A 144,179-nucleotide genomic window follows, 5' to 3' on the forward strand; every position below is an offset into this window, starting at 1 on the left:
AATTCCACTTCTGGTATGACAGCATGAAGAGTTCTATGGAGATTGTCCCCATTGAAACTGGTGAAAATTATATATAAAAACAGAGCAAATGAAGAAACATTTGTTCAAGAAAATCTAGTAAAACTTACTAAGAACGGTAAAAGTCTGTAGAATCTGAACTTAATCTGCACCCTTTCTTATCCCTCCATCCTAGTGAGAAAAAGATTCTATTCCAAACTAGTACAACTAAGGACACAAACTTCCTCACTCCTCAATCCCTGCTCCCAGTCAGATAACTGTCTTCCTGGGAAGAGTAGAACATCAGCATTTCTCATTTGACTCCAGCTACCTTTGCTTAGGCAAATGCAGCTAAGCAATGCAACTGCCTAGCAGCCACGTAAGAACTGTAGGCTTTACCTTGGGTGTGGCACTGCTGAGAATACTGGGGTTCCAATTGTCTTTGCCTTGGCTTATGGGGTAGGAGTTCCATGCCAAGAGAGGGAAGCTGAGACCTAAGACTACTGAGCAACCCCCTCCATATCCCTCTCCATTTGCAATGGAGTGTGGAGAAGTTCAAGTGTAAGGACATTCTCAAAAACAGTGGAAATTTTAGTGAAAAGCTATTGGGGCTAGTGAAAGTCTATAAAGATTGAAAAATTCATTGGAAAAAAATTAATTGGAGATAAATGTTAAACTGTAAGCAGGCTAGTTTGTCAATAGGGATCAGAGAAAGATATTTGGGGAGCCCTTTCTATTGTCAGAACAAATCTCAAACACTGACTTGATTTCCTTAGTCTGTCGAGCAGTGTATCCCCAGGGCATTACTGAAAATAATAGTGCCATCAGTCACACTAACAGCTTGGTGTAGTCAGGTAAAGAGACATTCAAAGAGCCTTGTCAAAACCACTGTCATCCAAGGGTGACTGCGGTAATAGTCAAGTCTATACCCCAAGGAGCAATATTAGAGATTTATACTGTAGGGGAGATAGGTTTCACTTAATTAGTCTAGCCAGTTACTAAACAAATATAAATAACAATAACAAGCCTGGGGAAGGGAAAGAGACAAAAGTATCACAATTGAAACAACTATCTAAAAATGTCAACTTTCCATAAACAAGAGACAGGAAAATATAACCCATAAACCAAAACCAAAACCAACAATAGAAACTGCCTGTGAAAACAACTAGATTGAACAACTATAAAGTAACAACTATAAATATGTTCAAATAAACAATCAACATGCTTCAAGTAAATGAAGGTATGGTCATAATGTCATACAAATAATCTGTGAAGAGACAGAAGTTATTTAATATCACCAGGGAGTTGGTGATGGACAGGGAAGTCTGGTGTGCTGCAGTCCATGACTGAGCGACTGAACTGAACTGAACTGAGTATCACCACATGTAAATTCTGAATAAATTCTGAAGTTGAAAAGTATACCAAAATGTAAATTTCACTAGAGTGTCTCAACAGTAGATATGAAGTGGACAGAAAAAAAGTATTAGCAAACTTAAAGGTATCTCCATAGACATGCAACCTGAAGAAGAACAACATAAAAACGAGAAAAATGAAAAGAGCTTCAGAGAAATGTTGGAAACAATTAAGCACACACTGGTAATAGATGTAACAGAAAAGAGCATTTTAACGTATTCAAGTAAATAATGGATGAAAAGTTCCTAAATTAATTGAAAAATATTTATATATCCAGAAAGCTTGATGAACACCAAATAGAATAAATTCATAGAGGTCTACAAACAGACAAATCATGGTAAAAATGGTTAAATATGAGAGAATCTGGAAAGCAGAAAGGAAAATTCAGTTCAGTTCAGTTGAGTCGCTCAGTCGTGTCCAACTCTTTGCGACCCCATGAATCACAGCACGCCAGGCCTCCCTGTCCATCACCAACTCCCGGAGTTCACTCAAACTCATGTCCATAGAGTCGGCGATGCCATCCAGCCATCTCATTCTCTGTCATCCCCTTCTCCTCCCGCCCCCAACCTTTCCCAGCATCAGAATCTTTTCCACAACTCGTCGCATGAGGTGGCCAAAGTATTGTAGTTTCAGCTTTAGCATCAGTCCTTCCAATGAACACTCAGGATTGATCTCCTTTAGAATGGACTGGTTGGATCTCCTTGCAGTCCAAGGGACTCTCAAGAGTCTTCTCCAGCACCACAGTTTAAAAGCATCAGTTCTTCGGCGATCAGCTTTCTTAGTCCAACTCTCACATCCATACATGACCACTGGAAAAACTATAGCCTTGAATAGACGGACCTTTGTTGGCAAAGTAATGTCTCTGCTTTTTAATATACTATCTAGGTTGGTCATAACTTTCCTTCCAAGGAGTAAGCGTCTTTTAATTTCATGGCTGCAATCAGCATCTGCAGTGATTTTGGAGCCCCCAAAAATAAAGTCTGACACTGTTTCCACCGTTTTTCCATCTATTTCCCATGAAGTGATGGGACCAGATGCCATGATCTTTGTTTTCTGAATGTTGAGCTTCAAGCCAACCTTTTCACTCTCCTCTTTCACTTTTATCAAGAGGCTTTTGAGTTCCTCTTCACTTTCTGCCATAAGGGTGGTGTCATCTGCATATCTGAGGTTATTGATATTTCTCCCAGCAATCTTGATTCCAGCTTGTGCTTCTTCCAGCCCAGTGTTCCTCATGATGTACTCTGCATATAAGTTAAATAAGCAAGGTGACAATATACAGCCTTGACGTTAGTTGTCACTTAAAAGTGAATCCCTAATAAGTTTATTTGATGACATTGCACAGAAACAATGGAGACCAGAAGGCAATGGGATAATATATACAAAGTGCTAAAAAAAAAACTTTCAAACAAGAGCTATTTTTCAAATGTGAAGATGAAATAAAGACATTACCAGATAAAGAAAAACTGAGGGAATTAATTAAATGTTAGCAGTCCTGTCTTAAAGAAATACTCAAGGGAGTTCTTCAGGTTAAAAGTAAGTCCCAGGCAGTAATACGTATTCATGTGAAAAAAACAAAGAGCACTAGTATAGGTAATTATGTAATTATAAAAGACAGTACACATACATATTTCTTCTCCTTAACTGATTTATGTGACAGGTTTAAAATTCCTCAACAAATATTAGCCAACTGAACTCAACAATACATTAAAATAATCATATACCATTATCAAGTGGGATTTATTCCATGGATGCAAGAATGTTTCACCATCCCCCAAACAATATGATACAACATATTAACAAAATGAGGGCTAAAACTCATATAATCATCTGTATAGACTCATAAAAATATCTGACAAAATTAAACATCCATTTATGATAAAAACTCACCAAAGTGGATATAGAGGGAACATACTTCAGCATAATAACAAGTTCATAGCAAATATCATACCTAATGGTGAAAAGTTGAAAGCTTTTCCTCCAAGATCAGGAACAAGACAAAGACGCCCACTCTTGCCACTTTTATTCAACACAGAATTAGAAGTCTTAGCCACAGCAATTACATTTTTTTAAAAAGGAAGAAAGAAATAAAAGGTATACAAATGAGAAAAGAAGTAAAACTGTCACTATTTGCAGAGGAAATGATAGTATATACAGGAAGACCCTGAAGATTCCATCAAAAAACTTAGAAGTAATAAATTTAGTGAAGTTTCAGGATACAAAATCCATACACCAAAAATCAGTTGCATTTCTATAGACTTATAATGAGCACTCAGAAAAATTAAGCTATCCTGGGCTCATTGATTTTAAGAATTAAAAAAAGAGCTGGATTCCAAAGTACATTCCAAAGCTATAGTAATCAATACAGTACGTTATTAAAAAAAAAAAAGGCCATTACACACAGACCAATGGAATAAAGAGCTCAGAAAATAAACCCAAGTATTATACTTACAGTCTATTTATGACACAGGAGCCAAAAATATACAATGTAGTAAGGACAGGCTCTTCAACAGATGGTATTGGGGAAAGGGACATTCATATGGAAAAGCATGAAGCTAGATCACTATTTTGCACCATACATAATCAAAATGGATTAAAGACTTGAACATAAAACCTGAAACCATAAAACTCTCAGAAGGCAATATCGTGGGTAAACAACTTGGCATCAGTCTTGGCTGTGATTCTTTTTGGATATAGCATGAAAAAAGCAACAAAAACAAAAATAAACGAGTGGGACCACATTAAACTAAAAAATTTTGTGCCCCAAAGAAAACCATCAACAAAATGAAAAGGCAACCTACTAAACGAAAATATTTTCAAATCAAATTACTGATAAGGGGTTGATATCCAAAACACATAAAGAACTCATACAACTCAATAGGAAAAACCTTCAATTTAAAAAATGGGCAAAGGGTCTGAATAGACATTTTTCCAAGGAAAACAGATTCCGAACATGTACCTGAAAAGGTGCTCAACATCATTAATCAGGGAAATGTAAATCAAAACCACAATGAAACCTCATGTCAACCTTCAGAATGGTGATTATCAAAAAGACAAGAGGTAACAAATGCTGGTGAGGACAGAGAGAAAGGGAATTCTTGTGTACTGTTCATGGGAATGTTAATTGGTGAGGCCACTGTGGAAAACAGAATGGAGGGTCCTTTAAAAAATTAAAAACAAATACCATATGATTCTGCAATTGCACTTCTGAGTATTTTTCTTAAGGAAGTTAAAACACTGACTCAAAAAGATTTCAGTTCAGTTCAGTTCAGTCACTCAGTCGTGTCTGACTCTTTGCGACCCCATGAACCACAGCACGCCAGGCCTGCCTGTCCATCACCAACTCCCGGAAAAACCATAGCCTTGACTAGACGGACCTTGGTTGGCAAAGTAATGTCTCTGCTTTTTAATATGCTATCTAGGCTGGTCATAACTTTCCTTCCAAGGAGTAAGCGTCTTTTAATTTCATGGCTGCAATCAGCATCCGCAGTGATTTTGGAGCCCAAAAAAATAAAGCCTGACACTGTTTCCACTGTTTCCCCATCTATTTCCCGTGAAGTGATGGGACCAGATGCCATGATCTTTGTTTTCTGAATGTTGAGCTTCAAGCCAACCTTTTCACTCTCCTCTTTCACTTTCATCAAGAGGCCTTTGAGTTCCTCTTCACTTTCTGCCATTAGGTACCCTCAAGTTCATGCAACATTATTTATTTATAATAGCAAGTAATGAAAACAATGTAACTGTCCATGGATGGATGGATGAGTAAAGAAAATGTCACACACATCCCACACACAAATGGAATATTATTCAGCCATAAAAAATAAAATCTTGCCATTTGTGAAAACATGGATGAACCCTGAAGACACTATAAGTAAGAGCAAGACAAATACTGTATGATCTTACTAATATATGAATTATAAAAAGCCAAAAGACAAACTCCTAGACACTGAAAAGAGATTGGTGCCTGCTAGAGATGGGGGGTGAGAGGGTGGGCAAATGGGTAAAGGTGGTCAAAAAGTAGACTTTTAATTCTAAATAAATCATGGGGATGAATAGTCACCATGATGACTATAGTTAATAATACTGTATTGTATATTTGAAAGTTGCTAAGAGAATTAAAAAGTTGCTGAATCTAATTTTTATTACAATGAAAAAACTACTTGTAACTTTGTATAGTGATGAATGTTGAAACAGATTTATTGTGGCCTTTTTGAAATATATACAAACATTGAATCATGTTGTTCACTTGAAACTAATATAACATTATATATTAATGATGTCTCCAAAAAAATTTAAAAAGCCCCACATATCTAGAGAGAAAATTTTTGGAAGAATGTATGTTATTAACAATGATTATTTCTAGATGGTGGGATTGCAGGTAATTATTGACTTAGAAGTTCCTTAAAAATTGAATATTTTACAACTTGCATCAATTCCACCATCAGACATACATAAAAGAGCTATTTCTAACTAAAAGATTTGACAGAGTTGGAGATAAGCTTTCCTTTTGTTTGGGAACATAATGAGCAAAAAAAATCTTCAAAATGGGTGGGAACATGAAGGAAATTTGTGACTGAAATAAATTACTACTACAAACTTGTGAACATCCTTTGGTTTTATCACACCAATGCAATATAGGATACATTCACTATACACATACTTGAATTAACAAAATTAAAGATGGTAGTAGCATTTTTAGACTAAATAAGGAAATGTGTGTAAAAGAGGCAGAAATGTATTTGGTCCAGTATATGTGCTTATTGTGCTGTGTGCTCAGTCGTGTCTGACTGTTTGTAACCCCGTGGACTGTAGCCTGCTAGGCTTCTCTGTTCATGGAACTCTCCAGGCAAGAATACTGGCGTGGGTTGCCATTCCCTTCTGCAGGGATATACTTATTATACATGGCTTAATTTTTTAACTTTATTATTAAAAAACTCATATAATTTTACATATATAAGATTGATTATAAATGCAATCTTAGTAAAACAGATTCATATACAATATTAACAATCAGGAGTGTTCTTTTTCCTATGTAAAAAGTTTGTCTTATCTGCATGGTATTATATCACATTTATGTAATGTGATGAACTTAGTTTTTAAGATTATATACAATTATATAAATCCATGAAGTTACAGATATTCTGCAAACAAAACCAAACATACCAAAAAAAAAAAGTTAGGAACTATATAGAATAATTTTGAACATAATTTGAACAGATTTGTGGTCCTTTATGAGTACTAAAATGGAATTACATGGCCTTAAGAATTTCTATTATGGATATTTGCACAAATCTGGCTGTTAAAAATTCCTTTAAGTCTTCATTAAAATTAACTTTATATTTTCATTACTCTTTAGTTAAGAAATTTATGAGGAATATTTAGCATCTCCACATAATAGCAACTTTTTTTTCTTGAGAATTTAATTAAGTACAAGGTATTTAGTAAGTGCTCCAGGGCTATGCCCAGATTAATGTATTCAATCTTCATAAAATCCATAAGGCACTGATGTGATTATTATGAACATTTTATAACAAGAAATTACAAAATAGCCTAATAATTATCTCCTTAGAAAGAAATTTATGACCAACCTAGACAGCATATTAAAAAGCAGAGACATTATTTTGTCAACAAAGGTCTGTGTAGTCAAGGCTATGGTTTTTCCAGTGGTCATGTATGGATGTGAGAGTTGGACTATAAAGAAAGCTGAGTGCTTTTGAACTGTGGTGTTGGAGAAGACTCTTGAGAGTCCCTTAGACTGCAAGGAGATCCAACCAGTCCATCCTAAAGGAAATCAGTCCTGAGTGTTCATTGGAAAGACTGATGTTGAAGCTGAAACTTCAATACTTTGGCCACCTGATGTGAAGAGCTGACTCGTTGGAAAAGACCCTGATGCTGGGAGAGATTGAGGGCAGGAGAAAGGGACGACAGAGGATGAGATGGTTGGATGGCATCACCGACTTAATGGACATGGGTTTGGGTAGACTCCGGGAGTTGGTGATGGACAGGGAGGCCTGGCGAGCTGTGGTTCATGGGGTCGCAGAGTCGGACATGACTGAGCGACTGAACTGAATAACTATTGACCTCCTTGAAATATGGTGAGTTTGAACAAGCAACAGAATTTTAAATTTAGTTTTAATTAAAATAGAAAAGGAATATAAAATGTTTTTCATTTAAACACAATTTTATTGTTTTGATGTGAGTATATTTCACCTTGGGCTTCCCATGTGGCATTACTGGTGAAGAACTCACCTGCCAGTGCAGGAGACCCAGGAGACGTGGGCTTGATCCCTGGGTTGGGAAAATCCTCTGGAGGAGGGCATGGCAACCCACTCCAGTATTCTTGCCTGGAGAATCCCATGGACAGAGAAGCCTGGCGGGCTATGGTCCACATGGTCCCAAAGAGTCAGACACGACTGAAGCAACTTAGCATGCATGCATGCATACTTCACCTTAATCGCTGAAAATTTAGTATCCAAATTGAGAAGTGCTGTAACAATAAAATATGCACCAGATTTTGAAAACTTAACAGGAAGCTATGAATGTAAAATACTTCAATTTATTTATGTCATCTTATGTTGAAATAATATTTTAGATATATTGGTTCAAATAAGATGCATTATCACAATTAATTTCAACTGTTTCCTCCTACTTTTTAAAATGTGTTCAATAGAAATTATAAAATTACATAAGTGGCTTTTGTTATATTTCCACTAGTGTTGCTTTAGACTCAAATTCCACTATACCACACTGCCTATCACAGTCTACACTGATATATGGTCTGAAACTAAGTCTACTGCCAAATCTCAAACAAGACTTGGTTATCACCACTCAACACTCCCCATGGATTTTCTGGAAAAACTCCCTGCCCTTGTACACATATACCTCTCTTCACAAAACTCCAATCATATACCCACTTCTAAATGTCAAAGTCAACTTTTTCACTTACTGGTTGAAGTCAAACCACTTCCTACTTGCTTTATTTGGAAATCAAAGGTATCTGCTATGTTCTTATACCTAGCCACAGATCTCTTCCTTAACAAATCACATTCTAAAATAAGCCCTTCATTTATCCTCCACAAGTTCTATTTTTGTGCCTTCCTTTCGAAAGAAGAGCACACGGGATTACTGAATGATTTACTCAGTGGGTATGGGAATATTAACTGGAAATGTAAAGGGTGCTTGGAAAAAGATAAGGCGTCCATCTCTCTGGCCCTGTTATTAATTGGGAAGGGAAGGCCTAGAACCAGGAAAGTGGATAAGTCACAATTAGGGAAACTTAGGAGAAGGAAAGCAATATTCTGTAAAACAAAAATGTATGACAACAAAAAGCAAACATGAGCTGACCTTGTATGGGCCATTAAATAAGTAGCAATGCTCTCCACCTCAGAAATTGCAGAACTACAGGGCCAAGAAGAAGGACTTGTGAAACTCTAGACTGGCTAAAAGTTGTGCTGAACATTGTCCACCAACAGACATGACCCATCACCCACCACAAATACAAGCAGATGGAAATGGGAAATTAGAATACTGCTGACTTTTGCCAGTATCAGAGAAAAAGGTAAGCACCACTTATGCCCAAAGCTGGAATCTAAGTTCACAGCAGTTTCTGGAGGGCACAGGACAGGCAATATTGTGGTTCTGAAACGTGTAAATGGCCTCCATAATGCATCCAAGGGAGTTTAACCTAGGAAGGGATGCTACACCTGTGTCCCTCTCCCCCTTCAAGTCTTCCAGGAAACCTGTGTTGAAAACAGATGCAAGCCTAAATTCTAATCCCATGGTTTCGGACATAATTTTCTATTGGGAACTTTCATTATAAGAATGAAATTCATGACTTTCACTCTAGTGAACTTTTCATCACAGCTAGATCCAATTAGCTATATGGTGTGAGGACAGAAGAGAATCCAGAGAAACACAGTCCAAGAAATCATGGAACCTACAATTATACCCTGGGTGGGCAACATTCATTTCACCGATGTCCTCTCTGTGTTAAGCATTAGGCTGGGTACTCGGACGTGCTGATACAGCTTACACACACACACACGTGTAAAAAAAAATTCACACACTCCTAGTGCACTGAAAAAAACCTCAAAATTTCAACAAGCTAATTGAAAAAACAAACTCCATTTTCTTGACAGTCACAAGAGATGGTACTGGACCACGTGGTCACAATGTCAGTCACATACCCTTGTTGCTTTGGTGATGTGAACCACGGTCACACAGTAGGCTCCGCCCCCACGGACAGTGCCACGAACCCAATCACATACCAGTCGCGCCACCCCAGGTCCCCAACAAACACTCTAGGTCTCACTGGCTCGCTGGCTCTCACACACGCGCAAGCGAAAACACTCCACAAAGACGCCGTCACGAACAATATCACCCGCAACCTTGGTCGTCCGCCCCTCACACAGACACAGGCTCCTGGTTCCACACGCCCCATCCGTCCTCCGCGAGCTTGACCCCATCCTCCCAGATCACCGCCAGTCCCTCCTGCAGCCTGACCAGGCTCACCTGAACTCACCAGGCATAACCCAATAACCATCACGACACAAGAAGGGGAGCCAAAGGTCGAAGTTCATTCGAGGCTCTGGGAGCTGTGGGAAACGTAGTCCAACACAGAAAACGTCCAGCCCTCCGAGCAGAGCGTGAAGCCCACCAGCAGCTGAGGCCCCTGCGAGCCTCGCAACTCCAGGGAATTTCAGGGTGTGCTGATCGCTCACCAATGGCGAGGAGTTGCAGCTGGTGGTCCTTTCAGACGCCGAAGAGCCAGGTGATGCTTCTGTTAGCTAGGCGAGGTCGTGGAAGGAAGGAAATCCCAAGCCGAGGAAATAATTGCAAACCTGGGCCGGGGAGGGCAGTAAAGGGAACCGGAAACTCGGGGCGGGCAGAGGAAGCAAACGAAAAAAACCTGGCTCTGGCAGAGGGGACTCGGGAACCCGGCTGAGAAGGCCGAGGAGGGAATAGGGAATCCCTGGAGAGGGAGGCAAGGCTAAGAAGGGCTGAAGCCGTGCGAAGGGATTTCGGGCAGGAGAGGGCCCGGGCGAGAACCTCACTTAGACCGGCGAGACCCCAGGTCGTGAACCAGAGGACCAAGGATTTTGTTGTTTTTGTCAGATTTGCCTCTTGAGAACGCCCCAACACCCAGATCGGCACTTAGCAGACACTCAGTGTATTGAGTGTATGCCCACCCTCGTGAGTGTTTTATATCATCACTGCTTCAACTTGAATTCCCTGGTGTCCTTTTCCAGTCAGTCTCACAGGAGACAGCCATGGTTCTGATATGTGTCATCTTAATTTAGTTCTGTCAGTTCTCCAATTCCAATTGTTTCCTTTAGCTCATCCTGTTCTTTAAGATTTATGAATGTTCTGTTCATCTTTTTTTTTCCAGACAGCATTCCAATGTGCAAATGTGGCAGTTTTTTTTTTTCATTTTTCTCTTTATCAGCGTTTGGTGTATTTCCAGGTTTTATATATTATGATAATGATGGCATGTTTCCATTTCTCCTAGGGAAATACCTAGAGAAAAAATATGCTGATAATAGATTAAGTTTATATTTAACTTTCTAAGAAGCTGACAAACCTTGTTCAGTTCAGTTCAGTTCAGTTGCTCAGTCGTGTCCGACCGACTCTTTGCGACCCCATGAATCACAGCACGCCAGGCCTCCCTGTCCATCACCAACTCCCGGAGTTCACTCAAACTCATGTCCATCCAGTAGGTGATGCCATCCAGCCATCTCATTCTCTGTCGTCCCTGTCTCCTCCCACCCCCAATGATTAATTAAGATTTGTATGGGAAACTGTGTGTGACTATGTAGTAAATGTTTTCTCAGTTTGATTTGAAATTCTGTGGAATTATGCAATGAGCTCAGTGGAGATAGATATCAGGTAGGATCCATGTTTTGGTTTTGTGCAGTGGGTGAGATCATAGGAAACAGTGTGCTGTACCAAGTCTTATTTATCATGATTTTTATGTGTTCATTATATGTTGCCTGTGAAACTGAATCATAAGTGATATTAATGAATGAGAGACTCTGTGTCTAGTTAGGTACATGTCATTTTTATTCTGCTTGCAGAATTATGACTGTTACTGATCAAGTAAAATAGCAGTATAAGATATATCCAAAGGAAATGAAAACAGGATATTAAAGAGATACCTGACTCCTATCTTCACCTCAGCAGTATTCACAATAGCCAAGATGTGGAAACAACCTAAGTTCCTCTCACTTTCTGCCATTAGAGTAGTATCATCCGCATATATGAGGTTGTTGATATTTCTCCCAGCAATCTTGATTCCAGCTTGTGATTCATCCAGCCTGGCATTTCGCATGATGTACTCTGCATGTAAGTTAAATAAGCAGGGTGACAGTATACAGCCTTGTGGTACTCCTTTCCCAATTTTGAACCAGTCTGTTGTTCCATGTCAGTTTTAACTGTTGCTTCTTGACCTGCATACAGGTTTCCCAGGAGAAAGGTATTCCCATCTCTTTTAAGAATTTTCCATAATTTGTTGTGATGCATACAGTCAAAGGCTTTAGAATAGTCGATGAAGCAGATGTTTTTCTGGAATTACCTTGCTTTCTCCATGATCTAATGAATGTTAGCCATTTGATCTCTGGTTCCTCTGCCTTTTTAAAATCCAGCTTATATGTCTGGAAATTTCTTGGTTTACATATCGCTGAAGTCTAGCTTGAAGGATTTTGAGTATAACCTTGCTAGCATGTGAGAAGGCAATGGCACTCCACTCCAGTACTCTTGCCTGGAAAATCCCATGGATGGAGGAGCCTGGTGGGCTACAGTCCATGGAGTCGCTAAGAGTCAGACACGACTGAGTGACTTCACTTACACTTTTCACTTTCATGCATTGGAGAAGGAAATAGCAACCCACTCCAGTGTTCTTGCCTTGAGAATCCCAGGGACGGGAGAGACTGGTGGACTGCCATCTGTGGGGTTGCACAGAGTTGGACATGACTAAAGCGACTTAGCAGCAGCAGCAGCACCATGTGAAATGAGCTCAGTTGTATGGCAGTTTGAACATTCTTTGGCATTGCTATTCTTTGGGATTGGAATGAAAACTGACCTTTTTCAGTCCTGTGACCACTGCTGAGTTTTTCAAATTTGCTGACAGGTTGAGTTCAGCCCTTTCACACATCATCTTTTAGGATTTTAAATAGCTCAGCTGGAATTCCATCACCTCCACTAGCTTTGTTCATAGTAATACTTCCTAAGGCCCATGATGTCTGGCTGTAGGTGAGTGACCACACCATCATGGTTATCCAGGTCATTAAGACCCTTTTTGTATAGTTCTTCTGTGTATTCTTGCTACCTCTTCTTAATCTCTTCTGTTTCTGTTAGGTCCTTACCATTTCTGTCCATTGTCGTGCCCATCCTTGCATGAAATGTTCCCTTGATATCTCCAGTTTTCTTGAAAAGATCTCTAGTCTTTCCCATTCTACTGTTTCCCTCTGTTTCTTTGCACTGTTCATTTAAGAAGGCCTTCTGATTTCTCCTTGCTATTCTCTAGAACTCTGCATACAGTTGGGTATATCCTTCCCTTTCTCTCTTACCCTTTTGCTTCTTTTCTTTCCTCAGCTATTTGTAAGACCTCCTCAGACAATCACTTTGTTTTCTTCTTGTTTTTAATTAATTAATTAATTTGGTGTGCCAGGTTTTAGTGGCCGAACTCAGGATCTTTCAGTTGTGGAATATGGGATCTAAGTTCCCTGACCAGGGATCAAACCTGGGCCCCCAACCCTGGAAGCATGGAGTCTTAGCCACTGGATTACTGGGAAAGTCCCCCATTTTGCCTTCTTCCATTTCTTTTTCTTTGGCATGGTTTTGATCACTGCTTCCTGTACAGTGTTATGAACTGGATTTGACGATTCATCCTTTGTTAATCTTTGGTTTGTATTATATCCTGAAGCTGTTATTGGGTACAAATTCATGACTACTGTATCTTCTTTTTAGGTTTAAACTTTTATCATTATAAAACATCCCCCCATATAAATGACCTTTATATCATTTATAAAACACTATAAAATAGTTATTTCTCATAAGGTTTTTATGGTTTTTTTTTGGGGGGGTCTGCTCTGAATATAGAGACACCAACTTTCCACAAGTTACTCTTTACATTATACCTCTTTCATATTTCAAGCTTTCTGTATCATTATACTTAATACATGTCAGCTGCTATAAGCATACAGTTGATTTTGTACTTTTCATCCAGGCTGATAACAATTTTCTTTTTATTGGAATGTTTAATCCACTTCCATTACATTAATAATTATTAATAATGTTGAGTATACCAACATTTGCTTTTATGTGTCCCCTCTTTTTTTTCCAATATTTATTTATTTGTTTGATTACACTGGATCTTTGTTGAGGTACATGGGATCTACAGCTGCAGCATGTGAACTCTTAGTTGTGGGATGTTCCCTGACCAGGGTACGAACCTGGGACCCCTGCTTTGGAAGCATGGTGTCTTAGCCACTGGACCAGCAGAGAAGCCCCCCATTTTAAAGAAAAAATATTTATTTCGGGTCTTAGTGGCAGCACACAGTTGTGGCACCCTGGCTTAGTTCCCTGCAGCATGTGGGATCTTAGTTCCCTGACCAGGGATCAAACCCACGTCCCCTACATTTTGAGGTGGATGCTTAACCACTAGACCACCAGGGAAGTCCCTGTTTCTTTATACATTTATTCTACCATTCTTGCCTCCTGTTATATTACTCAAATAGCTTCTCCATTAATTTATACTGTTATACATTATTCTCTTAGTGGTTATCATAAAGATTACAATATTATGCTTAACTTATACAATTAGAACTCTCATGCAGTGGGTGTGAGAGCATAACACACTAGAAATATGTTCATCAGTGTCTACAAAACTAAACATAGATTTATTACATAACCCAGAAATCCTTTTGCAGGACATTTTCCCACAGCAAAAAAAGAAAGCTTATGTTGACAAAACATAAGCATACAATACAGTAATGTTCATAGCAGTAGTATCTCTTAAAGAAAAATTCAAAACAACTCAAATTTCCAACATCAGAAGGAGAGAAAAGTAGTCTGTGCAACATCCTATAATGGAACATAAAGCAAAAAAAAAATGCCTGCCACATGCATAACACGGGTGAATTCCACAAAGATGTCAGAAAAAAAAGATTTAAATTAAAATGAAGTAGATTTTGAATATGGAGGTATATAGATATTTTTATTCAGTGGCACCCAGATAATAACATAAACTATCCAATTCCTACATTATTCCCCTGAATATTAGTACATACATCTGAGCAGATGCATTTCCACCCAGCAGAAGCCAATGCCACATTCCTGAACATGTCTGCATTTGAAATGACACAGACACATGTTCCCAGAAGGTCCTGGAGGGGAGGAAAAGTTGGGCAAGACATGTGAGCCGCATAGCAAGTAGAAGGAATTACCCGGGTAATATTCAACTTTAACAACAACTGATTGGTTTAAAATATAGAATATCCATTCATGACTGCTGCTGCTGCTGCTGCTAAGTCGCTTCAGTCATGTCTGACTCTGTGTGACCCCATAGATGGCAGCCCACCAGGCTCCCCTGTCCATGGGATTCTCCAGGCAAGACTAGTCATTAAATGTAAGGTTATAAAAATTTTTTTAGTTAAAATTATGTTCAATTATATCTCAAAACTTGGAAAAAGTATGAAAACATTCAAAACATTCAAGTTTTTAAAAAGTGAATGCATAAATATATACAAGACTAAGATTTTAATCGAGATACTCTAGATTAAGGAAGGAAGGAAGAAGTCAAGTCACTCAGTCATATTCGGCTCTTTGTGACCCCATGGACTATACAGTCTTGGAATTCTCCAGGCCAGAATACTGGAGTGGGTAGCCTTTCCCTTCTCCAGGGGATTTTCCCAACCCAGGGATTGAGCCCAGGTCTCCCACATTATGGGCCAATTCTTTACCAGCTGAGCCACCAGGGAAGCCCAAGAATACTGGAATGGGTATACCAGGGGAAGCACACTGATTGAAGCCACCCACCCTGGCCAGGCATCATGGTAACCATTTGCATGAGTTGTTTTACGACAGGAGGTCCTGGTAAGGAACACAGAACTAATAAGCCACCACCAACCGGAAGAGTTCAGGAAAGGTCAAAAAGAAACATCACATGTCCAACCACCTTCCAGAATCCTTCTCTCCAGCATCCATCTTGGCTGAACAAGGCGTACACCACCAGGAAGGACTCTGAGTCAGAATGATTGGCTAAAGACAACCTGGAAACTAATACCATCACCATAAAACCGGAGACTGGAGACTGCAAGCCAGTCTGGCAAAGCTGTTCTCCTGGGTTCCCTTACCGTCCTGCTCTCTGCCCAGGTGCCCTTTCCCAATAAAATCTCTTGCTTTGTCAGCACATGTGTCTCCTCGGATAATTCATTTCCGAGTGTTAGATAAGAGTCTGGTTTCGGGCCCTGGAAGGGGTCCTCCTTCCCGCAACAAATGGCGACTCTAGTGGGATTCTAATTTGCTGTGACTGACATCCTGACCACTCAGGGTACTCAGGGGCCAGCTTGCCTGCCAATGGACCAGACCCAGCAGCCGCAACTGGGACCCTTTTGTCCCTGGTCTCCTGATGCGAACAACTGGCCAGAGTGCCCCGCTGGTAAGGAACAAGAGACTTTATTGACCTCTCTCCCCTTCCCTCTCTCTTTCCTCTCCTTAACCCTTCCTCAGTTCAGTTCAGTTCTGTCGCTCAGTTGTGTCCGACTCTCCGCGACCCCATGAATCACAGCACGTCAGGCCTCCCTGTACATCACCAACTCCCGGAGTTCACTCAAACTCATGTCCGCAGAGTCAGTGATGCCATCCAGCCATCTCATTCTCTGTCGTCCCCTTCTCCTCCCGCCCCCAACCTTTCCCAGCATCAGAGTCTTTTCCAGTGAGTCAACTTGTCGCATAAGGTGGCCGAAGTATTGCAGTTTCAGCTTTAGCATCAGTCCTTCCAATGAACACCCAGGATTGATCTCCTTTAGAATGGACTGGTTGGATCTCTTTGCAGTCCAAGGGACTCTCAAGAGTCTTCTCCAACACCACAGTTCAAAAGCATCAATTCTTCGGTGATCAGCTTTCTTCACAGTCCAACTCTCACATCCATACATGACCATGGAAAAACCATAGCCTTGACTAGATGGACCTGTGTTGGCAAAGTAATGTCTCTGCTTTTTAATATACTATCTAGGTTGGTCATAACTTTCCTTCCAAGGAGTAAGCGTCTTTTAATTTCCTGGCTGCAGTCAGCATCTGCAGTGATTTTGGAGCCCAAAAAAATAAAGCCTGACACTGTTTCCACTGTTTTTCCATCTATTTCCCATGAAGTGATGGGACCAGATGCCATGATCTTTGTTTTCTGAATGTTGAGCTTCAAGCCAACCTCTTCACTCTCCTCTTTCACTTTCATCAAGAGGCTTTTAGTTCCTCTTCACTTTCTGCCATAAGGGTAGTGTCATCTGCATATCTGAGGTTATTGATATTTCTCCCAGCAATCTTGATTCCAGCTTGTGCTTCTTCCAGCCCAGTGTTCCTCATGATGTACTCTGCATATAAGTTAAATAAGCAAGGTGACAATATACAGCCTTGACGTACACCTTTTCCTATTTGGAACCAGTCTGTTGTTCCATGTCCAGTTCTGACTGTTGCTTCCTGACCTGCATACAGGTTTCTCAAGAGGCAGGTCAGGTGGTCTGGTATTCCCATCTCTTTCAGAATTTTCCACAGTTTATTGTGATCCACACAGTCAAAGGCTTTGGCATAGTCAATGAAGCAGAAACCCTTCCTAGCCTTCCCCTTTTTTCTAATCCCCCGGTCCTGGACACAGAAATCTGGTTGAAGGGCCTCAGCCTGAGCTGAGGATTGGAGACTGATCATCTCCTCTTGGCAGAGAACTCACCAATGCTGGTTCTGTTCTGATCTGGTTTCTGGTAGGGCTGAGTTCCAGTCCTCCCTTCTCTGGAGGTCCAGGGTAAAGTCCCACAACACCTGGGTATCTGCAGGTGGCAGGAGATGACTGGAAGACCACCCCTCTTACCCCCCTCTCCCGCCTCCTCCCCCTTCTTCTTTCAACCTGGCTTCCTTTCCTCCCTTTGAAATGTTTGAAGACCTGAGATATTTTCATTTACTCTGTTAGTACTTGGATCTGAAGTTCTGTGTCTCTATAGGAGGTTTTCTGAGAGACTGTATTCTTGTATATAAGGGAGTGTCTGATGAAGACTGCCAGGTCTATATGTGTGTTTTAACTCTGTGTTCTGTGTTGTGATTTTTGATGGCCATTTTGCTTTGTCTGCCTACCATTTGGTTTAGATCTGCCGCCATTTTGTTAGAACTTGATTTTCTTTCCCTGTGCCTTGAGACCAGGGCTCTCAGGAACACTTTTCTAGACTATCTCTAACTCCTGACTCTGAGGAAAAATGGGAAAAAAACTTTAAAAATTTTATTTACTCCAACTGTTTTTTTTAAACTAGTAAATTTTATATTGTAATATCTAATTCATGACTAAGCTTAAAAAATGAAGCTAGGTCTTGCATTGTATCTGTCTAAATATGTCTCGGTATGTTTTTGTCTCTAGATAATATTTTGAGATTAACTTGTAAATGAGCTCTATTTAATTGTCTTAAAAAAAGGTAAGCACTTACAAATCAAATAATTCTAAATTAAACAATAAATTCCAGTGTGAACTGGTAAATATTCAGTATTAAATACTGATATTAATGTTTGTTTGTTTGTTGACCTCTCTAATATAGACATGTCTTAAAATAATTAACATTAAATAAAATATTTTCATTGTACCTAGGTTTAATATAAGTTAAATATTATCATATCTGTTACAAGTTTGCCAACAAGAAAATTACCTCAAGTAAAAAAACTTCTAAAAAAATGTAAATGACATATGAGCTTTTAGATCAGCTCTATTAAGAATAAGTATGCTTTAGAAATATCTGTCAAAAATAGTCTCTCCAGATTGGGGTAACTTGAATTTCTAAGGGTTGTGCTAAAGGAAATGGCAACCCACTCCAGAGTTCTTGCCTGGAGAATCCCAGGGATGGGGGAGCCTGGTGGGCTGCCGTCTATGGGGTCGCACAGAGTCGAACACGACTGGAGCGACTTAGCAGCAGCAGCAGTAGCAGTAGCAGCAGTGCTAAACTAAGTGTTGGAAGTCTATTAAATAGTTAGGTCATTTCCAAATAAAATAAGATTTTGAAACATTTACTACTAAACACTGATTTCCTTTTACAGAAAAACTAAAGTGATTTGAGACTATAAATAAATAATGTTTGGTACCATGCTAAAATGTTTTAAGAAAGCAGGGTTTTAGAAATTATCACTGGTATTTATGCTCACCAATATATAAAATGCTAATATAAAAGTTCTTGGTTGCTAAAAAAAAAAAGTAGAAAGTGTGTTTTCAGTAAAAAAAAAAAAAAAGGATATGAAAAAATACTAAAAAGAGTTATACATGATCAGGATTTTCTAAAATTGGATTACAATTAGTTAGATAAATGGATTTTGTTAGGAATGACACAGCCATAGGAAAACTGGTTAGAGCCAACTAGGCCCAAGATGGTGGAGTTGATTTTCACTAGACTTTGAGCCCATTGTGACATATCAACAAGCTAAATGATACACCCATCAACATTGACTAAATCTGACCAAATGTTCTAAACCCTTTTAATTGATTTTTTTGACAAAACTTCCTAAATCAAATTATTTTAAAGTTCCTTTGACCTCTAGCTAACTTCGGGGAGCTTCAGAGGGCCCCTGAAACATCCCAAAGAGAGATATTAAACTGTGTCTATTTGATTGGTTAAATTACATGAAAAAGATTATATCAAGTGAGTAATAAATCTGCTCATATTATATGGCAAAATTACTAATACAGATATCCTAAAAATTATATGGAATTCTTAACATTTTTATATGTCCTGGTATTCTAATGGAAAACCTGATGACTTCACAAAAGTTAACAAAAAGACTGAATGAACCAGCGAATATGGTTATAACTTTTATGGTTTCTATCTGAAACCAGATTTACGGGTTTAAATCTTATGTTTTCCAGGAGTAGAGAAAACCTCACTCTCAAACTAATTATGACAATACTTTGGTAAAATTATATGTTATAAACAAAACAATTATATTTTCTCTCTATCTGACTCTTCCAGAAATTGGAAACTCTTAGGTTTCCAATAAGTTTATCAAATGAGTTAAAAAAGGTTATCTCACTAACAGGTACAAACATCTCAAGAATTTTTGAGACCTTAAAAAGGAAAAAATTCACCTAGATTTGTTAGGCAAAATCTGTGATAAGCCTCTGGTGTGAGTTTCCCAGCCCTGTTTTATTTTAAAAGTTCAGTCTGATACTCTATAAATGTTTCAGCAAAATAAAAAGTCTATGATCAATTATGGTTATATAAATCATCAGACCAAACTTAGTGGGAACAGACCTATTTAACAAACAATCTAGCCTTAATTTGGTTATATTTGATAAAAATGAGGGTAATTTTAGGGGAAAAAAGATGTTTCAATAAATGTTAAATCCCAGTTTGTTAATGGAGGTCTGCATCTAGTAAGACTCATTTCTTAGATAGTTCTTTGCTGTTATGTGATATTAATGTATATTTTAATTAAATTATTAAAGAACACCCTAAGTTTGTTTCTAACGCTAACCTCTGTAACCTATCTTTGGATGAAGATCAGATGCCTCATGACCTGCAACCAGGACTGGGAAAAGACATAATTTAAGGGATTGTCTTCAACCTGGATGGAAGGACTTTTTTATCAGGTACTCTTAACTAGCTCATGCATAATGAAACTGAAGGGAAATTAACTCTTAGGTAATTCCCACTTCCAAAGGCCCCTACACTGGATTGGTCTGTAGAGAAGACAGCTAACTTGATTTCACCTTAAAGTGATGCTCAAACAGAGGAAAAACTACACTACACCAAAATGAGAAGATGATGACATCAGAGGTAGACAGCTTGCCCAAGATGCTGGACCTGATTCATATGATCATTTAGAATGTTTTCTTGACTTCTTAGACCTTTACATATAAATCAAATACTTTTCTATCATAGGCCTGATCCTATACTAGTTTTAGAAATCAATCCAATTGTAGGGTTTGTGGCCAATTGCCTGTGTCTAGTTCTGGGTTACCTTGGTGAATTTCTCTACTACAAGGGTCTAACTGGTTGGCCCTGAAAAATTTACTTAAAAAAATATTATAGTCATATTCAAGTCACTATTGAGGATTCCCTCATCGGGCAAATTAATAATGCCTGCTCTGACTCCGGCCATAAATTTGAGCTTTTTTCTATTACTCAAACTCAATCAGAGCAACAAACAGAGTTTCGACAAAGGAGGAAAAAATCTCCCGCAATTATGGGACAGATTTATATAGATAACACCAGGCTATGGTAATTTACATTTAAAGTCTCCTCTGTGTTGAAAACAATTAAATCATACTAAAGATGATCAGTCTAGTAACACTAAAAAACTGAGCTATATGCCTTATGCTGCTGCTGCTGCTGCTAAGTCGCTTCAGTCTTGTCCGACTCAGTGCAACCCCATAGACAGCAGCCCACCAGGCTCCCCCATCCCTTGGATTCTCCAGGCAAGAACACTGGAGTGGGTTGCCATTTCCTTCTCCAAAGCATGAAAGTGAAAAGTAAAAGTGAAGTCACTCAGTCATGTCTGACTCTTAGCAACCCCATGGACTGCAGCCTACCAGGCTCCTCCACCCATGGGATTTTCCAGGCAAGAGTACTGAGTGGGTTGCCATTGCCTTCTCCCATATGCCTTATAGACGGTGCCAATATATAATTTCCCTGAAAGATAAAGATTCTACAGAGTAGACCAAGTCAGATGACCTGGGATATACTGGGCTACATCTAATGAAAGCTCTTAAGTATTAGTTGTGATTTTACTAATACTGCTGGCTATGTTATTTGTATTTCACCTGTTTTACAAAATTGCTGTTTCTTACACTGCTAAATGTGATTGAGGCCTCTGATAAAATAATATATAGTTCCATATGAGATCAATGACGGTAACAGTGTAACTCTAGATATGGAAAGAAGAGGGAATGTTTTCCTGGACCAAGAGGCTAGTAAGACAGGTGATCTAGAAAATTTTGGATACTGTTTTATGGACTAGTCCAGTAACAACACGTTGAGTGGCCTGTCAACAAAATCTTTGCCAAACCTGAGAATGGACAGTCTCAGCACCATGGGATAAAATGGTCACGAACTGCCCCCCTCAGAATCATGGTCAAGTTTATTAGCAAAAAAGGGCTATGCCAACTGAAAACTGACACTTGCTATCTACATCCACAAAGATTAAATCATGGTAACTGCAACTGCTGACCTTCAATGCCCCTGAAAGGAGTTTGGGGTGAAAATCAGGATTGAGGCACTCTGTGCTCTGGAAAAAACTGGCAGAACAGGCCTTCAGATAGTTAGATCTTTTTAAGAGAAGATTTTGAGTCCCAATTCTTGCATCTTCTCATACTTAGAAAAACACTGACGTCATTAACAATGAAATCTGCTTTAGCTATTGAGAAAAATTTTACAATTAAAAGTCAAAATATAGTAGCTATGGTTCAGACATCCTGGAAAATAATTAGGTGATGCTATGGGTATACTTTCAGATTAGACCTTGTATTGCCAAACACTTGAGGTTTCTGAGTCATGTCAGGCTTGGATGTCACCATTCTCAAAACAATGTCTGCTAGAAGCTAGTAACTGCAACCTTACTTTTTATAAAACTAGACAACTGGCTACCTGGCTACAAGTCTCCCCAAAGTGCCAAGTCCAGACTGGGTTTCAGGCCTATTCTTCTAAAAAGAAATAATATTTATTTTATCTATTAAAATTCCAGTTATCACTCCTCCAACCACTTCTAATTGGGTCTGTTACAACAAAATGACAGACCAAGAAACTGAGATTTTAATCATACAAGACTCAGATCTAGAACTTGGAACTCAGAAATATTTCCAATTCAGTGTCTATTCTCCAAACTGAGACAGTCCTATGCCCCATTTTGACAGGAAGTTATCACAGTCATAGTTGCCTAGTTCCCTAAATTAAAACTGAACTAAACTCTGAGGCTCTGGAGTACAGATCTGTTCTGTGTTCTCCATTTCTTATCTGTGAGATATAGGCTTCATTCAGCCTCCTTGACCTTCCCTGAGTTCCAAAGGGTGGATTCAAACTATTGCTAATCAGGGAAGGGAGGGGATACAGAAACATAGAAGAAACAATCAAATGGGGGTACAGCCTCCAGACAGGGTCCTGGTTCCTACTCAAAGAAATATGCATAACAATGTCTTTGAGTTCTATGAAACTGGAGCCCCCACCCAGGTGGAGGATGATAACTTCAGACTAAACACAAGATTCCTGAAACACAACTCTGTTGCCTCACCACCAACAATCAGGTAAAAAAAAAAAAAAAAATCACAAATCCTGCAGCGCTCACCCCAAATGTTGCCTCCTGTTTCTGGGGACCAGTGATGACCATCCTGTTAGGGCTCCTGTTTGGCCCCTGTCTATTTCATCTCTGAGAAGAGTCAAAAGTTTCAAACTAAATTGCTGTTATTACAAGGATGAATGCTGGTTTCAGACAAAAAATACCTTGACTTAGATCTGATAGAGAGAGACTTTTGCTCTGCTAGGCACGCCTACGCCCATGCACAACAGAAAGAAGTTACAAAAGAAAGAGACCTCTCCCCCAATTCCCAAAAAGTATCTTGAGTATGAAGTGTCTCAGGGGGGATTTAGGGGAAGTGCACTGATTGAAACCACCCACCCTGGCCAGGCATCATAGTAACCATTTGCATGAGTTGTTTTACGACAGGAGGTCCTGGTAAGGAACATGGAACTAATAAGCCACCACCAACCAGAAGAGTTCGGGAAAGGTCAAAAGGAGACACCACATGTCCAACCACCTCCCAGAATCCTTCTCTCTGGCATCCATCTTGGCTGAACAAGGTGTACACCACCAGGAAGGACTCTGAGTCAGAATGACTGGCTAAAAACAACCCAGAAACTAATACCATCACCATAAAACTGGAGACTGTGAGCCAGTCTGGCAGACCTGTTCTCCTGGGTTCCCTTACCCTCCTGCTCTCCACCCGGGTGCCCTTTCCCAATAAAATCTCTTGCTTTGTCAGCACATGTGTCTCCTCGGACAATTCATTTCCAAGTGTTAGACAAGAGCCCAGTTTCGGGCCCTGGAAGGAGTCCTTCTTCCTGCAACATGTCGGCTATCCCTTTTCCAGCAGATCTTTCCGACCCAGGAATCTAACTGGGGTCTCCTGCATTGCAGGCAGATTCTTCACCAGCTGAGCTACCAGGGAAGCCCTAAATGACCAGAAAGATTCTGAGGACACAAGGCGTACAGGATGTGGCATGTGTGCCTGCTAAGTCGCTCAGTTGTGTCCTGACTTTGCGACCCCATACACTGTAGCCCGCCAGGGTCCTCTGTCTATCAGATTCTCTAGGTATGAATACTGGAGTGGGTTGCCATGCCTTCCTCCAGGGGATTTTCCCGAACCCAGGAATCAAACCCACACTTCTTACATCTCCTGCCTTGACAGGCAGGTTCCTTACCACTAGCACCATGTGGGATGTGGACTCTGGAATTAAAGGTTAGTAAATTTTTCTGTAAAGAACTGAAAGGTTGTTGCTGAACCACGAAAAGACGCTGGGATTCTTGGCCTCCGGAGGAGAAGAATTCAATCCAGGGCCAGAGATGAGGCTTGATCACTCAGAGCTTTGGTGCAATAAAGCTTTATTAAAGTATAAAGGAGATGGAGAAAGCTTCTGACATAGGCATCAGAAGGGGGCAGAAAGAATACCCCCCTGCTAGTATTTAGCTGGATGTTATATAGTTACTAGAGGTCTCTTACGAGAAGGCAATGGCAACCCACTCCAGTACTCTTGCCTAGAAAATCCCATGGACAGAGAAGCCTGATGGGCTGAAGTCCATGGGGTCGCTAAGAGTCGGACACGACTGAGCAACTTCACTCTTACTTTTCACTTTCCTGCATTGGAGAAGGAAATGGCAACCCACTCCAGTGTTCTTGCTTGGAGAATCCCAGGGACGGGGAAGCTTCGTGGGCTGCCATCTATGGGGTCCACAGAGTTGGACATGACTGAAGTGACTTAGCAGCAGCAGCAGAGGTCTCTTAATGAAAGAAAGGAATGTCTTAAAACTGAGAATGGCCATAAAACGATTGACTTGAATCTTGTAGAAAGGGAGACTACCATACAAATAGTTTGGTTTACACAGATTAGTGGAACAATGTCTAAGTAAAACATACTGGTTTGTCAAGTAAGTTCTGAGCCATTAGGTGGAACTGACTTGAAGACAGAGTCTGGGGTAAATGCATAGTATATTAACATAGCTTAAGACAAACATTTCCATAAGAAAAATGCATTGGTTAACTCAAGATTTGAGAAAAGTTCACTTCAGGTGGAACTAGGTGTCATTATGGCAACACAGTATTTTAAGAGAAACCTCTTTTTAAATTTGTATAGAGAAGGGAAAAAAAAAATATATATATATATATATATATCACTAGTTTGTTTCCTCCTGCCACTTAAGAGAGAGATAAAAAATGTCTGACACTTGCAGCCTATTTTCTCCGTTTGGAGACCCCTGGCCTTCCTGCCTGTTACCCTCTCAGAACCAGATAGTAAACATGTTAGACTTTGTGAGCCAAAAGACAAAATCAAGGCTATTATGTGGAAGCTAACATAACAAGAGAGAAAACAAATTTCCACAAAATGTTTTCACAAATTCTAAACTTCATTTATGAACATTGAAATATGAATTTTATGTAATTTTCATGCCATGAAATATTGTCCTCCTTTTGATATGCTTCAGTGACAGAAAAATGTTAAAAAACCAGTCTTAGTTCACAGGCCATACAAAAAAATAGGCTACAAGCTGGATTTGGCTTACAGGGTCATGGTTTGCTGACCTCTGTTCAAGACTCAGACCGTTATATAGTACTGACTCTCAGTTTACACAATTATGTGACTCGAAAAAAATGATGGCAAATCTTATACAAGAACCGGTACCACATAAATCCCCTAATTGGAAAAAAATGTCTGCCCTTCAAAGAGATGTCTCTGTACATATCCCCAATATTCTTGGTGGTGCTTTAGTCACTAAGTTGTGTCCAACTCTTTGTAGCCTGCCAGGCTCCTCTGTCCATGGGATTCTTCAGGCAAGAATACTGGAGTGGGTTGCCATTTTGGTCTCCAAGGGATGATAATATTCTTAAAGGCCTCCAAAACAGAAGACTGTTTTTACTGAAGACTGTTACTGAAATCAAACCTTCTCCTTCCTTGCCATTTCCCCATTCATGTCTTTGAAGAAAATCTAAAGTATCTAATGTGTAATTCTGTCTAAGCATTGGTCTCTTCCTTAACAAATCACCATGCAACGGAGGACTCTTTCTGTGTCATAAATCTACTCAGCAAAAAGAGCATATGGGCAAGGTGCTGGTGAGTAGTTATACAAAAATTAACTGTAGGAAGGGCATTTGATGAGGAACTGGGAAAGAAGGGGATACATCCTCATGGTATTAATAACTATCATTAAGAAGAGAAGGCCTGGAGACCAGGTAAATGGATTAGTCACTATTTGGCAGGGCATCTAATTCATTCCATGAAACCAAAAGCTCAAAAATGACCTCTAGCTTGGCTTTGAGATGTGTGACTGCAACACTTTTTTCCTTTGATGGCTCTTCTTTTAGAATACAGCAAAACTTGGAGGAGAAAGGGAATCATGACATACCAGGCCTTTCATACCAAGACAGGTTAAATGCGAACACAATCTTCATTGGTAGCAAGCATCCATCATCCATGTTCAGTATACCCAATGGAAGGATGAGAAAGACTGGAATACTGTTGACCCTTCCCCATATCATAAAGAAAAATCAGTTGACTGTAGCCTAGGACCAGAATCTGTTTCTATGTTCACCGAAGTTTCCTGTTGACAAAACTATGAAAATACTGTATGTCTGCAATATGCAGCTTGCCACCACAGAGCTTCTAAGAGGAATCTTTGGAAGCAGAAATCTTACTCCTGATGCCTTAATATCATGGTTTCCCAGCACCCTGCTTTAGGGATAATTCCAGCTGTAAAATCGCCCTAATAAACACAGAAATGTGCTTCTTTTTAGTTGCAACCTTCATTCTACCTCTCAATATACTGAAGGCCCAGAATGCTATTTTTGTGCAGCTAGCATTCCAGTGTAATGTGGCTCTAAAAAGTGAAAAAACAGAGGCAATGAAAGAAAACCCAGAATTCCAACAAATTCCAAGAAACCATGGAATTGACAATTAGTGCCAGAACAGGCTACACTTAATGCCCTGAATGCCTGTGTATCAAGCTGTTAAGCTAGACAATAGAATCAGGGTACACTGATGAAGGCAACAGGGGCCATGCTTTAAAACTGAGGGTCTCTGGTTAACAAGGGCCTCAGAATCTTAACAGGAACAGTCACACAGGGATCTTGTCCGCGGATTCCTCAATATTGCTGCTGCTGCTGCTGCTAAGTCACTTCAGTCGTGTCCAACTCTGTGCGACCCCATAGACGGCAGCCCACCAGGCTCCCTGTCCCTGGGATTCTCCAGGCAAGAACACTGGAGTGGGTTGCCATTTCCTTCTTCTCAACACTAGAACTACAATAATGAACCTCTACCGTACTAAAAGTGAAAAAGCCACATTAGGCCAGTTTTTGTTTTGTTTTTTAAATAAAGGTGATGGTAGCTTAATGTTTGTTTATATGGCTGCACAGGTTCTTATTCGTAGCATGTAGGAACTACTTTTCTGACCCGGGATCAAGCGCCACCCCCTGCATTGGGAGCCTGGAAATCTTAGCCACTGGGCCACCGGGGAAGTCCTCAGCCAGGAGTGATCAGACTCTGCTGCTGCTGCTGCTAAGTCACTTCAGTCGTGTCCGACTCTGTGTGACCCCATAGATGGAAGCCCACCAGGCTCCCCCGTCCCTGGTATTCTCCAGGCAAGAACACTGGAGTGGGTTGCCATTTCCTTCTCCAATGTGTGAAAGTGAAAAGTGAGAGTGAAGTCGCTCAGTCGTGTCCGACCCTTAGCGACCCCACAGACTGCAGCCTACCAGGCTCCTCCATCCATGGGATTTTCTAGGCAAGAGTACTGGAGTGGCTTGCCATTGCTCTAGCCTGTTACAATAGTGCTGTCAAATGGTTACTTAGTCACAGTATATAACGCCTCACAGTCGCTGCCGACCAGGGTTATTAATAAGGCCCCGCCCATATTCACAGTCTTAGGCGCTTAACCCGGACGGGTCAGAGCCTCCGCATGATGCACACAGCCTGGTCCCGTCCCTCACACACTCGCTCTCGCTCTTTCTCATAGCACTTATAACCACATCTTACGCTGACGCAGTCACACAGTCACACCCACAATCACCTTCCTCAGCAGGTGACTTGCAAAGCCTAAGGCTCCCGCCTCTACCTACCACATCCGTGCCTGGGAAACCAGAACTCTAGCAGTGAGCTCCTCCTGCATCCACACCCGAGTCACCTCCACTCACCACTAGCCAAACTATGACTACAAGGCTAGGGGAAAATGAACCAGAGGCCGAAGTGCATTAGTGCCCTCAGGGCCTGTGAGAAACGTAGTCCAACCCGGAGAAGCGGACCCTGGCAGAAACAACCCAAGCGCCAGCAGCTCGGACCTCGCCGCTGCTAACCCGCCGCCGCGTGGACTCCTGGGAGCGCCAGCCAGTGCGGGAGTGCGCAGGCGCAGACGACTGAGCCTTGGCTGGGGTGAGGTTGGTAGGTCCTAGGGGCCCAGAGGAGGGGGTGCGAATTGGGAGTTTCTGCCGCGGAGAGCAGACTAGGGAAGCGGTACCTGATGTGGAGCCTAGGGGGGAAACCGGGAGCCCACGCCGGGCCTGTAATTATGAGGACGGAACCGGAACCGGGCCCTTGGTAAACCGGACACTCAGATCTGTGAGAGCGCGGCCTCGGGCGTAGCCTGTGGGCGTGACCCTGAAGGTGACAATCTTGTATGACTTGGAGCGAGTTTTGCGAAGGGAGATTTTTTGTCTCTTTTGACCCCGAGGGAGTTCCATCGCGAGGAGCAGGGCCTCACACAGCGGGTGTGTGTGTACCAAATGGAGGCGGCCGCCTGTACCCAACCTGCAGCGTTTTGGATGCGTGCTGCTGTTCTGTGCAGTGTTGCGGCTGACTGTGTGTAAAACTGAGAGTCTCGTTGCTGCGTGTGGATTCCTCTGCATGTGTCTCTCTTCCGAATAGGTGTGAGTCCTGTTTGAGACCGCAGGTGACCATGGAGAAGCGAAATGATTTGTGGTTTGCCTGGAATTATTAATGTGCTGTCAGAGATTGTGAATGATACGCGGGTGCCTGTGCTATGGTACTTTTCTTTAGTGATAGAATTTAACTCTGTGTTTGTTTGTAACCTACTGTACTGTTTTGTGATAGTTTTTTTGATTGAGAAACTCTATCTGACCACTAGTTAGATAGGTAAAGATTTGATTATCTGAATAGAGATCATTAAGCCTGCCTCCAAAATTGTAACTCAGTAGCAACTTAGCAAATAAAATAGAGGTATAAGTACTGGAAAGGAAGAAGTAAGATTTCATAATTCCCAGATGGTAAGGTTCAACAGGGAAGCATTCCTTATTCGTTCAGTCGTGTCTTGACTCCATAGAGTGTAGCCCTTCAGGCTTCTCTGTCCGTGGGATTTTCCTGGCAAGAATACTGGAGGAGGGTAGCCATTCCTGGCTCTAGAGGATCTTCCCAACCCAGGGATCGAACCGAGGCCTCCTGCATTGCAGGCGGATTCTTTACCGTCTGAGCCACCAGGGAAACCCATACTAACTAAAACCAATGTGTTAAAATGATTAGTGTTCTATAGGTAGCATGCAGAAAAAAAAAAAACCATTTTTTTTTACCCATAACTAGCACTTTCAGGGAGCTTCCCAGGTGGCACAGTGGTAAAGAATCTGCCTGCCAAGAGACGCAAGAGATGGGGGTTCCATCCCTGCGCTGGGAAGATCCTCTGAAGAAGGAAATGGCAACCCACTCCAGTATTTTTGCCAGGAAAATTCCATGGACAGAGGAACCTGGCAGGCTACAGTCCATGGAGTCACAAAGAGTTGCACACTACTGAGCACACACTAGCAGCACTTTCAACAGTGATATATGAATAAGGTTTCCTGCTTCTGGATGAAATCTATGGCAGGTCAATAGCTTCTTCAGGCATTCCATGATATAAAAGTATTAGGTATACTTTTAATTGTAAGACCAATCTCATTTTAGTAATTAAAATATTATTTTGCTAATTAAAACATTCACTGTAGCAATCAATACATCAGCCTTCATTTAGCAAAATATTCTCTCTGCCTGGAAACCTACAAAGTGGAAAGATCAATTTCTATTGCTATACCTGTATTACGAAAAAGTATTGTTCAGTAGATAATACTTAAACTACTATTAATAAGTTACTAATAAATAATGGTTAATTTTCAATAATTATGCTAATTCGAATATACAGGTGAATCAATAAAGAGATGAAGTAGAGAAATTAAATAGAAAATCCAGATATTCTCAAGTATGTAAGAATATGTAATAATGATAGAGATGGCATTTCACATCAACTGAGAAAATATGGACTGTTTAGTACATAGTATTGGTAAAGAATACATACAGGGAAGAAATCTTCACAAGGCAAAAACATTTTAATAGTCACATGAGCAGCTAAAAATTATTTTCAACTTAAAATAGGTAAAAGGTTAATTTATTAAATTGAAAAAGGAGATAGTGTCAACCAACTAGAAAATAAACACCACCATGAGGAAAATAAATATACTTATAAGATGTCTTCACAGAAAATAAAGTAGCTTATTCTCATATAAGAAATATGTAAATTAGAGCCATATATATACATATATATCCTGGAAAAGGAAATGACAACCTACTCCAGTAGTCTTGTTTGGAAAATTCCATGGACTGAGTACCCTGGTAGGCTACAGTCCATGGAGTCAAAACGAGTCAGACACGACTGAGCGACTTCACTTTCACTTTCATACATATATATATCTGATAGGCAGAGATTAAAATTATTTTCAACTGCATTCATTAGGGTTTGGGGAAGTGTTCTCATGCACTGCTAATGACAATGTAAACTGTTAGGAAATCCATGAAGAACGATTTGGAAATATGTGATAAATTTGTCTTCCATGGGAGACATTAGGTGGAGCTGCAGAGGGAAAAACACAATATTCCCTCTCTCCACGCTACAACAGATTCCCCAGAATCTCTTCTCCTTCACCAGGAGATTAAGTTTCTGGCATTGATAAGGGCACAGGATTGGTCCATTTCCCTACTAATCTCTGTCCTGGATTTGTGTGGGGTACACAGAGTGAGCAAGTGCCAAAACTGAAAATAGATGCCGATTTAACTGAGTTATTCTGAGAGATCTAAGTCAAATCTGGTTTCACATGGCTCCTTGTATCTTCCCATCTCTGCCTTCTCAGGACTCTTTTTCCAAAGAAGAGCACAAAAGAGAAGGCTCATCTGCAAACATCAAAGCCATGCTTCAGGTGAGATGATGTTTCCTCTCTTTCTGAAATAACTTGTTTTTAGGTTATGTGAACATTTGCTTCCCTATTCTTAAATTTTCTGGATATTGGGATTTACTTCCATCAAACTGGTTTCCAGTAGGGCAAGCAAGTGGCCTACGTACAAAATTTAAGAGGGACTCTCAGGGCTGTCCAGCCCTAAATTTTGTGCCCATGTGTCTTACCTGCCTCACCCTAGTTACTGCCCTATTCCCAGTTCCTCTCATTCCAACAGGATAGACTTCAGCCTTCCCCAAATGCACTTTCTAGTTGTAGCCCATGTTCACATACTGATTGGATGTGTCATTCATCATCTCCTTTCATAGTCTTCTCACTAAAGTACTGCTGGAACAGAAATGTATTATCTTGATTTAAATGGGAATATATTACTTGAATGAATCTATCTTGTGTAGACACTGATTTGAGATCTAGATTTGTAAGGAATCAAGGAGCAGACATGCAAAACGTTGATAATCTCCACTGACCTAGGTTTTGCAATGGTATGCTGGGAGGTAAAATTAATAGATCACATTATTATTTTGTGACTAGATTTCCTGTTTTGTGAGATTTTTAAGATAGAGATCTGCCTGCAAGCTTATACAGAAAACTGAAATTTCACATTCCTCTCTGATCTTTCTGTTTTATCCATGTTTGTCAGCAATTCCTACAAACTGTGGCCCACCAGTGAAAAACCTCTCTGTACTTCATTGCTGTTATAGATGTATTCTTATCTTTTTACTTTCTTCTAATTTTTATATTTGAGTGCAGGAGAAGAAGATGCATGTGTTCATTCACTTTTGAGATAATAGTCTACTCTTGAACCAAAGGTGGTACTTTCTCCTCTTCCCATATTTTTCTTTGAAAAAATTCCTCTTTATCTACCAATCTTTGGACTGCAAGGAGATCCAACCAGTCCATTCTAAAGGAGATCAATCCTGGGTGTTCATTGGAAGGACTAATGCTAAAGCTGAAACTCCAATACTTTGGCCACCTCATGCGACGAGTCTCACTGGAAAAGACTCTGATGCTGGGAAGGATTGGGGGCGGGAGGAGAAGGGGACGACAGAGAATGAGATGGCTGGATGGCATCACCGACTCGATGGACATGAGTTTGAGTGAACTCCGGGAGTTGGTGATGGACAGGGAGGCCTGGTGTGCTGTGATTCATGGGGTCGCAAAGAGTCGGACATGACTGAGCGACTGAACTGAACTGAACTGAACCAATCTTTAAAATGCCATTCTGGATTTTCCCCAGATGCCAATTGGTTCTCTTCTCCTCTGTGTCTCTTTTTGTGTATATACAATCACATTCACTCCAAAGGTTATACTGATGTGATTCTAGTGACCCTCAGATACTGCTCTCCATCCAGAGTATCAGAACCATGTATCCAGCCTCCAACAGCTATCACTGCCTATATGTTCCATAGACATTTTGAGTACACAACCTGGGTTTACCTCATTACCACCTCTGGTCCAGTTTATTGTTTCTTCTGCTTCCCATTTCCTTTTTCTAGTCTCAGCACCTATCCACTTGCTATGCAGATGACCTAAGAGCTATACCTCTCTTTTTTTCTACTCTACAAGTAATTGATGACCAATTCTATTGAAACTTACCATGGAACAAACAATTGTCCCCTGTCTAGACCACTTTAATCTCAGACAGACCTCCAACAGTGGGTACTTGTCTTTCCCACCTAACACACTTCAAACCTTCTCTAGTGTTCAAGAATATTGCCTCTAAAGTACAAGTTTTTTCACATGTGTGCTGACTTAACATTTCTTCGTTTTTAATTCTCCATAAAGCAGTAGATACAAAATAGGGCATGTGTTACAAAAGACATGTGTACAAAATGTACAAGACAGTATACTGAAAAGAAGGAAGATACTAGTAGTTTACATTCAAGAACATTAATTGTTAACAATGTGAATTGCTATTAATGCCAACTAAGTTGGGAATGTACTTAGAGCATTTATAAGACTACTGCTCTGCAGAAAAAAAAAATCCAGTATTATTACATAAATACGCCCACTACTTCCCTCCATACACTTTTTTCTTCTTAAGCCCAAAGATTCTTTTTCCTAACATACTGTACTTTTTGATATTTCCTGAATTTACTAACTGGTTTTACTCTCCAAATGAATTTTAAAAGCCCATCGACAGGCAGTGCTACAAAATAAATGCATTGTGAGTACAAAATTTTTATGTCTTCAGTGAAATCTTAGACTCTAGAATCTTAGACTACTCTATTGTATTTTACCTTGTACATATTTCTGTCATCACATCTACTGAGTATAAATATTTACGCATATGCCTCTCTTTTAGCCTGTAACTTCTTATGAGCAAGGTCAAGGTTTTATTTGTTTCACTGCACCAAGCAATCAGTCACATTCAAGGCAAAGAGCATGATCTCATATATTTTTAGCATGAGATAACAGGTAAATGCAATTGAATGTATTTCCAGAGAGAATTTTCTACAGTACAAAATACAAGAAAACCAGGTCTGACCACTGAACATGGTCTCCAGTGTCTAGTTCTCACTAGTTCCAATTACTTTAGGATGAACTGGAGTATGCCCTTACAGGGATCAGTTTCATTCAAGGATGTGACTGTGGACTTCACCCAGGAGGAGTGGCAGCAACTGGACCCTGCTCAGAAGGCCCTCTACAGAGATGTCATGTTGGAAAACTATTGTCACCTCATCTCTGTGGGTAAGGAAAATTCCTTACATGTTTCAGTGTCATGAATCTCCTTTCAAGAATTTCTGAAACATGTGGAACTTTGAATTTCAAAGATCTGAGATGATAAATAATCTCTTTTTGTTAATAGAAAGTCCTCACTTGCCTAGTGCAAGGTATTAACTTTGGTAGGACATTAATAGCCTTGTCTAATAGCCACCTTGAAGCTGTATCTTTCTCTTCCTTCAATAGTTTTAAAGCCCAACAACTTCTTAGACCAAGTCTTATTTTTTATTATCAGGATTTCACATGACTAAGCCTGATATGATCCGCAAATTGGAACAAGGAAAAGAACTATGGACAACAGAGAAAATTTTTCAAAGTCAGAGTTACCTAGGTGAGTCTGTATAATGTCCAGTGAACTCAGGTAGTTGATATCCTTGAGTATTTTTGGAGATCTGTATTTTTTAATTGAGGTAAAATGTACATAAAATTTACCAACTTAACCATTTTTAAACATATAGCTCCATGGCATTAAGTACTTTTACATAGTTATGCAACTATCACCATTACCCATCTCCAGAACCCTTCATTTGTCAGAAGTAAAACTGTACCCATTAAACAATAACTCCCTATTACCCCACCTCCACTAGCCCCCGATAATCAATATTTTACTTTCTGTCTCTATGAATTTGACTGTGGTAGATACCTCATATAAGTGAAATTATATATTTGTTCTTTTTGTGACTAGTTTATGTCACTTAACATAATGTCCTCAAGTTTCATCCATGAAACTTGTATCAGACTTTTCTTCCTTTTGAAGGCTGAGTAATATTCAATTATAGATACATGTGACATTTTGTTTATCCATTCATCTCTCAGTGAACATTTGGGTTGCTTCCACTTTTTGGCTACTGTGATTAATGCTACTATGAATATGGGTGTACAAATATCTGTTTGAGTCATTGCTTTCAGTTCTTTTGGGTATATACCCAAAAATAGAATTGCTGGATCATTTGGTAATTTATTTGGCAGTTTGGAGGAACTGCCATACTGTTTTCCATAGTGACTACACCATTTTACATTCTCATCAACAAGGCACAAGGGTTCCAATTTCTCTGCGTCCTTATCAACAACTTTTTTTTTTTTTTCCTATTAGTAGCCATCTTATTTAGGAATGTATTTTTAAAGGCCTGAGATCTCTGACTTCTATGCCTCTAAAATCTAAATTTTTTTAATATTAATCTCTATATAAATCCTTTCCTTGTGTGACTTATGCTTATAAGCTATTGGCTGCTATTATTTTACTGAGAATCCACTCCATTCTTTGTAGATATAATGTCCATAGAGATCTTCAGTGTAAAGTTCTTTGCATTCTGACAGAAGTGGAATCCCATGTGTCTCACTATAATCAAGATAGAGGGCACTCCTACTAACATGTTAAGTTCCATCAGGCCTCTTGCAAGGCAGTCCCTCCCCAGGATAATCACAACTGGGATTTCTACCAACACAGATTAGTTCTGTCTATTCTGGACTTTTTTCATGTATACTTTTTTAAAAAAATATTTACTTTATTGAAATGTAGTTGACTTACAATGTTTCTTCCCTGGGTTGGGAAGATCCCTACGGCTACCCACTCCAGTATTCTGGCCTAAGAGAATTCCATGGACTGTATAGTCCATGGGGTCGCAAACAGCCAGACAAGTTTGAAAGACTTTCACGTTCACTTTTAGAATGTTTCAAGTGCAGAGCAAGGTGATTCAGTTATACAAATACACATATATTATTTTTGAAGTTATTTTCCATCATAGATTATTACAAGATACTGCCTGTAGTTCCCTATGCTATACAGAGACCTTTGTTGCCTGGTGGCTCAGAGATTAAAGCGTCTGCCTGCAATGCAGGAGAACCTGGGTTTGATCCCTGGGTTGGGAAGATCCCCTGGAGAAGGAAATGGCAACCCATTCCAGTATTCTTGCCTGGAGAATCCTGTGGACAGAGGAGCCTGGTGGGCTACAGTCCATGGGGTCACAAAGAGTCGGACTTCACTTTCACTTTTCATTTTTAAATTAGAAACCTAGCATTCTATTCATACTAAGTCAAACAAGTGGAATCAAAATGTCATAATTTTTTTAGTTAGGCAAAAATTCATAAGTTTTCTAAAATATATGTATTATACGTATATATATGTATACAAAAGCTTTTCTACTATACTTGATAAAGTCTTAAGAAAAACACCAAAAAAAATGAAGAGATGGAGAAATTAGAGAACATAAATGAAATGGAAGCACTGAATATGAAATAGAAAAAGTGGAACAAACTAGATAAAAGTAAAAGATCATCATATAGTCCAGTTGTTTTTAAATATGACTGCTCATTAGAAACATATCTGGAGCTCTGGACAAACAAAGTAATACCTGAACGTTTGTATTTTTCAAAAAATTTCAAGATAATTCTGATATGCATCTGGATTTTAAAAAGTGAGTACAGGTTTTTCTATTTGATCCTAGTTTTGGTGATACAGAGTTCTATTATTTTTGACCAGTTGTTGACCAATCATGATACAATGGTATTAAGTGAGTAACAGTTACATAATCTCAAAGTAAAAGATGTTTGTCAGTTTCACAATCAATAGCCAGACAAAAAATAAAAGCTAATTACAATTTCAGACCATAATGGGAACATGATTAACTTAACAATCTAAAATAATTACATACAATTTTGGGGGGTCAATCAGAGTGTTGTGGTAAGTGGAAGTGCATACATGCACACGTTTTCATCCACCCAGTCAGTATATGTCTCTTGGTTGGTACATTTAATATATTTACATTTAAGGTAATTATCAATATGTATGATTCTATTACCGTTTTCTCAGTTGTTTTGGGTTTTTCTGAAGGTCTTTTCCTTCTCTTGGGTTTCCTGCCTAAAGAAGTTCCTTTTGCCTTAGTTGTAAAGCTGGTTTGGTGGTGCTGAATTCTCTTAACTTTTGCTTGTCTGGAAAACTTTTGATTTCTCCGTCAAATCTGAAGGAGAGTCTTGCTGGGTAGAGTATTCTTGGTTGTAGGTTCTTCCCTTTCATCACTTTAAATATATCGTGCCATTCCCGTCTGGGATGTAGAGTTTCTGTTGAGAAATCAGCTGATACCCTGATGGGAGTTCCCTTGTATATTATTCGTCTTTTTTCCCTTGTTGCTTTTAATATTTTATCTCTGTCTTTAATTTTTGTCGGTTTGATTACTGTGTGTCTCGGTGTGTTCCTCCTTGCGTTTATCCTTCCTGGGACTCTGTGCTTCCTGGACTTGGTTGACTATTTCCTTTCCCATATTTGGGAAGTTTTCAGCTATTACCTCTTCAAATATTTTCTCAGGTCCTTTCTTTCTCTCTTCTCCTTCTGGGACCCCTATAATGTGAATGTTGGTGCATTTAATGTTCCAGAGGTCTTTTAGGCTGTCTTCATTTCTTTTCATTCTTTTTTTCTGTATTCTGTTCTGTGGCAGTGATTTCCACCATTCTGTCCTCCAGGTCATTTATCTGTTCTTCTGCATCAGTTATTCTGCTATTGATTCTTTCTAGTGTATTATTCATCTCTGTTTGTCTGTTCTTTAGTTCTTCTAGGTCTTTGGTATACATTTCTTACATCTTCTCAATCTTTGCCTCCATTTTTTCCCAAGATCCTGGATCATCATATCATTAATCTGAATTCTTTTTCTGGAAAGTTGCCTATCTCCACTTCATTTAGTTGTTTTTCTGGGAATTTATCTTGTCCCTTCATCTGGGACAAAACTTTCTGCTTTTTCATCATGATTAACTTTCTGTAATTTGGTTTCTATTTTAGCCACTGTGAGACTGTGCTTCTTGCTTCTTCTGTATGCTCCCTGATGGATGAGGCTAAGAAGCTTGTATATGCTTCTTGATGGGAGGGACTTGGATGGAAAAAACTGGTTCTTGCTCTGATGGGCAGTGCCTTCCTCAATAAAGCTTTAATCAAATTATTTGCTGATGAGTAGGGTTGCATCCCTCCCTGGTAGTTGTTTGGCCTGAGGCAAGCCAGCCCTAGGGTCTACTGGCTCTATGATAGGGTTAATGGCAAGTTCCAAAAGGGTTTATGCCCAGTGATGAGCCTCTGCCGACCCATGCCTCCACAGGCGGCCCTCCAACACTAGCAGGTAGTTTTGGTTCAGTCTGCTGTTGGTCACTGCTCCTCTCCTCTGGGTCTCAGTGCATGTGAAATTTTGTTTGTGTCCTCTAAGACAAGTTTCTGTTTCTCTCAGTCCTCTGGAAAGCCTATAATCAAATCTCTCTGACCCTCAAGGTCAGATTCCCTGGGGATTCTCAGTCCCTTTGTTGGATCCCCAGGCTGGGAAGCAACGGGATCCCCTGGAGAAGGAAATGGCAACCCATTCCAGTACTCTTGCCTGGAAAATCCCATGGACGGAGGATCCTGGTAGGCTACAGTCCATGGGGTCACAAAGAGTCGGACACAACTGACTCTTCGGGGTTCAGAACCTTCACAGTAATGTGAGAACTTCTTTGGTATTATTGTTCTCCAGTTTGTGGGTCACCCATCCAGCAGGTATGGGATTTGATTTTATCATGATTGCACACCCCCTACTGTCTTCCTGTGGTTTCTTTGTCTTTGGACATGGTGTATCTTTTTTTAGTGGGTTCCAGTGTCCTCCTGTCAATGGTAGTTCAACAGCTAGTTGCAATTTTGGTGCTCTCGCTGGAGGAAATGAGCACACATCCTTCTAGTTCACCACCTTGGACCAGACCCATGTCTACTTTCTTTCACCCAGCTTAATGTCTGAGGCATTAATACATGTTTCAGTATTTATATTAAAAGTTAGAAAGTTAAGTCGCTCAGTTGTGTCTGACTCTTTGTGACCCCATGGACTGTAGCCTACCAGGATCCTCTGTCCATGGGATTTTCCAGGCAAGAGTACTGGAATGGGTTGCCATTTCCTTCTCCAGAGGATCCTCCCAACCCAGGAATCGAACCGGGTTTCCCGCATTGTAGGCGGACGCTTTACCGTCTGAGCCACCAAGGAAGTAGCTTATTTAAGTTGCAAAATAGTATTCAGTTGTATGGCGATATTAGTTTGTTTTAACATCTCCTATTGATAGACATTTGAAATATTCCAGTTTCGGGCTATTATGTTTTTGTTTGTGTTTGGCCATGCTGTGTGGCATATGGATCTTAATTCCCTGAATCATACCATTTTAAACTTTTACCAGCAATCTATGAGAATTTTGATTGGTCCGACATTGTCCTCTACATTTTGATGTTATCAATATTTTCATTTTGGTCATTCTGAAATATCATTCTGTTAAGAATAGTAGTATATCTTAGCAGTTTCTATTTAGATTTCTTTTATGACTAATGATGTTAAGAACTTTTCCAAGTGCTTTTTGTATCTTCAGACATATCTGTTCAGATGTTTTACTCATCTTTCATTGGGTTATGTATTTTTTCCTTGAGTAGTAGGAGTTCTTTACATATTCTGAATAGAAGTCTTTTATTTGATACAGGTATTGCAAATATTTCCTCTAGAATGTGGCTTGCCTACTCATTTTTATAGTCTTCCAATAGGAGCAAGTTTTTACTTGTAATGAAGTCCAGTTTATAATTTTTTTCTTTTATCATTATTTCTTTGCTCTCTCAAATATTTGCTTCCCCCTAGGTTATGAAGATAATTTCCTGTATTTTCTTCTAAAAATGTTACGTATATTTTGCATTTTTAAAATTAGTTCTGTGACCCATCTCATGTTAAGTTTTATTTATGGTATGAGGTAAGGGTTAAGAGTCTGTTTTCTTCCATTTGTTGCATCACTTATAGAATTAAATTGCTCTGATGATCTTATCAAAAATTGATTGTATTTGTGTCCATTTCTAGAGTATTCTTTCCTTTGATAAAATTTAAGTCCTCTTATTAATAAGACTTAATGATTAATTTGGTTATTGTTTTATATTAAGTCTTGATGTCAGAATTAGTCCTCTTAACTTCCTTCTTTTTAAAAAATTGTTTTGGCTATTCTAAGTCATTTTCATTTTCTTTTTCAATTACATTTTAGAATCAACTTCTTGATTTGTTTAAATAAATGTGCTGGGATTTTTATTGGTGAGAACAAACAGCGATATTGAGTCTTACAGCCTCTCATAATACTATATATCTTAACCTTTTAGTTCAGTTCAGTTTAGTTACCTTCTCTAAGTCCTATAAGCAGTGTTCTGTTATTTTTTCTATCAAGCTCTTACACATATTTTATTAAGTTTATCTCTAAACTTTTAATATTTTTGATGCTATTGTAAATAGTGAGGTTTTTAAAATTTCTTTATCCAGGCTTTTGTTAATATGAATAGCCACAACTGACTTTTAGATATTGACTTTGTATACTTGTATTGATGGCATTAAATTTTACTGTTGTTACTGTTGTCCTTTTTTTGTTTTGGTGTTTTTTTAGATTTTCTACATATAAAGCAGGCCTTCTGGAAATATATTTCACTTCTACATTTGCATACTTTTTTGTTTTCATTTCTTTTTCTTACCCTGCTGTATTGAGTATGACCTATAGTAAAATGCTGAATAGAGGTAGCAAGAGTGGGTATTCTTTGCAGTTCACTAAATTTAGAAGGGAGACATTTAATATTTTATTCTTAAGTGTAATATTAAATTTAGATTTTTCATAAGTGCTCTTTGTTAGATCCTGGGAGTTCTTTTCCTAGTTTTTGGACAATTTTAATTATGAATGAATGTTGATCTTAATAAATGCTTTTTCACTTTCTGTTGATTTATTTCTTTTTTAATCTGTTACTGTATATAATTACATTGATTAATTTGAATTTTAAACCAACCTTAGGCTCCTGGGATGAACCCCAGTTGGACAAGATGCACTATTCATCTTATAGATTGCTGAAATTGGTTTGCTAATATTTTAGAAAGCTTTAGTGCATGATTTTACCAAGGTTTGTAGTTTTGTTGTAATGTCATCGAAAAGTTGTTGTATCCAGAAATGTGTCAGCCATATCAAACTGGGGGTGTTTTATCTTCATCTATTTTCTTATGGAACTTTTGTAAGCTTGACATTGTTGCTTTCTTAATGTCTGAGGAACCATTTTGGCCTGCATTTTTATAATTCAGGACTTCTGCTTCTAGTCCTGAGGAAGTAACAGAGTCTAGACTTATACTCCTACAGGAAAAAACTAGAAAACTGAACAAAACTACTAAACAACAGGCACCACAGGCCTGGATTCCTGAGAGAAGGGAAATAAATGAAATGCACCCTACCTCATTCCAGGCTTTGACATAATGGTAACATCCAGACTGTAGTGCAGAGAGAGGAATCCAAAAAGAACCTGGAAATTTCACTGACTTTAAGGGACCAACATTTGCATTCAAGGAAATTGAGGTGGCTAGAATTTGCAGGACACACTTCCCAAAAAGAGAGAGCTATGCAGAGAAAGAGTTCCCCAAATGTAGAGAAGGTTGCTCATGAGTATTTGGCTAAAGATAAGTCTGCATGTATGTAGGTGAAACCCCATGAAAGCAGGTAAAGACATGTTCTAAGAAAAATACAGTTACCACAGTGTTGTGAGACAAACAATTCTCATAGCCTCTCGCACCAGAAATTATTTTATTTCCCTTCAGCCAGAATGGAGAGAACATGTTAATATATAGGATATTAGGTACACCCTAGAAAGGTCAGACCTAACAAATGTGCCTTGATTATCCATAGATTAGAGACTGCAAGATTTGTCATAAAAGAGCTTAAATAAATGCATCAAAAGGATTAGGACTTCCCTAGTGGCTCAGTGGTAAAGAGTCTACCTGCCAATGCAGGAGACACAGGTTGGATTCCTGATCTAGGAAGATCCCACATTCCATAAAGCAACTAGACCAGAGTGCCACAACTATTGAGCCTGTGCTCTAGAGCTGGGAGCTGCAACTGCTGTAGCTCTCACAGCCTGGAGCCCATGTTCTGCAACAACAGAAGCCACCACAATGAAAAGCCCACATACTTCAACTGGAGAGTAATCCCTCCTTACTGCAACTAGAGAAGAGCCCACACAGCAATGAAGACCTAACACAGCCAAAAATAAATAAATGAAAGTATTTATTTTTTAAAAAAGCATCAAAAGGATTAAATTAACCCAAAAATGACTTGTTTGTCTGTTGGTTCCTCCAAGGAGATGCTGAGATGGAGTTGGGAGTGGAATGATTTCTTAGAGGTGACATCCATGAAAGATAAAAGGGAGAAATAAGAAACAGTAAGCCATCAGACCATGGTATAGACATGTGGAAAGAAAGGGGACTGAGCAGTGACAGCCTCAGACCATTATGCAGATCTGACAAAGGCTCAATTAATTTAAGTCCTCTGAAGCAAAGACTATTCATCAGAGGAGTCCTCGTGGACAGAAATGGCCACTCTCTAGTACCTGGTCAGTATTCATCATTGGGTAGGGATTCTCTGGGGCACCTTGGCTTGGTTCAAAACCTAAAGAGCATCCTGAAGGTGCTAACAATTCTTGTACATGAATGGTAAGTTCTTTTTGAAGGGATGTCCTAGTGGTGTAACTCTATGGATGCCACAGAATGCCCGAAAAAAAACAAACCCAAAATAAAAAAAAACAGTATTCTTTATAAAAATACAACCATATCTTAAACTCAACAACATTAAATTGATAATGTCTGATGACCAATCAAAAATTATTAAACATATGAAGAAGCAGGAAAATATGACCCATAAACAAGAAAAAAATCATTCAATAGGGGAAAACTCAGTTAATAAAAACAGACCTAAAAATGGTAGAAGTAATAGAATTTGCAGGCAAGGATATTAAAACGCCATTATAAATGACTTGAGTATTATTAAGGATGTAAAGCAAGAATGAATATAATGAAGCAAGATAGCAAAGACTAAAATAAAGCCAAATGAAACTTCTAAAGATGACTATTTTGTATCTGAAGTGAATAAGAAAAGCCAACTATGTCCTATATATTAAAATATAAAGACACAGGTAGGTGAAACAAAAAAAAAAATGAAAAAATATAAACTTTACTGTTTTGTGATTGTCCTGTGTGGGGATGATTATCCCCAAGAAAAAGAAATGCAAAAAGGCAAAATGGTTGTCTGAGGAGACCTTACAAATAGCTGAGAAAAGAGAAGCTAAAGGCAAAGGAGAAAAGGAAAGATATAACCATCTTAATGCAGAGTTCCAAAGAATACCAAGGAGAGATATGAAAGCCCTCCTCAGTGATCAATGCAAAGAAATAGAGGAAAACAATACAATGGGAAAGAATAGTGATCTCTTCAAGAAAATCAGCGATACCAAGGGAACATTTCATGCAAAGATGGGCACAATATAGAACAGAAATAGTGTGGACCTAACAGAAGCAGAAGATATTAAGAAGAGGTGGCAAGAATACACAGAAGAACTATACAAAAAAGGTCTTAATAACCCAGATAACCACAGTGATGTGATCACTCACCTAGAGCCAGACATCCTGGAATGAGAAGTTAAGTGGGCCTTGGGAAGCATCACTATGAACAAAGCTAGTGGAGGTGATGGAATTCCAGTTGAGCTATTTCAAATCCTAAAAGATGATGCTGTGAAAGTGCTGCACTTAATATGCCAGCAAATACGGAAATCTCAGCAGTGGCCATAGGACCAGAAAAGGTCAGTTTTCATTCCAATCCCAAAGAAAGGCAATGCCAAGGAATGTTCAAACTACCACACAATTGTACTTATCTCACATGCTAGCAAAGTAATACTCAAAATTCTCCACACTATGCTTCAACAGTAGGTGAACCAAGAACTTCCAGATGTTCAAGGTGGATTTAGAAAAGGAAGAGGAACCAGAGATCAAGTTGTCAACATCCACTGGATCATAGAAAAAGCAAGAGAATTCCAGAAAAACATCTACTTCTGCTTTATTGACTCCCCTAAAGCCTTTGACTTTGTGGATCACAACAGACTGTGGAAAATTCTTCAAGAGATGGGAATACCAGACCACCTTACCTGCCTCCTGAGAAATCTGTATGCTGGTCAAGAAGCAACAGTTAGAACCAGACATGGAAAAACAGTCAGGTTCCAATATCTGAAAGGAGTACATCAAGGCTGTATATTGTTACACTGTGTATTTAACTTATATGCAGAGTATATCACGTGAGGGCTTCTCTTGTGGTTCAGCTGGTAAAGAATCCACCTGCAATGCAGGAGACCTAGGTTTGATTCCTGGGTTGTGAAGATCCCCTGGAGAAGGGAAAGACTACCCACTCCAGTATTCTGGCCTGGAGAATTCTATGGACTGTATTATGTATAGTCCATGGGGTCACAAAGAGTTGGACCGACTGAACGACTTTCACATCATGGGAAATGCTGGGCTGGATGAAGCACAAGCTGGAATCAAGATTGCCGAGAGAAATATCAATAACCTCATATGCAGATGACACCACGCTTATGGCAGAAAGCAAAGAAGAACTAAAGAGCCTCTTGATGAAAGTGAAAGAGGAGAGTGAAAAAACTGGCTTAAAACTCAACATTCTAAAAACTAAGATCATGGCATCCAGTCCTATCACTTCATGACAAATAGATGGGGAAACAATGGAAACAGTGACAGACTTTATTTTCTTGGACTTCAAAATCACTACAGATGGTGACTGCATCCATGCAATTAAAAGACTCCTTGGAAGAAAAGCTATGACCAATTTAGACACCATGTTGAAAAGCAGAGACATTACTTTGCTGATAAAGGTCTGTCTAGTCAAAGCTATGGTTTTTCCAGTAGTCATGTATGGATGTGACAGTTTTACCATAAAGAAAGTGGAGTGCCAAAGAATTGATGTTTTTTGAACTGTGGTGTTGGAGAAGACTCTTGAGAGTCCCTTGGACACCAAGGAGATTAAACCAGTCAATCCTAAAGGAAATCAGTCCTGAATATTCTTTGGAAAGATTGATGCTGAAGCTTCAATACTTTAGCCACCTGATGAGAAGAACTGACTCACTGGAAAAGACCCTGATGCTGGGAAAGATTGAAGGCAGAAGAAGAAAGGGATGACAGAGGATGAGATGATTGGATAGCATCACTGACTCGATAGACATGAGTTTGAGCAAGCTCCAGGAGTAGGTGATGGACAGGGAAGCGTGGCTGCAGTCCATGGGATTGCAAAGAGTTGGACACTACTGAGCAACTGAACTGACTGACTGTGCGGATGAAATTAACCCTCCTCCCCCGCCCACTCAAAATATGTGACAGATGTCAGGACTGAAATTTCACATAATGAAGTTTTCTAGGGAGAGCAGGGAGGATTCCCAAGCTGGTCCTAAAATGGCTTGAGAGACAAGGAAGGGTGTCTGTCTTTGGTGTTTACTGTGATTATGGAGGTGGTCAGGTCAGGCTTCTACACGTGGTATAGGGCTTACATTGTTTAAACTTCTTGCCAGCACCAATAGAAAGCTTGCAAGCTCCCTTATTGGCTTGCCCTGGTGTGAGGCAAGAGGGGACAAAAAGGGTGTGGGTCTAGGAATGTGTTAGTCATAAGATATCAAAAATAGAATAACTCTGTTACACATGCAAACACTGAGAAGAAAATGGGAGTGACTATAGATTAAAGTAGATTTCAGAACATGGAATATTACAGTGATAAAGTGGAACACTTCATCAGAAATCATAACAATTCTAACAGCTTCAAAATCCTTCAGTTTTTCTCAGCTTTTTATCATTTTCACTACCTAAAGAGTCTTTTTAGAGATTTTCTTTCTAATTGTCCCCTCTATGAAATTTTAATAGTCTATGTTCTGATCACAGTAGAATTTATCTAGAAATCAAAAAGCATTCTCTAAATTCCCCAAATATTTGGAAATTAATCACATTTCCAAATAACCCATGAATCAAGGAGGAAATCCTAAGGTAAATTGGAAGGTATTCTGAACTGAATGATAATTAAAACAGCATATCAGAATCTGTGAGATGCAATTATAGCAGCATTAAAAATTTTTTATCACTAAATCAGGGCCTCCTGAAACAGGGAGTTAAATTGTCACCTGAAGTAACTAGAAAAAGAAAAGTAAGTTAAACTCAAAAGTTAGTAAGAGGAAAAAACTGACTATAGCAAAAATCAATGAGATACATAACAGAAGAAGAATAGAGGAAATGAGTGAAACCAAATTCTGATGCATTAAATTAATAAAATTAATAAACCATACATTTTATTTTCTTGAGATCCAGAATCAGTGCAGATGGTGACTGCAGCCATGAAAATAAAAGATGCTCGCTCCTTGAAAGAAAAGCTATGACAAAAGCTAGACAGCATATTAAAAAGCAGAGATATCACTTTGCCGATAGAGGTCCATATGGTCATAGCTATTGCTTTTACAGTAGTCACCTATGGATGTGACACTTTGACTATAAAGAAGGCTGAGCACCAAAGAATTCATGCTTCTGAACTGTGGTGCTGCAGAAGACTCTTGAGAGTACCTTGGACAGCAAGGAGATCAAACCAGTCAATCCTCAAGGAAATCAACCCTGAATGTTCACTGGAAGGACTGATGCTAAAGCTGAAGTTCCAGTACTTTGGCCATCTGAGGCAAAGAGCTAACTCATTGGAAAAGATGCTGGGAAAGATTGAGGGCATGAGGAGAAGGAGGCGACAGAGGATGAGATGGTGGGATTGCATCACCAACTCAATGGGCATGAGTTTGAGCAAACTCAGGAGATAGTGTTTGACAGGGAAGCCTGGCATGCTGCAGTCCATGGGATTGCAAAGTGTTCGACCCGACTTAGCACCTGAACAACAACAACAACAGTATAAAAATTAGAAGACATATTACCAATATCAAAAATTAAAGGAGCTACAACACTCCAGTTCCCACAGACATTAAAAGAACAATTAGGGTATTCCCTAATAATTTTATACCAACCAATGGAGTAGGGGAGAACACTTCCCAACTTACTTTATAAGACCAGCATTATTTACAATCAAAGGCACTATAAGTATAGAAAACTACACACCAACATCCTTTGTGAAGTGAGATATAAAAATCCTTAATATAGGGATTTTTATAATAATTTATATAATGTTAATATAATATTATAAAGCTTAATATAGTACTATAAAGCTGAATCTAGCAATATTTTAAAAGGATGATATCTCAAGACCAAAAGGAGTTTGTCCAAGGAGAGTAAAGTTGATTTGGTATTTAAAAATCAAACTATATAATTCACCATGTAAAGATAAAGAGGTTAAAAAAAGAGAGAAAACCACATAATCATCTCAGTAAATGCAGAAAAATAATAAAATTCAATTTCTGTTTATTATAAATCTTTTTTAGCAATCTAAGGGAATTTACTGGAGAAGGCAATGGCAAGCCACTCCAGTACTCTTGCCTAGAAAATCCCATGGATGGAGGAGCCTGGTAGGCTGCAGTCCGTGGGGTCGCTAAGGGTCGGACACGACTGAGCGACTTCACTTTCACTTTTCACTTTCACATATTGAAGAAGGAAATGGCAGCCCGCTCTGGTGTTCTTGCCTGGAGAATCCCAGGGACGGGGAAGCCTGGTGGGCTTCTGTCTACGGGGTCACACACAGTTGGACACGACTGAAGTGACTTAGCAGCAGCAGCAGCAAGGGAATTTACTCAACTTCATAAAGAATATCTTTGAAAAACTTATAGCTGCCATCACATTCAATAGTGAAAGATTGACTGCTTATCCTCTAATAAGCACAAAATCAAAGAAAGGATGTCCATTATCACAAATTCTGTTAGACATTATATGGGACACAAGTTCAGTACAATAAGACAAGAAAAAGAAGTTAAAGGCTACAGATTAGAAAGGGAACGGTCTTCATTTGTAAGTGACATGTTTGTGTACATAGTAAATCCTAAGGAATCTAAAAGAAAAGAACTGTTAGAACTAGTAAGTGAATTTCGTAAGTCAGTTATATTTTAGACCAAATTTGGGAAAATTTTGGTCTAAACTTCTAGTTTTTTTGCTGCTATATTCTCAATTATATTTTAAATTATTTGATCCTACCCTCTAGTTCACTAAGGATTTTAAAAATTCTTTCAGTTTGAGTAATTTCTGTTAGTCTGACTTCCAGTTTACTAATTTTTTATTCCCTTATATTTATTTGTTATTAAACCCATCCAGTGAATCTTACATTTCAGATTTTGGTTTTTTTTTGTTTGCATTTCCTTATCTCTCCTGAATATGCCATCTCTTCACCCATATTTTCTTCTTTTCTTATAGATTTGTAAACATATTTATCTATTTAGTTATTTTAAATTTCTTCTAATTTCAACATTGGGTCTGACTGGCTTTTATTCTCCATTTTCCTATTTCTTCTCAGGAAAACTTTAGGTAACATGTTGTGAAGATGTTGGATCCTTTTTCCTCTTCTGAAGACTGATGAGTTTTAATCCTATCAGTCCAGTTCAGTTGCTCAGTCATGTCCAACTCTTCGCGAACCCATGGACTGTAGCACACCAGGCTTCCCTGTCCATCACCAACTCCCAGAGCTTGCTCAAACTCATGTCCATTGAGTTGGTGATACCATCCAAACATCTCATCCTCTGCTGTCCCCTTCTCCTCCTGCCTTGAATCTTTCCCAGCATCAGGACTCAGTTTTCTAAGGACTCAATTCTTCACATCAAGTGCCCAAAGTATTGGAGCTTCAGCATCAGTCCTTCCAATAAATATTCAGGACTGATTTCCTTTGTGATTGACTGGTTTAATCTCCTTAGTGTCCAAGGGACTCTTAAGAGTCTTCTCCAACACCACAGTTCAAAAGCATCAATTCTTTGGCACTCTGCTTTCTTTATGGTCTAACTCTCACATCTATACATGACTACTGGGGAAACCATAGATTTGACTAGATGGACTTTATCAGCAAAGTAATGTCTCTGCTTTTTAATATGCTGTCTAAGTTGGTCATAGCTTTTCTTCCAAGGAGCAAGCATATTTTAATTTCATGGCTGCAGTCAACATATGCAGTGATTTTGGAGCCCAATAAAATAAAGTCTGTATTCACATAATGTATTCTGTATATAAGTTAAATAAGCAAGGTAACAATATACAGTCTTGATGTACTCTTTCCCAATTTGGAAGCAGTCCATTGTTCCTTGTCTGTTTCTAACTGTTGCTTCATGAGCTGCATACAGATTTCTCAATAGGCAGGTTAGTGGTCTGGCATTACCATCTCTTTAACAATTTTCCCATCCACACAGTCAAAGGCTTTAGCATAGTCAAGGAAGCAGATGTTTTTCTGGAATTTGCTTTTTCTATGATCCAACTTATGTTGACAATTTGATCTCTGGTTCTTCTGCCTTTTTTAAATCTTGGTTCATGTACTGTTGAAGCCTCACTTGGAGAATTTTGAGCATTACTTTGCTAGTGTGTGAGATGAGTGCAGTTGTGTGGTAGTTTGAACATTCTTTGGCATTGCCTTGCTTTGGGATTGGAATGAAAACTGATCTTTTCCAGTCCTGTGGCCACTGCTGAGATTTCCATATTTGCTGGCATATTGAGTGCAGCACTTTCACAGCATCATCTTTTAGGATTTGAAATAGCTTAGCTGAAATTCCATCACCTCCACTAACTTTGTTCATAGTGATGCTTCCTAAGACCCACTTGATTTCGCATTCCAGGTAGTCTGGCTCTAGGTGAGTGATCACACCATCGTGCTTATCTGGGTCATTAGGATCTTTTTTGTATAGTTCTTCTGTGTATTCTTGCCACCTCTTCTTAATATCTTCTGTTTCCGCTAGGTCCATACCATTTCTGCCCTTTATTGTGCGCATCTTTGCATGAAATATTCCCTTGATATCTCTAGTTAAGTTACTGGAGGCTCACATGAATTCTTTTGTCAGGTTGCTTTTAAATTGTTTGAAAAGTGAAAGTCACTCAGTCATTTTGGACTCTTTGTGTCCCCATGGACTATACAGTCCATGGAATTCTCCAGGCCAGAATACTGGAGTGGGTAACCATTCCCTTCTCTAGGGGATCTTCCCAGCCCAGGGATCAAACCCAGGTCTCCCCCATTATAGGCCAGTTCTTTACCAGCTGAGCCACCAGGGAAGCCCTTTAAGTATTTAGGTTATGTTTATTTCCATTTCAGTGTTGCCTTTAGTTTTATGTTATTGCTCTAAGTCCTCAGATGCAGGCTTTATTCCTAATACATGGCCATTATGGGATTTCAATAGAAAGACTGAGGTTTTAATCAGATTCTTCTAACTTGGCACGGGACTGGAATTATTAATAAAAACTATTTTTGTAGAGTTAACTGCTGAAATCTTTGCTTGATTCTTACAGGGTTCCAGCTTTCTTTTCCCTTTATGCTCCTTGCAGTCTTACCCTGTGGAAATGAAGTTAACCAAGGTTTGGTGGAGGGGTTTATGCTAGTGTTGGGGCTTTCCTTCTATGCTTTCTTCTTTCTTGGATTCTGTCCTCAGTTTACAGCCACTCTGGTACTCCTGAACTCTGATGTCTGATTTTTCTGCACATGATGACTCCTACTTTCTATTTCTACTTGAGCTCTGTCCCCTGTGTGCTGCATGAACTGCTAGAATACGCAGTAGAAGACCTGGATGAATGCAGATCTTACTGCAATAGGGTTTCTTTCTTTCAAAGTTTGTATCCATTCCAGTTTCTGCCTGCTTTTGATCATTCTTTAGTGCATTCAAGGAAGTTCAGTTCAGTTCAGTTCAGTTGCTCAGTCATGTCCAACTCTTTGCGACCCCATGAATCACAGCACGCCAGGCCTCCCTGTCCATCGCCAACTCCCGGAGTTCACTCAAACTCACATCCATCGAGTCGGTGATGCCATCCAGCCATCTCATTCTCTGTCGTCCCTTTCTCCTCCCGCCCCCAATCCTTCCCAGCATCAGAGTCTTTTCCAGTGAGTCAACTCGTCGCATGAGGTGGCTAAAATATTGTGGTTTCAGCTTTAGCATCAGTCCTTCCAATGAACACCCAGGATTGAAGTATTTTATAATTGGTCCATAGTTATCACTGTTATCAGTTGGAAGGTTCTTTTGATGCAGACTTCTTTGCTGTTACCAGAATATGAATGTCTAAATGAGCAGTTCTCAAACTTTTTAGTCTTAGGACTTATTTATACTCTTAAAAATTAAAAAAACTTTGTGCATGTTTGTATACCCTATTCGAAATTAAAACAAAATTTAAAATATTCATTTATTTCGTTTAAAAAGAATAATATAAAAATAAACTAATGCTGACATAAAAATCATATTTTTTACCAAAAAAAAAACTTTTCCAAAAGAAAAAAATGAGCAAAGGGGCATTGTTAGATGATTGAAGTTTATTTAATATCTTGTGGAACAGAAGACAGCTGATTTTCACATCTGATTCTACATTTAATCTGTTGCAATATGTTATTTTAATTGAAATATGTGGAGAAAATCTTCCTTCATGCATTTATGTAGTTTGACAGAGAAATTTTTAAAAATCTTTTTAGATTGTCATGGGTATTCTAAATTAATACTACATCCAAGCTTAATTGGTAGTTCTTAAACAGTACCATTTAACAACTGGTTATTTCTAAACAGTTGCGATATAAAATCTGAAATTATAACAATGAACTTTGGTAGACTATTACATAAAATCCAGTGGTCTATTTAAATATTTTCCCCATGCATTGTTTTGTAATACTATATATTGGTCATTTGGAAAGTAACAAACAGTTCACTGGTATATACAGATCTGCCAAATTTTTACATGTTTCCATATACTGTATATTTTAAATACCCCAAACCCACATGCGTTAGTATTACCAGCAATTTCATCATAAAAGTCTTTTAAGTATTGGTAAATTGACAAGCATACCATAGCAAATACAAGCTTTCCTACCTAATGACTTATACTTAAAAGCTTGAACGTTATAGGTAACAAGTATTGGCAGATGTTTTCTCTGAACAGACAGGTTCGCATTGTTCAGGAAAATGTCTACCAGATACCCACAACTGAATAATAATCAGTTTTTTTTCAAGTAAAACTGCTGTTCCACAAACTGTAGGTATTCAATTCTCAACTCAAATAATTACACCAGCGCTTTTCCTCACAAAATATGATTGGCCCTTGAACAATACACATTTGAACTGTGCAGATCCACTTATATGCAACTTTTCTCAACAGCAAATACTATAGGACTACAGGGTCCACAGTTGGCTGAATCCACAAATGTGGAACTGTGGGTTTGGTGGAACTGAGGGCCAACTATAAGTTATAGGCAGATTTTTGACCAGGCAGAGGGTTGGTACCCTTAACTCACATAGAATATTGAAAATATATGTTCTCAAGCGTGGAGACCTAATAAATTAATAAAACTAGTGAAGCTTTTTTTTTACTTATGTGTGGTAGTTAGAAATGCAGTGTTTCCTATTGTAGATTGGTGCCAGTGCTTTGATATACGTTAATGTGCCATCATTTTACCCACTGTATCAATCATTTAAAAATTTTTTATATTTTACGATGTTTTGACATCTTTAGGGAGCCTACTAGCTAAGGAGAGATTGCCCTTCCCAGAGCTAGCCAATTCCTAGAGATAGTAAACAAACAACCTGTTGGTGAGCCAACTTTTCATATACCAGTTGCAATTCCATATCCTCAACCACCTCCTTTATATCTAACTCACGGACACCAAGCCAATATTTTCCCTGAGTCACCAGGACCAGGTATCAGACAACTGGAGATCACCCCTATAACCCATGACATGCCAACACTATTCAAACTAACCGACCCTAAGCTGTTTGCCCAGCCTTGCCTTTCCATGGAAGTAAGCCCCAGTAAAGACTTTGGTGTAGACGTTCCCCTTGCTTCTTTCTGATCCTGACCAAACCTGGTGCTTCCCCATGTGGTCCTGCATGGCATGGCATAGGTCCTCCTCTCAGGAATGGTAATAAGAAATTTTCTTTTAACAACATTAGCATCTCTGTGTCATCACTCAGTCACCTCTATAAATTAAAATTCCATGAGACACCCACTATTGCTTTTGTCATTAGTGTAAGAACATAGTTTAAAATACGATTATTTTTGTTCATCATGAAGTGTTATTATATTATTACTTTTTTGCCACACTGTGCAGCATGTTGGATCTTAATTCCCCAATCAGGGAAATTGCACTCATTTCCCCTGCATTAGGAGCACAGTGTCTTAACTACTGGACCAACGGGGAAGTCCCAGTGAAATGTTATTATTAACAAAAATAGTTTTGACTTTGTAGACCTCCCATAATAATCTCTTAGAAACTATTGGTTTAGGCCTTTCTTGTTTTTCGTCTCTTTCTTTAACATTTCAGCTCTTTATCTTTCTTCTTTTATTATAGTCTTCTATTTATAGGCATTCATAAATCTAAAATATAAAAGGGTAATCATTGCTAATATTTATCTTCCTCTTAGTCTTCATTTTCTTTCCTTCCTTTCCCCTTCTACTTGTTTCCTGCACTTCGTTGCATGTCCCGTTCTTACTGTGAGACCTACTATCAGATTTCAAAATCCATATGCCTTGGACTAAAGTGATAATTTCAGTATCACTTCATTTCAATACATTTCTTCCCAATAAATATCCATGTTTCATAACATAGTGCTCAGATGCCTGATATGTACCCACCTTGATTGGGGTGAAAAATGTATCCTATGTCCCTGAGTGCCTTTTTTGTCTTGCTCACTTTTCTTCCCTTTGAAAAAATAAATATTTGTTGAATAAATCGATTTTATTTCAATAGGCTCTCATCGGTATCCTTAAAGGATCTTTCTTCAACCTCAGTTCTTATCTTTATAACAGCCATGTAAGCTATAATAATCTGATCCATTCTCAAGTTGTGATATCCTTGATGTGAATGGCTTTCAAATAGCCATTTTTAGCACATTTCTTCCACTTGGACTCTACTGGTATATTTTAATCTGCCTACAGCAATATAGTGATCACTTGTCTCATCCTTTCAATTATTGATATTTTAGAAATAATATATAGTCATTAACTTTATCTTCTCTTTGTTTCTATATCCTTTTATTACTGTAGTCAGCATCTTATAATGTCAGGTTGATTTCATCGTCTCTGCTATATTTTAAAAATTCAGTTCAGTTCAGTTCAGTTCAGTCGCTCAGTCGTGTCCGACTCTCTGCGACCCCATGAATTACAGCACGCCAGGCCTCCCTGTCCATCACCAACTCCCGGAGTACACTCAAACTCATGTCCACAGAGTCGGTGATGCCATCCAGCCATCTCATTCTCTGTCGTCCCCTTCTCCTCCTGCCCCCAACCTTTCCCAGCATCAGAGTCTTTTCCAGTGAGTCAACTCATCGCATGAGGTGGCCAAAGTATTAGCTTTCGACAATTTGTGTTTATTTCACTCTATGAAATATCTTTATATCCTATCATATTCTCATTTGCCACTGACATCTTCCAAAGTAAGAACCATGTTATTTCAGGTGTGGACTGCTGTAGTTACTATTTGGATTTGCCATGATTTTTTTCTAGTTCTTTCAGTTTTCTTTCAGTCAATATGCAAAAAGATATCCTCTTATTAAATGAAATTTAAATCCCTTCTTTTTCAAGGGCTGACAATAATATCCCATTTGTTCATTCTACATGTATTTCCCTTTTTGACTAAGAATGCCTGCTCATCTCTGTTCTAGTCTCGCAAATGTACAACTGGACCTTTCATTATGTGACAGCTGCTGTATACTTATAGCAATACTTGGAAAGTCAACTGACTACAAAATAAGAGAGTAAAACAGTACACACAAAGGCACCCTTATTTCTGATACCCACTGTAAATTCAGGAATCCCAAGATTTGGGTCAATAGTTTGCTATAAGGACTTACAAAACTTACTGAAAGCTGTAATACTCACAGTTATGGTTTGTAAGAGAAAAATACAAATTAAAATTAGCCAAGAGGAGAAGCGCATAGAGCAGAGTCCAGGAAAGTACCAAACACAGAGCTTGTAGTTGTCTGCTCTCTGTGGAATCAGGGACAGTGTTACTTCCCTGTGACAGTTCTTATAGAATATTACCAGCCAGGGAAGCTTCACGCAAGCCTAGAGTCCAGAGTTGGTTATATTAGGGCTTTGTCATACAGGATGCCTGACTGCCCATGTGGCTGATCTAAGTTTCCATCCCTGTAAGAGGTTGAACTAATATTCTGTGACCCAAACCCTCACTTAAATCACATTGTTGGTGTGACTCAAAGAACCCCCCAAACCTAAATCACATTGTTACTTTCTAGCTGGTTAAAGGTTCCCAGGCAAATAAATACTCCTCTAAGACATGACATTCCAAGGATTTATAGATTACCTCCCAGAAGACGAAGGCAAATGTCAAGACTTCTCTTTGAGTAAGAATTATATTCTTTCCCACACAATACTACATATCCTTGAGTTAAAAGATCAAATTTTACTTCCACATGAAATGTTCCTTGCTGACTCCAAAGCATGTCAGCTCTTGTTTTTCTGCATTCACATTATACTTAGTGTCTGTAACACATAAATAGAACCATCCTCTGATATGATCTAGTAATTTGCTACCTGATTCAACATTGTTTTATCTGAGGCCTCTTTTCCCATCTGATTAACAATTCCCTCAAAATAAGGTCCTCTCTTTTACTTTTCCTTATTGTAGCTTGTAAGAGAGGCTAGACATTCAATAGTTACCTGACTGATGGCCTGTGATAGTATGCAAGGAAATTATCTTTTTCATCCATTCAGAAATCATTTAAACAGTAAGTTCTTTTTATATATACATGCCAAGATGATCATATCCGTTCACCACTCTTAAGTGTGTTAATGTATACTCAGAAGATTTCAAAGAAGATAGTTAATAAAATATTGACTTCAAAGAATGTAAGTTTTAGTTGAGAAGGCATTATTATCAAATTGAGCATTTTACATATAATATTAAAATAGTAACAGATCTTGTTGAAAGATTATTTGAAATGGATGGTTCAGACTGTAAAATTATATACTAATTTCAGACAAATTAGACATTGAAGAGTAGACAGAATATGTGAAGGCTTTTGGATAAATTGGATAGTAGAATGTCCGTGGAGGAGGTTGAAGTTGTCAGGAAGGCAGTATAATTCCCATTACTGATACAGATTAGTTTTGTGTGTCCTAGAACTACACATAAATGAAATATGTACTCTTTTGCATGAAGTTTTAAATCTAAAAAATATTTGATATTCATCTCTTTTTTCATTATGTTTCAGTTGGTTTTTTCCTTTTTATTGCTGAATAGTATTTCATTGTATACATTTCGTTGTCGTATTTTATTTTATAAATACATGATCCTACTACCGATATCTGGTGGAGAAATTTTAAAGATAGTTACGGTATCCCTTGTTTACATTTTCATGACTAGTTTGATGGGATAAAAAGGCTATTGTAAATAAGATGCAAGTCATAAGTAAGATGAATCCATATTTAAAATTGCCCCATTAGATATGGGTGGTAGTAAGGTAAAATAGTAAGATATAGCCAAGAAGTTTTAAGAAAAATAATAGGTCAATCAGTGCCATACACATATTTTAAAGAATTCAGTCTTTCACAGCTCCAATAGGGAATTGCAGAGTCCCAGAGGGTGCTAGTGGTAAAGAACCTGCCTGGTAATGCAGAAGACATAAGAGACATGGGTTCGATCTCTGGGTCAGGAAGATCCCCAGGAGAAGGGCACAGCAACCCATTCCAGTATTCTTGCCTGGAGAATTCCATGGACAAAGAAGCCTGGCAGGCTATGCTCCGTAGGGTCACAAAGAGTTGAACACAATTGAAGCAACTTAGCACATATGCACTGCATTGGGAGGAAAACTTGAACTCATCCTTCCCTAAAACTGAAAAAGTAATTTAGCAAACTGAAAAGAGGAAAAGCTACAATTGATGGTCTAGAGAATTTAGTTATTGATCATCTCTGGAAGAATAAATTGATGGTAGCAGCAATCAGAATACAACAGTGATTATATTCATGTTGCAAATATCCTTTTCCTATGGTTTATTTTATAATTCCTAAGGGAATTATGTTTCCCCAATTCCCCTTTCAAGGAAAAAAATTACAGTTATGTGGAGAGTTAGGATCAAGACTATAGACTAGTGTGTCTGTTAGCACTAGGAAATGAGTGACTGAAAAAGTTCTTTTGCCATGGATGGGCTCAATACAAGTGAGGAAGAAACAAATGGAAGTATTTTTTAACACTTATTTAATCATTAGGGAATAAATATATAGTTTTGCATCATCACCTGAACATTTTCACTACTTACTGTTAGTACCCTTGATAAGCTCACTCCATTATCTCTGAATCGGCCTGTTCCAAGAACAATCCTGCTTTCACTGTCCTTTGTCTTCTGCTTACTTGCCCTTTTGTTTATCATACCTGTTCAGTGTAGCTTATATTTACAACATCCCAAAGATATGTGTTGTTTACTTATGGTAGTTTTTCCTCATTTTAACAGTGTAGCAGGGTTTGTGTTTGTTACATACATTTGCCCTCCCAGAGGTAATTTATTTTGGCCTTTCTATAGATTAAAGTAGTGTGACAGACAGGCCCACCATGTATTGTTTGTATTATTTATCTTATCCATAATGTTTACATGGAGGCTTACTATTGTTAATTGTATTTTTTCTAGAAGAAGATTGGAAAGCTGAAGATGTTTTAGTGAAATTCAAAGAATACCAAGACAGGCATTCTAGGTCAATTATATCCATCAACCAGAAAAGACTAATAAAAGAGAGAAGTAACATTTGGGGGAAAACATTTACTATCGACAAGAACCATATTATTTCAAAAACAACACTACGTGAATATAAACCTGATGGAAAAGTTTTTAAAAATATTTCAGAATTAGTCATTAGAAATATAAGTCCTGTAAGAGAGAAGTTTGGTGAGAGTAATGGATGGGAGAAATCACTCCTTAACACTAAACATGAGAAAATTCATGCAGCGGTGAATCTCTGTAAACAAACAGAAAGGAGTCTGAGTGGTAAACAAGAGCTTATTCAACATCAGAAGGTTCAAACTCCAGAGCAGTCATTTGAACATAATGAATGTGAAAAACCCTTCCTTATGAAAGGAATGTTATTTACGCATACCAGAGCTCACAGAGGAGAAAAACCCTGTGAATACAATAAAGATGGCACAGCCTTCATTGAAAAGTCAAATCTCAGTGTCCACCAACAAAATATTATGGAGAAGAAGCCCCACTCATACAGCAAATATGGGAAATTGCTCTGTAGGAAGTCCATTTTTATCATGCATCAGAGATCTCAAACAGAAGAGAAACCCTTTCATTGTCCTTACTGTGGGAATAACTTTAGAAGGAAGTCGTACCTCATTGAACATCAACGAATTCACACAGGTGAGAAACCTTATGTTTGCAGTCAGTGTGGAAAAGCTTTCCGTCAAAAGACAGCCCTTACTCTTCATGAGAAAACACACTTAGAGGGGAAACCCTACATTTGTATGGAGTGTGGGAAGTCCTTCCGCCAAAAGGCAACCCTTACTAGACATCACAAAACACATACAGGAGAGAAGGCCTATGAATGTACTCAGTGTGGAAGTGCTTTTAGAAAGAAGTCATACCTCATTGATCATCAGAGAACACACACAGGGGAGAAACCATATCAATGTAATGAATGTGGGAAGGCATTTATCCAGAAGACAACCCTTACTGTACATCAGAGGACTCACACAGGAGAGAAACCCTATATTTGCAATGAATGTGGGAAGTCCTTCTGCCAAAAGACGACTCTCACTCTCCATCAAAGAATTCACACAGGGGAGAAACCCTATATTTGTAATGAATGTGGGAAGTCCTTCCGTCAGAAGGCAATCCTCACTGTTCATCACAGAATACATACAGGCGAGAAATCCAATGGATGTCCTCAGTGTGGGAAAGCCTTTAGTAGGAAATCTAACCTCATTCGCCATCAGAAAACTCACACAAGAGAGAAACCATATGAATGTAAAGAATGTGGGAAGTTCTTCAGTTGTAAGTCAAACCTCATTGTCCATCAGAAAACTCACAAGATAAAAACTGTGAGAGTTCACTAAAACATGTGACTTTTCTGGTGAAAATTTTTAAAGTCATAGTAAACTCTGTACATGAGTTTGCTTGCAAGTGTAATAATAGTAAACAGTTTAAAGTACTGTAGCATATTTATCTACTATTTGTTAGTCCACAAAACACATAAAAAGAATTATGAGATAAATGATAAAAATCACTGAAAATACAAGCTTAAAATTTTATTAACTTCACCAGACATAAATTCTTCAGTCAAGTTGCTAAAAACATTTAAAATTGCTTATTTAAAATTTTAACATATAACTTTTTGTGATCCAGTATTAAGCAGTAGGCTACCTGACCGTGGTCCGTGGACCACACTGTGAACAGAGCTGCTTTAAAAGAAAGGAGGTATGACTGTATTGCTCACTGCAAATATGGAATAAAAGTTATCTTCTCAGAGTTAATCACAGTTCTAACTCCTAACATTATAAATTAGTTTTTGCATATTATAAACCTTTATATTAAGTAAATTATACATCATGTATTCTTTCATAGACGACTTGTTTCATCCATCACTATGTCTTTAAAACTCATTATTAGTGCATGTCGGAGAAATTTATTTATTTTCATTTTGTATAAAATTTCATTATATAATTACATTTCAGTTTATCCATGTTGATGGACTTTTTTTTATTGTTTACAGCTTAGGGTCATAATAAATAATGCTTCTTCGAACATATTTATATTTAGGTGTACATATATTCATTTCTCTTGTGTATATACTTACACACATATACTTAGGAATGAAATTGCTGGGCCCTGGGGTATGTGTATTCTGGTACTACCAAACAATGCATAACTTTGATGTTAGGAGATAATTCACTCTGAAGGAAGACAGCTGTATATATTATCAATATGGTGATGGTTCAAATGTGAGAGTTCATCCTAGAGGGAAACTATGAATGTTATGAAAAGTGGGAATTCAAATAGAATGGATATTCAAAGATTTTTAGTGACAGTTCAAATCCTAAATACTAGATACAGGTTATAAATGTGAGACTGCCTTCAGTCATAAGATTGTCTATTTGAAATCAAAGTCATGCTGTAGGGAGAGGAACCTAGTGTCTTCCTTGCTCATCATGAGAGAATTCTAACCGGATGGAACATTATCTTACCGGTCATATGAAAATGATGAATATGGAAAAGCTTAGAGCCACAGCTCAAATCTTTACATCACCAGGGATTTCACAATGGATGTGAATACTTCAAATGAAATGATTGTAAGAATGGTTAGTCATAACTCACGTCTATGCAGTAGCAAAGAATTCAAAACTAAAGAAGAAAGATTGACAAGGCAACAGATGAGGCTTTCAACTGTTAACTCTGGGGAAAGCTATTTCCATGAAAGAAGTCCAACCATACCAATATCATGATGCTAGAGAGTCAATTGTTGTCAATAGCCCCAGCTAAGCACCAAGTCATTATCCACACCAAGTCATTATCCAGTATTATCTGCCAAATATGAATGAGCAATCGGGCAAGTCAAGTCTTTCGATGACTAGGCACTGCTGTCATCCAACTGGAACCACACAAGGGACCCTCTTCCCTCAAGCAGGAACTGCTCAGCTGAGGCCTTCTCAAATTTCTGACCCTCAAGAATAAATGGTTACATTTTTAAATTTGATAGATTGAAGTAAGAGGAAAATAATCTCTTAGTATCTGTATTGTAAAAATAAAGGTATGAATATTTGGATTCCAGAGTCAAAGAGCAAAAGTGTGGTGACTACTAGGTGATCTTGATGTGAGCAAAAACTGACCCTGAAATATAGCTGAAGTTTGGGCTGTATTTTTTGTTTACAATGACATACCTAAATAATAACTCAGTGAGGAGTTCATATACATATTTTTTATTTTTCTCCTTCTGTGGTAGTAAGTTAGTTATCAACTTGATTACTTATTCAAATGTATACTTCCCAATTTTGCAAAAAAAAAAAAAAATAGCCCCAAAATACCAGCTGTGGATTATGCAGAAGGAAGTTAAGTCTATCTTTGAAAGATCCTCTGCAGAGTCATTTCATGAACTAAGGTACAAACAGAAATCTAGATATAGAATCCAATGTACATTTACATTAAGTACAGCCATGCCCTTGTAGGTGGTAACCTGGAATGCCTTGAAGAAAGTCTAAATAAAGTTTTGCTTTCAAACAACTATTCACATAAAAGCTACTTCTCAGGAAAATTAGGTCCAATGGTTTTTATTTTGGTGTGAACCAGAATTGGGCTATCTTTCAGTCTCCTGTGTGAAGATTTCTTGAAGAAGTTGAAAATGTTCTTTTTCATTGATTTTTATGGGTCCTTATTTTATGAATTGATTAATATATGAGATGAGGACTTTTCATCTAACTTTGGTCAGTGAAGTTTGTGCAGCTCTGAGGAGTGGACATGGTTCTGGAATTCTATTCCACTTATTCCTAAATAGATATGACAGGATAGGAATTAATTTGCAAATTCATTCTTTGTAGACCTAACTGCAAGGTCCTAGAAGAGAATTAACATGTACAAAGATTTCATCAGTTCAAAAGGACTGACTAAACTCCACAGAGTATATACATTTAATGTTGTTGTTGAGTCACTAAATTGTGTCCAACTCTTGTGACCCCATGGACTGTAGCCCACCAGGATCCTCTGTCCATGGGATTTCCCAGGCAAGAATACTGACGTGGGTTGCCATTTCCTTTTCCAGGGGATCTTCTGACCCAGGAATCGAACACACATCTCCTGCCATGGCAGGTAGATTCTTTACCACTGAGCCACCAGGGAAGCCCATATACTATTTAATGCTTTCATGTAAAAGCAAAAGGTGTAGCTTACCAAGAGAAAAGGTAGGTAAGCATTTGGTTGGGGGGCATCTGAGAATCATTCAGGTGCAAATTCCAGTGTCCTTATTCACATAGAGATTGCACTCTACCTCCAGATAGAACCACTAAGATCTATGTGAATCTTGGGAGAGCTCAAGGCAGAAGTTCCCCAAAAGGACTTTCATACCCCTTTGTTCACTGGTCACATAGTCAAAGTGGGCTCTCTAATCATTTACATGAGTAAACAAACTGACTCCAGGGGTCTTCAGGGAAAATTTCAACTTCAAACAGCATCTTATGTATCCCTCTACCCTATGTCAATCAAACTCAATGCCAGACATTCAGGCGTCATGGAGATAATGTTAGAGCTTTTACAGTCCAGTTCAGTTCAGTTCACTCAGTCGTTTCTGACTCTTTGCGACCCTATCGACTGCAGCACGCCAGGATTCCCTGTCCATCACCAACTCCTGGAGCTTACTCAAATTCATGGCAATTATAAATCAAATTTCCAGTCCAACTATAAATCAAATCCATCCAACAAACATGGTTCCTACATCTCCTATGTATTTTCTGATAATCTATGTATGTGAACAAGCATTTTGCCTCACTTCTTATGTCCCCAGCATCTGCATAGTGCATCTCAAACCTGAAACATTCTTGGCAGGTAGTGCTTGAATATCTCCACTTAATTTGTGGTCCAGCAATAGAGTCAGACTTGTCATGCCCTGCCTTATAAGTAATATGCAACAGTTAAAACACAGATATCAACACTGGTCTCTAATATTCATCTGGGATGTTGTACCATTTGAGATATTCATAATCTGGGACTTTTCAAAATCATAGATGTGTGACAATATCAAACACTGATGAGGGTGTGGAACAACTAGAACTCTGGTACACTGCTAATGGGAACGCAAACCACTCTGGAAAACAATTTGGCGGTTTCTTAAAAAGTTAAACATACTTCCCATGTGACCCAGCAATTCCACTTATATTTAGCGTAGAGAAATAAAAACTCATGTTCACACAAAAGCCTATTCATGCATGTTTACAGTATTATTATTTATAATCACTAAATACTGGAACAACCGAAATGTTCTTCAGTGGATAAATGGACACACCATGGTATATTCACTCAATAAAATTAACAACAACAACAACAAAAACAATGGACTACTGACACATGCAACATTATGGATGAAACCAGCCTCAAAAAGTAACATACTGTATGGTTCCATTTATACATTATGGAAAATGTAAAAATATAAATATCCAGAATATATCAGTGGTTGCCAGGGATTAGGGGTGTCTGAATAGAAAGGGGATGCATGAGGGAATTCCTTGAGGTGTTGTAATTGTTTTGCTTACTGTTTGTGGTCATAAATATAAAAATATACAAGTGAAAAATCATATAAGTGTGTACATATCAAAAATAGTGAATTGTAGTAGTAATGTCTGTAAGATTGTGGAATAGCACTTGTCTCATAGAAATTTGAACAACCATCCCCATGAAATTACAACACTTGGGTGGAACACAGAAATGAAGGATAGATTGAAGAGGCTAATAAGGACAATTTCACACTACTTGTGTAACTTGTTCCTCAAGCCTGTGCAGTGAAGCCTGAAGCGATGCACCCTCTGCATGGAGGGAAGGAAAGTGAAGTGAAAACCCATCCTTGTCACAGACCCAACCACCAGCCTTCCCCAGTGAATCCCCAGGTAAACCAATGTGATGCAGAATCCAGGCCTGCCCCTGTGAACCCAAACACCAAGCTCCAGGCTGCCCAGCCCAGTCCCATACTGGCCCTATAGACCCAGGTCCCAGTCTGGCACCCATGGACCTAGGCTCCAGGCCTGCCCCAATAAATAGATCCCTCAATGCTTATAAAACTCTATAATGTATTAAAATTAAAAAGTAGGCTAAATGTGCACTGATGAAAATATCATGAATCATGGATTATGATTAATCCAGTTTTGTCCAAAGAATTTTTAAAATTTAATTCCTGGAAGAATAGAAATGACAGCTATAGTTACAAAAGTAGATGATTATTGGACTCATTAGGAAAGATTTTAATTTTCAATTATTTTGGGTAATTAAAAAATAATTTATTTTTGTCTATACTTGGTCTTCATTTCTGTGTGGGCTTTTCCCTAGTTACAGTGAGCAGGGGCTAATCTCTAGGTTCGATGTGTGGGCTTCACATTGCGGTGGCCTCTCTTGTTGCAGAGCATGGGTTCTAGGGAAAGTGGCCTTCAGTAGTTGTGCCTCCCAGGCTCTAGCACACAGGCTCAATAGTTATGGCATATGGGCTTAGTTGCTCCATGGCATGTAGCATCTTCACAGATCAGGGATCGAATCTGTGTCTCCTACATTGGCAGGCAGATTCTTAACCATGAGCCACCAGGGATGCCCTGAATATATTTTTCTATTTATTTGTTATTGGTTGCCCTGGGTTTTCACTGTTGCAAGTGGGCTTTACTAGTTGAAGTGAGTAGTGGCTTCTCTTGTTGCAGCAGGCTCTAGGCTTACAGGCTTCAGTAGTTTCGGCACATGGACTCAATAGTTGCAGATCCCAGGCTCTAGAGCACAGGCTTAGTAATCGTGGCGGAAGGGCTTTTGTTGCTCTGCAGCATGTGGGATCTTCCCAGATTAGGAATCAAACCCATGTGTCCTGCATTGGCAGGCAGATTCTTTACCACTGAGCCACCAGGGAAGCCCTATTTTGGGTAATTTTTGAATTTTATAGTATTGCTTTTATTTCCTAATATTTTCAACTACAAAATTAATATATCAAAACATACACACACTCTCATGATTGGGAATTTACCAATAGAAATATGACAATGTAAGAATGCTTATTACACCATCATTTCTGGTGAAAAAGTAGAAACAAATATCTACAGTGGGAGATAGTTCAAAATACTGGCCTACATCCCATACTAGAAATATTCTGAAACTTTAAAAAGAATGAGTCAGATCTGTATGTATTGACCTGGGAAAATGTCCATGATTATTTAAATGAAAAAGGCAAATGTCATTAAATATGTCACTATAGAGGGTAAAAACTTTCACACACATGCAAAACATAAATGCAGTGTGCAGATATGTTTGCTCATGAAGAAAGAAGCAACACACACATATAGGTTTTCTCAGGGATTTGTAGGAGAGGAAGAAATTGTTTTCATTTTATTTCTTTCCCACTTCACTGGTTTCAGTGAAAACACAGTTTTATAAAATTTACTTCCAATACTGATAATTACAATAACTCAGAAACAGCATTGAAACTAGAGTGTTTTTTCCCTTTTAATAACTTCTTCATTTTCCCACTTAAAAAAAAAGTTCAAGATTACTAAAATAAATCAATACTAATGAAATCCAGTATTTTACCAACATTTTCCTTGAAGAAAAAAAGGAAATGTATATCTCCAAAAAGAATTTTCTGATGCTACACTAGGATGTGGGGAGAAGAAAATGTACTGGTGTTTCAACAGTATGAAGTGTCTGATGTAGGTTAAATTGTAAGCCACGATTAATGGCCTTCCCACATTCATATGATTTCTTCCCAGAATGAATTCTTTGATGGTGTGAGAAGCTTGAATGATAGCTAAAGGCCTTTCCACATTCCTTACATTCAAAGGGCTTCTCACCAGTATGAATTCTCTGATGTTGAATAAGGTGTGAATGAAGCCTAAAGGCTTTACCACATATCACACATTCATGAGGTTTCTCACCAGTGTGAATTCTCTGATGTCTTCTGAGGTGTGAGCACTGTCTAAAAGTCTTTCCACATTCTTTACATTCATAGGGTTTTTCACCAGTATGAATCCTCTGATGTAGAGTAAGTTGTAAGCTGTCACAAAAAGCCTTCCCACATTCACTACATTCATAAGGTTTTTTGCCAGAATGAATTTTCTGATGGTGAGAGAAGCTTGAATGATAGCTAAAGGCCTTTCCACATTCTTTACATTCATAGGGTTTCTCACCAGTATGAATTCTCTGATGTATTTTAAGGTGTGATCGATGCCTAAAAGTCTTCCCACATTCTTTACATTCATAGGGTTTTTCACCAGTATGGAGTCTCAGATGTTCAGTAAGTTGAAAGCCACGAATAAAAGCCTTCCCACATTGCTTACATTCATAGGGTTTTTCACCAGTGTGAAGTCTTTGATGTTGAGTAAGCTGTGATCGTTGCCTAAATGCCTTCCCACATTCCTTACATTCATAGGGTTTCTCACCAGTGTGAATTCTCTGGTGTAGAATAAGTTCTGAACCATAATTAAAGGCCTTCCCACATTCTTTACACTCATAAGGTTTCTTGTGAGTATGAAGTCTCTGATGTATGGTAATGGGTGATTGATGCCTGAAAGTCTTTTCACATTCTTTACATTCAAAGAGTTTCTTACCAGTACGGAGTGGAAGATGTTCAGTAAGTTGAAAGCCACAAATAAAAGCCTTCCCACATTGTTTACATTCATAGGGTTTTTCACCAGTATGAATCCTCTGATGTAGAGTAAGTTGTAAGCTGTCACAAAAAGCCTTCCCACATTCACTACATTCATAAGGTTTTTTGCCAGAATGAATTTTCTGATGGTGAGAGAAGCTTGAATGATAGCTAAAGGCCTTTCCACATTCTTTACATTCATAGGGTTTCTCACCAGTATGAATTCTCTGATGTATTTTAAGGTGTGATCGATGCCTAAAAGTCTTCCCACATTCTTTACATTCATAGGGTTTTTCACCAGTATGGAGTCTCAGATGTTCAGTAAGTTGAAAGCCACGAATAAAAGCCTTCCCACATTGCTTACATTCATAGGGTTTTTCACCAGTGTGAAGTCTTTGATGTTGAGTAAGCTGTGATCGTTGCCTAAATGCCTTCCCACATTCCTTACATTCATAGGGTTTCTCACCAGTGTGAATTCTCTGGTGTAGAATAAGTTCTGAACCATAATTAAAGGCCTTCCCACATTCTTTACACTCATAAGGTTTCTTGTGAGTATGAAGTCTCTGATGTATGGTAATGGGTGATTGATGCCTGAAAGTCTTTTCACATTCTTTACATTCAAAGAGTTTCTTACCAGTACGGAGTGGAAGATGTTCAGTAAGTTGAAAGCCACAAATAAAAGCCTTCCCACATTGTTTACATTCATAGGGTTTTTCACCAGTGTGAAGTCTCTGATGTTGAATAAGTTGTGACAGCATAAAGGATTTCCCACATTCCTTACATCCATCGGGTTTTTCACCAGTGTGAAGTCTCTGATGTTGAATAAGTTCTGAGCCATAATTAAAGACCTTGCCACATTCTTTACATTTTTCACCATTATGAATTCTCAAATGTTGTTTAAGTTGTGAATAATGAATAAGGGCCTTCCAACATTCCTTACATTCATTGTACTTGTTACTATTTTGAATTCTCTGTTTAGTAAGGTATGATGTATCAACAGTTTCTGCACATTCCTTACAGTCAGAAAGTTTTTCTTTAGAATGAGCTTTGTGATGACTAAAGAATAAATGGTAACTGAAGTTTTTCCTGCATTCTTTACATTCAAAGATTTTCTGTCTATTATAAAATTCCTGAGTGAACAAAATATGTTGGCTAAAAACGGGCATGTGTCCATGATTGATAACAAATTGCCTGAAATAGCCCTCCTGTTTTCCCTGTTGTCTCTCAAACTGATTTTTGCATGCCTGAATGTCTCTGAAAATGGATTTCTCAGGACCATGGTTTTTAAATGGGTCTATGATAGCCCACTGGGATGATTCTGTCTCATAAATGTTTCTTTTTGGAGATAACTTCTTGGGCTCACACTTGGACACCAAATCTGAAAGATAAAGAAGCACATTTTAATTGCTAGTTTTGTGTTAGAAGAGAAATGAAATCTCTCTGATAGAAAAGCGTGAAAGTGTAAGTCGCTCAGTCATGTCCAACTCTTTGCAACCCCAAGGACTGAATTCTCCAGGCCAGAATACTGGAGTGGGTAGCCTTTCCCTTCTCCAGGGGATCTTCCCAATCCAGGGATCAAACCCAGGTCTCCCGCATTGCAGGTGGATTCTTTACCAGCTGTGCCACCAGGCAAGCCCAAGAATACTGGGGTGGGTTGCCTATCCCTTCTCCAGGGGATCTTACTGACCCAGGAATCAAACTAGGGTCTCCTGCATTGCAGGCAGATTCTTTACCAACTGAGCTATCAGGGAAGGCAGAAAAGAGAGATTATTGGAAATAATTCACATAAGAAATGAAAGGTTTAAGGGGTTTTTAAATACCTTGATGTAACAATGAAAAAGGGTAAGGTGAATGGAAAGAACTGGAAGCTCACAAGAGAATCATGAGAGAGTTCATTAACAGGTTAGTGGTTCTCATATTTTGATCCACTTGAGAATCACCATGGGATTTTGTTGCAATTATGGATGTTTGCAAAACATTGTAGATCACCTGAATCAGAATCTCTAAGAGTCTGTATGTTTTAACACTCTCCACCAGGTCAAAGGATTATGTGATATCTGCTAGTTATTCTCAGATGTCTATTATTTCCCTTCTGTACACTGATTGAACACATGGGTTTTAGTTGAGAACAGGCTGCCCACTATAAACATTGCCTGTCCCAGCACTCTGCAGCAGAATATGCCATGCAACTGGATTCTACCTAAAGAAATGCAGTATTATATAGTACCTTCTGAGAACTTTCTTAAGAGTTGGCTGGCCCACCCCCTATATCTGTTATTTTCCTGTTTCCTCAGCAAAGCCAGCTGCAATGTGCATTTGATGTCATGTCTGTCACATGATGGTTCTGCAGAGCAGAGTTGGCACTCTACCCTGGGCTTTAATCCTAGAGAAAATTAGTCCTCTATACAGTTAAAGCTACAGTTATTTTGGGTTGTCTGTCACATACAGCCAAGCCTATATCCAAACTAATAGAACCTCTCATTAAACTGAAATTTTAAAACTCCAATTCTTTATCATGAGTCTTACATAAGGCCTCTGATTAGCTTTAAAATCACATTTTGAGTCTAATTCTGTTTTATTCATGTGTCATAACACTGCTAGTCTATTGTAACAACTAGGATATTACAAATTCTTTCTTATCTTAGAGCTTTTCAGAGGTTTTTTCAGAAAAGAAAGTTTGAGGTCAACAGATACATAAAGCATTCAATTCTAACAATTTATTTTTTTCGTTTTCCTAATGATGATCATTTGCATTGTTTCCAGTTTCTGGCTATTATGATTAGTACTGATATGAACATTCATGCACATTTCTTTTGGTGTAAATAGGACTCCTTTCTATTAGGTGTGAAATTACTGCATCAGAGGATATGCATTTGTTCAGCTCCATTTGACATTATGCAGCAGTTTTCTAATTTACAATTCCATCAAACTCTGAAAGAGTTCCTGTTCCTCATATCCTCACCAACACTTGTTATTGCCAATCTTCTTATATCTAAGCATCCTGGCAGATGTGTTGTGATACTGCACTGTGGTTTAATTTTTAATTTCCCTGATGACAAACAAGATTGAACACTTCGCCATATATTTATTGGACAATTGGATATCTTCTTTAATAAATTGCCTATCCAAGTATTTCATTCATTTTTATTAATTTAGGAGCAATAAAGTACATATAAAATCCATCATTTTAACCACTTTGAAGTGTAAAACTCAATAACTTGTAGTACACTCCCAATGTTCTGCAACCATCAGATCTCTAATTCCATACTACTTTAATCACACCAAAAAGAAACCTCACATCCAGTCATGTACTGTTCTCCTCTTCACCCCCATGCCCTGGAAACCACCAATCTGCTTTATGTCTCTATGAATTTGTCAAGAAATTTCATAAACATGTAATTATACAATATGTGACCTTTTGTGTCTGTTCTCACTTACTATGTTCTCAGGGTTCAATGATGTTATAGCATGTATCAGTACTTCATTTATTTTTATGACTGAGTTATATTTCACTGTACAGATAAACCATATTTTGTTTATCCATTCTTCAGTCGAGGGACATTTGGGTAGTTCTAGGTTTTAGTTGTCTTTTTGACTTGTAGGGAATCCTTAATATAGTCTATATATATATATATATATATATATATATCCAACTACATAATGCAACTATATATATATAGCCAACTACATAATGCAAGTATCTTGTCCCATTCTGAGGCTGGCCCCTTTGCTCTCTTAATACAATGTTTTGATAAACAGAAATTGTTAATTCTAAAACAGTCTGATTCCAAGGTCATAAAATGTACTCATATAATCTTCTAGAAGTTTTTCCATATTTAGATCTACAATCCACCTAGTGTGAGGCAGAAATCAAGATTCCTATTTTTCAATAGATATCAGCCCCCTTCATTGAAAAGACCATCCTTTCCCTGATTCTGTCTTAGATCAAGTGACTTTGTATATTAGTCATTTTCTCTGTAATCCACTCCAACAAATATGTCAACTCCCATAACTCTGTAGAAACATTCCTAGCTAAAGTCACTAACAAAATTACCAAAATCAGTGCTCAAATGCCAGTCATCACTCTATTTGACTTATTACTAGCATTTGACACAACTGATCAATCCAGTTGCTCCCTTTATACCATATTCTCCTGGTTATCCTCCTACATCTCTACTTATATTCAGTTCACCTTAATGCATTCTTTTCCCCTTTCTGACCTCTAAATGTTGGAATGTCCCAGAAATCAGGCTCTGGTCAGCCTTCAATCTACACCCTTTCCCTTAATAACAGTCTAGCTTAAATACCAATCATATACTGCTAAGTCTTAAATTTTACCTCTACCTCTAAGAATATTTCTTAAATTGTGATAAAATACACACAACATAAAATTTACCATCTTACTACTTTTAAGTGTATACTGTAGTGGTGTTAAGTATGTGCACACTGTCGTACAACCAATCCCCAGAACTTTTTCACCTTGCAGAACTGAAACTCTGTACCCATTAATAACTCCCCATTCCTCCCTCTTCCAGTTTCTGGCAAGCACCAGTCTACTTTCTGTTTCTATGGATTTGACTAGATACCTTATATCACTAGAGTCCTACAGTATTTGCTGTTTTTTTTTTTTTCTATATGTGACTGGCTTATTGAACTCAGCATAATATCCTCAAGGTTCATTCATGTTGATCCACAGATCCACACAGGAAGCATTGCAGATCAGTGAGAAAAGAATTACTGAATCATATTAGAAAAAATAGCTATAGCTAGAAAAAAAATTAACTTGGATCCCTACCATGCACTATAAATACATAAACTCTAAATGGATTAAGGTAAAGGAAAAACTGTAAGACTTGTGGCAAAAAACAATATACATGTATACATAAAAAGGTCTTCCCCGGTGGCTCAATGATAAGCAATCTGCTTGTAATGTAAAACACGCAGATTCAATCCCTGAGTTGAGAAGATGCCCTAGAAAAGGAAATGGAAACCCACTCCAGTATTGTTTCCTGGGAAATCCCATGGACAGAGGAGCCATGGGGTCACAAAAGAGTTGGACACGATTTAATGACTAAACAACAACAAACAACAACATAAATTTCTTAAACAAGACACAAAAGATACAAGTCTAACTAGAAAAAAAGATAACCTACAAGAAAAATGGGCAAAAGATCTGAATAGGCACTTCATAGAAGAAACACCAGTGTTAAGTAGTCCATATGGAAGAATGCTCAAACTCATCAGGAATCAAGGAAACTCAAATTAAGGTATGAGATACTATTTTATACTCATCAGACTAAAATTTTAAATGTCTAAGAATTTGAATTGTTGTTAAGATGTTGAAGACCCAGAATTACTATACACTGCCAGTGGTAATATAAATTAGTACCAACATGTGGGAAAACAATTTGTTATAATACAGAGTTGAAGATGTATGTGTTTTATGACTTGGCAATTCCAAATCTAGTAAATAACGTACTATGTGCTTCAGGAGACTTGTAAGAACATTAATAGTACCACTGTATATAGTATCAAAAAATTATGAACAATGTAATTAACAACCAGAAAAATATGGAGTGGAATATTATATAGCTGTGAAAATGAAATCAGGTATAAAGTAATTTGGGAAAATTTGTAAAACCATGTGGTACAAAATAACTAAATCATAGAAGACACATACTCATTATCATTTTTATAAAAGAAGCAAAACACAATATAGTGTATGAGGGCATAAACAAATGTGGTAAACTAGTTTTTAAATAGAATAACCATAACAGAATTCAAAATAATGATTACCTCTGGGGATGTAGCAGGGGATAGAAATCAGGGAGAAACATACAGAACTGATGGTTCTAGAGCATTGTTTCTTAACTAATTCAGACAGACAAGACCCTCAGATTACACAGAATATTCCATTCTCTCTAGAAAACATTATGACAGGACCCAGAAAACTCAGTGGTACTAGCTACTGGAGTATATACATTCCCCACTAATCTCAACAACCAAGTTAGATGCTACCGGAAATCAGTTGTATTTGTCCCCCTCCTCGTTTATACCAGTAGATGAAATGAGTGTGAAAATCAGGTGGAAAGATCAGGTAATGGCCATTACTTAAGAAAAAACATAAATGAAAACTACAACAAGAAAAAGTCTGGTGGTAGGGGAAACATGAAAACGAAGAACTCTGCACTCACACTGTCTTTATGATCTTCCTCTTCTTTAGAGAAATCAAGGCAAATATCACAAAAATGGGAATTCTAAGGTTCATTTTAAAAAGATAATTTAAAATCTCAATCACATACACACCTATTGTCAATTAATCTATGACAAGGGAGGGAAGGATATACAATGGAGAAAAGACCATATCTTCAATAAGTGGTACTCAGAAAACTGGACAGCAACACATAAAACAATGGAATTATAATATTTCATCATACCATGTACAAAAATAAACTCAAAATGGATTAAAGACCTAAATGTAAGACTTGAATCCATAAAACCAGAAGAAAACAGGCAGAACACTCTTTGACATAAATTGAAGCAATACATTTTTGGATCAGACTCTAAAGGCAAAAGAAATAAAGGCAAAAATAAGCAAATGGGACCTAATTAAACTTAGCCTTTGCACAGCAAACGAAACCATCAACAAAATGAAAAGTTAACCCATTGAATGGGAGAAAATATTTGCAAGTGATATGACCAATAGGGTAATATCAAAGATTCATATCCAAAACATGCAGCTCATATAACTCAATACCAAAAAAACAACTTGATTAAAAATGTGCAGAAGACATGAAAAAAATTTTTTCCAGAGAAGTGATACAGATGGTCAACAGGCACAAGAAACATGCTCAACATCTCTAATTATCAGAGAAATGAAAATAAAAACCATAATGAGGTATTACCTTACACCTGTCAGAATTGCTATCATCAAAAAGTCTACAAGAAACAAGTGCTGGCAGGGATGTGGAGAAAGGGGACCCCTTGTACACTGTTGGTGAGAATGTAAATTAGTGCAGCCACTAGGGGAAACAGTGTGGAGGTTCCTTAGAAAACTAAACACAGAACTACCATATGACCCAGCAATTCCACTGCTGGGCATGTATCTAAAAAAGAAAAACAACAAACACAAGCATGCACACATACGAATTCCAAAAGCTACATGCACCCCAGTGTTCATAGCAGCATTATTCACAACAGCCAAGATATGGAAGCAACCCAAGTGTCCATCAACAGATGAATGGGTAAAGAAGATGTAATAAGCAATGAAATATTCCTTAGCCATAAAGAAGAATCTACTGTTGTAAGTCAACTATTCCTCAATAAAAGATAATAAAATAAAATATTTTAAAAGATACGAGTTATACAAAGTAAATGGAAGGGGAAAAATATAATAACGTTTAGAGTGGAAATGACAGAGACACTAGATTCAGTGAAATTAAAAACTGTATTAACCTGAACAACAAAGATAAATAGACTTTTTTAAAAAGAGCCTCAGTTCCTGTGGGACAAGAGCAAAAGATCCAACATTCATATCATCCAAGTCCCAGAGGATAGGAGAAAGACTGTGGGGCTGAAAAAGTATTCAAAGAAATAATGATTGAAAACTTCCCAAATTTCATACTAGACACAAACCTATAGATTCAAAAAACTGAGAAAATTCCTAAATAAATAGAAATCAAACCAAAACACATATTTCTGAAAACAAAGAAAAAAATATTTTAAAAATAATGAGAAACACCAATTCAAAAGACTGGATTTGTCATCTGAAACCATGTTGAGCAACAGGAAATGGCACAATACTTTTTAAGTGCTGAAAGAAAAGAACTGTCGACCTCAAATTCTACACACAGTGAAACTATCTTTGAGGAATGAAGTAGAAATAAAGGCATTCTCAGACAAAGGAAAACTAAGAGAGTGTGTTATTGCAAGTAGCCCTTACGGAATAGCTGAAAATAGCTCTCCAAATACAAAGAAAATAATAATAGAAGAAGGCGAGACCTTCAGAAAAGAAAGACAAGAATGGGAAAAAATAAAAGTAAACATAATAGACTATTCCACTCCACAAGTTTCTTTACCTTGTTTTATGGTTGAAACAAAAATTCTAACAGTATCTTACATAGTGATCAATCTATGTAGAAGATATACTTTAAACAAACAAACAAAAAATGCAAAGAGTAAAGAACCTAAATGGATGTAATCTTTCTACACTTCACTTGAAATGGTTAAATTTCAATGCCAGCAAGCTAAATAAATGTGTGTGTGTGAACAAACACTGAAATTTAAAAAAAAAAAGAAGTATATTTTTAAAAAACACTTTATAGATCAAAATAGAACTCTAAAAATGTTTGAGGATCTCATAGGTTGTTGTTGTTTACTTGCTAAGTTGTGTCCAAGTCTTTTGCGACCCCATGGACTGTAGCCCACCAGTCTCCTCTGTCCATGGAGAGAGACTGATATTCCCAGGCAAGAATATTGAAGTAGTTGTCATTACCTTCTCCAGGGATCTTCCCTACCCAGGGATCTAAACAGCATCTCATGTGTCTCTTGCATTGGCAGGCGGATTCTTTACCACTGAGCCACCAGGGAAGCCCAATTCACAGGTAAGCAAGATAAAAGAAACAGAAGAACAAGAAACAGGGGGAACCAGCAGAAGATAACAAACTGGCAGACTTAAGCCTCAGTTCAGTTCAGTCGCTCAGTCGTGTCAGACTCTTTGCGACCCCATGAATCACAGCATGCCAGGCCTCCCTGTCCATCACCAACTCCCGGAATTCACTCAAACTCATGTCCATCAAGTCGGTGATGCCATCCAGCCATCTCATTCTCCGTCGTCCCCGTCTCTTCCTGCCCCCAATCACTCCCATCATCAGAGTCTTTTCCAGTGAGTCAACTCGTCGCATGAGGTGGCCAAAGTATTAGAGTTTCAGCTTTAGCATCAGTCCTTCCAATGAACACCCAGGATTGATCTCCTTTAGAATGGACTGGTTGGATCTCCTTGCAGTCCAAGGGACTCTCACGAGTCTTCTCCAGCACCACAGTCCAAAAGCATCAATTCTTTGGCGATCAGCCTTCTTCACAGTCCAACTCTCACATCCATACATGACCATGGGAAAAACCATAGCCTTGACTAGACGGACCTTTGTTGGCAAAGTAATGTCTTTACTTTTTAATATGCTATCTAGGGTGGTCAATGGCAAGCCACTCCAGTACTCTTGCCTGGAAAATCCCATGGATGGAGGAGCCTGGTGGGCTGCAGTTCATGGGGTTGCTAGGGGTCGGACACGACTGAGCGACTTCACTTTCACTTTTCACTTTCACACATTGGAGAAGGAAATGGCAACCCACTCCAGTGTTCTTGCCTGGAGAATCCCAGGGACGGGGCAGCCTGGTGGGCTTCCATCTAGGGGGTCACACAGAGTCGGACACGACTGAGGTGACTTAGCAGCAGCAGCAGCAGCAGCAGCAGCAGGGTGGTCATAACTTTGCTTCCAAGGAGTTCAGTTCAGTTGCTCAGTTGTGTCCAACTCTCCGCGACCCCATGAATCACAGCACACCAGGCCTCCCTGTCCATCACCAACTCCCGGAGTTCACTCAAACTCATGTCCACAGGGGCGGCCTTGAGAAGATACCCCTCGTCCAAGGTAAGGTACAGCGGCTGCACTTTGCTGGAGTGGCTGTGAAGAGATTTTCCACGACCAAGGTAAGAGAAACCCAAATAAGATGGTAGGTATTGCGAGGGGGCATCAGAGGGCAGACACACTAAAATCATAATCACAGAAAACTAGTTGATCTGATCACATGGACCATAGCCAAATGTGGTCCACTGGAGAAGGGAATGGCAAACCACTTCAGTATACTTGCCTTGAGAACCCCATGAACAGTATCAAAGGGCAAAATGATAGGATACTGAATGAGGAATTTCCCAGGTCGGTAGGTGCCCAGTATGCTACTGGAGATCAGTGGATAAATAACTCTAGAAGGAATGAAGGGATGGAGCAAAAGCAAAACCAATACCCAGTTGTGGATGTGACCGGTGATAGAAGCAAGGTCCGGTGCTGTAAAGAGCAATATTGCATAGGAACCTGGAATGTTAGGTCCATGAATTAAGGCAAATTGGAAGTGGTCACACAGGAGATGGCAAGAGTGAAAGTAGACATGCTAGGAATCAGTGAACTAAAATGGACTGGAATGGGTGAATTTAACTCAGATGACCATTATATCTACTACTGTGGGCAGGAATCCCTTAGAAGAAATGGAGTAGCCATCATGGTCAACAAAAGAGTCCAAAATGCAGTACTTGGATGCAATCTTAAAAACGACAGAATGATTTCTGTTCGTTTCCAAGGCAAACCATTCAATATTACAGTAATCCAAGCCTATGCCCCAACCAGTAACGCAGAAGAAGCCGAATTTGAACGCTTCTATGAAGACCTACACGACCTTTTAGAACTAACAACCAAAAAAGATGTCCTTTTCATTATAAGGGACTGGAAAGCAAAAGTAGGAAGTCAAGAAATACCTGGAGTAACAGGCAAATTTGGCCGTGGAGCATGGAATGAAGCAGGGCAAAGGCTAATAGAGTTTTGACAAGAGAATGCACTGGTCATAGCGAACAACACAAGAGAAGACTCTACACATGGACATCACCAGATGGTCAACACCGAAATCAGATTGATTATATTCTTTGCAGCCAAAGATGGAGAAGCTGTATAGAGTTAGCAAAAACAAGACCAGGATCTGACTGTGGCTAAGATCATGAACTCCTTATTGCCAAATTCAGACTTAAATTGAAGAAAGTAGGGAAAACCACTAGACCATTCAGATATGACCTCAATCAAATCCCTTATGATTATACAGTGGAAGTAAGAAATAGATTTAAGGGACTAGATCTGATAGATAGAGTGCCTGATGAACTATGGATGGAGGTTCGTGACATTGTACAGGAGGCAGGAACCAAGACCATCCCCACTGAAAAGAAATGCAAAAAAGCAAAATGGCTGTCTGAGGAGGCCTTACAAATAGCTGTGAAAAGAAGAGAAACGAAAAGCAAAGGAGAAAAGGAAAGATAAAAGCGTCTGAATGCAGAGTTCCAAGGAATAGCAAGGAGAGAAAAGAAAGCCTTCCTCAGCGATCAATGCAAAGAAATAGAGAAAAACAACACAGTAGGAAAAACAAGAGATCTCTTCAAGAAAATTAGAGATTCCAAGGGAACATTTCATGCAAAGATGGGCTCGATAAAGGACAGAAATGGTATGGACCTAACAGAAGCAGAAGATATTAAGAAGAGGTGGCAAGAATAAACAGAAGAACCGTACAAAAAAGATCTTCACGACCAAGATAGTCACAATAACGTAATCACTGACCTAGAGCCAGATATCTTGGAATGTGAAGTCAAGTGGGCCTTAGAAAACATCACTATGAAGAAAGCTAGTGGAGGTGATGGAATCCCAGTTGAGCTATTTGAAATCTTGAAAGATGATGCTGTGAAAGTGCTGCACTCAATATGCCAGCAAATCTGGAGAACTCAGCAGTGGCCACAGGACTGGAAAAGATCAGTCTTCATTCCAATCCCAAAGAAAGGCAATGCCAAAGAATGCTCAAACTACCGCACAATTGCACTCATCTCACACGCTAGTAAAGTCATGCTCAAAATTCTCCAAACCAGGCTTCAGCAATATGTGAACCGTGAACTCCCAGATGTTCAAGCAGGTTTTAGAAAAGGCAGAAGCACCAGAGATCAAATTGCCAACATCCGCTGGATCATGGAGAAAGCAAGAGAGTTCCAGAAAAACATCTATTTCTGCTTCATTGACTATGCCAAAGCCTTTGACTGTGTGGATCACAACAAACTGTGGAACATTCTGAAAGAGATGGGAATACCAGACCACCTGACCTACCTCTTGAGAAACCTGTATGCAGGTCAGGAAGCAACAGTCAGAATTGGACATGGAACAACAGACTGGTTCCAAATAGGAAAAGGAGTGCATCAAGGCTGTATATTGTCACCTTGCTTATTTAACTTATATGCAGAGTACATCATGAGGAACGCTGGGCTGGAAGAAGCACAAGCTGGAATCAAGATTGCTGGGAGAAATATCAATAATCTCAGATATGCAGATGACCCTACCCTTATGGCAGAAAGTGAAGAGGAACTCAGAAGCCTCTTGATGAAAGTGAAAGAGGAGAGTGAAAAGTTTGGCTTGAAGCTCAACATTCAGAAAACAAAGATCATGGCATCTCGTCCCATCACTTCATGGGTAATAGATGGAAAAACCGTGGAAACAGTGTCAGACTTTATTTTTTTGGGCTCCAAAATCACTGCAGATGCTGATTGCAGCCATGAAATTAAAAGACGCTTACTCCTTGGAAGGAAAGTTATGACCAACCTTGATAGTATATTAAAAAGCAGAGATATTACTTTGCCAACAAAGGTCTGTCTAGTCAAGGCTATGGTTTTTCCCGTGGTCATGTATGGATGTGAGAGTTGGACTGTGAAGAAAGCTGATCACCGAAGAATTGATGCTTTTGAACTGTGGTGTTGGAGAAGACTCTTGAGAGTCCCTGTACCGCAAGGAGATCCAACCAGTCCATTCTAAGGAGATCGATCCTGGGTGTTCATTTGAAGGACTGATGCTAAAGCTGAAACTGCAATACTTTGGCCACCTCATGCGACAAGTTAACTCACTGGAAAAGACTCTGATGCTGGGAAAGGTTGGGGGTGGGAGGAGAAGGGGACGACCGAGAATGAGATGGCTGGATGGCATCACTGACTCTGTGGGCATGAATTTGAGTGAACTCCGGGAGTCGGTGATGGACATGGAGGTCTAGCGTGCTGTGATTCATGGGGTCGTGGAGAGTCGGACACGACTGAGCGACTGAACTGAACTGAACACGTCCACATAGTCGGTGATGCCTTCCAGCCATCTCATTCTCTGTCGTCCCCTTCTCCTCCCGCCCCCAACCTTTCCTAGCATCAGAGTCTTTTCCAGTGATAAGCATCTTTTAATTTCATGGCTGCAATCAGTATCTGCAGTGATTTTGGAGCCCAAAAAAATAAAGTCTGACACTGTTTCCACTGTTTTTCCATCTATTTCCCATGAAGTGATGGGACCAGATGCCTTGATCTTTGTTTTCTGAATGTTGAGCTTCAAGCCAACATTTTCACTCTCCTCTTTCACTTTCATCAAGAGGCTTCTGAGTTCCTCTTCACTTTCTGCCATAAGGGGGTGTCATATGCATATCTGAGGTTATTGATATTTCTCCCGGCAATCTTGATTCCAGCTTGTGCTTCTTCCAGCCCAGCGTTCGTCATGATGTACTCTGCATATAAGTTAAATAAGCAGGGTGACAAGATACAACCTTGATGTACTCCTTTTCCTATTTGGAGCCAGTCTGTTGTTCCATGTCCAGTTCTAACTGTTGCTTCCTGACCTGCATACAGGTTTCTCAAGAGGCAGGTCAGGTGGTCTGGTATTCCCATCTCTTTCACAATTTTCCAGTTTATTTTGATCCACACAGTCAAAGGCTTTGGCATAGTCAATGAAGCAGAAATAGATGTTTTTCTGGAACTCTCTTGCTTTCTCCATGATCCAGCGGATGTTGGCAATTTGATCTCTGATGCCTCTGCCTTTTCTAAAACCTGCTTGAACATCTGGGAGTTCACGGTTCACATATTGCTGAAGCCTGGCTTGGAGAATTTTGAGCATGACTTTACTAGCGTGTGAGATGAGTGCAATTGTGCGGTAGTTTGAGCATTCTTTGGCATTGTCTTTCTTTGGGATTGGAATGAAGACTGACCTTTTTCAGTCCTGTAGCCATTGTTGAGTTTTCCAGATTTGCTGGCATATTGAGTGTAGCACTTTCACAGCATCACCTTTCAGGATTTGAAATAGCTCAATTGGAATTCCATCCCCTCCACTAGCTTTGTTCGTAGTGATGCTCTCTAAGGCCCACTTGACTTCACATTCCAAGATGTCTGGCTCTAGGTGAGTGATCACGCCATCGTGATTATCTTAGTCATGAAGATCTTTTTTGTACAGTTCTGTTTATTCTTGCCACCTCTTCTTAATATCTTCTGCTTCTGTTAGGTCCATACCATTTCTGTCCTTTATCGAGCCCATCTTTGCATGAAATATTCCCTTGATATCTCTAATTTTCTTGAAGAGATCTCTTGTTTTTCCTACTCTGTTGTTTTCCTCTATTCCTTTGCACTGATCGCTGAGGAAGGCTTAATACATAAGGCTTAATACTTAAGCCTAATACATCAATAATTATTTTAAGTGTACATGGCCTATGTCACCTATTAAAAGACAGAGATTGACACAATGGATAAATAACATGACCCAGTTAAATGGTGACTACAAGAAACTCATTTCAAAAATATGTATCATGTAAATAATCAAAAGAAAATAGAAATGCTACATTAGTATCAGATAAAGTAGATTTCAGAGTAAAGAAATTAATAAGCATTACAGAGGTTCGAAACATGTGAAGGAAAAACTGACAGATCTGAAAGATATACACTAATCACAATTATAGCTGGGGACTCAAATACCCTAATCTCAGCAACTGATAGAACTATTGGACAGAGAATCAGCAAGAATATGGAAGAAACAAACAAGACCATCAACAAATATGATGTAATCATCATTCATGGCACATGTTACCCAACAACAGCAGAATAAACAATGATTTCAAGCATACACTGAACATTCCCCAGGACAGACCATATTCTGGGTCATGAAGCAAATCTTGAATCTTAAAAGAACCAAAATCATATAGAATATGTTCTGTGATATATAATAAAGAATTTAACCTTACCTGAAGAAAGGTTTTTTTGTCTTCATCTCCAGGGAGGTGACCCTACAAAAAGTGTCTTTTGTTTACCTGAGGGCCAAACCAACCAGACAAATCTAATGATAAAATTTATGATGGAAGGTTTCAGCCATGAGGTATCAACTTTCCTTCAAAAAGACTGGAGACTAAAGGTATCAGCTTTACCTCCTAGGAGGTGAGAAACTAAAGGTCAGCCACATGGGTGGCCAACAAGGAACCCTGGTAAAAATTCTGGACACTAAGGCTAGGTGAATTTCTCTATTTGGCAATATGCCCAATGCATATTGTTACACATAGCTGATGGGAAAAGTTAGCATTGTCCGTGACTCCACTGGGAGAGGACAATGGGAAGTTCCACACTTGGAACTCTGGCTCTATGCTCTGCCCTATGTACTTCTTCTTTTGGCTAATTTTAATCTGTCTCCTGCTATAACTAACTGTGAGCATGATAGCTTTCAGTGAGTTCTACAAATCCTTTTAGTGACTTATCAAATGTAGCAGTGGTCTTGGGAACCCTTGGAAGTGCAACTTTTTAAAAAAAGTCTTTTGGCTGCACCACACGGCATGTGGGATCCTAGTTCCCCAACCAGGGATTGAACCTACCCGCTCTGCATTGGAAGGCAGATTCTTAACCACTGGACCACCAGGGAGTCCCTTGAAAGTGGAATTGATGTCAGAAGTGAGGGGAGACTCTTGTAGATAGCCTCCTCTTTCACATGAGACCAGAATAAAATCAGACCATAAAAGAAAGACAAGAAAATCTCCAAACACCTCCAAATAACGTTTCTAAATAATCCAAGAGTGAAATAAAAAAATCTCAAAGAAAAAAATTTTGAAGGATTATAAGGACATGTATGTCCTTTATATACATGGATATATTATATATATATATATAAAATCCATCATAAGGTTAATAATACCACATTATAACTTACACTCATGACTTTGACAACTTAGAAGAAATGAAGCAATTCTTTGAAAATCATAAACTACCAAAGATGAAACAGGAAATCTGAATAGTCCTATTAAAGTGAAAGAAAGAAAGAAAGTGAAAGTCGCTCAGCTGGGTCTGACTCTTTGCAATCCGTGGACTATATAGTCCATGGAATTCTTCAGGCCAGAATACTGGAGTGGGTAAGCCATTCCCTTCTCCAGGGGATCTTCCCAACCTAGGGATTGAACTTAGGTCTCCCACATTGCAAGTGGATTCTTTTTTTTTTTTTTTTTAATTTTACAATATTATATTGGTTGGTTTTGCCCTACATTGACATGAATTCGCCCCAGGTGTACATGAGCAAGTGGATTCTTTACCAGCTGAGCCACCAGGGAAGTCCTATAACTATTATATTAATACAAATTGAATTTATAATTTAAAAGAGGCTAAAAAAAAAATCCAGATCCAAATGGTTTCACTGGAGAATTTTACCAAACCTTTACAGAATGTTTTACACAATTTCTTCCAGAAAAAGATGAAAGGGGAATACTTATCAACTTACTTTATGAAGTATTATTCTTACACCAAAATCAGGCAAAGGCAGCACACATACATGCACACACAAAAAAACTACAGGCCAGTATCTCCCATCAACTTAGATGAAAAAAACTTCAATTAAATTTTACCAATCAAAAACCAAAAGTGAATAAAAAGAATAATGTATCATGATCAAGTGGAATACTCAAGGTAAGGCTGATTCAGTATTTCAAGATAAAAATTTTTTAAAGGAAATCACCACACCTATGCAAAAGGAAAGGCCTCACCAGCTATAAAAAAAAATAGTAAAAATAACATCTTAAATGAAAGCAAAACACTTAGGAGAGTATATATTATTTTTCCATGTTCCCCCTCTGTATTAATTTCTTAGAGCCAATGTAACAAAGTACCACAAACTAGGTGGTTTAAAATAACAGAAACAACTCTTCTCATAGCTCTGGAGTACTGAGTTAGAGACATCAGCAAAGACCTCTGACTTGTGGAATGAATCTGGTCTTGTGGAATGAACCTGCCTTCATGACCTTACACTTTCCTAAGGTCTTACTCCTTCCTTTCCAATCATTCCTCTACCATCTCTGTCTCCTCAATGTAGTCATTTTCTTTAATTTTCACAATTTCTTATTAATTTAATTTTTCCTAAATATTCTATTAGAATATATATTCATATGTTCTTGATCCACTGCTGCTGCTGCTGCTGCTAAGTCACTTCAGTCGTGTCCAACTCTGTGTGACCCCATAGATGGAAGCCCACCAGGCTCCCCCGTCCCTGGGATTCTCCAGGCAAGAACACTGGAGTGGGTTGCCATTTCCTTCTCCAATGTGTGAAAGTGAAAAGTGAAAGTGAAGTCGCTCAGTTGTGTCTGACCCTTAGCGACCCCATGGACTGCAGCCTACCAGGCTCCTCCATCCATGGGATTTTCTAGGCAATAGTACTGGAGTGGCTTGCCATTGCCTTCTCCATCTTGATCCACTACTAGATTGAAAATGTCTTTATAACATTCATTTTTATTTATTTATTTTTCTATTTATTTATTTGGCTGTGGCAGGTCTTAGTTGCAGCAGGTGAGACCTTTTAGTTGCAGCATGTGGGATCTAGTCCCCCCGCCCACCTCTGACCAGGGATTGAAGCTTGTCCCCCTGCTCTGGGAATGTGGAGTCCTAGTCACTGAACTACCAGGGAAGACCCATCCTTAAAACGTTTAAAAATTGTATTGTCATCTCCTAGTAAAAGGAACTTGCATGAATTTTTTTGAAAAAAGTAATACTCTATTGATTACATCTTTTTATGGATAGAGGTTTTTTAACTTTGACATTTGTCTTTTTTGACTACCTGTCCTTTGGTGTCATATCCTAGAAATTACTGCCAGATCCAAAGTTGTGAAACTTTTCCCCCTATATTTCTTCTAGGTGGTTTATAGTTTCGTGTCTTAGATTTACTTGTTTGACCCATTTTGAGTTAATTTTTGTATATAATGTAAGGTAGGGATACAATTTTATTCCTTTGCATGTGGGGTATCCAGTTTCCCCAAAACCATTTGTTAAGAGTACAGTCTTTTCCCTCATAGAATGGTCTTGGCACTCTTATCTAAAGTCATTTTGTCATATATCTGAGGGTTTACTTCTAGACTCTATTCTACTCCATTCGTCTATATATCTGTCTTTATGCCAGTACAACACTGTTTGATTACTATAACATTGTAATAAGTTTTTAAACCAGATTTTCCCTAATTAGTCTGTCTAAAATAACTTTACCAGCCCAACAGTCTGACCATTGGCCTACTCCTTGCAACAACTTCCTGCTCACTCACCTGGGCACCGTTCTCCTGTCACCTCCCTCATAACCATCCAGGGCTCCTTCCCTTGCTCCAGTGAAGTGATCACAGCTGGCTTAGAAATAGAAAGTCCTGGTTATAAGAAAAGAAATGGAGATGAGGTTGAAATTAAAGTATTCAAATACTGTGTTTCAGAATTTATTTTAAAAAGCCTGTAGGACAAGAAGATAACTTACTAAGGTCTATAGAAGAAAGAAGAGTCCAATTCTCATATACAGATAAACTCAGGATCATAAGAAACAAATAATGTTTAAGGTAAAATGTTATTTAAATTATATAAGCTTTCTCTCCTTATTTTCCTTTGAGAAAAAAAGGAGTTTCTGAAATATTTATTCTCAGATATTTTTCCATGGTAAATGTAAAGTTCTTAGAATGTAATTTCCAGATGTAAATTGTTTAAAAGAGAGTACAAACATTACAGTAAATGGAATAGTGTTTCTTTGAACTGTAAATGTAAGTGATATATTTTGATTCAGTCCATTACACTAATCGAGAAGGTTAATGAGCTTTGCACCCAGGACCCATGTGCTTAGCTTTATCTGCGCTAGAGCATTTGCACGTTTGGTACACTGCAAGTGAAACAAAAGACAAAGCCTGTTTGACCATGTTATGCTTTAATGGTATAGAATTTTAATTCTGCTCCTTAATTTTTAAGGAAGAAAGTCAATTATAAGAAATGCTAGAGAAAAGTATGAGGATAGAGAAAATGAAGGTGCAACACCATCTAACTGTGCTCATTTCTACACAAAGTGAAAATTCATCTTGTTATTTGAAAGGCAGCCCTAAAATTCATAATACAGAAAGCAGAAACTCCAAGAAACAGATTCTGAATTATTAGAGACATAATTTTACCCAGTGAAATCAGGTTGCTGTAGTTCTCCAACATCACATCTTTGTACAAATTCCTCTGCGCAGGGTTCAGGCATTCCCATTCCTCCTGAGAGACATCTATAGCCACATCTTTGAACATCACCGACCCCTAAAATGGCAAATCACAGTACTATTTTTGAAATTATAAGAAACATTTTTCAAAAGGAAAAAGCAGTGCTAAAGAAGTCACTGCAGGAAAGGGATGATACAGTGAGTATACAGGCTGGAAGCTTGTGTGGGTCGAAAATGAATTTAGTGAGACTGAAGAAGAGTGCCCACATACTCTTAAACAATTCAGTTTCTGCACACACATCTTCTTGCATAGAGTGGAAAACTGTTAATCACTCATCTAGAAATTAAGAAAATAAAGAGAGGTTTCCAACTAAGTTAAATAGTTGAAAGTTCTTAAATTTTTCCGGAATATCTTATGACAATCTCCATCTTCAGAAAAAGGACCTGAAGATTTTTCTTCTCCATTATGACTAAGCATTTTTTTAATGCAAATTCTTTCGTAAACATCCAGTGCAGACTATATTTTCCAAAGACAGAGTATATCTCCCACCTCGTTTGGTCTTTTTCAACATGATGTTGATACAACAGCCCACTCACCAGCAGGCCAATAGCAGCTTTCAGGACCATGTCAGGAACTTCTCCCATCTACCAGCATGCAGACACCAGATCTGGGACCCCAGCCTCACAACCATCCACTCCAGAACCTAGCTCCGCCCCCCTCTCTGTGCCAGTGGGCCAACATTAGTTCTGAGATCCTCTGAGGCCCCATTGCCTGCAGTCTCAAGATCCAGCTCTGCCAACCAATGCCCATCAGCCTCTGCATAAGACAGGGCCATGAATTTCCATGATAGTCCAGTCCAGTGGCTAAGACTCCACGCTCTCAGTGCAGGGGCCCTGCATTTAACCCCTGATCAGGGAACTGGATCCTGCATGCCACAACTAAGACCCAGCACATCCAAATAAATAAATAGATATAGATATTTTAAAGGGCTTGTTAGATAACCAGACCAGAAGCCAGCCACACCTACCAGACTGCTCACAGTAGTCAGCCTCCCACAAGAGAAGTACCCACACAGTCCAAATACAGGCATATAGCTCTAGTGACCAGAGTGGGGAGCACTGCTGGAACACAGAGGACACCTGCTACAAGACCACTTCTCCAAGGTTGGAAAAGGCAACCAATCTATCAGAAAAAGGAAATTAAAAACAGTAAACTGAGGAAAATGAGGTGACAGAGAAATATCCTCCAAGTGAAGGAACAAGATAAAACCCCAGAAGAAGAACTAAGTGAAGCAGAGATAAGCAATCTACCCTATACAGAGTTCAAGGTCTGTGTGTCACATACAGCCCCCATGACATTCTTTTTCCTTAACTTACTTAAAACCCTTCTGAAATGCAAAACCATTCTCAGGCTGAAGGCCATACAAAAAAGGCTGTGAGCTGGATTTGGCCAGTATGCCACAGTTTGCTAACCCCTGTCTAGATACTTGAAGGCAGCAATTGTCAGACTGGGTAAAAGTAGAATCAAACTATGTGCTGTTATATGAGATGCACATAAAATAGGTTAAAATAAAAGGATGGAGGGACCTCCCTGGTAGCCCAGTGGTAAAGAATCTGCCTTGCAGTTCAGGGGATGTGGGTTTGATCCCTGGCTGGGGAACTAAGATTCAACATGCCACTGAGCAACTAAGTCCCCTTTGTGGCAAACACTGAGCCCTTGTGCCACAACTAGTGAGCCCGTGCACCACATCGAAAGAGCCCACAAGATGCAACAAAGATTCTGTGTGCTGAAACTAAGATCCAACGCAGCTAAATAAATAATTTTTAATAGGGATGAAAAAAATAGTGCTATGAAAAAAATGATGAAAAAAAAGCTAAAGTATTTATGTTAAAGAGAACAGAATTTGAGACAAGAATACTGTATTATCAATAGGAACATCTCATGATCAAGGAATCCATGCATCGAGAGGATATAACATGCACCTAATAACACAGCTTCAAATTACTATAAAGCAAAAATTAATAGAACTGTAACAGACGGATCCACAAATCTAGAAGTTTCAGCAGTCTTCTCTCAGTAATTGATAGACCAAGTAACAACAACAACAACAAAAAAAAATCAGTAAAAATATAGAAGAGTTGATCACTCTACAGACAAAACTGATAAGCACTCTACCAAAAGACAGTATAATACCCCTTTTTTTAAACTTCACCAAATTGTCCACAATTCAGGCCATAAGACAAATCTCAATAAACTTAAAAGGACAGAAATGACAGACTACATCTCTTGACCACCACAGAATTAAAAATGAACTATCAGAAAGATCTAAAAAAGTCCCCAAATATTTGGAAGTTAAAGAGCACTCTTCTAAACAAGTCATGGATGGAAGACGAGAATTATAAACTAGAAAAATAAGATAATTAAAGATAGGCAAATAAGATAAAAATAAGCTAGAAAAATAAGGTAAAATTAAATCTAGAATATACAGAGTGAAGGAAAGAATGAGTAAGATCAGTAATCAGTGAAACAGCAAGGGCAAACTAGGGAGAAACTAAAACCAAAAGCTGGTTCTTCAGAAAGAACAATAAAATTGATATACTGATCAAGAAAAGAAGGCATAAATTATCAGTATCAGGAATTTAAAAGGGTGCATTACTATAGATCTGACAGGCATTAAAATGATAATAAGGGAATATTATGCACAACTTCATGCCAAAACATTTGACATCTAAGTTGAAATAAGTTAATTCCCTGAAAGGCACAGATTACTAAACTAATTCAAGAAAAAATAAAATACCAAAGCCATTTATCTATTAAAGAAATTAAAGTCTCCGCATGAAGAAAACTGTAAACTCAGATGGTATGTTAGTTTTCTACTGCGACTGCACATCACCACAGATACAGTAGCTTAAAAGAACACATTTATTATCTGTTGGTCAGAAGTCCAACAAGGGTTTTACTAGACTAAATCAAGGTTTTGGCAGGACTATGCATCTTTCTGGCAGCTCTCTCCAGTTCAATTTCCTTGCCTTTTCTAGCTTCTAGAGGTTACTTACATTCCTTGGCTTATGGCCCCCTTCCTCCATCTTCAAAGTTCAGTAATGTTGTATTTTTTTAAAACAGAAGCATGCATATTCCATACTTACAGCCTCTTTTAACCCTGACGCTTCAGATAACCCAAGAGAATCTTCCCATCTTAAAAGCATTAATTCAATCATTTCTACAAAGTCTCTTTTACCATATAAGGTAACATGTTCACAGGTTCTAGGATTAGCATGTAGACAGTTTTTTTGGAGGGGAGTCATTATTTTGCCTACCACAGATGCTTTTTGCTGGTAAAAACTATTTGACAATTAAGGAAGAAATAATACCAATTCTATAAAAAAAAAAACAAAAAACAACCTTTCACAAAATATGGAGGAGGATGCATGGCAACATCACTTACCCACTCACTGGCAAATTATATGATATTCAGTTAGGTAACAATATCAGGATAAAGAATGCAAATATGCATATGATCTATATAGGAAAAAAAAAGGACTACTTTAGTGAGGAACAAAACACCAACTTACATGGGCCATGACTTTTTTTTTTAGAATTCAGAGTATTTATTAGTCCTCTTCTTGTTTCCACTTTAGAAGAAATTCACAGTCCAAATAAAGTGTTGCTGAATAAAAGGGTTCAAAAAAAAGAGATGATCTTGTCTCTGAGCTCCCAATGTGCTAATTTAATTTAGAACATTTCTCTCATTTTATGTCTCCTATTCCCAGGTCCCAAACACACATACATAAAAGATCACAGAGAAGCTGGACAAATCCCAACCTTACTCAAATTAAGGAGGGAATCCAGCTACTGATTCAAGAAGGACTGTGCCCAGGCCCTTCACAGGAGGAGCATTTCTCTGCAGTTGGGGTCCTGGCTATAAAGAGGAAAGAGAAAGCAGTGATACAAGGTTACAGATCCTAGGGAAGGATATAAACTAAAATTGGCCCCTAGGCGGGTAACACTCACTCCACTGATAATTCACTTCTGTGTTAAGCACTGGAGGTGGGGGTGCCCTGACAAAGGCAGCGAAGAACATGCTTCAGTGAGACTCCAGTTAATACAGGCATCGTAAAGGCCTGTCTTTACAGGAGCAGATATTCTCTCAGGGAAATCTTCAACGGACCCCCTCCATCCCGATGTTAAACCTAGAACTGCAGAAATGAAGTTTCCCAGACACAACCAAACTCCCACCCGGTCACAGAATTAAAAGACACATTGGGCTTCCCTGGTGGCTCAGTTGGTCAAGAATCTGCATAAAGTGCGGGAGACCCCGGTTGGATCTCTGGGTCTGGAAGATCCCCTGGAGAGGGGCATGGCCACCCAGTCCAGTATTCTTGCCTGGAGAACTCCGTGGACAGAGGATACTGGTAAGCTAGTCCGTAGGGCTGTAGAGTCGGACACTACCGAGCGACTAACACTGGGTTCCATCTCACTAGGTAACAACAGCACCGTCTTCTGAAGGGAGATCTCAAGCCCCAATGTCACCTACCTCACATCAGAGCCAATGGGTCCCACATTTTGCACCTGTCACGGCCTCATCACCGCACATACTCACCCGCCTCGTTACGGTCACAAACGCTCACACGCACTTTTTACACGCAGGCTCCACACGCCCAGTGTGAGCCAGACGGTGGGGGCTTCCTCACTGCGAGTACCCGCCGTGCCCAGACTCCGGTTACCACTAGGAGGGCGACGACTGCCAGGAGGAGTTCGGAGGGGAACCAGAGATGAATCAAAGATCAAAGTTCTTTTCAAAAGCCACCCAGGGACTGTGGGAAATGTAGTTCAAGGCCGCAGAAGCCCGGATGTCGAGAAGGCGCGCGCCGAGGCCGCTGTGGTGAAGACAGGCCGCTGAGACCCTTGGGAGGCCGCGCTCGCACGGGAGTACGCAGGCGCAGACGGCTGGCCCCCTTTCGAAGGTGAGGCTAGTAGGTCCAGCGGGCGCTGGGCGGGTGTGTGATGTTGGGACCCGGTGGGGATTGCCTAGGAGGGAGGTGGAAACCTGGGCTGGGAACCCCGAGGAAAGAAGAGGGAAGCTGTACTGAGAGAAGGCCGGGAAGGAAAGCGAGAATCCGGGCCCTAGAGAAAGCGAGGAGGAAAGCGAGAACCTAGGCAGGGGAAGAAACTGAGCAAGTGCTGGGAACGCTGAGGTAGAACAGGGAGCCCGAGGCGGCTGTGAGCTCGGCCTGGTACATACAGGCGTTCTGATTGTGTAGCTTTTTGTGCCTGTTTTTCTGTGTGTGTGTGGACATGTTACTCTGTGCTACGTTATGGAACCTATTGTTTATGAAAGTCAGAGGTTCTCTGTGTGGTCTAATTTTTAAATTAGGTGCGATTCTGTTTGAGGCTGTGCAGCTTTGGAGTGGCAACAGTAAGGGGTTTGTGAGTAAAATTTTGCTACTTTGCGTAGAAGTATGTAATGGGCTCTATGAGTTTATGCATGACGTGTGGCTGTGGGATTGGGATTGTGTAGTGGGTGATAAAGCAGTGAATATGTCACATTTTAAAGTATTTGTGCACACAAGTAAGTGCACAATTCACGGTGACTGTGAATGTGGCTGGTTCATTGTGTGACTGAGATGGAACACTTGAGAAAGTAGATTCAGGACTAGTAAGTACTATGTATTACTTAGATTGTCAGAATATTGGCCATTTTATATGCCTGTAAAATTTGACTCTGGCAAATAAACAAGTAAAAAAAATACATATTTTTTAATCGGAGAGGAGGAAGTAAAATTAAAATAATTTTCAGATGGTATAATCTTGTATTGGGAAACCCCATACTGACTAATGACCAGTATGTTGACATAAGTAGAACACTGTTGGGAACACAGAAAAAACTTTCTCCCATAACTGCTGCTCTCGAAGTTTGTATTTGTGTGAATTCCTGGACAATAAAGGTTCAATAATTTCTTCAGTCGTTGCGAAGATGCTGAACATTTAAACATGAGATCAGCCTCATTTAGCTGAAAAGAATGTTCACTGTAGAAATCAGTACTTCAAATTTGTTTTAAAAGTGAAAACGCTCCCTCCTGCTGGAAGTCTGCTGTGTGAAAGAAAATGTGATCAGTTTCTTCTCTAATCCCTCGATTTGTCCCCTCTTTATTCCTTCTAGGTTGATAGTCTTCAGCTGGAATGGATTGGGAGCTGAAAAAGAGAAATCATAAGTCAAGGACAAAAACAGGCTAACATGACTGGTACCATTATAATATAGTATATGTAAGTCATATCTTACTTCGACATGACCAACTCAATGGACATGAGTTTGAGTGAACTCCAGGAGATAGTGAAGGACAGGGAAGCCTGGAATGCTGCAGTTCCTGGGGTTACAAAGAGTCGGACACAACTCAGTGATTGAACAACAACAAATCCCTTACCTTATGAGAGACCCCACTGTTGGGAACTTACAGATACAGTTCCCTTTTTATGAGCACAACCACTTCTCCAGATACCTATCTTGGAATGCAGTGACCCACCTACTTGTAGGTCTTGTTGTCTCCTGTCAGTCCTCTTGGACAGTATCTAAGCCAACCTAGTCATGCTCCATCATCCATGGATTCCCCATCTGGAGCTCAGATGAGAATTAGCCGCTTACTCACCACTACTCCACTCCCCCATATCCTGGAAGCATGTACATTTCTCCCCCAAATTCTCTCACTACTTTGATTTATAGTAGTATTAGGGTCTAAGGAGCTCCTTGTTTGTTACAAGGGAGGAAGAAGCATCTATTTTTCTTCTCCCTAGAAAACTGTTTTAAAAATAATTTGCTATCTTAAAGAGACACTCCCTTTTCTTAGCCTCTTCTAGCCTCTTGAAGGAGCCTCTTCCTCCTTGGAGTTAAATTAATGGTAGCAAACTTTACAGTGAGCTGCTTTTTAAGACTTTATTTTAGCATGAGGGACAATTAAAAGCTTGTTTGCTCACCATCTTTGGGACATCTGCTGAGACTGAGGTAGGAAAATTTCTTAGTTACCATCCTGTTAAAAATAATGACAACAGAAAACTCAGAGGTTTGCTGGAAAAGACATTAACAAATCAATAGACTCTGTGTGTGTGTGTGTGTGTGTATGTATCAGAAAACTGGGAAGTGGCTATCAAAATACAAGATACAAAGGTTGTATGGTTGTAAAAACAAAATCTGATGTTCCTGACAGACTCAAAAATTAAAGATTTAAGAACCAGAAGACACATGGTAAGTGTCAGAACTGACATTTCATGAAGTTTCTGTAAAATTTCAGTAAAATTTTTAAACTTTCCAAAAAAAATAAATAAATAAACTTTCCAAAGTTGTTAGGAGATAACGAGCAAGACAGAGTGGTTAAAGAAAAATAATGAAGGTGGGGAGTAGGCCTACCTGATACTAAAATATGTTTTAAAACTGTAATAACTGCAGAGTAGTCCTGGCAGTTAAATGAAAAGATCAGTGGAACTAAATATGAAGTCCAGATATACTCAAATATGTAAAGGAAATAAAGTATATGATAAAGAAAAGCTATAAAAATTATTTTAGGTATTTACAGGATTAATTTCCTTCCTTTAAAAAAGATCTAATATCAATCCAGAAAATAATTACTAGAAAGGTGAAAAAATTTTGAGACCTTTCACAGACAGGAAACTAAAGATGGACTGCAGTAATGTCTGCAGGGGCTGGTAGTGGCTGTAGGCTAGGGAGTCGGTGACCTGACTCAGCCTGGCTTATCTTTTTTTTTAAAAAATGAGGTTTTTTTTTTAAACTTTAGAAGCTTATCCTCTCTCATAATGAGAAAAATAAGAACTAGAATCACAATGTATACTTTGGCAAGCATCAAGAACTTTGTATCAGTGGTATTCAGGGTATGGGGCGACAGGTATTTTTATGTATTGTTGGTCATGATGTAGGTTGAGCCTTAATGGAGAAGAGCTTGGAAGTAGTTAGTAGGCAGCTTGGAAGAGAAAAGTGGTAGTAGAGAGGAGAGCGGCTTGCCCAGAATCTAACTTTTTGCCTCAAGATCCTGTATCTCTAGCTTTGGGGATTAAATAATATTTGTCTAGCTCATTATCCCCCTGTATTTGTGTGGACAGAGTGGACAAGCACCAAAGCAAAGGAAATAGAGTCGATTTTAATTGAGTCATAAGTCATGAGAGCTGAAAGACATATGTGGTGTCATGTGGCTTCTTTTCATGTTGGTTTTGCCTTCTTAGGAACCACCCCTTTTCTAAAGAAGAGCCCAAAGGAAGACTGGTCATCTCTTGTAAATTTCAAAACCATGGCTCAGGTGAGATGATGGTTCTTCTCTCTTTTCTGAAATAGTTTTTGTTTGTTTAAAGATTGTTTGAGCACTTGCTTTTCTTATACTAAAATCCTCCTGTTTGCCTTCCCCTTCAGGAAGGCAGTACCCACTTGTTTTATTGGTCAGATAAGCTTTTACCTTCCACAAGTGCGCCTTCTAATTTTAACCAGTGTTCACATATTAAGTGGGTGTAATCATTCAACATCTTTTCTCAGTCTTCTCCCAGAAACAGTGCTAGAACAAAAATGCATTTCCTCAAATTAAATGAGAATATAGTACTGCATGGAAGAGGTAATGGCAACCCACTCCAGTATTCTTGCCTGGAGGATCCCCGTGGACAGAGGAGCCTGGCATTCTATAGTCCATAGGGTCTCAGAGTAGGACGTGACTGAGCAGCTAAGCACAGCACAGCATATAATACAGCATGCACCTGTCTTGCAAAGAAAAGAACAGTCAAGATGAAGATAGAATTGTCAGATTGCTATTAGTTAAGTGTCAAGAAGTCCTGTCTTGAGGTTTTGAAACGAGAGCTGTGCTTGGCAGATTGTACAAAAACCAAGAATCTTCTATTTCTCCTCTCTTATCCTTCAAGAGATCCTTGAATTTAAACTGTTAATGTGTATTTTAATATCTTCCTCTCCCATAATGGATAGTCTTAAACATTCTTCTGATGTGCTTTCGGTTTAATACTAGGCAAACTGTAAGATAAGAGTTAACTGTTCAATGTTATTGGCACAGAGTTTCTGTTTGGGCTTCCCTGGTGGCTCAGCTGGTAACGAATCCGCCTGCAACGCAGGAGACCTGGGTTCAATCCCTGGATTGGGAAGATCCCCTGGAGAGGGGAATGGCTACCCCCTCCAGTAGATACTGGTGATGGTTACATAACATTGTGAATGTACTTAATGGCAATGAATTGTATACTGAAAAATGGTTAAAATGATAAAATTTTATGTCACATATGTTTCACCACACACACACACACACACACACAGTTAAACAGAAAAGTATAAGAAACACAAATATCCATAAGTGAGCACTGGGGCAAACACTTGGAGGATTGGAAAAGGAGCAAAGGTATTAAACCATCACCAGTATCTATTTCCAGAGCTTTTCACATTCCAAACAGAAAGGAAGGGAAAGTCGCTTAGTCGTGTCTGACTCTGTGACCCCATGGACTGTAATCTGTGGAATTCTCCAGACCAGAATACTGGAGTGGGTAACCATAATGTTTTGTTGTTTTCAGTGTACCAGTCTTGCAAATGTTTGTTGTATTAATGCTGAGGTGTTTTTGCTGCTGCTGCTAAATCACTTCAGTCGTGTCTGACTCTGTGTGACCCCATAGACAGCAGCCCACCAGGCTCCCCCGTCCCTGGGATTCTCAAGGCAAGAACGCTGGAGTGGGTTGCCATGAGGTGTTTTTATGTTGTTGTAAATACGATTCATTTTGATTTCAAATTCCCATTGTTTATTGCTAAAATTGAGTTGATTAGTATTTGAAAATGCAATTTGATTTTTGTTTATTAACCTACCTTCTCTCTAAACTTATTCTAGTAATTTTTTGGTAGATTCTTTAGGATTTTCTTCACACATAATCATGTCAGATGTATAATATTACTGTTGTCCATCTTGCTTTCCAATCTATATTCCTTTTGTTTCTGTCTGGCTTTACTACATTGTCTAGAACTTTCAGTGCAGAGTTGATATAAGTAATGAGAACAGATATTTTTACCTTATTCCTGACTAAGGGGAAAGGCATGTAGTTTTTGACTAAGTGTAACATTGGTGATTAGTTTTACATAAATGCTCTTTATCAGATTTATCAGGTTGAAGAAATTCTAGGTTAGTGATCATTTTTATCACAAATGAATGTTGAATTTTGTTGAGTTTTTATGCTTCTGTTGTTTTTTTCTGTATTATATGGTTTTCCCCCTTTTAAAATTAACATGATGAGTTATATTGATTGATTTTTGAAGTGCTAAACCAGCTTCTCCCTAGGATAAACCCCACTTGGTCATGATAGATTCATATATTCATTTTTCACATATTGCTTGATGAATTTACTAATACTGTTAAGGATTGTTTTGTCTGTGGCTCATAAATAATTTGGTCTACAATTTTTCTTGTAATGTTGTTGTCTAGTTTTGGTATGAAGGTAATGCTAACTTACAGAATGAGTTGAGAAGTGTTCTCTCCTTTTATTTTCTGAAATAATTTGTGTAGAATTGTTATTATTTCTTCCTTAATTGTTTGTTAGAATTCACCAGTGAAGCCATCTGAGCCTCAAGATTTGTTTGTGGGAAGATTTTTTTACTAGCAGTTCAATTTCCTTAATAGAATTGTGACTATTAATGCTATTCAGGTTTCCCTTGTGGCTCGGTAAAGAAGCTGCCAGCAATGCAGGAGACCTGAGTTCAGTCCCTGAGTTGGGAAGATCCACTGGAGAAGGGAATGGCAACTCACTTCAATATTCTTGGCTGGAGAATTCCATGGACGGAGGAGCCTGGCATACTATAGTCCATGGTGTTGCAAAGAGTTGGACACAACTGAACGACTAACGCTTTGACTTTCATGCTGTCAATTTTTTTCTTTTCAGTGAGCTTTTATCATTTATATCTTTTAAGCAATTTGTCCATTTCATCCAAGTTATAAAATTTATCGCCACAAAGTTTTTCAGAAATCCACTCTTTTTATCCGTTTGATGTTTATGTAATCTGTAATGGTGCTGCTCTTTCACTCTGTTGTTGATTATTTGTGACTTTTAGTTTTTTCCTTGATCAGTTGACTAGAGATTTATCAATTTCGCTGATTTTTTTCAAAGCAGCAACCTTTGGTTTCATTGATTTCCTGTTTTGCTGTTTCCTGTTTCTTCATTTCTGCTCTTACACCTTGTATTTCCTTTCCTTTTCATTATTTTGGATTTAATTACCTCTTAATTTGTACATGGCAGGTTATATCATTGATATTGGACTTTTTTTTCCCCGTAGGACATTTAATACTATAAATTTCCCTCTAACAAATTTAGACATGTTGTATTTTCATTTTTATTCGTTTGAAAATATTTTCTAATTTATCTCACGTTTTCCTTTTTGACCCATTTGTTTAGAGGAAGTGTGTTTAATTTTCAAATATTTGGGGTTTTTCCAAATAGCTTTCTCTTATTGATTTCCAGTTTAATTTTGTTACAGTCAGGAAACATGCTGCATATGACTTCATTCTTAAATTTATAGACTTATTTTGTACCACAGATTATAGTACCATCTGATGAATGTTCTATATATGCTTGTAAAAGATGTATATTCCACTGTTGTTGGATGCTGTAAATAATCAAGTCAAATTACTTGATTATGATGGTAAAGTCTTCTATATCCTTATTGATTTTCAGTCTGTTACACCAATGACAGAAAAGGAAGTCAAAATCTTAAGTTACAAGTGTGGCTGTGAAAGTCGCTCAGTCGTGTCCAACTCTTTGTGACCCCATGGACTGTAGCCCTCCAGGCTCCTGAATTCTCCAGGCCAGAATACTAGAGTGGTTAGCCATTCCCTTCTCCAGGGGATCTTCCCAAACCAGAGATCAAACCTGGGTCTCCCACATTGCAGGTGGATTCTTTACCATCTGAGCCACCAGGGAAGCCCGAAACTATTAATGGAAAGGCTGACTGAACTTTTATAAATGAATGGAATAGGATGACACTGCTGATCACTCTTGGCATCACTGAAGCAGGACAACCAGACATCACGTGCTCCTGACAGGACAGTGCTGGTGGTTTAGTCGCTAAGTCATGTCCAACTCTTGCGACCCCATGGACTGTAGCCTGCCAGGCTCCTCTGCCCATGGGATTCTTCAGGCAAGAATACTGCGGTGGGTTGTCATTTCCTTCTTCAGGGGATCTTCCTGACTCAGGAATTGAACCCAGGTCTCCTGCATTGCAGGGCTGAGCTTCATGTACGATTCATGTGGCTATAATTGTGTCTATTTTAACTTTCGGTTCTATCAGTTTTTACTTAATATATTTTGAAGTTCTGTTTTTAGATGAATTTATATTTAGGATTGTTCTATCTTTTTATGAATTGATCTCCTCTGTCATTATAAAGTGCCTTACTTGGGACTTCCCTGGTGACCTAGTGGCTAAGACTCCATGCTTCCTCTGTAGGGAGCATGGGTTCAATCCCTGGTGGGGGAACTAAGATCTCACATGCCACACAGTGCAGCCAGAAAATAAATAAGTTAAAATAAAGTACCTTTCTTAATCCCTGATAATATTCTTTGTTCTAAAATCTATTCTGTTTGATACTATTATAGCCATTCTGGCATTATTATTAGTATTTAATTTTAGAATATCCTAAATGCTTTTTAACCTGGAGCATCTCTCAACCTTTTCTTTATTTTTTTCAGCTGATTTACAATATTACATACGTTTTAGGTGTACAACATAGTGATTCACAGTTTTTAAAGGTTAAGCTCCATTTATAGTTATTACAAGTATTGGCTGTATTCCATGTGCTATGCAGTATATCCTGGTAGCTTATTTATTTTATGCCTAGTAGTTTATGCCTCTTAATCTCCTACACCTATCTTACTCCTCCCTCTTTCCCTTTCCCCACTGGTATCCACTAGTTATCTCTGTCTGTAAATCTTGTTTCTGTTTTGTTATATACATTTGTTTTATTTTTTAGATTCCACACATTCATGATGACATACAGTATTTGTATTTCTGTGACTTGCTTCACTAAATATAATACTTCCCAGGTCTATCCAGGTTGTTGCAGATGGCAAAATTTCATTCTTTTCTTTATGGCTGAGTAATATTCCTGTGTGTTGGGGGGGTGGCTATTCACCGTGTCTTCTTTATTCATTCATCTGTTGATGAGCACCTAGCTGAGTAATATTCCATTGTGTGTGTGTGTGCATGTGTGTGTGGCTATTCACTATGTCTTCTTTATCCATTCATCTGTTGATGGGCACCTAGGTGGCTTTCACACCTTGGCTATTATAAATAATGCTCTGAACACTGGGGTGGTGCATATGGCTTTCTGAATTAGTGTTTTTACATTTTACCCAGGAGTGAAATTGCTGGGCCATGTGACAGTTCTAGTTTTAGTTTTTTGAGAACTTCCAACTGTTTTTCTCAGTGGCTGCACCAGTTTACATTTCCACCAGCAGAGTATAAGGGTTCCTTTTTCTCCACATCCTTGCCAGTGTTTGTTAGTCTGTGGTCTTCCTGATGATATCCATTCTGACAGGTGTGAGATGGTATCTCATTATGGTTTTGATTTGCATTTCTCCGATGTTAGTGATGTTGAGTATCTTCATATGCCTGTTGGCCGTCTTTGTGTTTTCTTTGGAAAAATGTCTGTTCAGTCTTCTGCCCATTATTTAATTGGGTTATTTGGGGTTTTATTTTAATATTGAGTTTGTATGAGCTGCTTATATATTAATAGTTTGGATGTATGTGTGCTCAGTCATGTCTGACTCTTTGTGACCCCATAGACTATAGCCTGCTAGGCTCCTCTGTCCTTGGAATTTTCTAGGCGAGAATGTTAGAGCAGGTTGCCACTTCCTTCTCTAGGGGATCTTCCTGACCCAGGGATTGAAGCTGCATCTCCTGTGTCTCCTGCATTGGCAGGTGGATTCTTTACCACTGTGCCACTTGGGAAGTCTGTTATTTGGACCCTTTATTGGTCATTTGCAGAAACTCTTTCCCATTCTGTAGGTTGCCCTTTCATTGTGTTGATGGTGAGCCCATGTATTTTGAGATCGATATTCAGCTGTAGATTCAAGAGTATCACTCTACATATGTCTGGAGAGGCCTCTGTTTCTGTCTCTCTCTCAGCTGCTCCCTCTTCTTCAGTATTTTGCTTAGCAGTTCTATCCATCTTGGACTCTTCAAACTCCCATCTCTGTTTCTTCAACTCAGAAAGACTGCTGGGCTCTGTGTTTTTCCCTCCCTGTGCTGTGACCTGGAAATTGCCTATAGGCTGTAAGCTGGGCAGTCAAAACTTACTTTGTTCCCTTTCAGAGCTCACCATACTCTGCTGTCAGTCAGCCAGTGCTTAAAAACATATGTTTAGTCTATTTTTTACAACTTTTTAATTGTTTACAGAAGAAAATTTCCTCTATCAGTTAATGTCCATAGAAGTTGATTTGTATTGTTGGACAGTTAAGTAGGCTGAAATCAAATTTTAAACTTCAGACTCTGATTGGTGGCAGCTTGAATCTCTGCTTGATTTCTTTTATGTTTAACCAGAGGTCTCAAATTCTGACCCATGAACGCTCAACTGAGGTATCAGCTCAGTTCACTTAAGTCGCTCAGTCGTGTCCGACTCTCCGCGACCCCATGAATCACAGCACGCCAGGCCTCCCTGTCCATCACCAACTCCCGGAGTTCACTCAAACTCATGTCCACAGAGTCGGTGATGCCATCCAGCCATCTCATTCTCGGTCGTCCCCTTCTCCTCCCACCCCCAACCTTTCCCAGCATCAGAGTCTTTTCCAGTGAGTCAACTCGTCGCATGAGGTGGCCAAAATACTGGAGTTTCAGCCTCAGCATCAGTCCTTCCAATGAACACCCAGGATTGATCTCCTTTAGAATGGACTGGTTGGATCTCCTTGCAGTACAAGGGACTCTCAAGAGTCTTCTCCAACACCACAGTTCAAAAGCATCAATTCTTCGGCGATCAGCTTTCTTCACAGTCCAACTCTCACATCCATACATGACCACGGGAAAAACCATAGCCTTGACTAGACGGACCTTTGTTGGCAAAGTAATGTCTCTGCTTTTTAATATACTATCAAGGTTGGTCATAACTTTCCTTCCAAGGAGTAAGCGTCTTTTAATTTCATGGCTGCAATCAGCATCTTCAGTGATTTTGGAGCCCAAAAAAATAAAGTCTGACACTGTTTCCACTGTTTTTCCATCTATTTCCCATGAAGTGATGGGACCAGATGCCATGATCTTTGTTTTCTGAATGTTGAGCTTCAAGCCAACCTTTTCACTCTCCTCTTCCAGCTAAAGGTGTGGATAAAATTTGTTCAGTGTCCTTGGGCTCCCCCAACTCCTGCCTCTGGCTTTCATTTCTTCAGGATTTCCCTACTTCTTTTCCAATTACTGTTGTTATCCTAAATTCTATCTTGTTTCTTCAGGCCAGTAGGATTTCCTCCTGAATTTTATTTGCCATACCTGATGTCTACTTGGGACCTGCCTTTAGGCTGAAAGTAGTGTGAATTGGTAGTTCTCCTGTCGTTCTTCTTCTAAGTATAAAACCTTTCCTCCAGTTTCGGTTTGTTTGGGTCGCTTTTAAGTGCCTTCAGATAGTTGTTTTTTATAGTCAGCACTCCATATTCATGGGGCTTCCCTTCCATATCCACAAATTCAAACAACTACAGATTAAAAATGTTAAAAAAAAACACAAAAATACCCAGAATGTTCCAAAATGCAAAACTTGAAATTGCTGGACAGTGGCAACTATTTACCTAGTATTTACATTGTATTAGGTATAGTAAGTCGAGATGATTTAAAGTATATGGAACAATATAAAATAGGTTATAAATACTACACAGTTTATGTAAGGGACTTGAGTATCTTGAGACTTTGGTATCTGCAGGGGGTCCTGAAATCAATCTCCCGTGGAAACTGAGGCATTGATTATATTTTTCTGGAGTTTAGAGCTGTTATCTACAGTAAATGTGAAATAAGAGCTACTCTTCCATTTTTGAAGGAGAAGCCCAAACCTACCATTTTTTTTTAAATCAAAACTTTTTAAGGTATCTACATAGAATAAAAAGCAACTCATTTTAAGTGTTGATCAAGTTTAGGAACTTTGAGAAAGGTATAAAGATTTATTCAGTTACCACAACAGTCAAGATTACAAAATTTCTATTATTCCAAAAAGTTCCTTCATGCCCCCTACAACCAGTTGCTTAGCCTTTATTAAGGTATTATTAATCATACCTGCTTTTGTCACTGTTAAATTAGTTTTGCCTCCCCTAGACTTTCATATAAATGGCATAGTAGAATATGTGCTTTTTAGGGAATTAGCCTATTTAACTCAATGTAATTTTCTTTTGAAATTCATGTTGTGTTTATCAGAACATTCCTTATATTGCTGACTACTGTTGTTCCATTATATGAATATACCACAATTTTTTAGTTATACCCTCACTTTTTGATAGACTTTTTTTTTTTCACTTTTTGACTGTTTAAGAGTATTATGCTCATATGTGGATTTTATTTTCATTTATTTTGAATAAAACCTACCTAGGTTTGAAATCAGTAAATTGTGTGAAAAATATATGTTTATAAAAAAAAAAAAAACTCTTAAGCACAGTGGTTGTGCCATTTTACTTTCCCACTAGCAATGTATGATAGTTATTATATTATAGCTGCATATCTTCACCAACAATTGGTATGGTTACTTTTTAATTTTAGTTAATTCTTGCAGGTGTGTATTGGCATTTCATTCTTTTGAAATTTTTTGTTTCCCTAACACAATTAAAATTGGTGGGTATTTTTTATTTTGCTTTGATATATAGCTACTAGATTTGTTTAGATCTTTTGCCAGTTGATTTGGTTCTCTTCTTATTCCTGTATTATGAGAGTTCTTTATGCATTCTCAATACAAGTCTTTTGTAAGATAGAAATACTGGGAATATCTTTCCCAGTCTATGACTTGATTTTTAATTTTCTTAGTGGTATCTTTCAGAGCTGAAGTTTTTAATTTTGACAAAATCCAGTTTACCAGGTTTTAAATTTTTATGATTGGTGCTTTTTGTGCACTTATGCATATTTTATTCTTTAATATGTAAGTATTATGGTTTTAGATTTTCATTTTAAAGGAGTGATCCATGTCAGTTTCATTCTGTAAGGTAAGAGTTAAAGTTCCCTTTTTCTATTTTCAATGGATATCCAGTTTTTCCAGAGTCTTTTGTGAAAAGAGATCCTTTTTCTGCTGAATTATATTGGAGCCTTTGTTGACAGTCAGTTGATCATGTGTGTAGGTATTTTTTTATAGTCTGTTTAATTGATTTGTATATTTATACTTTCACCAAGATAACAGTTTAGTTAGGGTATTAATACAGTCCTGATATCAGGTAATGTGAACCTACTCAATTGTTTTTAGGTATAATAGGTATTTTACATTTTCCTATAAATTTTCAAATCAACTCATCAGTCTCTATAAAATAACCTGCTGCTGCTACTGCTGCTAAGTCACTTCAGTCGTGTCCGACTCTGTGCGACCCCATAGACGGCAGCCCACCAGGCTCCCCCGTCCCTGGGATTCTCCAGGCAAGAACACTGGAGTGGGTTGCCATTTCCTTCTCCAATGTGTGAAAGTGAAGTCGCTCAGTCATGTCTGACTCATAGTGACCCCACGGACTGCAGCCTACCAGGCTCCTCCATCCATGGGATTTTCTAGGCAAGAGTACTGGAGTGGCTTGCCAGTGCCTTCTCTGATAAAACAACCTAATGGATTGTAATTAACTTTTCAAAGATTTATAAGTTGGTTGGAGATAATTGTTAGGTTAACAGTAGTTAAGTCTTCTGAACCATGGACCTAGTGTATTTCCATGTTTGCTTAGGTCTTTTAAAATTTCTCTCAGCAGTGTTTTGTAGTTTCCAGTGCACAGGTCTTGCAAATATTTTCTTAATTTTATTTTTTAACTTCATTCTCAATTGTTTGTTGTTAGTATATAAAATAGAATTGATTTTTTAATATTTTGAGATAAATATGCTGTGACCGTGGTAAATTCACTTATTATTTCCTGTACTTTCTACATATTTGGTTATGTCTGTGAATGCAGTTTGCCTTCTCCCTTTCCAATCTTTTTGCCTTGCATTTTTCATTTATTATGCATTGTCTGCAGTGTTCAATAGAACTTATGAGAGCAGCTATCCTTGTCTTGCTCCTGTTCTTAGGGGAAAAACAACCTTTAACCAATAAGTATGATATTATGTATAAATCTTTTATAGTTGCTGCTGCTGCTGCTGTTGATTCTCTGCGACCCCATAGACGGCAGCCCACCAGGCTCCCCCGTCCCTGGGATTCTCCAGGCATTAAGTTGAGGAGTTCTGTTTCTAATGTTGAGAGTTTTTAATGCAAGTATTAACAGATGTTAAATTTTGCCTAATGCTTTTTTTTCATTTGAAATGACCATAGACTTTTCCTACTATATTCTGATATAATGAGGATTATATTATTGATTGTCAGGTATTATACCAACCTTGCATTCCAGTGATAAGCACCATTTGTTCATGTGTTATGCTTTTTATATTATCCCTTTATACAATTCACTCTTATTTTTTGGTTTTTAATTGGTATTCAACAAGGCTATTGGTCTGTAATTTTACCTTTTTCTGGTTTTGGTAACTGTATAATATTCACCTCATAAAAGGAATAGGAAAGTATTCCTCAGTCCTTTATTTTTTAGAAAATGTTAGTGTAGTATTATCATTAACTCTTAAATGTTTCACAGGACTTACCTTGAAGTCTTCTGGACCTGGAAAAATCTTTGTGGGAACTTCTTGAATTGCAAACTCAGTGTCTTTAATAGTTAAGGGTTTTCAGATTTTTTTTTCTTTGGTATAATGTTTTTAAGTGAAAGTATTTGTTCATTTCATCTACACTGTCTTAATTTATTGCCTTTAATTTGTTTATGCTATAATCTCTTTGTTCTATTTAATATCTGCAGGATCTGATAGTGGCCATATGCGGCATCCCTCTTTACTTCTTAAATGTCTAACTAGTGTTTTACCTTTTTTTGTGAGGGGCGGGGGGCTGTGCTTGGTACTGTTGCAGTTTTTATTGCTGCATGAGGGCTTCTCTATTAATAGTTGTGACACACCAACTTAGTTGCCCCATGGCATTCAGGATCTTAATTCCCTGACCAGGGATGGAACCCATGTTCCCTGCATTGGAAGGCGGATTCTTAACCACTGGACCACCAGGGAAGTCCCTAGAGGTTTTATATTTTAATGATACTTTCAAGTATCTGGCTTTTAGTTTCATTGATTTTTTTTCTCCCCTGTTGCTTATTTATTTCCTATTTTACTGAATTTTTCCTTTTTTCCAAACTATTTCCTTTAATTGCTTTGAGTTTAGCATATTCTTTTTTAAAGCTACTTAAGATAAAAGTTTAAATTATTGTTATTAAATCTTTCTTGTTTCCTAATATAAGCAAGCATTTAAACTTATATTCTTAGACCTATTCTTCAAAATTATATTTAGCCTAATATATTTTATTCAAGTTTTCTTTTTTATTTTTCTTTGACCCTAAATTGATTACTTGGAAGTGTATTGTTTAATTTCCAAACATTTGGGACTTGTCTAGATATGTTATCTTTATTGATATCTAATTTAGTTCATGTGTGATCAGAAAACATACTTCATGTGATTTTTCTTTAATCTGTTGAGATTTACTTATGATCTATCTTTGTGCATAGTCCATTCACTCTTGAAAAAAAGTGTGTTGTGAAAAATATTGAAAGTGGTGGTTTATAAATATCAAATGAGTTGTTGTTGTTGTTCAGTCACTAAGTCTGTCTGCCTCTTTATGACCCCATGAACTGCAGCACCCCAGGCTTCCCGGTCCTTCACTGTCTCTCCAAGTTTGCTCAAACTCGTGTCCATTAAGTCAGTGATACCATCCAACCATCTCATCCCCTGTCACCCCCTTCTCCTCTTGCCCTCAATCTTTACCAGCATCAGGTGTCAGTATTCTTTAGAGATTCTGAATGGCTACAGATTTTTCCCCTGTTGGTCTAGTTCTCTCAGTTAGTGATCAGCATTAACATCAATTTTGGACTTTACTGAAATCTCACTTTTCTTTCGTCAGTTTTTGCCTCATGTGTTTTGAAATTGTTATTTAAGTACATAATGCTAAGCTGCTACTGCTACTGCTGCTGCTAAGTCACTTCAGTCGTGTCCGACTCTTTGTGACCCCATAGACAGAAGCCCACCAGGTTCCCCCATCCCTGGGATTCTCCAGGCAAGAACACTGGAGTGGGTTGCCATTTCCTTCTCCAATGTGTGAAAGTGAAAAGTGAAAGTGAAGTCGCTCAGTCGTGTCCGACCCTTAGCGACCCCATGGACTGCAGCCTACCAGGCTCCTCCATCCATGGGATTTTCTAGGCAATAGTACTGGAGTGGCTTGCCATTGCCTTCTCCGATTTAAGTACATATACAGTTGTAATTGTTACATCTTCCTGATATATTTACTCTTTTATCATCAGGAAATGTTCTTTTATGTCTATTGTGGTAATACTCCTCAACCAAGCTTGAAATCTGTTCTGTCTGCTTTTACTATAGCCACATCAGCTTTCCCATGTTTAATGTTTTTATGTCCTTCTCCATCCTTTTATTTGAAACATACTTGTGTCTGTGGTATTTAAAATATGTCTCTTGATGGCAGAATATATTTTGAAAGTGAAGTGAAAGTGAAGTCGCTCAGTCATGTCCGACTCTTTGTGACCCCATGGACTGTAGCCTACCAGGATTCTCCATCCATGGGATGGATTTTCCAGGCAAGATTACTGGAGTGGGTTGCCATTTCCTTCTCCAGGGGATCCTCCCGACTCAGGGATCAAACCCAGGTCTCCCGCATTGTAGGCAGACGCTTTACTGTCTGAGCCACCAGGGAATATATTTTGTGTCCTGCTTTTTTATACATTTTTGATAATCTCAGTCTTGGGACTTCCCTGGCAGTCCAGTGGTTAAGACTCCATGCTTCCAATGCAGGGGGCAGGCGTTCAATCCCTGGTTAGGGAACTAAGATCCCACAAGTCAAGTGGGAGTGTTTAGTCCTAAAGTTGGAGTCAGGGCTGCTATTTTGCTCTTTGTTTTCTGATTACCTGATGTGTTTTATTTTAAATCTTTTAAGTATACTTTGTATTTTAGTGCAATTTTACACTCAGAGAAAAATTAAGTAGAAAGTACAGTGAGTTTCCATTTATTCCCTACCCTGACAAATGCATAAAAAAAAAATGTAAATGTTAGTCGCTCAGTCATGCCCGACTCTTTGCGACCCCATGGGGTGCAGCCCACCAGCCTCCTCTGTCCATAAGATTTTCCAGGCAAAGATACTGGAGTGGGATAGGCTTCCCTAATATTAGTATCTTGTACCAGAGTGATATGTAGTTAAAATCAGCGAGCCTACACTGATAAATCATTGTCATCCAAAGTTCATAGTTTATATTAGGCTTCATTCTTGGTGCTGTTTCTTCTATAGATTTTGACAAATATATAATGATATGTTTCTGCCATTATAATATTATACAGACTAATTTCACTGCTCTAAAATTCTTCTGTGCTCTGCCTACTCATCCCTCCCTCTCCTCTATAATCTGTAATAGTGGCAACCACTGATCTTTTTATCTTTTCTGTAGTTTTGACTTTTCCAGAATGTCACACAGTCAAAATCTTATGTTCTGTAGCCTTTTCAGATTGGGCTTCTTAACACATTTAAGATTTCTTTTAACCTATTTTTATGCATCTGTTCCTACATTCTGTTTTACTTTGTGTCAGTCAGTACTGACACAATAATGAATTTTCATTATTCATTTTCATTTCTCTGTTGCGTCTGTAGTTATATCATCTTGCATTATTTTTTGTGGTTGCTTTAGGGATTATAGTATGCAGCTTCTATAGAACAGTATCTAACTTATCATTATTTATTAGAGATAATGCTAAATTACTTAAGGTAAAATATATCAACTTGCAACATTGTGTTTTCATTTACTGACTTCCCATGGTTTGCTTTTTGGTTCTCAATGTATATGATATTTCTGTTCGTAATTAATGGTGTTAGAATGCTTGCTTTAAACCAAAGGTCTACAGCCATTAGGTTAAATCCAGTCTGCTGCCTGTTTTTGTACAGATTGTGAGTTAAGAATAGTTCTTATACTTTAAATGTTGGAAAAAAGAAAAAATCAAAATATTTCTGACCTATTTAAGTTTTTGAAATTTAAATCTCAGTGTCCACACATGAAGTTTTATTGAAACACAACATTGCTCATTCATTTCATAAATTCTCCATGGTTGTTTTCATGCTGAAACAGCAGAAAAATATTCCCCAATTGCTGCTAAAAACTTAAAATGGAAGGAAATGAATATTTATAGTCTTTTATATAAAACTTTTCTTCAACTCCTCATTCTTCCTAAAGACCTTGGATATCATCTGGTGTCATTTTTACTTTCAGCCTGAAGACCTTTTTTTTTTTTTTTTACCCATTTTGGTGGTACAGTTTTGCTAGTGATGAATTCTTTGAGAATTTGTCTGCTCATATAGCTTTATGTCGCCTTTGTTTTTAATAGGTAATGTTGCTGAGTACAGAATTCTTGGTTGATGTTCTCTTAGGCTTTTAGCAGTTTGATTAGGATTTTTCTGAGTGTAGTTTTCTTTTGTTTTTATTCTTTTGGGGTTCATTAAGCTTTTTAAATGTGTAAGTCAAGTTTTTGCTTATTTTGAATATGTTATGCCATTATTTCCTTAAAATTTTTTCAGACCTTTTTTTTTCCCTCTTTCTCTGGGACTCCAATTATATCTGTCTGGCATTACTTTGAAATTGACCCAAAGATCTCTGTGAATCTGTTATTCATTTTTTTCTTTTTCATTTCCTTTCTATTCAGATTGCTTGATTTCTGTTGATCAATATAGTCATACTTTATTTTATTATGCTTTTTTAAATTTTACTTTGCAGATATTTTTACAAATTGAAGGTTTTTAGCAACCCTGAGTTGAGCAAATCTGTAGGTGCCATTTTTCCAACAGTATTTAGTATTTGCTCATGTCTCTGTCAAGGTGGCTATTCCTGAAATATTTCACTTTATCATTATTATTGTACTTGTTTTCATCTGTAGTCAGTGATCTTTGATGTTACTATTACAAAAAGATTACAACTCACAGAAAGCTCTAGTGATGATCAACACATTTTATCTAAGTATTTTTTAATTCAGGCAGGCATATACATTGTTTTTTAGACATAATGCCATTGCATACTGAATAGACTACAATATAATGTACATGTAACTTTTAAATGCAGTGCATAATCAAAGAACTTTTGTGACTGGCTTTATTGCAATAATTATTGCAGTGGTCTAGAACTGAAACTGCGATGTCTCCAAGGTATGTCTGCATTTACAAGGTTAATGTTTGTTCCTTTTCCTATGCTATTGAGCCTATATAGTGAAATTTTCATTTCATTTATTATACTTGGTAGGTCTAGAATTTTCAGTTCATGTTTTTTTATCAGTTTATGTTTCGAGATTCCATGCCAGATTTTTCATTACTTTTTGGACACATTTAGAACAGCTATTTTGAAGCCTTTTTTTTTTTTTTGCAAAATCCAACATTAGGCCCACTAGGAATTAGTTTCCATGAACTGTCTTTATCTGAATATGGGTTATATTCCCCCTCTTATTTTTCTGTTTACATACCTGGTAATTTTTGCTGGAAACCGGGATCTCTTGAATAATGTGTTGTAGTAATCCAAATTCTCTGTGTCTTGTTTTTTGAGGATTTTTGTTTGTTTTTCTTCTAGCAGACAATTAACTTGCTTGGAATCAAGATTCAAACCCTGCCCTCCCTGTCCTCTTACCTCCACCCCAAGTGTGAAGCAACTGATAGTTAGGTCTCTTCAGCTTCCTCCTGCTGCTTTTTTCACTCTGGTCCCGTGATGAGTGATGTTCATGTACTTTTAGCTCTCAAAGAATTGGTATATACTAATGTTTAGATTTGAGGGCTTACTTTCTGTGGTTCTCTTTCTTCTAGTGTTTCACCCTTTTATACTTACTGCTGCTTTGTTAGCCCCAACTTTCTGACACCTCAGTCCAGTAAGGCTCCAGTTTTCTTCTGCTTAATTTACAAGCAGGTTGTGTAATGCTATTAATCAAAAATGCAGAAATCTTGGAATCTCACTCAGTACACTTCTGGTTTTCAAAACTTTTCTCATGTCTGTTTGCTTTTTCCTAAGGCTTCTTTGATCTCTCTTAATTGCCTAGTTTAACTATCAGACTAGAGCTCTGGCAAAGTTTATACTCAGATTTGGAGTCTCATTCTTCCTGTAGTTTTCTCACTTCTAGATAAATGTTGCTAAATCCTCAGCTCATCTACCAGTCCTCAATTCTGTCCTCTGTCACCTTTGAGGAAGTAAACTGGTTTTCTGCCTGTGGAGCTGTGGACTTTGGGGTGGGTACCTTCATGCAAAATAGCCACAAACTTAAGAATTCTTACTCACTTACTGTTGTCGTTTAAGAATAAACTGTCCTCCAATTTTTGCTTACTTTGGTGTCTTTCTAGTGCCTTCTATTACTTATTTATTATGTATTGTGTACAGATTTTAAAATTATCATCTGAGAGATTGTTTTCTTGACCAGTTCACTCTATAATTGCTGGATATGTCACATTCATGCATTTTTAAAAATTTATTTTTAATCGAAGGATAATTACTTTATAACAATATGTTGGTTTATACTATACATCAACATGAATCAGCCATAGGTATACGTATGTCCTCTCCCTCTTCAACCTCCCTCCCACCTCACACCCATTCCACCCCTCTAGGTTGTCACAGAGCCCCGGATGGAGTTCCTTGAGTCATACAACAAATTGTCATTGGCGATCTATTTTACATATGGTAGTGTATGTGTTATTGTGCTACTCTCTCCATTCATGCCCATGCATTTTAAAACCATATTCTTCCTGCATAAGACGTTAATCTTAAAGGAGAAAAAAATTTACCTCATTGGTGAAGCCTGAAAAATTGTTCTGCCCTGGTGATATACTGTAACATACTTCTGTTGCAGTACCCTTACCACCAGTCTTGTAGATTTGGGTTGACACATACTTGCATGTTTTGCAGCTGTAACTTCTTGTGAGCAGAGACTGTGTTTTGTATATCTTGGTACCCCAGTAAACTAATGCAATTTGGGATTACAAAGTGACTTCACAATACATTTTTAAAATGAGTTATTAAGTAAATTTGGTGGCAAGTACTTCTACTTTGATTTTTTGTTGTTGTTGCTACCCTTACAATCTAAATCACAAAACAAGAAAAATGGTAGGCTTTCCTTACAAGTTTCATATGAATGCCAGAAAGGAGCAGGATCAAAACTCGTCCACAGGGACTTCCCTGGCAGTACAGTGGTTAAGACTCTGTGATTCCACTGCAGGGAGCACCAGTTCAATCCCTGGATGGGGAGCTGAGATCCCACATGCCATATAGTACAGCCAAAAGATAAAATAAATAAAAAGCTAGTCCCCAGTTTCTGGTCAATTTTCTGATCACAGTTCCAAACCATTACAGGGATCAGTGTCATTCAAAGATGTGACTGTGGACTTCAGTCAGGAGGAGTGGCAGCACCTGGATCCTGCTCAGAAGACACTCTACACGGATGTAATGTTGGAAAACTATTGCCATCTCATTTCTGTGGGTAAGAAAAATTCTTTGAAACTTTCAGTAGCATGCATTTCCTTTCAGAGTGCCTAAAATACATGTGATCTTGGATTTCAGGGATAAGAGGTGATCAGTTCTTTTTGGTTGACACAAAGGATAATTAATTGTGTCTTCACTTGCCTAGTACAAGATGTTAAGTTTACTCTTACAGAAAGGAGTATCTTACTTTGCAGAACAGAAATTTAACTTATTGATTTTTCAAATGTATTAACATCTAAGCAAATTAATCCAAATCTTCCCTTAATCAGGGTGTCACATGACCAAGCCTGATGTGATCCTCAAATTGGAACGAGGAGAAGAACCGTGGACATCATTTAAAGGTCATACCTGCTTAGGTGAGTTTCTGACTCTTGGGCAGATGAAATCTAGTGAAAAATAAATTTAAAGTGATCGTGTGGTGGGCACCACCTTTGAAATATTTTGGTGGTGTCCTTTTAAAGGATCCTAACCTTTGAAATGACCATTGTGCCTACAAAAATCTTAAATCACACTTTGAAATATCACTCACCCTATATAATAGACTTTCCTAATTTGCTTGCCACTCTTAATTGCCTAATTGCCACTCTTAATCATAATGTACTATAAGCCTTCCTTCTTTTAGATCTTTTCATCCATTTCTGTCCTTTTCTAGCTTTCTCAGTCCCTTATCGTCTAGCCATTGTATGGGTTTCTTTTAGGCATTCTTATCTATCTTTAAGAAATAAAAAATTCTTGGTTAATGTTTCTCAGGTGCTTTCTGTTTTCTTTATCTCCCTATCTTTAGTATCATTTCAGATTTGTTTGCTATGCTAACTCTGAGTTCCCATTCTCACCACAAGTCTAGCTATTAATTTTAAAATTCCTTTGCCTTGGCCGAGACAGATAATTCCATAGTTACTATTTTCTTCCAGTAAGCTTTCATGGTTCATTGTATGGATGATCATCTTACCTGAAACCGTCCCTTGATTTGGGTAAAACATTGACTTGTTCTTACCCTGATTCTCTAAGTGATTATTTCCAGCTTGATCTGTTCTCTCTGGCCACATTGCCTGAAACAGTGCCTTATACATAAGAGTCACACAATTTTTTTTTTTTTAATGTATATTATTTCTCTAGACTCTCAGTTTTTTTTCTCTAATTTGTCATCAGGAGATCTACCTTTTAATTATAGTAGTACCATCCATTCTGAGAACTTAAACTCTTTGTTTTATATAGATACCTATAGCACTGACATAATGGCACCCCACTCCAGTACTCTTGCCTGGAAAATCCCATGGACGGAGGAGCCTGGAAGGCTGCAGTCCATGGGGTTGCTGAGGGTTGGACACGACTTCACTTTCACTTTTCACTTTCATGCATTGGAGAAGGAAATGGCAATCCACTCCAGTGTTCTTGCTTGGAGAATCCCAGGGACAGGGGAGCCTGGTGGGCTGCGGTCTATGGGGTTGCACAGAGTCAGACACGACTGAAGTGACTTAGCAGCAGCAGCAGCAGCACTGACATACTTGGCACATCTCTCCCACCTTCACTCTAGTCCTTCACTCTAGTTCTGCACTATGATGTCTTACCTATTCTAATTTTCCTAGCTCTTAAATTCTTTCCCATTAACTATTTCCAGATGATTTTGTTCCTGCTGTGATACCAGCTTGATTGTCTCTGTCATAATCTTTTGGGAACCTCTTCACAGTTTGTGTTTATAAGCCTGTGAAATATATTTACATACTCCTATATTTTCATTTTTCGCTGTAGTTTTCTCACTTCTACATAAATATCATACAAATTGATAGCTACTGTATTTCATGTTTTGAAACTGTAATTACAATTTGGCTTTGCTGTAATTTTTGTCCTAATTTTTTCAACTTATATTGTTACTTTCCTGACAAGATACTTGTTCCCTACTTCTTTTTGTTAATTATATGAAATTGAAATTCTCCTTTATACAAGGACTACCATAGTAAACCATCATGTGGTCTTTTCAAGTTTTTCTCTTTTGTGGAAACTCTTGCTAATTTCCAGTTGATCTAGTGTCCTAAATGTCCTCTATACATGTAAGGTTTATCATGTCTGTACTTTTCACTGTGTTCACCCTTCCATATAATGTGTATCTTTGAAGTCATGATTTCTTATCCTTGCTCTTCCTTGACTACTTCCCAGCACATCCACCTCTCCTTTTTCTTCATTCCCATGTTGCTTATAATTGTAACACATACAACTCTTGAATATTACATAATTTGATACTTGACTGTACATGGTTTATACTTAAGGATTCATTCTTTCAGAGATAATATCCTTTGTACTTTCTTTGCTGTAGTATACATGTTAAGTAGTCAGTTGCTTTTTTTCTGTTTGTGGAACTGTATAGGGGAGATCTCTTTGTCCTCCATTCACAAAGCATGTACTGATAGGTCCTTTCAGAAGTATTTGCTCAGGTGGATCTGTACATCTGATTGAAGTGGTGGATTCTAACAAACACTACCTATCTATGATCTGCAGTGTTAATGTAAGCTCAGAAGAATACAAAGAAAATAACCAGTAAAGAATTTCAATAAAGAATTATGAGAAAGTATTATTGTCAAAGTTTGCATTTTTAATGAAATATTTATGATACGGTATAAGCTTGTAAAAAGATTTGTTAGAATTATTTTTATAAACTATAATTGTTTTCAAGTTATAAAGAAACAATCTTTAAATTGATGGTGGGTCATATGTGAAGGTTTTTGATATCACGGTGTGGTAGCATTTTCTTGAAGATTCTCTAAATATGATTATAATAAGACTAGGAAAAAAGTCAGCTGATTAAAAGAATATAAGTAAAGCATGTGATTAGGAATAAGTGAGGTATATATACAGCAATAAATATGAGGCTTTACTTGTTATGGGTGAGATTTTTCAGATATGTGGACAATCCTGAAAACTTGTTCGAATATAAAAAGTGAGTTTAGGTGATGTCAGGTTTTGTTTACAGGAGAAATTCCTTGTATGTTAGTACTGGGGGCAATGGACTCAGGAAGAAACAGACTTTTGAGCCTAGATTTAACATTGTTTCACTAGATATGGATGATTTCAAATATAGTTATAAATTTATAAGAGAAATAAAGAATAAGGTTAATGAGTGATCTAGAACCACAGGAGCAATCTTCCTGGTCCACATATGGGAAACTGTAGTTAAGAATGTTACTGTATTGGAGAAAGACTTGATTCTTTCTTTAAACCTCAAAAATGAAGTTAGCAGTTGAAAAAAATAGTTATAATTAATTGTCATGAGTGTTTTCTTATTGAGCAATTTTGAAAGAAAATAATAACAGCAATGTGAATACACCAGTAAACAAAACACTAGTTTGTTTCAAAGTTCCTGTTGGGGAACTTCCCTGGTGATTCAGTGGTTAAGACTCTGGGCTTCCACTGTAGAGGGTATGAGTTCAATCTCTGGTCAGGGAACTAAGATCCTGCATGCTGCACAATTTAGCGAAAAAACCCATTTGTTTTTTAATAAAAATAAAGTTCCTGTTGGGAATATTGTCTTTGTACTTCCCTCACAAGAAAAAATGATTCCCAGTTATATGGAGGATTAGAGTGTAGCCTATAGGATTTTTTTTCTAAATGCTAGGAAAATAATTAATGCTTGGAAAGATTTATCAATGGCTGTGTGGAAGGGGAATGGTGGGACAACTGGAAGTATTTTACCTCATAATCTAGGGATGAACATTTAAAAGCTCTAATGTGTGTCCTCCAAACACTTACCTCTAAAATTTTCCCTGAACTCGCTTTTCCACTAATTTGTCTTGTTCATCCTACTTAAATAATGCCATAGGTTCACTTCATTGGCTCTGAATCCACCTATCCAAGCATGAATTCCTGTTCCACTACTCTTTTGTCTCTTCTCTTTATTGCTTCTTGGCTTAGTTTCATTTTCTGTATGAAGTTCTGGTACAAAGTGCAAATGTTACTAGCATTCATTACTTACTTTTCATCTTTTTCCACACTGAGGCAGAGTTTTTAATTTAGGTTCCATGTCCTTTCCCCGGCAAGGAATAGTTTGTCCTTGGTCTTTTTTGGCCTTGGTCTTTTTTGGCCTCATATACATATACAATTCCTTTTCATAGAAAATACGTAAGATTCACAAGTTGTTATTAATTATATTCTTTTCTAGAAGAAAACTGGAAAGCCGAAGACTTTTTATTGAAATTCAAGGAACAGCAAGATAAGTATTCTAGATCAGTTATATTAATTAACCACAAAAAGCTGGTTAACAAGAATGGTAGTACATGTGAAAAGACATTTACTATAAGTAAAAACCCTATTAATTCAAAAAAGCTACCTCCTGAATATGACACTAATGAAAAGATTTTTAGAAATGTTTCAGAATTAATCATCAGTAATCTAAATCCTACAAGAAGGAGACTTAGTGAGTGTAATGGGTATGGGAAATCACTCCTCAATACTAAACCAGAGACAGCTCACTCTGGAGTCAAATCTCATAATCAGTGTGGGAGGACCATCAGTCATAATGAAACGATCATGCAGTATCATAAGATGGAAACTCCAGTACAGTCATTTGAATATAATGACTGTGAGAAAGCCTTTTTTAAAAGAGGAGGCCCAATTACACATAGTAGAACTTATAGAAGGGGAAACACATCTGATTATAATAAAAGAAGAAGAACAACCAATATTGAAAAAAAGCATACATGCACTGAATGTGGGAAGTCCTTTTGCAGGAAATCGGTGTTGATTCTGCATCAGGGAATTCACACAGAAGAAAAACCCTATCAATGTCATCAGTGTGGAAATTCATTTAGGAGGAAATCCTATCTCATTGATCATCAGAGAACTCACACAGGAGAGAAACCCTTTGTTTGTAATGAATGTGGGAAGTCTTTCCGCCTAAAGACAGCCCTCACTGATCATCAGCGAACACATACAGGGGAGAAATCATACGAATGTCCACAATGTAGGAATGCCTTTAGATTGAAATCACACCTCATTCGTCATCAGAGAACTCACACAGGAGAGAAACCATATGAGTGTAGTGACTGTGGGAAGTCTTTCCGCCAGAAGACAACACTCTCCCTACATCAGAGAATTCATACAGGAGAAAAACCCTATATTTGTAAAGAATGTGGAAAGTCCTTTCATCAGAAGGCAAACCTTACTGTACATCAAAGAACTCATACAGGGGAAAAACCCTATATTTGTAATGAATGTGGGAAATCCTTCTCCCAGAAGACAACCCTTGCTCTTCATGAGAAGACTCATAATGAAGAGAAACCTTATATTTGTAATGAATGTGGAAAATCCTTCCGCCAGAAGACAACCCTCGTGGCACATCAGAGAACACATACAGGGGAAAAATCCTATGAATGTCCTCACTGTGGGAAGGCTTTTAGAATGAAGTCATACCTCATTGATCATCACAGAACTCACACAGGAGAGAAACCATATGAATGTAATGAATGTGGAAAATCCTTCAGTCAGAAGACAAATCTCAATTTACATCAGAGAATCCATACAGGAGAGAAACCTTACATTTGTAATGAATGTGGAAAGTCTTTTCGCCAGAAAGCAACCCTCACTGTACATCAGAAAATACATACAGGGCAGAAATCCTATGAATGCCCTCAGTGTGGGAAAGCCTTTAGCAGGAAATCATATCTCATTCATCATCAAAGAACTCATACAGGAGAGAAACCATACAAGTGTAATGAATGTGGGAAGTGCTTCCGCCAGAAGACAAATCTCATTGTACATCAGAGAACTCACACAGGGGAGAAACCTTATATTTGTAATGAATGTGGTAAGTCCTTCAGTTATAAGAGAAATCTTATTGTCCATCAGAGAACTCACAAGGGAGAAAACATGGAAATGCAGTAATAAATGATGTGATTTCTTTGTGAAGCCTAAGTTATTGTAAAACTTTGTTTTCTTTAAAGCATGCTTAAACATATATATGAGGTAATTTTAATCACAAATGTCATAATAATTATTAATTTAATGTACTGTACCACATAAATATTTATCTATGTTTACTAGCATATGAAATGGGTGTGATCCTTGATATTGAACTTTTTATCAGCAATGAAGCTAATTTTCTAAGTTTTTGAGTTCTCCTGACTCAGTTTATTTTTTTAATTGCTTATATAGTACATGCAGTGGCAAGATACAAAATGGTTACAAGCATCAGCCTCCATAAGAGGAAGAAAATATTAAATAAACTTCTTATTGCACTCTACAGAATAAAATGTATTTGTTACTACTCCCAAAGTTGACCACTTCCCGGTTTTAACATGAAATAGTTTTCTTATGTCTTCAAACTATATATATATATTTTGTTGTTCATTATAAATTATTTTGTGTTGTTTCACTCAGCGTTTTAAAGATTCATACATTATTGCATGTGGCAGTAGTGTATTCATTTACATTCTGTATACTATTCCATTTTAAGAATATACTGCTATTTATCAATCCTCTTGATGGGTATTTGTATTTTTTTATAATTTTGTGTTATAATAAAAATGTGGCTGTAAATATTCTTGTATATGTCTGTCTGTCTGTGTGTGTGTGTGTGTGTGTATGCTTCTATTTCTGTTGATTTTATACAAAGACTGAAATTACTCAATCCCAGGGTATGTATAAAGGGTTTTCAGTTATGGTTGATACTGCCAGAGAGCTCTCAAACTTTTCTCAACATGGGATGATTCACTTTGGAGAGTATTATGATATACACAGTATATGTAATTCACAGTATACTTTGAGTTACATTTTAGTGCTGCATGTTATATTTAGAAATCTTACCACCATATATGTCTTTTTTGGCCTCCCCTCTATATTATGATTATTATAATTCTTATATCTACATACATTGCAAGCCTTGTGAGACACTGTTATACTCCTTGCTTTTTAGCACCGTAAATATTTATAAAAAGATAAAACAATTTATTATTTACTCAGCAATTTGCCATTTCTATAGCTCTTATTTTTGAAGTTTAAAAAAAACTTATTTTTCAAGTTTTCCTTTGGTATCATTTTCCTTTCATTTAAAGAGTTTTGTTTAGCGTTTATTTTAGAGCAAGCCTGCTGGTAGCAAATCCTCTTTGTCTTTCTTTATCTAATATCTTTTATTCTTCATTCTTGATTATTTTCACTGGATAAAGATTGGGTTGACATTTCTTTCCTTAAAGCGTTTTAAAAATGTTCCACTACCCTTGGGTCTTCATACTTTCAATGAGAGTTCTGTTTTTCAAGGCATTGTTCTCATATGTAAAATGCATCTGTATTCTCTGGAAGCTTTTGATATTTTTTTTCTTTGATTTTCAGCAGTTTGGTTATGATGTGTCTCAGCAATGGTTTCTTAGTTTATCCTTTTTGTGATGTGCCACATTTCTTGAATCTGTAAGTTTAAGGTTTTTTGCTAAACTTGGTAGGTTTTCAACCATTAATTCCTTATAAATATTTTTTTCTTCCTGGTACTTTCTTTTTTCCTTTCACAATCTCAGGGATACAAATGTTAAACCCTTTGGTATTGTCCCTCAGATCCCAGAGGCTCTAATAAGTTTTGTTTTATTCTAAATCTTTCTCTATTAGATAATTTTTTATTGATCCAAGTTCAAGTTCACTAAATCTTTTCTCTGTTTTCTCCATTTTGTTGCTGAACCCATCAAATAGGTTTTAATTTTCATCATATTTTTTAGTTCTAAAATTTCCTTTTATACATCTGAAAATTATATAATAAAAATTTTTAATGAAAGTTCCTTAAAACTAAATTCTTTTTGGTTCTTTTTTTTACAGCTTCTGTGTCTCTGCTTAGATTCACCTTTACTTGTTAAAACATGGTTCTAATAACTGTTTAAAAGTCTTTGGTAATTCTAATGTGGATCATATCAGTGTTGATGTCTTTTCCTTTTTTTTCTTTTCCATTGTGAGTTGTTAAAATTGTCCTATTCCATTGTATGCAGAATACATTTTTATTGTTTGCTAGACATTTTGAATAATTTGATTCTTTGAATCTAGTTTAAATCCTGTGGGGGGAATAATTTTGGTTTGTTTATCTTAGTAGGTTGAATTCAGATTCAGTTGAATTCAGTGTGTAAGTTCTAAAGTACTTTCTGTGCCCTGGGCTTCCAATGTCAGTTCAGTTTTCAAAGCATTTGCAGTGCCAGTGTGCTTTATCTTTCAAGTGCTTCACCCAGGACCCACTCTGAGACCTGGTTTATGGTCCACCTTCTGGTTCAATTCTCAAGGCCTTGGGTGTGCTGCCTAGTGTCAGATCTACACGTGTGCACCCTCGAGTTCATATACTTTAAGGTATCTCTAACTTGAGTTGCCTCCTCTCCCCTATCTCCTTAGAACTTTTTAGTTCCCAGAGGACCCCTTCCTGGCTGTAGTTACAGCAACAGGGCTTTATTTAGTCTTCTCATTCTGCTGTGTCCTTCCCACAACTCCGTCTTCCTCCAGCACCAACCAGTGAGAGAATAAAGAAGAAAAAAGCAATGGGATTTTCTCCATCTTCTTCAGAACAGACTTCTGCTAGTAAGATAGGATTCCCTTTCCTTGGGATTTAAGTACTTGCTGGCAGCTACTGGTATCATGGATTTCTTCCACTTCTCTGCCCTACAAAAATCCCTTCTGTCACTCTTCCAACTAGAGTTACCTTCTCATGGAGCCATCTCTATCCAAGTTTGGCTTGGAATCTTGGGATTCAGGTTGTTTCATTCCAAAGTTCTGCCTCTCAAGTCATGATTTCCTCCATGTTTGGTTTCATTTTGCTAACATTTTCCTTAGAATATTTGCATTCATATTCACAAATTGAGCTCATTTAGATTTTTTAGAAGTTGTCTTCATCCAGTGTTTAGATTTCTAGGATGAGCTTGTAAAGTTCTTCTAGAGATTATCCTTAGAGTTTCTAAGTGATGATTTAAGTATTGTTTTTAGAGAGAACTTGGACCAAATTTTTATTTTTCTGCTATCTGTATTGGACAGTGCAGATTTCTACCTCATCTTGAATGAATTTTAATTCATTTAATTCATGTACACCTGTGGCTGATTCATGTCGATGTATGGCAAAAACATGGGGGTAAAGTAATTAGCCTCCAATTAAAATAAGTTAATAGAAGATGGCAGAGGAATGGGATGGCGAGACCACTTTCTCCCCCACAAATTCATCAAAAGAACATTTGAACACTGAGTAAAGTCCATAAAACAACTTCTGAATGCCAGCAGAGGACATCAGGCACCCAGAAAAGCAACCCATTGTCTTGAAAAGGAGGTAGGAAAAAAACATAAAAGATAAAAAGAGAGACAAAAGAAGTAGGGACGGAGCTCCGTCCTGGGAAGGGAGGCATAAAAAAAGAGAAACACCAGGAAACACTCTCACAGGCGAGTCTGTGGAGAACCTTGGAACCTCAAAGGGCAACACGACCGGGAGAAAAAGAAATAAATAATTAAACTTCACAGCTTACGAGTCCAACAGTAACTCCCAGCAGAGAAGCAGTGCAGACACCCACATCTGCCATTAACAAGTGGGGCCTGGGCAGGGAGGAGCCAGCTGAACTGCTTAGAGAGAGGACCGGGCCTGAAAGCCGCGAGGGCAGTCTGGGGGAGCTGACTAGAGATAGCAGAGCAGACTGTGGGGTAGCTACTCCGCGAAAAGGTGAAAAGCCCTAACTTTGGACTCCGCCAGCCCTGCTCACAGAACAAAGGACTGAGCAGAGCTAGCCGGCTGTGGACGGCCCATCCCCTGCCAACACAGGCAGGGGAGGGCAGCCAGAGCTAGATGGGGGCAATCATGGCCCCAGAGAGGCATCCGATACCAAACTGCAGGCAGGTGTTAACCAAGACTTTTTGGGTTTCTGGCTAGTTAACATCTGCCTGAGAAAGTGCACCAGTTGTATACACAGAAAACCGAGCGGGAGGGACCAGGGAGGTGATAAGTTGCAGCGACTGCGCTCACCAAACACCTGGTCACTTGAGCTGCTCGGTCCAGGGAAGGCACAAAACGCAGGCCCAACCAAGTCTGCGCCTTTGTGGAGGACCCGAGAACCTGAACTTGAGCGGCTTAGACCTGGGAAGTGCATACTACCCAGCGCCTGCCTCAGACAGTTCCCGGCAGAGCAACCTAGAGCCTGTGCAGTGTAGACTGGGACAGCACACACGCCGTGACTGGGGGCAAACCCAGTGTGGCCAGGACACTGCGAGCACTCCCCAGAGACGCCAGAGATATTTTTCTGCAGTGTTCCTCCCTTCCCAGAATAGGACTGAGCAAGTGAGCCTTAAAAAGTGTCCACCACCACCCCCTAGTGTCAGGGCCCCAACATCCCAATCATAGGAGTCCCAGAAGAAGAAGACAAGAAAGACCATGAGAAAATACTTGAGGAGATAATAGTTGAAAATTTCCCTAAAATGGTGAAGGAAATAATCACCCAAGTCCAAGAATCCCAGAGAGTCCCAAACAGGATAAAGCCAAGGCGAAATACCCCAAGACACATATTAATCAAATTAACAAAGATCAAACACAAAGAACAAATATTAAAAGCAGCAAGGGAAAAGCAACAAATAGCACACAAGGGGATCTCCATAAGGATAACAGCTGACCTTTCAATAGAAACTCTTCAGGCCAGGAGGGAATGGCAGGGCATACTTAAAGTGATGAAAGAAAATAACCTACAGCCCAGATTACTGTACCCAGCAAGGATCTCATTCAAATATGAAGGTGAAATCGAAAGCTTTACAGACAGGCAAAAGCTGAGAGAATTCAGCATCACTAAACCAGCTCTCCAACAAATGCTAAAGGACCTTCTCTAGACAGGAAACACAGAATGAGTGTATAAACTTGAACCCAAAACAATAAAGAAAATGGCAACAGGATCATACTTATCAGTAATTACCTTACATGTAAATGGGTTGAACGCCCCAACCAAAAGACAAAGACTGGCTGAATAGATACAAAAACAAGACCTCTATATATGTTGTCTACAAGAGACCCACCTCAAAACGAGGGACACATACAGATTGAAAGTGAAGGGCTGGAAAAAGATATTCCATGCAAATAGAGATCAAAAGAAAGCATGAGTAGCAATACTCATAGCTGATAAGATAGACTTTAAGACAAAGGCTGTAAAAAGAGACAACGTAGGACACTACATAATGATCAAAGGCTCAATCCAAAAAGAAGATATAACAATTATATATGCACCCAACATAGGAGCACCACAATATGTAAGACTAATGCTAACAAGTATGAAAGGGGAAATCAACAATAACACAATAATAGTGGGAGACTTTAATACCCCACTCACACCTATGGATAGATCAACTAAACAGAAAATTAACAAGGAAACACAAAGGTTAAACGATACAATAGACCAGTTAGACCTAATAGATCTCAATAGGACATTTCACCCCCAAACAATGAATTTCACCTTCTTCTCAAGTGCACACAGAACCTTCTCCAGGATAGATCACATCCTGGGCCATAAATCTAGCCTTGGTAAATTCAAAAAAATTGAAATCATTCCAAGCATCTTTTCTGACCACAATGCAGTAAGACTATATCTCAATTACAGGAGAAAAACTATTAAAAATTCCAACATATGGAGGCTGAACAACACGCTGCTGAATAACGAACAAATCATTGAAGAAATTACAATATGCATAGAAATGAATGAAAATGAAAACACAACAACCCAAAACCAGTGGGACACTGTAAAAGCAGTGCTAAGGGGAAGGTTCATAGCAATACAGGCATACCTCAAGAAACAAGAAAAAAGCCAACTAAATAACCTAACTCTACAGCTAAAGCAACTAGAAAAGGAAGAAATGAAGAACCCTAGGGTCAGTAGAAGGAAAGAGATCTTAAAAATTAGGGCAGAAATAAATACAAAAGAAACAAAAGAGACCATAGCAAAAATCAACAAAGCCAAAAGCTGGTTCTTTGAGAGGGTACATAAAATTAACAAACCACTAGCCAGACTCATCAAGAAACAAAGGGAGAAAAACCAAATCAATAAAATTAGAAATGAAAAGGGAGAGATCACAACAAACAACACAGAAATACAAAGGATCATAAGAGACTTATCAGCAATTATATGCCAATAAAATGGACAACTTGCAAGAAATGGACAAATTCTTAGAAAAGTATAACTTTCCAAAACTGAACCAGGAAGATATAGAAAATCTTAATAGACCCATCACAAGCATGGAAATTGAAACTGTAATCAGAAATCTTCCAGCAAACAAAAGCCTAGGTCCAAATGGCTTCACAGCTGAATTCTACCAAAAATTTAGAGATGAGCTAACACCTTTCTTACTCAAACTCTTCCAGAAAATTCCAGAGGAAGGTAAACTTCCTAACTTATTCTATAAGGCCACCATCACCCTAATACCAAAACCTGACAAAGATGCCACAAAAAAAAGAGAACTTCAGGCCAATATCACTGATGAACATAGATGCAAAAATCCTTAATAAAATTCTAGCAATCAGAATCCAACAACATATTAAAAAAGATCATACATCATGACCAAGTGGGCTTTATCCCAGGGATGCAAGGGTTCTTCAATATCCGCAAGTCAATCAATGTAATACACCACATTAACAAACTGAAAAATAAAAACCATATGATTATTTCAATAGCTGCAGAGAGAGACTTTGACAAAATTCAACATCCATTTATGATCAAAACCCTCCAAAAGGCGGGAATAGAAGGAACATTCCTCAAAGTAATAAAAGCTATATATGACTAACCCACAGCAAACATTATCCTCAATGGTGAAAAATTGAAAGCGTTTCCCCTAAAGTCAGGAACAAGACAAGCATGCCCACTCTCACCACTACTGTTCAACATAGTTTTGGAAGTTTTGGCCACAGCAATCAGAGCAGAAAAAGACATAAAAGGAATTCAAATTGGAAAAGAAGAAGTAAAACTCTCACTGTTTGCAGATGACATGATCCTCTACACAGAAAACCCTAAAGACTCTACCAGAAAATTACTAGAGCTAATCAATGAATATAGTAAAGTTGCAGGATTCAAAATCAACACACAGAAATCCCTTGCATTCCTATACACTAATAATGAGAAAATAGAGAAATTAAGGAAAAAATTCCATTCACCTTTGTAACAAAAAGAATAAAATACTTAGGAACATATCTACCTAAAGAAACAAAAGACCTATATATAGAAAATATAAAACATTGGTGAAAGAAATCAGAGAGGACACTAATAGATGGAGAAATATACCATGTTCATGGATTGGTAGAATAAATATTGTGAAAATGAATATATTACCCAAAGTAATTTATAAGTTCATTGCAATCCCTATCAAGCTACCAACGGTGTTTTTCAGAGCTAGAACAAATAATTTCACAATTTGTATGGAAATACAAAAAACCTCGCATAGCCAAAGCAATCTTGAGAAAGAAGAATGGAACTGGGGGAATCAACCTGCCAGACTTCAAGCTCTACTACAAAGCCACAGTCATCAAGACAGTATGGTACTGGCATAAAGACAGAAATATAGATCAATGGAACAAAATAGAAAGCCCAGAGATAAATCCATGCACCTATGGACACCTTATCTTTGACAGGGGAGGCAAGAATATTCAATGGAGAAAAGACAATCTCTTTAATAAGTGGTGCTAGGAAAACTGGTCAACCACTTGTAAAAGAATGAAACTAGAACACTCCCTAACACCATACACAAAAATTAACTCAAAATGGATTAAAGATCTAAATGTAAAACCAGGAACTATAAAACTCCTAGAGGAGAACATAGGCAAAACACTCTCCGACATAAATCACAGCAGGATCCTCCATGACCCACCTCCCAGAATATTGGAAATAAAAGCAAAAATAAACAAATGGGACCTAATTAAAATTAAAAGCTTCTGCACAGCAACGGAAACTATAAGCAAGGTGGGAGAAAATAATAGCAAATGAAGCAACTGATAAAGGATTAATCTCAAAAATATACAAACAACTCCTGCAGCTCAATTCCAGAAAAATAAACGACCTAATCAAAAAATGGGCCAAAGAACTAAACAGACATTTCTCCAAAGAAGACATACAGATGGCTAACAAACACATGAAAAGATGCTCAACATCACTCATAATCAGAGAAATGCAAATTAAAACCACAATAAGGTACCATTTCACGCCAGTCAGAATGGCTGCTATCCAAAAGTCTACAAGCAATAAATGCTGGAGAGGGTGTGGAGGAAAGGGAACCCTCTTACACTGTTGGTGGGAATGCAAACTAGTACAACCACTATGGATAACAGTGTGGAGATTCCTTAAAAAACTGGAAATAGAACTGCCATACGACCCAGCAATCCCACTGCTGGGCATACACACTGAGGAAACCAGAATTGAAAGAGACACATGTACTCCAATGTTCATTGCAGCACTGTTTATTATAGCCAGGACATGGAAGCAACCTAGATGTCCATCTGCAGATGAATGGATAAGAAAGCTGTGGTACGTTTACACAATGGAGTACTACTCAGCAATTAAAAAGAATACATTTGAATTAGTTCTAATGAGGTGGATGAAACTGGAGCCTATTATACAGAGTGAACTAAGCCAGAAAGAAAAACACCAATACAGTATATTAACACATATATATGGAATATAGCAAGAGGATAATGATAACCCTGTATACGAGACAACAGCAGAGACTTGGATGTGTGGAGCAGTCTTTCGGACTCTGAGGGAGAGGGCAAGGGTGGGATAATTTGGGAGAATGGATTGAAACATGTATATTATCATATGTGAAACAAATCTGACGTGGTTGGGGGCTCCCCACCTCTACACTCTGTGGATTTAAGAGGCCGTTCCTTCCGCAAGTGTATAAATTAGCCTGGGATAGAACCTGCACGCTGAATTTACTAATTAAGAAATAAGAAACCAGACCTATAAAGGTGGCATAGAAATACAAGAAACTATTCTTAAGTAATCTTTTAAAAGATTGAACAGAGTTACAGATTTTACCATTTGTTATAAACTGGTATATATAATTTAACCAGAACCAAAAGAAAATTAGTATTGTGTGAATTCTGAAGCACTTTCAACATGTTGTAGGAATAATGTGGACTTTCTTGAGTTTTACACATTCATAAGTAAATGGTCTGTACCTAGTGCCTTTGTTGGTTTTCTGTGAGCTGTAGTTTCTGGGAAGTGAGCAGCTCTCATTCCTGTAACTCTTGTAATCCAGTCATTTGTGTGCCTCCTTCATGAGGATTCAGTACGGCTGTGGTGCTGTTATCCCTCTGATAGGAACTCTAATTTGGTGTAAAGCCCCAAAGGTCTGTTACTTATTTTTATTTTATATTGTCCTGTGTTTTATTTACAGTGTTGTGTTTGTTTTAAGTGTATAGCAAAGTGATACAGTCATATATATATATATATATATATATATATATATATGAATTAACAAAAGCAGTTCCCATCTTTTGATGGGGTGCTCATGGTTTATAACATAAATGGCATTATTTTGAGGGAGGGATAACTTAGGTATGGCATTGGGTTTTTTTTCTTTTTGCAGCTTGAGGCAGTTGTAAAATAACTTAATGTAGCTTTTTACAACTGTGTATTCTATAGTATTTTTTCATTTGGTGAAATTTTAACTGTTAATGTTTTTGGCATTGTGCTTTGTACCATTTATTAAATAAAAATTTAAAAAGTAAAAAAAATAATAAAAAAGAGCGAAAAATATTTTATTTAGTATTCTTATTTTTAAAATTTCCATAAATATATTTATTACCTTATTAATGCTGTCATATTTCTTGTCTTTACATAGGTCAAATTTATAAGTCTAATTTAGATGGGTGTTTTTTCCACACAAATAAATTTAATAGGTTTTATTTCTTCTTTCATTGATTTCTAATTTTAGCCATATAAATGATTTCATTCTGCAGGAGTTAGGTTAATTTGTTCTTTTTCTAGTTTCTTGGGTTTTGATTACATCATCAGTTTTATCAAGTGTCCACTATGTGACAGACACTGTTTCAGAACAATGATATCTTGATTTCCCAAATTTTGTTAAAAGAGTGTTAGTGTTCTTGTAAGATGGCTTTCCTAGGACAGGTCAAGTGTGGAAAAAGAAACCAGATAATTGACCAGAATTAAGACCTGAGTCTTCCCTGGTGGCTCAGCAGTAAAGAATCCACCTGCCAATGCAGGAGATGTGGATTTGACCCCTGGGTGGGGGAGATCCCCTGGAGAAGGAAAGGGCAACCTGCAACCTACTCTAGTATTCTTGCCTAAGAAATCCCATGGACAGAGGAGCCTGGTGGGCTATAGTCCATGGGGTCACAAAGAGTCAGACATGACAACAACTAAACAACAACAGCAAGATGACTTTGGTCACCTCTTAAAGGTTTTGACATGTAGCAATTCATTATCACCATCTGAGTGGTATTTTCGTTCTGGTTTTCTCTGTGAATCAAATAAAATATAAATTTCCAAGAGGAGGTTAGAATCATTCCATAAGTTACTTTCTAATTGTAAGAATTTAAAAAGACGCTCTAAAATGGAGAGAGTTGACAGTCACCACCTTAACCATATGTTCAAATTTAGCCTCATGATTTCAATCTGTACCTTAATATATGACAATGCTAAATACATCATTTAGGAAATATTCTGCAAAATTGTTTGTTCAAACTTAATCTTTTCTCTACACTTAACACATTACTGACCAGGAAGTTTTGCAGAAACCAATGCCTGTGGCCAGTGATTTGTCATGTAAAGAATATTGAAACACTCTGGGCCACAATATTTGAGTAACAAAAGATGTATTAATATGTCTCTGGTCAATAATGTGTTAATTTCCAATATAGATGGCAGAATAAATTAAATGACAACATTAGGAAACAAGCACAACAATCTAAAATATGGACTATCCTGCAAGGCGACGTGGACTCTAAGAAGAAAACTCATGAAGAAAAATAAAAGTGAAAAACTAAACTAGACTAAAAGAGATATATCACTAAATGCAATTTCTGAGCCTAGAGTTTACTTCAGATTAAAAAAAAAAGGGACTTCCCTGGTAGTCCAGTGGTTATGACTCTGTGCTTCCAATACAGGGAGCATGGGTTTGATTCATTTAGATTCCATATGCCACAGAGTATGACCAAAAAAGATAATCAAAGAATAATAAAATATTCTTTTAGAAAACGAAAGTAAATAACTATTAAAGTCAATCTTGGGACAACTGAGAAAATCTGCACGTGTGTCACATGATATATTTTAGAATATGTGGTTATAGTAGGGTTATGTCGAAAATTACTTATAGGAAGATAAGCCAGATATGACATACTGTTAGCTTTTAAACTAGGTGGAGGGTAGGATGGTAAATACATGTCCATTGTACTTTTTAAACTTTCCTGTATGTTTGAAAATTTTTATAATGGCAACTTGGAAGGTTTACTAATGGACAGTTTTCTCTTAGTTATCCTTTTGATCATTTCTAGTAAATTCTGGGTTGTGAACGGAGAGTGTAGATTATAGGGTATCTCTTACTAGGAGTTTATTAATAGCAAACTGCTTCATACCCTTTTCTACTTCAGCAATCAGCTATATTCTCAATATATATTTACAGCCACTAGTTCCAGAGTGTTTATTCCAGCATTAGTTTCCTGATGCAGCTCATCAAGAATGAAGTTGACTCACATGTTCTCTGTATTTTACAGGACTTTATTCAAAGTCAGTCATCTAAAGTTGAATAGGAGGATGGAGGTGATTGGAGGCTTTTCTAAGATAATTATCAACATAGTGTCTTTCTCTAAGAATTCACTAATGGTAATGCTCTTGCTTATCTGATCAACAGTAGCTAATATTTATTTGTTAAATAATCTTAAAGATTTACAAGTTATTAGTCCTCATAAAAACTCAATTAGATCGGTATTATCACTGTTTTACAACTTAGGCACAGAGCTAATAAGTATATTGCTGCATATCTTGATGATGTGATAGACTAGGTATGGGCTGTGACTAAAGGCTTTCTTTCAGTTCCACAACTGGTAGATTAAGAGATTATACAAATTTGCGGACATCCAACAGGAGTTGAGTGGTTTTGATCTCAGGTGGCCTTGGCCTGCAGCAACTTGAAGCAGGATCTCACTTCCCTAGCCAGAGGTTGAAGTCAGGAAGCAGCAGTGAGAGTGCTGAGTCCTAGCCACTAGACCATGAGGGCCAGTGACAAGGCCCTGGCTTGTCCACTTTGTGGAAATGAATGTCAACAAAGAGATGAAAAGTAGTGAATTACTAGGAGGAAAGAAAAGTACATGTGAATAGATGCACACAGGTGGGCCCAGAGAGAGAGTATTGTGCTTTCATGGTAGCTTAAATTCCTTATATGGGGCATTTCTTCTGGGTTTCCTCTGGTCAGTCATCTTGCTGGCTCTGAGTCTGTATTTAATATAACTGGGGGTCCTCCCCTGTGTGCATGCACATCTCTTAGCTCAGATGGATTCCACCGCAGAGGCCTATGGGATGACTGATATCACCTACTACTGGTGGCACCTCCTGCCTTTTTGGACTCTGAGGAGCCTTTCTGGACATATGTAGTTGGGAAGGTCTCCTTGACCTAAAGAATGAGAAATAATATGTTCTCTTTATCTTTTATATGGGCAGGCTTCACCTCCTCTTCATTTCTTCCATTATTTCTATCTTGGAGTATCTGTCCACAGAGGACAGACTCCAGTTGCTCAGCCTGGGGCCTATCTACTGCCTCAGTTTTGGAAGTATTTTATATGTTCATTAGATTAAGATACCTGGCAAGAAATCTTTTACACCTAATAAGTTGTAAGAATGGCAAAAAATATTCCCAAACATTCCCCCTAGTATTAATATTCCGTTAAGAGATGAGTGAAAGATAAAGCACTTTTATATTAACACTACAAGGTTATGAATTCTCAGATGTTCATAGAGACATGAATATTGGGCCTTCCTGAATTTCTTACATTTTTAGAGTCTTAACATTATTAAGTCTCTGATGATCAATAAAGTGTGAAAAGCATCCCCACGTTCCTTAAATTCACAGGGTTTCTACTAATGTACATTCACTAATGTTCATTCTATCGAAAGCCACCCCACATCACCCCAAACATTCATATTTTTGGTTTCTCACCATTATGGATTATCTAATGATCTTTAAGACTTGAATGAACTTCAAAGGCCCTTCTATGTATCTTAAATTCAGTTTCTCTTTAGTATGCAGTTTTTGATGTTGATTGTGTTGAACTCCATCTGTAGGTCTTTCCACATTCCTTATATTCATAGGGTTTCTCACCAATATGAATTCTTTGATGCTTAGTAAAATGTGCCCTCTGCCTAAAGGCCTTCCTACATTCTTAACATTCATAGGGTTTCTCATTAGTATGAATGCTCTGTTGAACTTTAAGGTATAAGTGAAGTCTTAAGGTTTTTTCCCCATATTCCTTTCATTCATAAGATTTCTCATCTGTATGAATTTTTTGATGTTGACCAAGTTGTGCACATAATCTAAAAGATTTTCACATTCCTTGCATTCATAGGGTTTTTCATCAGTATGAATTTTCTGGTATACTCTCAAGTATCTGGAAGAGCTGAAGTTCTTCCCACAGGTCTGACATTCATAGAACTTCTTCCCAGAATGAATATTCTTTTGTACTTTAAGGTCTTTGCCTAACTAAAAGCTTTCCCACATTAAAAAATGTAAAAACATATATAGGATTTTACTCCACTATGAATTTTTACATGTTGAGTGAGTTGTTGATGTATTCAAAATGCCTTCCCATATTCTTTACATTCATAGCGTTTCTCCCCTGAATGAATATTTTTGTGTACTCTAAGGTCTCTGCCAAAACTAAAAGCCTTTCCAGATTCTAGACATACATATGGTTTCACTCCATTATGAATTTTCAAATGTCAAGCTGGTTGTTCACAAATTCTAAAGGCCTTCCCCTATACCTTTGATGCATAAGGCTTCTCACCAGTATAAATTTTTCTCACATTTGATTCAATCTGAGCCATAATTAAAGGTCTTCCCACATTCTTTACATTCATAAATGTTTCTCTACTAGGAATTCTGTGCTGTAGGGTGAGAAATATATCTTTTCTGTGAATAGATATATTTTCATAGATGATTTTCATTTGGCTAAAATATTCATTTTGAAGTTCTTGTTTCTCAATCTTGACTTCACTCTGACAGCTATTTTGAATAATGGAATTCTCAAGGTCAAGCATTTCACTTCTTTATCTTCCATTTAGAGAAATTCATTTCAGAAATGTTTTCTTCTGGAGATAATGTCTTTGTATCATACCTGGTCTCCAAACCTACAAAAATAAAGCAAGAAAACTAACAAATATTGTTTTCCTATACTAGGAGGTGGGGGTGGGGGGACAGCAGAGATAAGTGATAAACTGAAAATAAAGTACATTAGAAATGAATTTTGATAAAGTTATTATACAATTTGAAGGTAAAGAGAATAATGAAAGCATATTTTGTGAGATCTGTAACAATGAAAATAAATGAAGTCACTGATTCTAAAATTTGAATGTTCAATTAAAATCAACTCAGGAACCTGTTGCAAGTATTAATTTCAGAGACCAACCCAGACCAAGTGAATCAGAATCTGTAAGGGTAAGTTAGCAGTATCAGTTCAGTCTCTGAGTCGTGTCCAACTCTTTGCAACCCCATGGACTGCAGCACGCCAGACTTCCCTGTCCACCAACTCCCAGAGCTTGCTTAAACTCATGTCCATCAAATTGGTGATGCCATCCAACCATCTTATCCTCTTTTGTCCCCTTCTCCTCCTAACTTCAGTCTTTCTCAGCATCAGGGTCTTTTCTAATGAGTCAGTTCTTCACATCAGGTGGCCAAAGTATTGGAGCTTCAGCTTCAGCATCAGTCCTTCCAATGAATATTCAGGACTGACTTCCTTTAGGATGGACTGGTTTGATCTCCTTGCAGTCCAAGGGACTCTCAATAGTCTTCTCCAACATCACAGTTCGAAAACATCAATTCTTTGGTGCTCAGCTTTCTTCATGGTCCAGTTCTCACATCCATACATGACTACTGGAAAAACCATAGCTTTAACTGAACAGACCTTTGTCAGCAAAGTAATGTCTCTGCTTTTTAATATGCTCTCTAGGTTGGTCATAGCTTTTCTTCCAAGAAGCAAGCATCTTTTAGTTTCATGGCTGAAGTCACCATCTGCAGTGATTTTGGAGACCAAGAAAATAGTCTGTCCCTGTTTCCATTGTTTCCCCATCTATTTGCCATGAAGTGATCATGGACTGAATGCCATGATCTTAGTTTAAGGGTAAGTCTTCAGTTCAGTTCAGTTGCTCAGTCATCTGTATATTTTTAACCACTACCTCAGATGTATCAAAGTCAGATCAATGTTTGACATTCTCTGTTTTGTTTGCTTGTTTTGAGTTTTTTGACCACACCGTGCAGCTTATGGGATCTCAGTTCCCCAACCATGGATTTAACCTGGGCCACTTCAAGGAAACACCAGAATCCTAACCACTAGACTACCAGGGAACTCTGTGACATTATCTGCTTACACCTTTTTTTTCCCCCAATGCTTTCTTACTGTACTTAGAACATTGCATGACCACTTAAAAATGGATAATAATGCCCTTTGTAGAAGGAAAATAATTTTGTATTCAGAATGCCATACTCTATAAAACAGAGAAGGGGAGTCTAAGCAGAATAGAGATATCTCTTTGCTGACAGCAAATGAATTTCCAATACCCAATCAAGAGTTATAGACATTTGGAACTTCCCTGGTGGTCCAATGGCTAAGACTCTGCACTCCCAATGCAGGGGTCCTGGGTTTGATCTCTGGTCAGGGAACTCAATCCCATATTGCTGCAACTAAGACCTGGAGCAGCCAAATAAATAAACTTGAAACAAAGAGTTAATAGATGTTTGAAGGGGCAGAAAAACATTAGTTCATTTAGAAATAGATGCAGAAATGACAGAGAAGAGAAACAGCTAAGATGTTTAAAAGAATCATTATAAATAAGATCCAGTGTATAGGAAAACATGGACATGGTGAGAGAAATTTAAGATTAAAAAGAAAAAAAAACCTCCAATGGACTTTATAGAGATGAAACTGCAACATCTGAAGTGTATGAAATTAACAACAGATTAGACATGAGAGCAGGAAAAGTCTAGAATACACAGCAAAAGAAAGTATCCAAAACAAAGCTCAGAGAGGAAAAAGAAAACAAAAAACAGTAACACAGCAGTAATGACCTCTGGAATAACACCAGGAGGTCCAACATACATATATTTGTTGTTCAGTCGCTAAGTCCTGTCCGACTCTTTGCAACCCCATGGACTACAACATACCAGGCCTCTCTGTCCCTCACTATCTCTTGGAATTTGGCCAACTTCATGTTCATTGAGTCAGTGATGCTATCTAAACATCCTGCCCCTTCATGGACCACTGCCTTGTGATGGCATAGGGGCTTGTGTAATTCAGTAGAGCTGTGAGCCATGCTGTGCAGAGCCACCCAAGACAGACAGGTCATAGTGACCAGTTCTGACAAAATGTGGCCCACTGGACCAGGGAATGGCAAACCACTTCAGTATTCTTGCCATGAGAACCCCAGGAACAGTATAAAAAGGCAAAAAACATATATATTATTGGAGTTATAAACTACATGAAGCAAAATCAGACAAAAATGAAAAAGAAATCTCTAATTACAGCTGGAACTTTCAACACTCCTCTTTCATTTATAGGACAAGTAGACACAAAAATAAAGACCTGACCTGCTGTTTCTATCTACTTTACATTTATAGAACACTTCATTCAACCATAGCAGGATATGTTTTCTTTTCAACTGCATATAAGATATTCATCACAATAGACCATAAAATAAGTCCCTGTAAATTTAAAGGGCTTAAAATATATTATCTGACCACAATAGAATTCAGCTAGAAATCAAAAATAAAAATACTTGGAAAAATTTGCAAAATAATTAAACACCATATGTCTAAAGAATCCATAAGTCAAGAAGAAATCATGAAGAAAATGTAAAACTTTTAACATGATAAAGAAAATAGAGCACACTGAAATTTGTGAGTGACAGCTGAATAGAACTATGCAGAAGGGAGGGGAAATTCTACCTTCAAAATCAAGGCTCTAAGTATTAAAAATTATCAGTTAAACCCAAAGCAAACAAAATTAAGTAGAGTGGAAATTAAGGAAATAGAAAATTAGAGATATAGAGAAAATCAATTAAAGTTTAATTGGTTCTATGAAAAAAAATCAATAAAACTGACAAACCTCTATCAGAGGCAATCAACAGAAAAGAGAGCACACACAAGTTCCCAATATCAGAAATTAAAATGTGGACATCAAAATTTCAAATAAACAACCTAACTTTACACCTAAAGGAACTAGAAAAAGAACAAACAAAATGAAAAGGTAGGTGAAGGAAAGTTATCACAAAGATCAGCTCAGAAATAAAATACACACAAAACAATACAAAAGATGAATGAAACTAAGAGCTGATTCTTTGAAAAGATAAAATGAATAAAGCTTTAGCCAGACTCATCAAGGGAAAAAGGGAGCCCAAGTCAATAAAATCAGAAATAAGTTACCACCGACACCACAAAAATATAAAAGGTCTTCAGTTCAGTTCAGTCACTCAGTCGTGTCCGACTCTTTGCGACTCCATGAATCACAGCACGCCAGGCCTCCCTGTCCATCACCAACTCCCGGAGTTCACTCAAACTCATGTCCACAGAGTCGGTGATACCATCCAGCCATCTCATTCTCTGTCGTCCCCGTCTCCTCCCACCCCCAATCCCTCCTAGCATCAGACTCTTTTCCAGTGAGTCAACTCGTCACATGAGGTGGCCAAAGTACTGGAGTTTCAGCCTCAGCATCAGTCCTTCCAATGAACACCCAGGATTGATCTCCTTTAGAATGGACTGGTTGGACCTCCTTGCAGTCCAAGGGACTCTCAAGGGTCTTCTCCAGCACCACAGTTCAAAAGCATCGATTCTTCGGCGATCAGCTTTCTTCACAGTCCAACTCTCACATCCATACATGACCATGGGAAGGTCTTAAGAGATTACAAACAAACACAAATATGCCAATAAAATGGACAACCTAGAAGAAATGGACAAATTCCTAGAAATGAATACTATCCCAAGACCGTACCAGGAAGAAATAAGAAATATGAACAGGCCAATTACCAGTATTGAAATTGAAGAAGTTACTTAAAAAGCAAAAAACTCCCAACAAACAAAGGTCCAGAACCAGATGGCTTCACAGGTATATTCTAACAAACTTTAGAGGGCAGTTAACATCTGTCCTTAACAAGCTAGTCCCCCAAAATTTGCGAAGTCAGAAATGCCCCAGACTCCAGGGCGATTCAGCCTGTAGTAGTGCACATGCACAGCCAGGTGTAACCTGTTGAACGATGATGCCATAGCCGGAGAGAGGCCTGCAAAAGCCAAGGAGGAAACTAGGAATGTCAAGCCTGTGTGTGCTGAGTACCCAACTTTCATTCCAGGTAGGAATGCTGATGTTGACCCTGGATGTGACCTGGATGAGGTCTGTGGTCCAGGGTCGTGAGTAGGAGGGGTTTTTATCCCTGGGGAAACCCTAGGGCCTGAAACTGGACCTAGCATACAACTGGTGGTATAGTGTGTTTGTGTTTAGGTGTGTAGGGGCGGCTCCCTGTGCTTGACCTGATGTGTCTGACCTTGAGCTACTTATGTGCAACGATTATGGCAGTGGATGGAGTCAGGTTGCCCTGTAGTGTTTACTCTGATGTGTGTATTTTTTTGGATTGGGTGTGAGTTGTGTTTGCACTTGTATGTGACTGGAGAAGTAACAGGAAGTGGTTTGTGGGTATTTTCTGACTATGGAATTACTTATATTAGGTAGAGAATGATGTGGTGCCTTAGTCTTATGGTTTTGTTGGCTGAATGAGCTAGTAGGTAACTGTGAATATGGCAGTTATTATAGACATGTTGGTATTTATATAATGGTTATGGAAGGCTTGTGTTTCTCTTGTGTATCTGTTGCATGGTAGCAGACTATTGAGCAACTTATAAAATGTACCTGGCTGTGACTAGCTGGGTATCTGATTTGTTGTTTAGTTGCTAAGTCATGTCTGACCAGGGTTTGAACCCATGTCTCCTGCTTGGAAGGCAGATTCTTTACCACTGAGCCACCTGGGAAGCCCGGGAATCTGATATTGGCTTTTATTTGATCCTACAGAATTGTGATTGGCAATTAGGTAAGTAAAATAATAACAGATGTAAGAATTGAAAAGGAGGTGGTAAGACTATTGTAATTTCCAAATGATAGCATTGTTTACCTAGAAACTCCATATCAACTAATAACAAATACAGTAAATTGAATAAAATGCCACACATTGCTTGCAAACAAAAGATTTTATTAACTACCACTGTGAATACATCTGTGTGTTCTCTTTCTGCTCCTGAATGAAATCTTGGGGGTTCCTAGGTGGCACTAGTGGTAAAGAATCTGCCTGCCAATGCAGGAGACTCAGGAGACACCGGTTCAATCCCTGGGTCAGGGAAGATCCCCTAGAGTAGGAAGTGGCAACCCACTCCACTATTCTTGCCTGGAAAATTCCATGGACAGAGGAGCCTGGAGGGCTATAGTCTATGGGGTCGCAAAGAGTCAGACACAACTGAGTACGGATGAAATCTTGGCAGGTTGAATAACTTCTTCAGTCACTGTAAGATAATAAATCTGAGCTCACTCTCAGTAAGTATAATCATTTTTGCTAATTAAAATATTCCCTGGAAGAAGTCACTATTTCATGCTTCTTCTAAATAAAAAACTTTCCACATTCTGCAACTTGGAAAGAATAAAAAATTAGTTTCTTCTCTGATATACCAGTCTGTTTTTTGACTCCTTTACTTTATCCCTCTCTGTAGGTGGTCTCTGGCTCACCTGGAATTGAACCAGGCGAAGAGAAAAATAAGGAGCAAGAAAAATCTCACTTGATTGGTATTGCAGTATTCTAACTAAAGTTATAACTTGCCTGGTGGCATTCAAAGATAACTTTTAAAAAATCTCTTTGTTTTCCAATAGTTTAATGAGAAATTTCAAACATACAGCCAACTTGAGGGAGTTTTACAGTGAACATATGCTCACCACCTGTGTCCTATCCTTCATGTTTTATTACACTAGCTTTGTCGTACATCTGTCCATTTCTCTATGCACCCGTTAATCCATCTAATTATTATGTGCACTTCATAGTGGACTGTAGACATCAGTACAGTATCTCCTAAATACTTTAGCAAGCATATTAATGAGTTCACTCTTTGTTTGCCTGTTTCGATGTACATACAGGAAAAATGCAGAAATTTTTGAGTGTACTTCCTTGGTTTTGACCAATGTGTATATGTAATCCAAACCCTCGTCAAGATATAGAAGTTTACTATCTCCTGAAGAATTGCCTTCATGTCTCAGATGTCATCAAAACTCAAACCCAGCCATCCAGAGGCAAATATCGTTCTGTTTTGGAGGGGGATGGCTGATTAATTTTGCCTCTTTAGAGTTTCATATAAATGAAATCACACAAAATATACTTGTTTGTGTAAGTGTTCTTTCAATGACCATGTTTTTGAGACTTTATATATATATAAAATATTGTTGGATCTATCAGAAATTCATTCCTTTTTATCACTGAGTAGTGTTTTATTATATGACTAAACTATGGGCTTCCCTGGTGGCTCAGACGGTAAAGCTGCAATTCAGGAGACTTGGGTTCGATCCCTGGGTTGGGAAGATCTCCCGGAGGAGGGCATGGCAACCGACTCCAGTTTTCTTGCCTGGAGAATCCCATGTACAGAGGAACCTGGCAAGCTATATAGTCCATGGGGTTGCAAAGAGTCGGACATGACTGAGCAACTAAGCACAGCACACAACCTATGGTTTATCAGTTCTCATAAAGATGTATATTTGGGTTGTTTTGGCTAAAAACTTCAGTAGCATTCTTTTACAAATCTTTCTGTGATTATGGTTTTCATGCATGTGTGCTGTCGCTTCAGTCGTGTCCAACTCTTTTGTGACCCCATGGACCCCTGGTTCCATGCCACCAGGCTCCTCTGTCCATGAGATTCTTCAGGCAAGAATACTCGAGTGAGTTGCCATGCTCTCCTATGGGGGATCTTCTAGACCCAGGGATTGAACCCATGTCTCTTACATCTTCTGCATTGGCAGGCAGATTCTTTACCACTTAGAGACACCTGGGAGCCCCTGGTTTTCAACCTCTTGGGTAAAGAGCCAGGAGTGGCATTGTTGAGTCATAAAATGATGTATATTTAGTTTTATAAGAAACTTTCCAGATCTTCCTCCATTTTACAGCCCCACCAACAATATCTGAGAGTACCACTTCTACAAAAATCCAACTTTAATTCTCCTAAAGTTGGATTTTTGTAGAAGTGGTACTCTCAGATATTGTTGGTGGGGCTGTAAAATGGAGGAAGATCTGGAAAGAAGGCAATGGCAAGCCACTCCAGTGCTCTTGCCTGGAAAATCCCACGGACGGAGGAACCTGGTGGGCTGCAGTCCATGGGGTCGCTACGAGTCTGACATGACTGAGTGACTTCACTTTCACTTTTCACTTTCACACATTGGAGAAGGAAATGGCAACCCACTCTAGTGTTCTTGCCTGGAGAATCCCAGGGACGGGGGAGCCTGGTGGGCTGCCATCTATGGGGTCACACAGAGTCGGACATGACTGAAGTGACTTAGCAGCAGCAGCAGCAGCCTTTTTAATTTTAACCGTTCTGGTGAGTGTGCCATGGCATTTTAGTGATTTTAATCTGCATCTCCCTGCTAATTAATGATGTTGCATTCTCTTTCATAAGATTTTTGGCTGCTTGCATATTTTTATAAAATATACAACTCTTTTGACCATTTTTAATTGGATTTTTAAAAATATTGAGTTGTAGAGTTCTTTATGTATCCTCTTTACCAGTCCTTTGTCATGTATCAATATATGTTTTGTGAATATTTTCTCCTAGTCTGTTCCTTGCCTATTTTCCTAAAGGTGTCTTTTGGTGACAAGTTTTTAATTTTGATGAACTTTTTATCAGTTTTAACCTTTAATGTTTTTTGTCTTCTGTGATCTAAGAAACATTTGCCTGTTCCTAAATCACAAAACTCTTATGTTTGCCAATAATCACTCTTTGGTTTTGGCATTTATATTTAAATGTATGACCAAACTTGTTTTTGGTTTTTTTTGGTTTGACAGATAAGGTAAATAATCAAATATCTCTGCAAAAAGATAGTTTTCCTTCTAATCTATATGCCTTTTCTGTTTTTGTTTTATTACAATGGCTAAGACCTCTAATATAATTGCTGAAATGTAAGTGATGACAGTGGGCATTGTTGCCTTGCTCCCAATTTTAAGAGGAAATTATTCAATATTTTACCATTAAGCATGATATCAACAGTGTTATTTGTTTTAGTGGGGGTGGTCTGATGAAACAGTTTGAAGAAGCTGTCTTCTATACCTAGATTCCCAGTTTGGTGAAAAAAAAAGTACTAATACAAGTAGATATTAAACCTTGTCAGATGCTTTTTTTAGAAACATATTTATTTGGCTGCTCTAGCTGTTAGTTGGTGCACTCAAGATCTTTGATCTTCATTGCACCATGTGGGATCTTTAGCTTCAGCATGTGAACTCTTAGTTGCAGCATGTGGGTTCTAGTTCCCCGACCATAGACTGCACTGGGCCCCCTGCACTGGGGGTGTGAAATTGTAGCCACTGGACCAGGGAAGTCCCTCTTTCATATTTCAATGTCATTTTTTTTGCAAACCTTATCAAGCTGTTAAGATTAATTGATCTGGCACTCTGCCAGATCCATCCTGCTAATTATAGTTGCTGAGTCCAATTGCTTCATTTTATTGGCCTCTGTTCACTTAGAAAGGAATTGGAATAAATAGCCTTTAGCTTCCCAATTTATCTCTAAAGATGCACTATTATAATAATGGTTTGAAAACTAACGGTTAATTCCTAACTATGTAAATTTCTATTTTCCATCTTTAAAAAAAATTAATAAATAAAAATGATTAACTACTAGCTATGTAAATTGTTTCCTCAACTATAAAATGGAAATAAGTGACTACACTTCATAAACTTGATGTGAATTTTGACATTATAGAAGACTCAATTACTGCTAACCTATGATTTCTGAGAGGAAAAAGGCAGAGAGGACTAGGAAAGGCTCAATGGAAGAGTGATAGCTGATCTCAGCCTTTGATGAATACATTTTGATAGCTGGTAACAGAATTATAATGGATGGACATTCCAAGCACAGGAAAAGGCATGAGAAACATTGCTAACGTGGATAACAGTAAAGCAAGTCCTGAGAATATTAAGCAATCTATGTTCAGTTGACATATAAAGTATATGCCCTAAGTTAGTGATAGATTAAACTTGAGAAGTATAAAGTGAACAAAATATGAAAGACCTTGAATAATACAGTAAAAAGTTCAGACTGTTCAAGTACTGAAGAATGATAGACATTTATTCTTCGTGCAGCAATGAGATAACCAAAATTGTCATTCAGATTTTTCTGGGAGATTTAATAGGGATTGCATGTTTATCCAAAGACCACATTCTGCATCACTCCATGATCTCAAAAAATTTGCTCTTTGGCAATCTCCTTACTGGATTATGTATAAGACTGGCATTTCCCAATTCACTCAGCAACCCAGGCAACCATTTAACTGTTTTCACTAAATGAAGTTAGGGAGAATAAAAACTGGTTCTTGTTGGGAATTCCCTGGTGGTCCAGAGGTGAAGAATCTGCCTCACAATGCAGGGGACGTACGTTTGATCCCTGGTTAGGGAACTAAGATCCAATTGCATGACGTAGAGCAACCAAGGCCGCATGCTACACAGTCTGTGCGCATGATGGAAAAAAGATCTGATGTGCTGCAACTAAGACATTGATGCAGTCAGATACATTGATTTTTTTAGTGATTCTGGTTACATATGAAACAGATGGATGTCTGCAAAGGGTAGATGAGAGCCCTACTTTTTGGCCGTCAGTATAACCACTGGTCAAACATTCTAACCCACTCTCTGCTCTACTTCTGTGCTTACATTTCATTTTGCCCTTGGAAATGCCAGATGTGTCACGAACACTGCAAATGTGTTAAACCTCAACTCTAAAGGTTCTGCCTCCGTTTTTTGCCTTAATTTAACCATGTTTTTTCTAAGGATTTCTCTTTCTCTCTAGGCCTGTAGAGTTGATGTTGTATATTTTCCATGCTTCACATTCATGGAGCCCAGAGAAAGGGTGGGTGCTATTTTTTATTACCTACCTACACATTTGTATCCCTCATTTTATTTAATTGTAGGCTAGTTACTTTACAATATTGTAGTGGTTTTTCCCATACATTGACATAAATCAGCCATGGGTGTACATGTGTTCCCCATCCTGAACCTCCCTCCCAACTCCCTCCCCATCCCATCCCTCTGGGTCATCCCAGTGCACCAGCCCTGAGCACCCTGTCTCATGCATTGCACCTGGACTGGTGGTCTGTTTCACATAGGATAATATACATGTTTCAATGCTAGTCTCTCAGATCATCCCACCCTCGCCTTCTCCCACAGAGTCCAACAGACTGTTCTATACATCTGTGCCTCTTTTGCTGTCTCACATACAGGGTTATCGTTATCATCTTTCTAAATTCCATATATATGCATTAGTATACTGTATTGGTGTTTTTCTTTCTGACTTACTTCACTCTGTATAATAGGTTACACTTTCATCCACCTCATTAGAACTGATTCAAATGTATTCTTTTTAATGGCTGAGTAATTTTCATGCTTTCATAGAGCAAATTTTTCTGTAAGAACTAATACTGGGAATATAAGCAAACATTGCATTTGTGGGACCATCGCATGAACAATGGATTGACATTAAATCAAACCTGAGAAACAGCCTACACTGCTGAGGGACCATGGGCAAGTTACTTAACACATCTGTAAAATAGGAATAATTCGATCCCTGGGTTGGGAAGATCCCCTGGAGAAGGAAACGGTAACCCACTCCAGTATTCTTGCCTGGAGAATCCCATGGACAGAGAAGCCTGGTAGGCTACAGTCCAGGGGGTCGCAAAGAGTCGGACACGACTGAGCGACGGAACGGAACGGAAATTTTCATATATTAATAAAAGTCTTTCAGTGTGAAAGCTATGTCATATGCTTATATCCCTTCCTGTACTTCAAACTACTGTAACCTGTTGAAAACTCATTCTGGGAATATAGTTTTGAGAAAATCTTATGGATCTAAGCTTTTTTTTTTTTTTTTAAAGAAACTTGCATTTCAGCTTGAATTGCTCTAACTCATGCTGGTAGGTTTAAGGACATACGTATCTAAGATCATTTTCATAGAAACTACTGTTTCAACCAGGTTTACTGATTTCCAGGTTGTGGGTTAGATTCCATTCCGTCGCTCAGTCATGTCTGACTCTTTGCGACCCCATGGACTGTAGCCTAACCAGGCTTCTCCATCCATGGGATTCTCCAGGCAAGAATACTGGAGTGGGTTACCGTTTCCTTCTCCTGGGGATCTTCCCGACCCAGGGATTGAACCCGGGTCTCCCGCATTGGAGGCAGATGCATTAACCTCTGAGCCACCAGGGAAGCCCCGTGGGTTAGATTATGCCTCCCCAAAAGATAGGGTTTTATTTTTTTAATTTAAAAAATATTTATTTTTGGCTTCACTGGGTCATTGTTGATGCACACAGGCTTTTCTCTAGTTGCGGCAAATTTTCTCTAGTTCTATAGTTTTCTCTAGTTTCTCTTGTTGTGGTGCTGGGGCTTGTTTTGTTGAGGAGCATGGGCTCAGTAGTTGTGGCACATGGGCTTAGTTGCCCTGCAGCATTTGGGATCTTCCTGGGCCAGGGAAAGAACCTGTGTCCTCTGTGGTGGCAGATGGATTCCCAACCACTGGACCACCAGGGAAATCCCCCAAAGATATGTTTAAGTCCTAACCCCAGTAGTTATGAGACTTCATTTGGAAATAGGAACAGGGTTTTAGCTGAGATCACACTGGATGAGGGTGGGCTTTACATCTAGTAACTCCGATCATAAAGAGAAGTTTTGGAGACATAGAGAGGAGACAAAGGGAATATGATCATGTGAAGAGACTGGAGTGATGCAACTACAAGCCAAAGAATGCCTGGGACTACAAAAGCTGTATAAGTTAGGGAAGGATTCTTCCCTAGAACCTTCAGAGGGAGCAGGGTACTGATCACACCTGTGGGTTGTGGACTTTCTAGCCTCCATATCTGTGAGAGAAGAGGAAAATACCAGACTTGGTGGCTTATCAAAATACTTGGTGGCCTAAGTTTTGTGGTTTTGCTATGGCAGACCTAGGAAATAAACACACTCCTCAGTCACTGAAAACTTCAACAGCAGTTTAATTTTCTCTCTAGTTCCATTATAGTTACCTGCATGGAAAACTTACCCCATTGGCTGGTCCACCTCTTCTGTCATATACTTTTGCAATGGTAGAGAACAGTAATGAAAGAGCATATATCATATGTATTATAAACTTAGGTTGAAAAGGGAAAGTATATGTCTCTTTCATTTATGCAGTCAGATTTGAAAGCTTAAGTTCTACCAAATTTACTACAGTAGGACTCCAAATAGGCCAAGCAGGAATTCTACAAGGAATGCAGTATGTGGACTTCTGTTGTTCACTTTTATTACACAATACATCTACACTTCTTGAAAGAAAAAATGATGGAAAAAACCCCCAAACCATCCATAATCCCAACTCTTTAGGATTATCACTCTGACATTTGCTAACCATTCTCCTTCATATTTTATTCTGAACTTGTACAAAAAGTGTATTTGTTTAGAAATGGTTACTTATTTTACACCTTGCTTTGTTAGCTTCCCCATCACACTGTAGAAAATGATGTATTTTTATTGCATGTAAAAACACAGAAGGGCAGTGGAGAAAGTGACCTGAGGGTAATGAAATGTGCCATGTGCTTTCCGATCCCACTCTATTCATGCTTTTGGCACTCTCCAGAGTTAGAGGACAGATTCCTACTTGAAAGTACTTCAGGTAAAAGGGTTCTCAAAAGCCTTCCAACTTACACTTAACACTACGAGAAGGCCAGGCCTGAATGGTTATCCATAATTGATGGGTGAGGAAATAATTCCTTGAGTAGAAAGAGCCAGATCTACATCATGACACAGTTTGAACCATCTCCCATCCCTTTAGGTATTCGATCATAAGGGATTTTAAAAATGATAGAAATGATTCTTTCTCTCGAATTGACTTTGCTCCTAATAGTTTTA

The 144,179-nt window shown here is 38.3% G+C and overlaps 4 protein-coding genes across 19 annotated transcripts in view; 2 read left to right on the forward strand and 2 right to left on the reverse strand.

The window, feature by feature from the left end:
* The window catches only part of ZNF529 (zinc finger protein 529), a 16,775-nt gene extending 6,529 nt beyond the window's left edge, over nt 1–10,246 (reverse strand). Inside the window, exons 1-3 of one of the 2 annotated variants that reach the window (XM_088830871.1) lie at nt 9,780–9,847; nt 8,752–8,805; nt 1–57 (exon numbers count right to left, since the gene is read on the reverse strand). The exon at nt 1–57 is cut by the window's left edge and continues 37 nt beyond it. In XM_088830871.1, coding sequence (XP_088686997.1) covers nt 1–57; nt 8,752–8,805; nt 9,780–9,847 — 179 coding nt within the window. Of the gene's footprint in view, nt 58–8,751; nt 8,806–9,779; nt 9,848–9,918 lie in introns of those variants that run through there. The other variant, XM_088830870.1, reaches the window with a different exon arrangement.
* Nucleotides 10,247–27,878: 17,632 nt separating this feature from the next.
* Nucleotides 27,879–64,672, forward strand: ZNF382 (zinc finger protein 382). Of its 15 annotated transcripts, XM_088830731.1 has the most exons (6): nt 28,235–28,280; nt 31,007–31,072; nt 33,648–33,799; nt 34,068–34,163; nt 57,400–58,128; nt 61,520–64,672. In XM_088830731.1, exons 3-6 carry the CDS (start codon nt 33,649–33,651, stop codon nt 61,612–61,614), a joined length of 1,071 nt encoding a protein of 356 aa, XP_088686857.1. In that variant the 5' UTR covers nt 28,235–28,280; nt 31,007–31,072; nt 33,648; the 3' UTR covers nt 61,615–64,672. The 15 variants fall into 15 exon arrangements, with proteins under 15 accessions (XP_055266809.1, XP_055266813.1, XP_055266817.1 ...); XM_055410834.2 differs by lacking the exon at nt 61,520–64,672 and having other exon boundaries at nt 27,879–28,280; nt 33,673–33,799; nt 57,400–59,515; XM_055410838.2 differs by lacking the exon at nt 61,520–64,672 and having other exon boundaries at nt 27,879–28,271; nt 33,673–33,799; nt 57,400–59,515.
* Nucleotides 64,673–64,786: 114 nt separating this feature from the next.
* Nucleotides 64,787–88,788, reverse strand: LOC129546071 (uncharacterized). The gene is made up of 4 exons (XM_055410790.2): nt 88,694–88,788; nt 85,091–85,217; nt 84,215–84,310; nt 64,787–67,454 (listed from the first exon to the last, which is right to left on the reverse strand). The coding sequence occupies exons 1-4, from the start codon at nt 88,700–88,702 to the stop codon at nt 65,086–65,088; spliced, it is 2,601 nt and encodes an 866-aa protein (XP_055266765.2). The 5' UTR covers nt 88,703–88,788; the 3' UTR covers nt 64,787–65,085.
* A 1,172-nt stretch (nt 88,789–89,960) lies between these two features.
* Nucleotides 89,961–117,399, forward strand: ZNF567 (zinc finger protein 567). The gene is made up of 6 exons (XM_055410789.2): nt 89,961–90,085; nt 91,282–91,385; nt 93,348–93,421; nt 110,734–110,860; nt 111,132–111,218; nt 115,013–117,399. The coding sequence occupies exons 3-6, from the start codon at nt 93,413–93,415 to the stop codon at nt 116,731–116,733; spliced, it is 1,944 nt and encodes a 647-aa protein (XP_055266764.1). The 5' UTR covers nt 89,961–90,085; nt 91,282–91,385; nt 93,348–93,412; the 3' UTR covers nt 116,734–117,399.
* Nucleotides 117,400–144,179: the final 26,780 nt, after the last annotated feature.

The sequence above is a fragment of the Moschus berezovskii genome, chromosome 22 (assembly GCF_049115385.1).
Source record: "Moschus berezovskii isolate FMDL1 chromosome 22, NW_MosBer_1.0, whole genome shotgun sequence".
Classification (NCBI taxonomy): domain Eukaryota; kingdom Metazoa; phylum Chordata; class Mammalia; order Artiodactyla; family Moschidae; genus Moschus; species Moschus berezovskii.

Bases quoted from the DNA above. Each gene is read 5' to 3' on its own strand.
- ZNF382 (XM_088830732.1), top strand. From the start codon at position 28,360: ATGTGGAGCCTAGGGGGGAAACCGGGAGCCCACGCCGGGCCTGTAATT. The intron at 28,438-30,991 runs TAAACCGGACAC...TGTATCTTCCCA, and splicing joins AACCGGAACCGGGCCCTTGG to TCTCTGCCTTCTCAGGACTC. The intron at 33,800-34,067 runs GTAAGGAAAATT...TTTTATTATCAG, and splicing joins TTGTCACCTCATCTCTGTGG to GATTTCACATGACTAAGCCT.
- LOC129546071 (XM_055410790.2), bottom strand. The intron at 84,311-85,090 runs GTAAAATTATGT...TCTTATAACCAG, and splicing joins CAGCAACCTGATTTCACTGG to GACTTTCTATTTCTAAGCCA. The intron at 67,455-84,214 runs GTGAGTGAGCAG...TTTATCTTTCAG, and splicing joins GACAGGAGAACGGTGCCCAG to ATTTGGTGTCCAAGTGTGAG.
- ZNF567 (XM_055410789.2), top strand. The intron at 110,861-111,131 runs GTAAGAAAAATT...TCCCTTAATCAG, and splicing joins TTGCCATCTCATTTCTGTGG to GGTGTCACATGACCAAGCCT. The intron at 111,219-115,012 runs GTGAGTTTCTGA...ATTCTTTTCTAG, and splicing joins TAAAGGTCATACCTGCTTAG to AAGAAAACTGGAAAGCCGAA.